This window comes from Cupressus sempervirens, chromosome 6, assembly GCF_028749045.1.
Source record: "Cupressus sempervirens isolate cs-2001-9-10 chromosome 6, ASM2874904v1, whole genome shotgun sequence".
Lineage (NCBI taxonomy): Eukaryota > Viridiplantae > Streptophyta > Pinopsida > Cupressales > Cupressaceae > Cupressus > Cupressus sempervirens.
Window position 1 is genome coordinate 427219876 of NC_143123.1, and position 144179 is coordinate 427364054.

Consider the following 144179-nt stretch of genomic DNA (forward strand, 5'->3'; position numbering starts at 1 on the left):
ACGCTATAGCCCTTTTTATATTTTCTTTTTCTTTTTGTATTGTAGGTATATATATAATATAATACATCATAATATATCATGATATATATCATAATACATTATAATATGATTTCTATATGTTATAATTTTTTTAATATTTTATTTAATTTAATGATTGTAGGTCTATTTGTATAGATTGTTATATATAATTATATCAAGTCCTTTATTTTATTTTATTTTAATTTTGTCGATAACTATATTTTTATTTTAAATTTTTTCTATTAGTATATTTATTGTTTTTATATATATATATTCACATACATACATACATACGTAAATACATACGTATGTATAAATATATATATGTATATGTACATATACATATACATACATATACACATATATATACATATACATGTATATATGTATGTATATGTATGTATATGTATATATATACATATACATATATGTATCTATATACATATACATACATATATACACATACATCATGTATATATATGTACATATACACATACATCATGTATATGTATATATGTACATATACACATATAGATATATATACACATGTATATGTATATATACATATATATGTATGTATATGTGTGTGTGTGTGTGTGTGTGTATAGTTGTAAGAGAAGTACTCAAAACCCTTCTTCCTATTTATGCAATTAGAGTGTTTGCTATTCAAGAGATGATATGTGATCCAAATAGCAATATAACTTTGGATGCTCTAGTTGGAAGATTGATAGCTTTTGAGTTGGATAACTATGTTCCTAGTTCCAAAGGTATTGAGTCTACATTTGAAGCCAAACTCTCACTCAAGAAAACGAGTAAGAAATTAAAGGAAAATCAATCAGGAAGTGAAGATGAAGAAGAAAGTTGTAATGGTGATTTTGAAATTGTTGAAGTCCTACTTGCAAGGAAATATTCTAAAGGCAGAGGAAAGTACAAAGGTAAGATTCCTCTAATATACTTTTCTTGTGAAGAAATTGGTCACGTTGCCGCAAGATGCCCAAATAGAGAAAACAAGGATAAAAAAAAAAGAAATAAGTACAAAGGCAAGAGGAAATTCAAAAACTACAAGAACTACAAGGACAAAGGTAAGAAATCTTGTCTTATGGCTAAAGATTCTGATAACAGTGAGGATGAAATGGTATATATTGCTATAAAAGATGAATCTCATAATGACGGAGATAGAATGACACTTATCTCTTGTGTTAGCAAAAATGATACATGGATTATTGACAGTGGCTACTCACATCATATGATTATAGACAAAAAAAAGTTTGAGCACATGGAACACTATGATGGTGGTAGTGTGAGATTTGGAAACAATGAACCTTGTTGCATAAAACGAAAATGGTGTATCTCATTGACCAATGGACTTATATGTGACAATGCTTATTGGGTTGAAGGACAAAAGCATAATCTAGTGAGTGTGGCATAGTTGAATAACATTGGATTCAAGGTAGAATTTATAAATGAGAAGGCCAAACTACTGGATGGAAAAGGAAATTTGGTTGGATCTGACAAACAAACAAAAGGTAACCTATTCTATCTAGATCTCAGTGAAAATTCATGTTTTATTGCTCAAGTAGAAGAAAGTTGGTTATGACACAAAAGATTATGTCATGTAAACTTTGATAATCTTGTTAAAATAAGCAAAAACAAAAGAGTAAGAGGTATTCCTAGCTTGAGGAAACTTGATATGGGTCTATGCAAAAACTATCAAATTGGTAAGATGGGAAAGACTACCTTCAAAAGAAAGATTTATCATTCTCAAGAAGTCTTAGAGCTTGTGCATACAAATTTGTGCGGACCTATTGGAATAGAGAGTTACAATGGAGATAAGTTTTTCATTCCTTTTGTTGATGACTATTCTAGAATGATGACTGTAATGTATCTAAAAGAAAAATTGAAAACTTTTCAAAAATTCAAGTGGTTTTTGGCGAGAGTAGAAAAAGAAACCATAAATAAGTTGAAAATTTTGAGATTAGACAGAGGTGGTGAATTCATTTCCAATGAAGTCAATGAATTCTGCATTGAAAATGGAATTAAAAGACAAGTATCAGCCCCTGGTACACCTCAGTAGAATGGTATAGCTGAAAGAAGGAACAAATCCATCATGGATTATGCAAAAAAACTAATGATAGAAAATGATATTGCAATCAAATACTGGAAGGAAGCAATGAGCACTATAGTACATACCTTAAACAGAGTACAACCAAAGAAAGACTCAAATCAAACTCCTTATGAACTATGGTATGGCTACAAACCTAATGTAAGTTACTTGAAAGTGTTTGGCAACAAATGTTATATCTTGAAAGAATCTAGGAAAGGTAAATTGGATATCAAAGGTGATGAAGGCATATTCCTATGACACTCCTACAGAAGTAAAGTATACAAATGTTTGAATTTGTCTACTCATAAAATCATAGAAAGTGCACATCTGAGAATTGATGAGTTTGTAGAAAAAAGTGAAGAAGAAAACAATAAAGAGCATGAGGATTATAGAAGATTTGTGTAGACACCTAAAATTGTCCAAATACTTATTTCATGAACAATTAAATAAATAAATATTATTTATTTAATTACCTTACCTTTTATTAAATAAATTTACATTTATTTAATTATATTCACATTTTATTGATTTAAATAAACTAAGGTTTGTTTAAATCCTAGCCATTCCTTGATTTAAATAAACTAAGGTTTATTTAAATCCTAACACATTCACTTTAATTAAGTACTTCGTTTACTTAATTAATCCCTTTCCTAATCCCACTTGGAATTAAATATTAAATTTAATCTTATTTGAGCACATGGCTCCTAACTTTAACCCTCACCTAACCTCACTTTGCTAACTTAACCCATTATGCTAAACCTACCCACTTCCTTAATCATGCTTTCTTTTCCTAATCATCTTGCTAATCCCCTTTTAATCCTAAGTGTGTGCTCACACATGTGTGAGGGATGTTCACACGTCCCACATCCCTCATGCCTTCCATGCCTCTTTCACACTTGTCCTCTTGCATGAGAGTCAAGGTGTCTCACACATGCCTCTTGCACACTTGTCCTCTTGCATGAGAGTCAAGGTGTCTCACACATGTGTGAGAAGCCATGCTTCTCACACCTCTTGATCATGTCACCATCAGAGGTTGCTCACACATGTGTGAGAATATTCCCCCCTTTGAATGGTCAAAACCCTAATCCACATGGAGTCTACTTGGCCTCCACCTCATTGACACCTCATCAATCTTGAGAGATCCTAAGCCCTTCATCTTGTATTGAATCTTAGCCGTCTGTTGCATCTCTTTTCCTATAAAAGGAGAGCCCTCTCCTCATTTCCACATTTACTATTTACCTCATTGTTATGCTACAGGAACAGTGAGCAACCACATCCCATAATGTGAAATCATCTCCACTTGGTGATTTCATGAGGTTTGCATTAGTAGATTAAGCTCTTTTTATTTCATGTCATTCTTATTTGAATGTTTTTTTTCATATTTTGAGGTTTGGATGATCATGTAGGAATAGGCATTAGTTGCTTAATGTTTATCCTGTTTATTACATTTTTTATGCAATACAATTTGTTTACTACGAACCTAATACCCTACAAAATCTATCTAGTAGATAAGAGGCTTCACGTCCCAAGTCCCCAAAATCTCCAACAGCTACCGAGTTACAATCTATGTAACCCAAGTCACAATTTGAAGGACTTGAGTCACAATTAGAGGCTACTAAGCTATTACTAGAAAAAATTGAGTTTGATGGACCCGAGTTATAGATAGCGGGACTTGATCTTAATACTAAAGTTCATGAAGAAATCTATAAAAAGAACTCCAAATCCAAAGAACCTGTGCTAGTAAGATATGTTAGAAGGTATCATGCACCTGACCAAATTATTGGAGACAAATCAAATGGAACAATGACAAGAAACAAATTGAAAGGTACATGTTTACTTGCTGATTTGAACTTAGAAATATTAAAGATGCTTTGGATAATTAAAGTTGTATGGAAGCAATGAATCAGGAATTAGAACAAATATAAAAGAACAAAACTTGGACTCTTGTTCCTAGACCCAAGGATAAAAATGTGATTAGCACAAAGTGGTTATTTAGAAATAAGCTAAATGAAGATAGAAAAGTTTCCAGAAACAAAGCAAGGTTAGTATGTAAAGGCTATTCTCAAGAAGAAGGTATTGATTATGGTGAAACTTTTTCTCCTGTTGCAAGATTAGAAGGTGTTAGAACTTTACTAGCATATGTAGCTCACAGAGGATTTAAAGTTTATCAAATGGATGTAAAATCTACGTTCTTGAATAGAATTCTTGATGAGGAAGTCTACATTGAACAACCTGAAGGTTTTGTAGATCCTAGTAAAAGAGGCATCATCTAAAAATTACACAAGGCATTATATGGTCTCAAGCAAGCTCCCAAAGCTTGGTATGAAAGACTCCATAACTACTTGGTACAGATTAGTTTTCAAAGAACAAATGATAACAATAGTCTATATATCAAAGAAGGACCAGACAAAAAGATTGTGTTGGAAAAAATATTTGTTGATGATACTTTATTCACAGGAAATGATGACTTATTTAAGGCATTTTCGGAAGAAATGAGTAAAGAATTTGAAATATCTATGTTTGGAGAGATAAAATTCTTTGTTGGATTGCAAATCTAGTAGAAGAAAGATGATATCTACATTACTTAATCTAAATATATCAAGGAGATAATAAAGAAATTTTGAATGGGAGATTCAAGACCGGTTGGAACCCCTATGTCTACTAGACATGAACTTTCCAAAAATGATGATTCCAAAAAGTAGATCAAATCACATACAGATCAATGATTGAAAATTGTAGTATGTAGTGCATACAAGGCCTGATATTGCATTAGTAGCTAGTATGGTGGCAAGATTCTCAACAAATGCCAAAGAAAATCACATGATGACAATCAAAAGAATCATGAAATATCTAAAAAGTATTGAAGAATATGGTTTATGTTACAAAATAAGAGGCAATTTGGATTTAAAATTATTCAAAGATGCTAATTAGATAGGAAGTATTAATGACATAAAAAGCATCAGTGGTGGAGCATATTTCTTAGTAAAAGACCAGTGTCTTGGACAAGAAAGAAACATAATTGTATCTCTCTGTCCATAATAGAGGTAGAATATGTGGCAACAACAGTTAATTGTTCTAATATTGTTTGGTTCAAACAATTGTTGGCAAGTATGAAGATAGAGATCAAGGATCTAGTAGTTGTATACTGTGATAACACCAATGCAATCAATATATCAAAGAATCTAGTGACGCATACCAAAACAAAACACATTGCTATAAAATATCATTTTTTGGGACAATTGGTACAAGATAAAGACGTAAGGTTGAAATATGTGAATACAAAAGAACAAATTGTAGACATATTCACCAAGCCATTACCTAAGGATGCATTTATATATCTAAGAGGTAAGCTAGGGGTCATTCCCCTATTTGAAGCTCACTAAATGAAGTTTAGTGATGCATCAACCAGAGTATGTTGAAGATCAATTAGTTGGTGCAGTATTGACAAGGGCATATTGCAAATGAATCAGTATTTGAGGTACATTGATATTCACTAATTATTGTCTTTGGCATGGGATGTCAAAGAGGGAGAAGTTTGCTATTATATCTCATAGAAATTTTGTAAAAAGATTTATAGAGGGAGAATGAACTTGGTTTGACATCAAAGGCAGAGTTTGCTATCAGAAGAAGTTTTAGCAGACAAAATTTTTTTGACAGAGGGAGAAACTGAAGGAAGAAAGAGTTCACACTGATAGAGGGAGTTCCCATGGATGAGAATTAGAATGAAACTAAGGATAATTCCTTTATTTTTTTTCTAAAAATTTCATTGCATTATGACATGTTGTGTTGCCATCAATGCCAAAGAGGGAGATTGTTGGAACAGTTGATTAATTGTGTATTCTCTTTCATGTTACATAAAATGTCATATCATTTCCATTCAATGTATGCCAAGCTCACTTGGGCATTAAAGACAATTTTTTATGTCTATTGAGTATTCTAGAGTTTGCCTAGTCTAGAACGCAATATCTATTGAGTTCACTCGGGTGTCAAAGGAAAGCTTGTTAAAGTTGAGTGTTAACTAAGCTCACTCGATTAATGAGGGAATATTGGATGCAACCAGTGTTAATCGGGCTCACTTAGTTACCAAAGGAACTTTGCAAATATGTAGTGTTGACCAAGTTCACTTAGTTAACACAAGAAAATCATTTCTGAGTTAGTGTCTACTGAGCAGGGTTGACTAACAAAGGATTTTCTTGTTTTGGCATATTAAGTTCAATTGAATTGTCTGTTGGTTCCAACTAAGTAAGGAGATGAGTATTAATTATTCTAAGTTATATTCTAGCCGACTTTAAAATATGGAAGATATAAATAGAAGGTAAAGTTGAGATTTGTAATGTGTGAATGCATGGAAGATAATTCAAGTTTTAATGATGGTAAGAGGAAGCAAAACAAAAGGATAAGCATAATACCCTTGTGAAGCTGAAAAGATACATTCGATCAATAAGGATCAAATATACAAGCTAGAATTGAGATCTGTAATTATCAATTCAGTTGCATCCAAAATTAGGTCATCTCATTGTTACTCTCTAACCATTGTAGCAGTGATCTAAATCTCTTAATAGAGTTGGCTTAATAACTATTTGTAAATCCTCTAGCAAGGTGGCATTTCTATTGAATTGTCCAAATACCTCTAACAAGGCCACTTCTAACAAGGTGATTAAATCCTCTTACAAGGTTACACCTAATAGTGTGTTTTGTAACCTTTAACAGGGTTGGCTCCTCATAGGGCTCACTTCAGAAGAGTGAAAATCACTAACTAGTTGCAATTGGTGGTTTTTCCCAAATCGGGTTTCCACATTTAATCTTGGTGTCAAATGTGTTCATGCTATTTATCTTATGTGTTTGCACCTAAGTTAAACTAATATTAATCATAGATATTATCTTAAGATTTTCATGTTAATTATTTGTCGAGCATTTTTTAATGTTTACCGAGTTCCAACATTTTTCTGAGTGTTTGCCTAGTATTAACAAAGTTCAATTTTTAGAGTTTATTTTATATTGACATCTAAGGGATTTGAGATTTATTTTTGTGGTAACTAATTCACCCCTCCCCTCTTAGTTACTCCTCTTATATTTCCAACAACAATACATGGTACACTGTTGAGCTTGCTAGATTGATAAAATTCATGTGCTATAATCCTCATTGAAAAAGCAATTAGGAGATCTGAGATAGTGTCAATTGTCATACCTCGTTTGTTTCATGAAAGAAAACATCATCGAAATGTTGCTCAACTAGTGAAACTAGTATCCTCAGTCTTTTCTTCATTGACTACTTGAAATCTTCAAAGTAGCTAGTCATTATCGAATCAAAATTCTCTCCAAGTTGCTCAATAAATGCACCTATTTGCACTGCAATAGATCTGCTTATTTCCATGCAACTTTACCAAAAGTAGAATTTGTATTCCGTACATAAAAGAAAATACATATGGGAATTGATCCAAATTTATATTATGCACTCTTGGTCTTCCTTATTGCTCCCAAATTTTCTATCAACTATTGCAACTGCAACTCAACAAGGTTATAGGTATGATCCTTCTTAACTATTTTATAGTCCATGTCAACAATAATACATGGTACACTATTGAGCTTGCTAGATTGATAAAATTTATGTGCTATAATCCTCATTGCAAAAGTAATTAGGGGATCTAAGATAGTGTCAATTGTCATACCTTGTTTGTTCCACACAACCCCTGTATTCTTCTTAATAACTTCCTTAGCTTCACTCCTCTTAGTTTTAGGTCAGTCTAAGGTTGGATACCCTGTCACTTTGTGTACAATCTTCGTAGTGATTGTCACTGATCTGTTATCTAACCATATAGAATTATCATGAATTCTTCTTAAAACTATCTTTATCCATTCAACTTTGAAAATATTGGGGAAACCTAGGGCACATGTTAACCCTTTTGACTCTACAATTTTGAATTCGTCTCTCAATGCTCCATTTTTACACAATTTCCCATAGGATTCCCTAATTTCCATATCACCTATGCTACCCACCTTACATGTGTAGCAACATCTCACATCTCGAATCATCAAAACTCAAGGTGGTATCATAGATAACACACCAAATGGATCTTGTTTGTAAGAAATATCATGAATGATTCTAAAGTTTGGTTGTTTTATCTCATTTCTTATCAACTGTACATTCAAAACTTCTTTACCCTCTTTAACCTTTGTTATTGAAGAACTAGATGCCATTATAAAAACCTAGGGTTTGCAAAAATTCAAACTGCATAGCTTGACACACGATAAATACCTTTGTTAATCTATCAAGATAATGACAAGCAACGGTTGAATCCTGTTTGTAAATGCTTGGAATAATATCTTCAAATCACCTCTAGTTCTTTGAGCTCTCCTTCAAATTCAAATGATGTCAAATGAGTAGAAATCGATCATATAGACATTAAAACCTCACATTTAATGCTAAGTGCTTATATAACTGTAAGCACAACTTCAATAGAAATTTAAACTCACTCAGCTTCCATGAAGTTCCCTTTACGCTTGACAACCACTATGAGCTCAGACAACACTATCACTTATGATAGCTTGGCATCAACCAATATTTCACTCAACAACTAAAGTGAAACTTTTCATGCTTGGCAGTACCGTGAAAAATTATCAAAACTCAAAGATTTCTTCTAGGTTATAATCAAAACTTTGCATCTTACTTTATGCATATATGATCTTTTTAGATCTAAATCCTTGGAATTGTTGTATAATATGCCTTTTAAATATCAGCCCAACATACCTTTTGAATTCTTAATTGGAAGTGGTGTGATCACTTGACCCATTGGGTAAAGTGACCTCATCTAAGCTTGATGTACCAGAATCTTCCTTTCTCTTCCATGTCTTGTTCATCTCATCTCTAACATTCTCAACATCTACCTTTCCTTTGCCTTTGTTGAACTCACTGCTAGGTGCCTTTGATGTTGTTGGACAATATCTACTTATGTGACTAGTCTTCAAGTAGCTAAAACATGTGGTTTGACTCAACCATCTTTTGTAGTCACTTCTAAAATGTGTTCTTATGTAATTTTCAGCAACATGTCCATACTATTGACAATAGTGACGACTATATCTAGTATTATAATCCCAATTATAAGAGTTTCGATTGTGCTTTACCTTTGTCTACTTGCTTGATGACAATTTAGGTTTTAGATCTGCACTCATATGCTCTATGTCCATACTTCTGATAGTTATAGAAATATCCTTCAAATCTTTGTGTGCTTATGGTCTTGGTTCTGCATTCATGTGCCTAATGTCCTTATTTGTTGCATTTGTGGTAGTGACACATGAACTTCTGCTAAGCATTTTGATTTGCAGCCTTGCTCTTGCAAACATTAGCAATATGACCTATCTTACCACAATTATGACAAGTAGGTTTGGAGTTCTTACCTCTGTTACTTCTTTCTTCACCACTTTTGGATGATTCTCCTTCTTTAGTACTGGTGTAACCCAATCTAGAAGTATCACTGTTGGATCTAGGGGATCTCATCAATTTCTCAAAGTACTTGATAGCTTCACTAGGTTTGGTGAAATTTTCAACAAACTCTTTTTCTCTTTTCAAATCATTTCTCAGTTGTTCATTCTGTAACTTCAATGTTGAGATCTCAATATCCTTTACATTAAATTCATGATTGAAAATCATCATTTGACTCAAAGTTTCCAATTGCATGTTAGCAATCCTATTTACCTCTAATGTTTTCTCTTCTAGTCTATTGATCAAAATCCTTTTCTCATCTTCAATCATGAATTTTTCTTCTATGGATTTCTTTTTTTGTTCAATGACTTCAAAAAGCAATATTGATTGGACTTCTTATTCTATTTTGAGATTTTTGACCTCTTCAATTAGGGTTCCATTTTTTTTCATCAGATCTACAACTGTTGCATCAAATTCACTTGTGTTTCCGTTTGCAAATGATTCAGTAGTGTCAATCTCTTGATAATGTGTGCTATTTTCTTCAATAGCTATTTATTTCCTTCCTTTCAATGATCACTTTAACTCATCTCTTTCTTCATTTTGCTAATGTAGGGCAAGTTGTATTTCAATATTCTAGTTCTCAATAGTCTTTCTCAACTTATAGACTTCCATCTCTAAGATCTTTCCTCAAAGGTGCAAGGTTTTTCTTTCAGAGATCTCTTTCTCTGATAAAAATTGTTAGAAATACAATAGGAAAGTAAACCCTAAGAGGGGGTGGGGGGGTGAATCAACTCTTAAAACTTTCAACCTCAAAAACATTCACCACACATCCATCTCACAATTTATGCATATAAACTAAAATATCAAATTAAGCATATATATCCATAGCATGAAAGTAAAAATATTCAATCACACATATGACACAAGATATTTGGTTACCCAAAAACCCTCCAAGGAGAAGGTAATACTAGGGTGGGGATGACACCTACAAATCTTTACCACTATAGTAATAAAGTGTATCCAATGAAGGTTACAATATTTTGATCATGAAACATGATCTACCCTATGAAAGGTTTTCTCTGTTAAAGGCTTACAAAGACTATTAGGTCTCACCTTGTTAAAGGATTTTTACACCTTGTTAGAAGTGTGCTTGATTAAAGGACTTTAACTTACAATGAAATAAGTACCCTATTAAAGGATTTACAACAACCTATTAAGACTACCTTTTTAAGATATTTGACTAATTCACTTGTTAGAATGTCTCAGCAATGATCTTTCAGTTAGCATTGTGTTGCTTGATGACATATCACCTCTTTCCTAATGTGTACTTAATCTTTTCTGATTAGATGTATCTCTGCTATCTTCTAATTCATTTCCTTTGTTTTCTTCTAACAAATTATACTATGCATCTCAATTCACAACTCCTTAGTCACCATGAAAGCTTTGTTTGTGCATGCAAGCCTTCTCTATTTTCTCTTTTCACACACATAATTTTTGTAGGGTTTGTCCTCCTTAAGAAGACCTAGGTGACTTAGGGTTAGGTATGAATCAATAGTTGTAATTCATCCATCTAGCTACTTAACTCTTCTCTTTTTCTAATTGGATGCATTTACTACATAGAGATTCATAATAAAGATTCATTCTTATCATCTAAGATTGTAAAACAATCCTTAAGTTGATTCCAAATAGGTTTACATAGAACTTTGTGCCATTACAAACAACTATGTCAAAACTGTATAGCTCAACATCTAAAGTCCTTGATGCTTAGCATTAACTATAACTTCAATGCTATAACTTGGCCTATGAATGACTCAACATCCATTGATCACTCAGCATCTAAATAACTCGACACATACTATATGCTTGGCACTTGAGTGACTCGACACTTACTAGTTACTCGACAATTGACTCATTCAACATATACTATTGCCTGGCACTTGAGTGACTCGACATGCACGGTTTGACATGTTATGCTCGACATGCATTACTTGTTTGGCATGAACTAAGTACATAACTTATAAATGACTAAAGTGTACAGACACTCATTTCTCAAAACCAATATGAGATAACATAAACTTACTAAAAGTTGAAAGATAGTTTGAGTGATATTATTTGTCAACTCATTACAATAATAAAATGCATGAAATTTATCTATGTAAAATTTCATCTCAAATGGGCAACTAGGTCAATAGTTATGACCTTTAAAGTATTTTCAGCACATTTTTTTTGTCTTCACTCCAAAATGCAAGGTTTTGTGCTTCTTGGTTTAATTTTAGTTGTGTTTGGATGATGAAGGTATAACACAACCATTGAAATTGCACAAATAAAATGTCATGGAATGGATCACTTCATGGAGAGGTTATACAAAGTTGGTCTAAAGGTTTCTCAACTTTGAAGTTTGTACTTAGAAAGTATCTCGGGTTTGAAGTAACTATACAAAATTGGTTCCCAACTATTTCAAGCTAACCTTTGAGTCATTTATGTCAAATCCTAATTGTCCTAAGTTGGATTAAAACTATTTAAAATGTTTCCAAAATATTTGATAAACTAAATTTTAACATTTTGTGAGAAGACATGATTTTATAAGATAATTTTTTTTATTATATCTTATTTCAAATGTAATAGTAGCATGCAAAAGATATTAGAAACCCATGTAGAAAGAAAATAATATCATTATCGAAGTTGAGGAAAGCTCAACCCACAACTCTCAAGAATCAATTGCATGCAAACACTTGTCACAAAAAGAGAGAAGCAAAGTTATGGGAGTTTAAATTTAGAGATCCATAGAAGATGAGGCATTCTTGATGTGTGAAAGATAAATTCAACTTGTATTGAATGAATGAATGTAAATGTGTAAATTAATAAAGAATGACCAATCCTTATAAAAGAAGATCAAAATCCTTATAATATTTAATTATTATATGCCTAATTTTTAGGTTAAGTAAAATAGAGATAATAAGAGACTTAAAAGTTAAATCAAAATAATTTAATTAATAAGAAAATCTTATTACTCCAACACCCCGCCTTAAGATAAACTTAAGGAGTAGCTAAAAAAACTAGAAACTACTATTGAAAGAAAACTTGGGTCTTGACAACAAGGCTTGATGAGATACCTAATCAAAACCAAACCTCTCTAGAGTGGAGAAATAGAGAAAACCACATGGTAGAAACTCTATCCCAAGAAGAGATGGAAAGAATGTTAACAAACCAGTGAAGGACTACAAAAGCCTCCAAACTAGAGAATGCCTAAGAAGATAGGAACAAAAAGATGATCATGAAGAACACCACTAAAGTATGAAGAAGCTAGAAAGATCTTTCAAAAAGTAACTATAGATCAAAAGAACCTCCACTAAAATAGAACATGACCAGATAGAGAAGACTATACTCTGCACGAGTGCCCTCAAATGACACTACTCAAATCAAGAGAAAAATAAAGGAAAATAACTAAACTCAAAGATACATATGGGATAAAATACCAAAGAATGGAGAGATGATCAATATAACATGGAAGGCTGCATCCAAAATAGGAACAAAATGAAGAGTATCTATATGGTAACTGATCCATCTCATCAAAATGCATAGGTAACTAGCCGCTGCATCCACCTAGTATATATAGGAATAAATATTAAATACATAGCTCACTCCATCAAACCAAGGAACCATAAGAAGCAATAGAAGCAACTGAAAAGTGGGCTAATAAACATCACATATCAAAAAAAACACAATCAAGATGCACAAAAGAATACATAATTTGTCACAAGGTGATCAATCTCAGAGATGTCATGAGGCTAATGCCATGAAAGGGACACTCACTAGGAAAAAGTGGATGGAAAAAAGGAAACATCAATGCCCCATGCCACTTAATTAGAATAGTGCATGCATAATGAAGCACAATATATGGTAGATCCCAAGAATATAATAATCTATATGAGCTCCTTGAGATGACACTACTCGAATTAGAAGGAAAAACAAGGTAAACAACTGAAGAAAAAATATAGATAGAAACATGACATTTTATCTTAGCACATTTGCATAAACATGCTACAATAGATATAAGAAATGATTAGAAGAGGCATACGATTAATACAATAGAAAGTACAAACCAATACGAGTCATCATAAGCAACAAAAATGATTCCCAAACTTGAAATAACCAAGATGTCCACCATAGTACAAAAAATGATAAAAACTAAATAGAGTGTACCTAGAGTGAAGTTTGGAAAAATAACTAGCATCACTAGAAAGAGAACATAACAAATTTCCAATGATATGAAGTTTTTCCAAAACAAAGACCATATTATCAAGATATGTCTCTTGGAGTGCAAAATAGAACCCCTGACTTTGAAAGTAAAAAATGCATTAAAAAACTAAAAAATGCCTATACCACTATAATAGGCTTGGAACCATCTTTTTGGTGATATCTCGTTTGTGGAAAAAAGAGTCCATATGCTCAAGATATAACCAAAAAATTGAAGGTAGGTCCAAATAGAGCCAAAATGGCTAACATGTGTGCTAATGTTGGTACCTATGTCAATGGATGAATAGCCCAAATATGATGTTCAAATGACCATCAAGGTAAAACAATGCAAGAAAAATCCCCCTTGCCAATTTTTTTTAGTATACTAGAAAATAGAAGGGTTCAGTACCAGAAAAAACCTAGTGGCCATGAAAATATTACCATGTGTAAAAAATGCATGCATGTGCAAAAAATAGTCTGTCGACCCTAGAAACCATGGTCAAGGTCAATAACCCACAAAACCACTATTTAAACCATAGTCAAACACCATAAAATACCAAATAGAGTAGGAGTTGTGTTTTGATGTGGAGCATAATCAAACTTAGAGTTTTATTCAACGCAATTTTTTTCCCATATTATTTCTATGGGGGTTTGGGGGTAGTGCTCCAAAGACAGGGTCAAGGGGTAGTGCCCTTACATGGTCCTAAGGTCGTGCCCCAAGTGCGCTTCCTATCATAGTACAGGATGGGGATGAGGGGCAATGCCCCTGCAGGGGTTTTTGGGGACAACACACCCGAAGAAAAAAATGCCCTTATATTGTAAAAGGTGTTAGCTACTATTTTTTTTTCTATTGGACAACTTATTCTAGCCCTAATTTTGTAAGCAACAAAATCTTGTATAAAAAGGCTTAAGGTTAGGGATTTCATAATGAAATGGTGATATTGTAGCTTCTTGTGGTGGTATTGAGCTACAAGGGATTGTGGATTATAATCACTGGATAATAATAATATTGGACTTGTTGTTGGTGTACATAGCCTAAGGATTGGATGAACCACGTTAAATCTTGGTGTCTTTTGTTCTCTTATGTGTGATCTAATATTTTTTTGGTATTGGTTATATTTTCATGTAACTGTTATTTCTGTCGAAGGTTAATCCTAAAATGTGGTATTAGAGCCAGATGGTCATCATTTTTTTAGTTTTTGTTTTTTAGCCATCCTCTCTAGGAAGGTCTCATGGTTAAGTGGGAGTCTCGCAGTTGATTGAGAGCATCAAAAAATGAGGGTAAGCTAAATGTGGAGAAGTTTAATGGACAAAAATTTCAGTTATGGAGGACACAAATGGAGGACTATCTTTATCAAAAGGATTTATGGAAGCCATTGGAAGGAAAATATGAGAAACAAGGAACTATGATAGATTGGGATAGGGAGATTTTAGATAGAAAGGCACTTGGAAGCATCCGATTATGCTTGGTACCATCAGTGAAATTTAATATTACAAAAGTGAAGATGACGAAAGAGTTGATGAAAATATTAGCAAAATTATATGAAAAGCCCTCCGCTTCAAACAAGGTATTTCTCATGAAGCATTTATTTAATATGAAGATGGTAGAAGGTGGATCTATTGTGGATCATCTAAGTAGTTTTAATATTGTTACTAGTCAGTTATCTTCTGTGGGTATTAATTTTGATGAAGAAATTAGGTCTCTCTTGATTTTTTGTTCTTTGCCTAAAAGTTAAAATGGCTTTTACTAATGGTTGTGAGTAATTCTGTTTCTAGATCTAATACCCTAAAATTTGATGATGTGATTGGTATTATTCTAAGTGAGGAAACTCTTAGGAAAACCTTATGTGGATCTACATCAGGAAGTGCTTTGAACACACAAAGCAGAGGTAGAACAACTAAGAGAGGAAATTTTTTTAGAAATCATGGGAAATTAAGAGGAAAGTCAAAGGGGAAGAGGTCTCAATCTAGAGGACCAAGATATTGTTGGTATTGTAGTAAATCAAGGCATAAGAATAAATATTATTGGACTTGAAAGAACAATGAAGGAGATAAAACAAAAGGGAACAAGGAGGAAAACATGGTAAGTAACAAATTTAAAGAAGATGCTTTTCTTCTTTCTTTAGAAAGTGTTGATGATTCATGAGTTTTAGGTTTTGGTACTTCATTTCATGCTACACCTCATAGAGGTTAGTTTATTGATTATGTCCAAGGGGATTTGGTCTTGTTTATTTGGGGGGTAATGAACCCTGTCAGATTGTTGAAAAAGGAAAAGTTAAGATTAAGTTGTAGAATGGGAATCATTGGCTACTACATGAGGTAAGACATGTTCCAAGGCTAAGTAGGAATTTAATTTCAGTAGGGCAACTTAGTGATGAGGGTTGTGTAGTTACTTTTAATGATAAAAATTGAAAGGTTTTAATAGGTTCCCTTGTAGTAGAAAAATTGTTGGAATTCTTTTAGAATAACTGAGAGAGAGGGGGGGGGGGGGGGGGGGTGTGAATCAATTATCCAAGGTCCAAATGTACAAATAAAACTTGTCTTATCTTAGTGAACCCACAAAACATTCATATCCATACATGCATTCAAATGAATATGTGAATACTTAAAACTTGCAGGTTACTATCTAATCAAATCATAAAAATGTAAAGTATGAAACACAACAAATTCATTAGCACACTTGACACAATAATTTAATGTGGAAACCCAATTTGGAAAAAATCACCAATAACATGCTACTCCTTTTTTCACTCTTCTGAAGTGATGCCCTGTGAAAGGCCAACCTTATTAAAGGTTACAATACACACTGTTAAATGTGACCTGGTTAAGGGATTTTAATCACCTTGTTAAAAGTGAGCCTTATTAGAGGACTTTAGTCCATTCACTTGGAATGCCACCCTATTAAAGGATTTACTAATGACTGTTAGGTTAACCTTAATCCAAAGGATTTACCCTAAATTGATATAATTGTTAGAGAGTAACAATAGAGCTTTGATCTGACACAACTTACAACTTCTCTTTGCAGATTATAGATCTCTATTCAGTCTTCCATTCTACTTGGCCTTTACACTTTTTAGTTCCAATACCTTGTTCACCCTTCAAGCATAATTCTCCTTAAGCCTTCATGCTTAGCATGCCATGCAAATTCTTCTCTTAGGTCACTTGATGAAGCAAAACTCTTAATTCCTTCTCCTTCTAGGTTCTCACATATGACTACTTTACTTCATGATTAGACATTCCTATAAATAGGAAATTAAGATACTTTGCCATTTTTTATCATCCATTTTAGGGTTTGGATAGATTAGGTAGGACACAATGCGTCTACCCCATATCTTGTATCTCTTCTAGAAACTTCTTCCTAGAATCTATTTGAATTTTCCTTAAAATGGTTTACATCAAATTCTATGTCACTAGCTCATCAATCTTATCTTCCTCTTGGTTCACAAGTTTCAAGAAAACAAACTTATCGACTTATATTTGGTGAATCTTTGATCTTTGTTGTAATGTAGTAGCTTGGCATTATCAATCTTCTAATGCTTGACACATACTGGGTTGCTCGACATCAACTATGAAATCACTCGACATCAACTAAAGTTTCCTGATGCTTGGCATCAACTAAACTTTACTTGACATCAATTATCTTGTTCAATATCCACTAGAATTTTCTTTTACTCAACTCCAAATGACTTTCTATTCGGCTTGTACTAACTTTTCTTGGCACCTACTATCCACTCGGTCAAGCTTGTTAGACATTGTTTGTTTAACTTGTTCTTCTAAACTTTCTTAGTGTAGCCAACATTTGTAACCTTAAGTAGATCATCAATACATCATGTCATCACTATCTTAAGTGATCCTTGTACTTCATTACATAATCATAACACAACCTTTCCTATAGGTGCTTTTGTTACATCATGCTGATCAAATCCTCATCATCAATCAGCTAAGTGATAGTACTTGACTCTATAAGCAATTGTCTTACCATCAAATAGCAGGTTTAACATTAGTGACAAAACAATGATTGAAACACATAACAATCTTTCTAGTCAATGATCTTTTCAATCAGATTTGAACAATCTCCCTTTTTAGAATTGATGGCAAACCAAACTGATCAATCAAGTCAATCAAATGATGAACATATTATTCAACCAAACTAACTAGGTTAAAATAGTAAGACGATACCAAAGAGAAAACTTGTATTGAAATTTCTCCCTCTATCAACAACTTCCATCTTTTGATTAGGTTACAAAACTCTTTCTTATAACTCCCTTTGAGTTCCTTCTTGTATCGTTCTTATATCTCCCTCTTTCTTTCTGGCTCTTTGATCAATGTCTCCCTCTTTGATCAGTAGATCAGTTTAGGACTTTCGCCCACTTTTCTTTTGCATTTGATCAATAAAACTCTTCTTTCTTCCTCATTTTTATATCTCCCTCTTAGCTTTTGATCAATTTCTGCTATTTCTCCCTCTTTGACAACAATGCCAAAGACATATACCAAACACTTGACATCTTTAATACATGCAGATATAAGCTTTTGTAGGTTCTTCAATTTCTCCCTTTATCACCTTGCTTGTGACTAATTTGAAGTTTCAACTCTGTGATTACTTTAGGCAGTTCCTAAAGTAAGATCCACAACATCAATTTGTATTATATGAAGATCAACTTGTTTCATGGAGGACACTCCCTTTGTTTCTTACATAGCCTTTGATAGGGGTATCACCCCTAGTTTACCTCTTAGATACTCATAAAAATCCTTAGATAATGCTTTTGCGAAGATATCAACAATTTTTTCTTTTGCGTTAACATATTCCATATTCACCTCTTTATCTTGAACCAACTCTCTTACATAATGATACTTGATTGCAATATGCTTAGTCTTTGTATGCATTACTAGATTCTTTAATATATTAATAACACTTGTATTATCACAATAAAGTATCACTAGTTCCTTGATCTCTTCTTTCATTCCTTTAAGTATCTGTTTGATCCATACAATGTTTGTGCAATTGATAGCAACAACAACATATTTTGCTTCAACAATAGATTGGGAAGTACAACTCTGTTTCTTACTAGTTCATGTAACTAGTCTTTTGCCTAAGAAGAATGCTTCTCCACTGGTGCTCTTTCTGTCATCAATGTTTCCAGCCCAATCAACATCAATGTAGGCTCTTAGTTCAAACTTTTTATTCTTCTTATAGTATAAACCAAACTCTTCTATTCCTTTTAAGTATCTCATTATTCTCTTCATAACCATTAAGTGATTCTTCTTGGGATTAGCAGAGAATCTTACAACTATCCCTACAGACAATGCAATATTAGGTTTTCTATGTACTACATATTGCAATTTTTCAATCATGGATCTGTATAATGTTTGATTCACCTCAACTAAACCATCATTCTTTAATAGCTTGAAAACTGTCACCATAGGTGTACTTACTGGTTTGTAATCCTCTAATCCAAATGTCTTCAATGTCTCTTTTGTGTACTTTGAATGAGTGATACACACACACACACACACACACACACACACACACCATGTTTCATTTGGTATACTTGTAATCTCACAAAGAATTTGATCTCTCTAAATATAGACATTTCAAATTCTTGCTTTATCTAATTTGCAAAGTTCTTACATAAAGTATCTTGTCCTCCAAATATGATATCATCAACAAATATTTCATATAATAAAATACCTTTGTCTTTTTTTGTCTTCATGTATAAATTATTGTTATCATTAGTGCTTTCAAATCCAATCTTCACAAGATAAGTATGAAGTCTTTCATACCATGCTCTTGGTGCTTGTTTCAAACCATATAGAGCTTTGTGCAGTCTACATACCATGTTCTTATTGTCTGCATCAACAAATCCTTCTAGCTATTCTATTTAGACTTCCTCTTCTAGTATGCCATTTATAAATGCTGATTTAAGATCCATCTGATAAACTTTGAAACTTTTGTATGTAGAGTAAGCAAGCAGAGTTCTTACTCCTTCCATTCTTGCAACAGGGGCAAATGTCTCACCATAGTCAATTCCTTCTTCTTGTGCATATCCTTTGCAAACTAATCTTTCTTTGTTTCTTGTCACTTCACCATTCTCATCTAGCTTGTTTATGAATACTCACTTGGTGCCAATCACATTCTTGTCTTCAAGTCTAGGAACTAGACTCCATGTTTTGTTCCTCTCTATCTGCTGAATCTCTTCCTCCATAGCCTTGTACCGATCATCATCTTCTAATGCATCTTTTACTGTCTTAAGTTCCTTCATGATTAAGAAACACGATTCACTTCTCAATCTATTTCTTGTCATTGGCCTAACATCTTTATTTTCAATGATTTGATCTATAGGATGATGTCTTTTGACATATTTAGACAATCTTGGCTCATTTCTTGTAACTTCATTTTGTTTCTTAGTTTCAGAGTCATTGCATATGTCTTTGTTAGGTATCTCAACATCTCTTTCATGTGTGTTAATCTCTGAATTAGAATGTACATTTTCTTTATTTTTCAACTCAGCATTTGAATGTAGCTTGGTTCCTCAATGTAACTCGGCATTCACAAGGATTGACTCAGTAGTCACTGAAACTTGTTGATTTTCTACTTTATTTGCTGAATTTTCTTTAGTAGTCATACCTTCATAAAAGTATACAAATGATTTGTATTCTTCTAGTTCTTTCATAGGTTTATTCTCATGTACTTCAATAAATTCATCAAAATTCACATTTGCACTTTCCACAATTTTGTTAGTATTAGTATTTAAACACTTGTAAGATTTACTTCTTGTGGAGTAACCAAAGAATATTCCTTCTTCACTTTTTCAATCAAGCTTTCTATTCCTAACATATTTAAGAATATAACATTTACTTCCAAATATCTTAAAGTATTTTACATTGGGTGGATATCCATACCATAGTTCAAAAGGTGTTGAGTGAGTACCTTTCTTGATTTGCACACAGTTCAAGGTATATACAACAGTACTTATAGCTTCTCTCCAATATTTTAGAGCAACATTCTTCTCCATCATAAGTGTTCTAGCATTTCTTCTTTTAGTAATTTCATTTTGTGGAGGGGTCCTAGGAGCAGATGTCTATCTTTTGATTCCTCTTTCATTACAAAAGATTTCAAACTCATTAGATGTGAATTCTCCTCCTTTATGTGATCTCAAAATTTTTAGACTCTTACCTATTTCCTTCTCAACTCTTGCTAAGTACCACTTAAACATTTCTAAAAGCATCAGATTTCTGTTTTAGAAATATGACAATCATCATTCTAGAGTAATCATCAACAAATAGCATAATGTACTTATCTCCTTTGCAGCTTTGCACTTCAATTTGTCCACATAGGTCAGTATGAACAATCTCTAGTATTTGTTTAGAGGTATAAGCTTTACTCTTAAAGCTTGACTTTGTAATTTTTCCTAGTTGACATTGTTTGCATACTACATTATTAGGTTTCTTCAATTTAGGCAAACCTCTAACTTTCTTCATGTTACTGATACTAACCAAGTTATCAAAATTAACATGACATAACCTCTTGTGCCATAGCCATACATTATCAAATCTTGTAACAAGACAAGTAGCATCCTCTATATCTAATCAACTTTCCATCAGTATCATATATCTTGGCAATCTTATTTTTAAACTCAACTTTGCATCCAAAATTGTTCAGTTGTGACACAATAAGTTATAATTCAATCCTTCAACATAGTAAGCATTGTCACATGAAATTTTGTTTGTGAGTTTGATAGAGCCTTTTCCTTTTATCAAACATGGTGCATCATTACTAAACTTACACTATTTCCATCATAACAAGTTAAGGTAATGAACTTAATTTTGTCTCCAATCATGTGATGTGAGCATCCACTGTCAATGATCTATTTATCATTTTTGTTTACACAAGTCACAAGTGTAGTTGCCTCATCTTCATTAGATTCATCCTTCATGGCAACATATACCACTTTATCATCATATTCATCAGAGTCATGTTCATCAGTAATGTAGCATGATTTCTTGACTTTGTCTTTGAAATCTCTGTTGTCATCTTTTGTTCTGTTCTTGTACTTGTTTTCTTCTCTGTAGTTCTTCTTCTATGTACATTTTGCAGCAATATGACCAACCTCATTGCAATTGAAACAAATGATGGGTAACTTACCTTTAAACTTGTCTTTACCTTTGTGAAATCTTCTTGCTAGTGGTGCTTCCAATTGTTCAACATCTTCTTCATCTATATCACTATCACTAGATGCATACTTTATCTTTCTCTTCTTCTTCTTTTGCTTCACCTCATTAGAATCATTTAATAAAAATTTAGCTTTGAAAGTAGACTCAAGACTCTCTGGTTTGTAATTATCAAAGTTAGATAGCCCAAAAGTAGCAAGTCTACCTACCAGACCTTCAAGGGTTAGATTATTCACCGGTATAGATCTCAACTCTTAAATTGTAGAAACTCTAATAGCATAAACAAGTAGTAGTGTTCTCAAGACTTTACTTAACACAATATCATCATCTATATGATGAGTAGCATCTTTTATTGCACTAACAACTTTTTTTTATCCTAGCAACATATTGAAAAATATTCTCACCTTCTTCCATTCTCATGTCATCAAACTTACCTCTAAGGCTCTCAGACTTGGCTCTTTGAACATTTTTGTCTCCTCCATAGATGGTGGTTAGGGCATCCCATATCTTCTTTGCAGTCTCACATCCCTTGATATCATTGAATTTGGCATAGCTTAGGGTAGAGGCAATCTCCAACATCTCCTGATTGTGTTCTTTCTTCCTCTTCATATCTTCAACAGTTAGGGCTCTTGCTAGATCAACATTTTCCACTATAATGGTAGATTATGCACGATCTCCAAGTCCTCCAAGGTGTAGCTTTAGTAGACTTTTCCATGTAGGAAAGCTATTTCTATTAAGCTTGGGTACATCTCTTTTTGACATCTTGATCTTTGTACTTCTAGTACCTTCAAACTAGTCCACTTAAGAAGATGGCTCTAATACCAATTTTTGAAATTCTTTTAGAATAATTGAGGGTGGGGGGGCAGGGGGGGTGGGGTGGGTGAGGTGGGGGGTGAATTAGTTATGCAAGGTTCAGATGTACAAATAAAACTTTTCTTATCTTAGTGAACTCATAAAATATTCATATTCATGTATGCATTCAAATGAATATGTGAATACTTAAAACTTGCAGGTTACCGTCTGATCAAATCGCAGAAATGTAAAATATGAAATACAACACATTCATCGGTACACTTAACACAATGATTTACTGTGGAAGCCCAATTTGGGAAAAACCACCAGTAACATTCTACTTCTTTTTCACTCTTCTGAAGTGATGCCCTGTGAAAGGCCAACCCTATTAAAGGTTACAATACACAATGCTAGATGTGACCTGGTTAAGGGATTTCAATCACCCTGTTAAAAGTGAGCCTTGTAAGAGGACTTTAGGCCATTCACTTGGAATACCACCTTGCTAAAGGATTTACTAATGAATGTTAGGTCAACGTTAATCCAAAGGATTTACCCTAGATTGATATAATTGTTAGAGAGTAATAATAGAGCTTTGATTTGAAACAACTTACAACTTCTCGTTGCAGGTTACAGATCTCTGTTCAGTCCTCCATTCTACTTTCCCTTTACACTTTTTAGTTCCAATAGCTTGTTCACCCTTCAAGCATAAATCTCCTTAAGCCTTCTTGCTTAGCATGCCATGCAAATTCTTCTCTTGGGTCACTTGATGAAGCAAAACTCTTAATTCCTTCTCCTTCTAGGTTCTCACATATGACTACTTTACTTGATGACCAGACATTCCTATAACTATGAAATTAAGATACTTTTCCATTTTCTATCATCCATTTAAGGGTTTGGATGGATTAGGTAGGATATAATGTATCTACCCCATATCTTGTATCTCTTCTAGAAACTTCTTCCTAGAATCTATTTGAATTTGCCTTAAAGTGGTTTACATCAAATTTTGTGCCACCATCTCATCAATCTTATCATCCTCTTGGTTCACAAGTTTCAAGAAAACAAACTTGTTAGCTTATATTTGGCAAATTTTTGATCTTTTTCATAATGCAGCAACTTGACATTATCAATCTTTTGATGCTCCACACATACTACATTGCTTGACATCAAATATGAAAGCACTCAACATCGACTAGAGTTTACTGATGGTCAACATCAACTAAACTTTACTCGGCATCAACTATCTTGCTTGGCATCCACTAGAATTTTCTTTTTCTCAGCTCCAACTGATTTTCTACTCGGCTTGTACTAACTTTTCTTAGCACCTACTATCCACTCAGTCAAGCTTAGAAAACATACTTTGTTTAACTTGTCTTTCTAAACTTTTTTAGTGTAGCCAACATTTGTAACCTTAAGTAGATCATCAATACATCATGTCATCACCGTTTTAACTAATCCTTATACTTCATTACATAATAATAACTCAACCTTTCCTGTAGGTGCTTTTGTTACATCGCGTTGATAAAATCCCCCTCATCAATCAACTAAGTGATAGTACTTGAATTTATAAGCAATTGTTTTACCAACAAATAGTAGGTTTGACATCAGTGACAAAACAATGATTGGAACACATAATACTCTACCTCATAACAATCTTTCTAGTCAATGAGCTTTTCAATCAGATTTCAACAAAAATGTGTGAATGTAGGAACCTTATATCTTTGTATAGGTCATACTGTTCCTTCTACTTTGATTGTTTTAGAGAAGAATGAATGTTTAAGAACAATTGCTGCAATTGAGTAGGAATAACCAATAGTTGTTGTAGATTTCGATACAACACTATGGAACCATAGAATTGGGTACATGAGTGAGAAATGTATGAAAGTACTTCATTCAAATAAATTTTTACCAGGTCTAAAATATGTTAATATGGACTTTAGTGAAAGTTGTGTGTATGGAAAACAAAAGAAAGTGAGCTTTGTGAAGACTAGGAAGGAAAAGAAAAGGGAGAGATTAGAGCTTGTGCATACAGATATATGGGGACTAGCCCATGTATCTTCCCTTGGTGGCTCTCATTATTATGTTACATTTAGTGATGATGCAACTAGAAAAGTATGGGTTAATTTTCTTAGACATAAAATTGATGCATTTCAAACTTTTAAGAAATTAAAATGCTTAGTTGAAAATGAGACTGGTAAGATATTTAAAATATCCTAGATCTGTTAATGGTGTTCAATATTATAATCATGAATTTGAAGATTATCGCTCCACCAATGGTATTTTTAGACCAAAAATTGTTCCAAGGACTCCATAAGAAAATGGAGTGGCTGAACGCATGAACAAGACTATAATAGAGCGTGCAAGGAGCATGAAGTTACATATTGGGTTGCCCTTAAACAAGTTGGAGGAGGCTATCAATATTGCTATATATTTGATTAATAGAGGTCCCTCTACTCCTTTGGGCTATGGTATTCTAGAGGAAACATGAAATGGTAAGAAGGTGAGTTATTCTTTTCTCAAAACCTTTGATTGTGAAGGATTTGCTCATATGGATTCTGAAAATAGAACCAAGCCAGAAGATAAGTCAAAGAAATGTGTATTTATTGGATATAGAATTGATGAATTTGGTTATAGGGTTTGGGGTTTTAAAAATCATAAAATTGTAAGAAGCAAGGATATCATATTCAATGAGAAAGTGTTGTACGGAGATCTATTGCAATGACATTAGAAGAAAGAAGATGATTATGTATTGCTAGATGATACTTCAAAAGATGACATTCCAACAGTTTCTCATGATGTGCAACAACCACAACAACAAATACAACACACACTAGTGACTGTTAGAGGATCAACAAGGCTAAGTAGATCTCTAGAAAGAGTTTCTCCCTCTTTGTATTCTATTTTACTTACTAATGTTGGTGAACCTAAATGTTATGATGAAGTTGTGCAGGTGGATGCTTGCAATGGAAGATGAAATGGATTCCTTTTGAAAAATAAAACTTGGGATTTATGGAAGTTGCTTGTAGGTAAATGGGCTTTACAAAATAAATGGGTTTATAGGTTGAAAGAAGAGGATGGAGGTAAGCAAATTTTTAAAGCCAGGTTAGTGCTAAAAGGATATTCACAGAAAAAAGACATTGATTTTGATGAGATATTCTCTCCTATTATAAAATTAACTTCTATTCATACTATTTTATGTATTGTGGCTACTGAAGATTTGCATTAGGAGAAGCTTGATGTTGAAACAACCTTCCTTCATGGTGATCTGGATGAAGAAATATATATGGCGCAACCATAGGGATTTGAGGTCAAAGGTAAGGAGAACTTAGTGTGTAGATTGAAGAATAGTTTATATGGCTTGAAGCAAGCACCTAGGCAATGGTATATGAAATTTGACAGTTTTATGCATGAGCATGGATATAGTAGGTGTCATTTAATCATTGTGTTTATTTTAAGAGGTTGGATGATGATAACTCCATTATTTTATGTTTATATGTTGATGATATGCTTGTAGTTGGGTCTAACATGGATCACATTAAGGGGCTAAAATGCAAGTTAGCACATGCATTTGCTATGAAGGATTTTGGGGTAGAAAAGTATTGATATGAAGATTTGCAAAGATAGGAAGAACATAAAATTGACATTATTTCAGGCTGATTATATTGTGAAGGTGTTGCAATGTTTCTCTATGGAGAATGCTAAAGTTGACAACACACCTTTAGCTATTCATTTGAAGTTGACTAAGGAGATGTGTCCAAATATACAAGAAGAGGAGAATTAGATGTCCAAGGTACCTTATGCTTTAGCTATAGGAAACTTGATGTATACTATGGTATGTACGAGGCCATATATTGCACATGCGATGAGAGTTGTTAGCAAGTATATGAGTTATCTAGGAATTGAGCATTGGAATGCAGTTAAATGGATTCTCAGATATTTGAGAGGAACATATAGTAAGTGTCTACATTTTTGAGGCTCTACTAATGATTTACAGGGCTATGTTGACTCAGATTTGGCAAGGGATATTGATACCAGGTAGAGTTCTACAAGTTATGTATTTACCATTGGTGGGGTAGCAGTGAGCCAGGTTTCTTGATTGTAGAAGGTTAATGCTTTATCCACTACAGAGGCAAAGAATGTTGTTTCTATAGAGGCAGCCAAGGAGATGATATGGCTTTAGATATTCATGGAAGAATTGGGACATCTATAGAGGGATAATTATTTGTTTATAGATAGCCAGGGTACCATTTATCTTGTAAAGAATCCAACTTTGCATTCAAAGACAAAATACATACAGTTGTGGAACCATTTCATTCAGTTAGTTTTAGATGATGGACAATTAAAGCTAAACAAGATACATACATATGATAATCCAATAGATAGGTTTACCAAGGTAGTAACAAGGGAGAAGTTGAACTCCTCTTAAACTTTGGTTGGTCTTCTAGACTAAGCAAAATAAAAGAACAACAAAGTCTAGGGTGGTTTGATATTCTAGTGGGAGCTACAAGTTTAATAGTTCTATGATCAATCTCCAAGTGGGCGGTTATTGTCATAGATTCTGATCAGTCTTCAAGTGGGAGATTGTTGTGATGTAGAGCCTAATTAGACTCATAGGTTTATTTGGTGCAGTTTTCTACCCATATTATTTCTATGAGGGTTTGGGGGCAGTGTTCCCAAGATGGGGTCAAGGGGTAGTGCCCCTGTGGGGTCTTGGGGTAGCACCCCAGGTGCACTCCTTATTGAAGTATAGGTGGGGTTGAGCGGCAATACCCCTACAGGGATTTTGGTGGTGGCACCCCTGAAGCCAAAAATGGCCTTATATTGTAAAAGGCATCAATTACTATTTTTTTTTCTATTGGATGACTTATTCTAGCCCTAATTTTGTAGGCCAAAAAAGCTTGTATAAAAAGGCTTAGGATTAGGGATTTCATAATGAAATGGTGATATTGTAGCTTCTTGTGGTAGTATTGAGCTATAAGGGATTGCAAATTGTAATCATTGGATAATAATAATATTGGACTTGCTGTTGGTGGATGTAGCCCAAGGATTGGGTGAGCCATGTTAAATCTTGGTGTCTTGTGTTCTCTTCTGTGTGATCTATTATTTTCTAGTATTGGTTATATTTGTATGTAACTATTATTTTCATCTAAGGTTAATCCTAACAAGTTGTTAGAGTGGGTTGTCGTTGCATTAAAAGACCAATTTGTCAATGCCTAATAGAAACACTCAACTTATAGTACATAAGATGAAATTAAGCCCTTATCACCAATCCCTAGGGGAGTGCTAATTTTTTTCCAACAATCTCCCCCTTAGCATGACCCGAGAGCCTAAGGATTCAAACTTGTGACCAAGCTTTGATACCACTTTTTAGAGTGGGTTTGTCATTGTACCAAAAGATTGATTTGTCAATGCCTGATACAACCACTCAACTTATAGTACATAGGAGGTGGTTAAGTTGTCACAAATCTTGAGGGTGCACTAAAAAAATTTCCAACAAGACTATAAGATGAAACTACCTTGTTATGATGAAAAATTGCCTTTAGAGACTGAAAACCCACCCTAAATACTAAAAACCACTAATTAGTGGGAAAAATCACTAATAAACAATGAAATCTACTTGAATTTGATGGTAAACCACTCATATAATGTTGAAATGATCATCAAAAGACTGCCAAAAAAGATTAGAAACTACTTGCACAAAATTGAGTAGGTTGTTTGTTGGGTACACCATGTGACCGGTAGACATTTGACCATGTGACTAAGATGACCATTGATTAGTGAGTTTTCCTTGGGGCTACATGAGGCATGTGAGGTGCATGAGCTACATGAAAAAGGATGGCCATGGCCCAATAACCTTTCAAAAAAGGAACCCACCCGTTTAAAAGGGAAATAAACATGTATAGAGGTCTTGCCAATCACGCGGGTAGTACTCAATAGGGTCAATCAACTCTAAAGGGAAATTAACATACAAGCCTGCACTATTCATACTAGTTTGACCATGTGGGAGCCAACAAAGCATGCACCCAAAATTTGAGTATTTCATCAAAAAAAGTGTTCCACCCAAACAACTATAGGTTAAAGGACAGGGGCTCAATTTTGGGGAAAAAAACATGCTAAGGTGGCGCTTAAGAGGGAGACTAAAACACATCTAGAAACATGTACAAATTTATGGTACTAAAAAGACATAGTAGAGGTAGAGGGCCTACGTGTTGGGGGATCAGAAAGGCTACTATTAGAGAGACATGGTACATGCCTTGAGTGGCAGGACCTCAAAAAAATCCCTCTCCCTTTCCCAAAAATAATCCACTCTATTAAAAGGGTATGCAATTTTATTTTGATATTAAAAAAATTTAAGAATCAGTTATACATAAAGTACACTTACTGTTGGAATATTCAAATGGGAAGAGTACTTCTAAGAGGGGGAGGGGGGGTGGGTGAATCAAAAGTAACCAATTGTCATCCTTTTAAACCCCTAATAACATATAACTGAAATTAACATGTATCAAAGTAAACAAACTTAAAATGAGAGCATGCATCAACACATAACACAAGAGATTTTGGTGACCCAGAAACCCTCCAAGAATAAGAAGGTAAAACTAGGGTGGGGATGACACCCACAAAAATTACTGTAGCAATGAGTTCAACCAATTCTAATGGTTTGCCTTGTTAAAGGCTACAACACACTGTTAAATGTGACCTGTTGAAAGGATTTACAAACAATTTAGGTGAAGTGTCACCCTATTAAAGGATTTACATGAAGGTTGTTAAACCTACCTAATACATAGGATTTTCTTGTCCTTCTCCAAAGGCTCTCCTACCTAGCTATTAAACTAACCTATCATCATAGGATTTCAACTTCTAATACAATTGTGAGAGAGTATTAGAACATTTAACCTAATTGAATGCAATCTTGAACTGCTGGGTTCAAGCACTTGATCTGCTCTTTCTCTTCTGATCCTTGCTTGATCTAATCTTTTGAATATGTCCTCTATTATGTTTTGATCATCTAGATAAATGCTATCCCTTCCACTAAGTCTTTTCTTCTTCACACTAAAATTTCACTATAATCTCCCCTTTGCTATTTTTCTTTCCATTCATACAATAGTTCATTCTTCCTCCTTATAAAGAATGTGAAGACTTAGGGTTAGGTATGGATCTATGATCTAAATTGAATCTCAAATTCTCACTCATACTTTGCATTTTTCTTATTGGTTGCATGCCTTTACCATTTTTCTGATTGGTTGCATGCATATTTCATAGGGAATGCAAATGACTCGTCCTTATCCTTTTTCCCTTTCAAAATTTCTCTAAGTCAGCTTCCAAAAATGGTTTACATCTTAGTTTGTGCAAGTACAAACTCTAATGTTGATCTTTTGTTGCTCGGCACATGAAGTCTTACTAATGCTTGGCACATACTATTTTTGGATTGCTTGGCATCAACTATGTTTCTTGGTTTGCTCGACACCTGTTGTATCTTGTATCACTTGGCATATGTTGTTTTGAGTTGCTCAACATCTGAATGATTCTATTACTTGGCACATGAACAATTCTTGGATCACTTGGCACATACTATATTGTAATCTGCTTGGTACTTACTATGACTCGACATCTATTAAAATTCTAGCTTGGCATTTATTGTGTACTCAACATACATAGTGAAAATGGTTAAGTGTGTTGACACTCATTTCTCAATACTATTTATTTGACCAAAAATCTCCCCCTTTAACATGAGTGTCAAAAAAACTTAACTTGTTGAAAATGAGAATAGAGTAACTGAGAGGGGGAGGGGGTGAATCAGTTACTAAAAAAACTTTCCGCAGTCCCTAAGATGTCTGACTATACCTTTGAACTGATTAATAAAATGTTGAAACTTGATAATGCAGCAAATGATAAATATTAAGAACTGATATGATATCATGCACAAAGTAATTTAGCAATTAAGAACACAAGAGACACCAGTTTTAACGTGGAAACCCAATATGGGAAAACCACCAATGTAATTTTTTTCACTCTTCTGAAGTGAGCCCTGTTAGGAGCCAAACCTGTTAAAGGTTACAAAAACACACTGTTAGGTGTGACCCTGTTAAAGGATTTAATCACTCTGTTAGGAGTGGCCTTGCTAGAGGTCTTTAGAACAATTCAACTGAACTGTCACCTTGTTAGAGGATTTATTGAATGGCTGTTAAACCAACTCTGTTAAGAGATTTTGAATACACTGTTACAATGGTTAGAAAGCAACAATGAAATGACCTGATATAATGTGCAACTTATCTTTGCTGATTGCAGATCTCTGTTATGTTTGACTGAATCCTTACTGATCAAATACAAATTTGCAGCTCCTTTAACACATCTGATCCTCCATCAAACTTTTCTCAACATTCGCCTCTTCATACTATAATTCACATTCATAACTTTTTCATAATCACACACTTTAATTCATAACTTGAATGACCATATATACCTTTTAGATTATCTTAGTCAGCTCAAATTACTGACTAAAACAAAAAATTACAATAGTCGGCTAGAAGTAATTAATTATCAAATCCCTATACTGGCCGACCCTGCACGGTGAACTTTATTTAGAAAAGAATTCCTGTGTTAAGCGACTGAGCTCGGTTGATACAACAAACTTTGTGACAAACCATCAATCGTCGAGAGAATTTGGTAATTACTGAGTTTCCTGAGATAACCGAGTGAGCTCGGTGGAAACTAACCTTTGGAGACCGAGTGAAGCTCGGTTAACACTGATTTTTCCATAATTCATTTGGTGACCGAGTGAGCTCGGTGGAAACTACCCTTTGGAGATCGAGTGAATCTTAGTTAACACTGGCTTTTCACATTTCCTTCGTTGACCGAGTTATCTCAGTTAATACTGTCTTCCACATTTCCTTTGATGACCGAATGAGCTCGGTTGGTACTGTAAATTGCATTGCAGACTGTCTGAGCTCGGTGAACTTGAGACTAATGATTGATATGACATTTGTGTGACATCAAGGACAACATTATCCAACAATCTCCCCCTTTGGAATTGATGGCAACACAACAAGTCATAACAGAAATGAAATTTTGAAAACAAGTAACAGACTTCTCCCTCTTTCAATAGTCTCCCTCTGTTAAGGGACTTCATGGAAAACTTTTCAAAACTTCACAAATTTCAGAAGGATATGACAGTAAAATCTCTCCCTCTTTGACAACGTATGCCAAAGACAATAGAAGTTAACTGATTTATAATGTACCTTTAGTACTGATTCATATGCAATGATTTTTGATGAAGCTGCATCAACAGATAGATCTTCAATCCTGTATGCGTTGATGCATTACTAGAAACTTATTTCTAGTGGATTTCAGATAGGGGAATGACCCCTAACTTACCTCTGAGATACAAAAATGCATCCTTAGGTAAAGGCTTTGTGAATATGTCAGCAATTTGTTTTTTTGTATGGACATATTCCAATCTGATCTCCTTGTCTTGTACCAACTCTCTGACAAAATGATATTTTATTGCAATATGCTTGGTCTTGGAATGCATCACTAGATTCTTAGATATGTTGATTGCACTAGTATTGTCACAGAACATGACAATTGGTTCTTTGATTTCCATCTTCATTCCTTGTAATAATTGCTTAAACCAAACAATATTTGAATAGTTCACTGCTGTAGCAACATACTCTGCCTCTGCTGTAGATTGGGATGTACAATTCTGCTTTTTGCTTGTCCAGGAAACTAATCTTTTTCCAAGAAAGAATGCTCCTCCACTTGTGCTTTTTCTGTCATCAAGGTTTCCTTCCCAATCAGCATCAGTAAACACTTTCAAATCCAAATTACCTCCAAATTTGTACCATAAGCCATAGTCTTTAGTTCCTTTCAAATATCTCATTATTCTTTTGATTGCCATCAAGTGAGTTTCTCTTGGCTTTGCTGAAAATCTTGCAACAATACCAACTGCAAGGGCAATATCTGGCCTGGTATGAACTACGTATTGCAATTTTCCAATCATAGATCTATACAATGTTTGATCTACCTCTTTGGATTCATCATCTTTGGTAAGTTTCAATCCAATACACATTGGAGTTCCAACAGGTTTATAGTCCTCCATACCAAACTTTTTCAATATCTCCCTGATGTATTTTGATTGAGTGATGTAGATGCCATTCTTATTTTGTTGAATTTGAAGACCAACAAAGAATTTTATTTCACCAAACATAGACATTTCAAATTCCTTGTTCATTTGTTCTGAAAATTCTTTGCAAAGATCATCATGCCCTGTGAAAATAGTACCATCTACAAATATTTCTGCCAAGACAATCTTATTATCTGGACCTTCCTTTATATACAAGCTACTATTATCATTAGTTCTTTGAAAACCAATCTGAATAAGATAGTTATGAAATATTTCATACCATGCTCTAGGGGCTTGTTTCAGACCATACAGTGCCTTGTGTAATTTGTAGACCATGTCTCTTTTATTTGGATCAACAAAGCCTTCAGGTTGTTCAATGTAAACCTCTTCATCCAATATTCCAATGAGGAATGCTGACTTGACATCCATCTTATAAACTCTGAATCCTTTGTGAGAAGCATATGCAAGTAAGGTTCTGACTCCTTCTAATCTTGCAACAGGAGCAAAGGTTTCTCCATAATCTATGCCTTCTTCTTGAGAGTATCCTTTACATACCAATCTGGCTTTGTTTCTGGATACTTTACCATCTTCAGTCAACTTGTTTCTGAATACCCACTTGGTTCCAATTACATTCTTATTTTTAGGCCTGGGTACTAGAGTCCATGTCTTGTTCTTCTCTATCTGTTCTATTTCCTCGTTCATTGCCTCAATCCAACTATCATTTGTTAATGCATCTTTAATGCTTCTAGGTTCAAAATCAGCAAGTAAACAAGTATTTTTTAGTTTGCTTCTTGTCAAAGTTCCTTCAGACTTGTCTCCAATGATCTGATCGGGTGCATGATGCCTCCTGACATATTTAGCTAATATAGGTTCTTTGCCTCTTAAATGAGTTTCATTGCTATCTCCTTGTGCTTCAATTTCATGTTCAGGCTGTTCTGGTTCGGTAAGAATTGGCTCTAGTGCTTCAAACTCGGTAGATACTTGCTCGGTAGTGTCTGAATGTTGCTGTGGCTCAGTTTTAACTTTTTGTAGCTCAGTTACTGCTGACTCGGGAGTTGAGGATTCTTGAGTGAACGATATGCTTGGTATAGTATCTAGTTCAATGTAAACAAATCTTCTGTAATATTCAAGTACCCTTTTTTTTTCTTTTTTAGATTTCTCTGCAAACTCATCAACTTTCACATGTGCACTTTTTATAACTTTGTGAGTGGATAGATTTAAACATCTATATGCTTTGCTTTTGCAAGAATATCCTAAAAATATTCCTTAATCACCTTTTATATCAAATTTTCCTTTTCTTGATTCATTCAAAATATAACATTTGCTTCCAAATACTTTTAGATAACTTACATTGGGTTTGTAGCCATACCATAATTCATAGGGAGTTTTGAATGAGTCCTTCTTCAACTGTACTTGGTGTAAGGTATGAACTGTAGTGCTGATGGCTTCCTTCCAGTATTTGATAGCAACCTTCTTTTCTATCATCAAGGTTCTTGCACAATCCATGATAGATCTATTTCTTCTTTCAGCTATTCCATTTTGTTTAGGAGTTCCTGGTGCTGAGACCTGTCTTTTAATACCTTTTTCAATGCAGAAGTTGTTGAATTCATGTGAGATGAATTCACCACCTCTATCTGACCTTAAGCATTTTAGTCTTTTTCCTGTTTCTTTTTCTATTCTTGCTAAATACCATTTGAATTTCTCAAATGCTTTTGATTTGTTCCTTAGATACATGACAGTCATCATTCTTGAGTAGTCATCAAAAAAAAGAATGAAATTTTTTTCTCCAGTATAGCTTTCTATTCCAATGGGTCCACATAAATCAGTATGCACAATTTCCAATATATCTTTAGACTGACAGTTCTTACTTTTAAAACTAGTCTTTCCCATTTTACCAATCTAACAATTCTTGCATAGTCCAACCTCAGGTTTCTTAATGTTAGGAATGCCTCTTACCTTTTTGAATTTGCTTATTTTTACCAGGTTATAAAAATTGACATGACACAACCTTTTATGCCATAACCAACTTTCTTCAATTTGAGCAATAAAACATGAGCATTCACCAAGTTCTAGATAGAACAAGTTACCTTTAGTTTGGGTGCTAGATCCTATCAGCTTTCCTTGCTCATTCAACAGTCTTTCTTTTCCATGCATGAATTCTACCTTGAATCCAGTATTGAGTAACTGTGCCACACTTAGCAAATTATGTTTAAGACCTTCAACCCAATAGGCATTATTACATACAAGTTCTTTGGTTAGACAGATTCTTCCTTTTCCTTTTATGAAACAAGGTTCATTATTACCAAACCTTACACTGCCACCATCATAGTCTTCAAACTGATCAAACTTAGTTTTATCACCAGTCATATGATGTGAGCAACCACTGTCTATAATCCATGTATCATTCTTACTTACATGAGAGACAAGTGCCATTTTATCTTCCTCATCACTGTCAGAATCATTTTTAACGGCAATATAAACAATTTCATCCTCACTATTATCAGAATCTTGAGAATTTTCAGCCATGAAGCATGATTTCTTACCTTTTTTCTTGGATGTTTTGAAGTCTTTCTTTCCATTCCATTTGTAATCTTTCTTTTCATCATTGTTTTGCTTGTTTGGACACCTTTCTGCAATATGACCAATTTCTTCACAAGAAAAACAGATTAGAGGTACTTTACCTTTTTATTTTCCTCTGCTTCTAGAGTATTTTTTTGCAAGTAAAGCTTCAATCACTTCGAGATCACTGCCTGAACTTTGGCTTGATTCATCTTCACTTTCTGACTGAGATTCCTTCTCCTTTTTGTTTTTCCCTTTGAGTGAGAGCTTGGCTTGAAATGCTGATTCAATGTTTTTGGAGGCTGGAACATAGTTGTCAAAGTTATCTAGTTCAAACGCAGTTAGTCTTCCAACTATGGCCTCAAGATTTATCTGATGATTTGCTTCACACCTTCTTTCCTGAATTGCAGAAACTCTGATTGCATAAATAGGAAGCAAGGTTCTGAGAACTTTTCTTATAACTGTTTCTCCTTTGATATCACCTCCAGATGCTCTGATTGCACTCACACATGCTTTAAATCTTTCAACATATTTTGCAATGTTTTCATCCTCTTTCATCCTCATTTGATCAAATTGTCCTCTTAGACTTTCTGCTTTTTCTCTTCTTACATTATCATCTCCTCCATAGATTTCTTTTAGCTTGTTCCACATCTCAAAGGCAGTTGTGCAGTCCTTAATGTCATCAAATTCTTCATAACTGAGAGCGGATGCTATGTCTATCATCATATCGTTGTGAGTCTTCTTTTCAGCAATGTCATTGACAGACAATGTGCCAGGAGGTTCTTCATATTTTTCTTCAAGGTATTTTAATCCAGTATCACCAACAGTAGCCAGATGAAGTCTCATCAATCCTTGCCATGCAGAGATGTTATCTCTGTTGAGTTTTGGAATTTCTCTTTTGTAAGACATCTTGATCTTAGGCTTAGATCTTTGAAATCTTTTCTTGCAAGCACCAAAAGCTCTGATACCAATTGTTGGAAATGAGAATAGAGTAACTGAGAGGGGGAGGGGGTGAATCAGTTACTACAAAAACTTTTTGCAGTCCCTAAGATGTCTGAATATACTTTTGAACTGATTAATAAAATGTTGAAACTTGATAATGTAGCAAATGATAAATATTAAGAACTAATATGATATCATGCACAAAGTAATTTAGCAATTAAGAACACAAGAGACACCAATTTTAAAGTGGAAACCCAATATGGGAAAAACCACCAATGTAATTTTTTTTCACTCTTCTGAAGTGAGCCCTGTTAGGAGCCAACCCTGTTAAAGGTTACAAAAACACACTGTTAGGTGTGACCCTGTTAAAGGATTTAATCACCCTGTTAGGAGTGGTCTTGCTAGAGGTCTTTAGAACAATTCAACTGAATTGTCACCTTGTTAGAGGATTTATTGAATGGCTGTTAAACCAACTCTGTTAAGAGATTTTGAATACACTGTTACAATGGTTAGAAAGAAACAATGAAATGACTTGATATAATGTGCAACTTATCTTTGCTGATTGCAGATCTCTGTTATGTTTGACTGAATCCTTACTGATCAAATACAACTTTGCAGCTCCTTTAACACATATGATCCTCCATCAGACTTTTCTCAACATTCGCCTCTTCATACTATAATTCGCATTCATAACTTTTTCATAATCACACACTTTAATTCATAACTTGAATGACCATATATACCTTTCAGATTATCTTATTCGGCTCAAATTACTGACTAAAAAAAACAATTACAATAGTCGGCTAGAATTAATTAATTATGAAATCCCTATACTAGCCGACCCTACACGGTGAACTTTGTTCAAAAAATAATTCTTGTGTTAAGCGACTGAGCTCGGTTGATACAACAAACTTTATGACAAACCATCAATCGTCAGGAGAATTTGGTAATTACTGAGTTTCCTGAGATAACCGAGTGAGCTCGGTGGAAACTAACATTTGGAGACCGAGTGAATCTCGGTTAACACTGCTTTTCCATAATTCATTTGATGACCGAGTGAGCTCGGTGGAAGCTACCCTTTGGAGACTGAGTGAATCTTGGTTAACACTGGCTTTTCACATTTCCTTCGTTGACCGAGTTATCTCGGTTAATACTGTCTTCCACATTTCCTTTGATGACCAAGTGAGCTCGGTTGGTACTGTAAATTGCATTGCAGACTGTCTGAGCTCGGTGAACTTGAGACTAATGACTGATATGGCATTTGTGTGACATCAAGGACAACATTATCCAACAATATCCCTCTTTGGCATTGATGGCAACACAACATGTCATAACATAAATGAAAATTTGAAAACAAGTAACAGACTTCTCCCTCTTTCAATAGTCTCCCTCTGTTAAGGGACTTCATGGCAAACTTTTCCAAACTTCACAAATTTCAGAAGGATATGACAGTAAAATCTCTCCCTCTTTGACAACATATGCCAAAGACAATAGAAGTTAAGTGATTTATAATGTACCTTTAGTACTGATTCATATGCAATGATTTCTGATGAAGTTGCATCAACAGATAGATCTTCAATCCTGTATGCGTTGATGCATTACTAGAAACTTATTTCTAGTGGATTTCAGATAGGGGAATGAACCCTAACTTACCTCTGAGATACAAAAATGCATCCTTAGGTAAAGGCTTTTGTGAATATGTCAGCAATTTGTTCTTTTGTATGGACATATTCTAATCTGATCTCCTTGTCTTGTACCAACTCTCTGACAAAATGATATTTTATTGCAATATGCTTGGTCTTGGAATGCAGCACTGGATTCTTAGATATGTTGATTGCACTAGTATTGTCACAGAACATGACAATTGGTTCTTTGATTTCCATCTTCATTCCTTGTAATAACTGCTTAAACCAAACGATGTTTGAATAGTTTACTGCTGCAGCAACATACTCTGCCTCTGCTGTAGATTGGGATGTACAATTCTACTTTTTGCTTGTCTAGGAAACCAATCTTTTTCCAAGAAAGAATGCTCCTCCACTTTTGCTTTTTCTGTCATTAAGGTTTCCTGCCTAATCAGCATCAGTATTTGATATCTTCTCATTGACCTTACCTTGGAATTTCTTCTTTGACCATTCCATTAGTTTAGCATTGGTGTCATGGTCCTCATTTGTTACCTGATCAAATATATCTGATAGTTGCTCTATAATTGGTCTTGATTCATCTAGAGACTATAGGCTAAAGGCATCCATTAATATATCCTTTCTTTCATTCAATACTTGCCTGTATTTGTAGTCCTTTCTAAGTGCCTCTTGTCTCCTTCTTCTATTCAATGCACTTTGAATTTCATTCATCTTTTCCTTAGTGAGAGTACTCGATTCATAATAGGGTATCTTTATTTCTTCATCAAGCTCAAGAATTCCATAATGAATTATCCTGGCTAACCTAGTGGAGATCGAGCCTAGTGTTCTAATTTGAAATTCTAGAGTTCTTGTGCTTGGTTGCTGAAGAGTTTTTTAAGGAGTACCTATTTTGGGTAGTTCAACCAAAGTTTGTATTGCAGATTTCTCCTTATCTTTTGTCTCTTCTTTCTCTTCAGTTTGTTTATCTTTTTCTATCATTCTGGTTGGGGGTGTACCTGATGACTATACTAATTTGACTTTATCATTCCCTACTGCTACACTCGGCTCCTAAAATGCAACTGTGACTTATTTTGGTGGAGATGGTGGTGGAAGAAGTAGAAGTCCAGTAGATTGTGTGATCATAGGTGGTTCTTGTGTTTGCACCTTGATTTCCTTTAATTTTACTACTACCTTTTGGAGTTCATCAACATTGACCAATAGTGGGCTTGAACATAGCCTAGCTACTTGTGTTGATTGGTCAAGGATCTTTTCTAGATCCTCTGCAGTTAATGGATTGATGTTTTGACCAGAAGTGTCAGTGGAAATCCTATCCCCTTTTCTTCTTCTTTACTTATTTCCTCCTCCTTTTCTTCTTCATCCTTTTCTTCATCCTTCTTTTCTTCCTCCACTTTCTTCTCTTCTACTTTCTTCTCCTCTACCTTCTTTCTTCTTGCTTCTTTTATTTACTTTTTTTTGGCACTTGCTTCTGCCTTGTATTCTTCATCAAATACATCATCAATTTTCTTGTAAATAATTTTCTACACTTTTGTTGTTTTGCTCACAACCTCCAATTTTATTTTGTAGAATACTAAATGCCCTATATTTGGGAGTAAATCTACTGTTGTGCCTTTTGATTACATTTTTTATTTAGTCAAATCAGGCAACATCCTTGCTAAGCTAGACTCCCTTATTTATTTCTTAGTTTGCAGATGAAAATGCCATTTTTCCTCTTCAATCTTGTATAATTCCTTTGGCAATAAACTCTCCAGTTCAAGAGGTGTATGTTTATATTCTGCCATCATATTATAGATAGATATCTCTATTTTATTTTTCTCATCTTTTGTGAGATTATTAAAATTTACATTCTTCAAATCATTTAAATCTCCATTCCTAATCTTAGCACACAATTTATCAATAGAAGACTTTGGTGGATGACTTAGCACTTTAAATGGACTATGGTCTTTTGATTCCATCGTCTCTTCATGTGAATCTGGTTGAGCCACAAATTTTCTTCTTTTCTTTGGCTCTTCTTTAGTCTTCTTAGTTAACTCCTTCCTCTTAGCTGCCTCTTCCTTTTCCTTTTGTGTAGTAGACCTTGTAGTAGCTCTAGTAGTAGGCTTCTTAAGTGTAGGCTTTGCCACTTTCTTTGTCTTGGACTGAGGAGCCAGTGGTGCTTTTGCCTTTCTCTTGGTGACCTTGGTTTGAGTGGATGATTCCTTGGCTTTACCTTCCTTATCACTTTCATCCTCATCTTCACCTAGGCCTTGTGTTAACTGAAGTGGCCCTTGCTTTGGGTCGTCCTCATTGTCACTTTCTTCTTTATCATCACTTATCTCTTCTGCTTCTTCTGCAGTACCTGTCTCTTCAACACCCAATTTCTTTTTAATCTTCTTTACAAGCTTGTCCTTTTTCTTGACTGCTGTTGTTGTCTTGAGGTCTGTAACCACTCTTGATTTGACAATGTCATATGTTCCAAAGTGCTTTGTAGTTTTATCAATTTCCTTTGCAAGCAATGCTGTAATAACTGTTGAAGCCTGATGCACATCAAGTTCATAGCCCAGCTGTCTAAGCCATTTGACTCTAGGAATGACTGCTTGTATGTAGGTATAGCCAATATCTACTAGAAAAAAAATGTCTTTTTCATGTTGCTCCACTAATGAGATTGGAATTCTAATTCTTCGTTTCATGGATTGTTTGAAATCTTCAAAATAACTAGTCATTTGGGCATCAAAATTCTCACCCATCTGCTCAATGAATCTGTTTATTTGTTCAATAATAGTGTTATCTGGATCCCATCTCACCTTGCCTATTGAAGGGAATTCTTTCATAATATAGAAGAACATGCAAATTAATACTGCACCAATTTTTCATTGAACCCCTTTGGATTTCCTTATGGCTCCCAAGTTCTCATTGATTTGTTGCATCATCAAATTTGCAAGATCATAAGTGTGATCCTTTTTCACCAGCTTGTAGGCAACATCTACAACTATGTAGGGTACACTATTTAACCTACTAGATTGATAAAATTTTTGAGATATGATCCTAACAGAAAAATTTAGTAGGGGGTCTTTGATGGTGTCAATGGTCATACCATTGTTGTTCCACTTGGCACGAGTGTTTTTCTCAATTGCCTCCCTCTTATCACTCCTTAGGGTTTTGGGCCGATCTAGGGTTGGGATACCAGTCACCCTATGTACAATTTTCTTTGTGAACTTTACTGGCCCAATTTCTAGCCAAAAAGCTCCATCATGAATTCTGCTCAACACAATGCGTATCCATTCTGTTTAAAAAATAATAGGGAAAACTAGGGGTTTGGTCAATCCCTTCTTTTTGACTATGGAGAATTTGTCCTTAAGTTTTCCATTTTCACAGAGCTTATCAAATGCATTAAAAATATCCAAATCTCCTATGGCTCCTATCTTGTAGTTGTAGCATTTTCATACATCTTGAACCATAACGACTTTATCAAGAATCACAAATAGGGCACTAGTGGGATCATTTTTGTAAGTAACTTTAGGGATGGGTTTGAACTCTGGTTGTCTAACTTCATTGCTAACCAGTTGAATTTCCAACCCTTCCTTTTCTTTTATAGTTTTAGAACTAGATGCTATCTTTAATAAAACTAGGGTTTACTGTTTACAAATTTTTTAAACTACATAACTCGGCACTTGAATGAAATACCTAGTAAATTGATGAAATAGAGTTGGGTAGTTGTTGAATTGCTGTAAATTTCCTTTCGATCACTGGGAAATTCTTAATCACTCTACTCATCTTTTCTCTTTGTTTGAACGAACAAAAAATGAACAATTTTCACTTTTATTAGGCTTGAAACCTAGCATTTATTCCATTCGTCCTTTACAGTTGTACACTCAGCTTCCAAAGAATTTTCCAACTTGACATCAATTGTATTTCACTTACTCAACAAATACTATCATCTCTTTACTCGGAATCCCCTAGACTTTTCAACTCGGCATGTATTGGAGTTTTACTCGGCAACCAAAGGTAGCTCGACATCATCTTCCAACTTTTATCTTCGCATCTTAACTTATGCTGATTTCTTCTTTGCAGTGTTCCTATGTTCTTTTGGGGTGATGTATGATACATCTTTATATGTATCAGCCCCATGTGCCTTTCTAGTGCTTAATTTGATGAGGTGTGATCACTTGACCTCTTGGGTGAAGTGATCTCTCCATTTGATGTGTTGCATTCACCTTTCTTCTACCATGTCTTCTTCATATCTTCCTTGATGTGTTCCACATTAAATTTTTCTTTAACCTTATTAACTTCAGTCTTGAGTGCCTTGGCCTTTGTTGGACAATTCTTGCTAATATGACCAGTCTTCAAGCAACTAAAATAAGTAGCTTGATTTAACCATCTGCGGTAATTTCCTTTAAAATGCATCCTTATACAATTTTCAGGAATGTGTCCATACTCTTGGCAATAGTGACAACTATACCTGGTGTTGTAATACCAATTGTAGTGATGTGCATGATTAATTCCTCTTGAAGGTTGATTAGGTGTCCACATAGGCTTTGATCTGCATTCAAATGCTCTATGTCCATTTTTTTGCAATTGTAGTAGTGGCGCTCAAATCTTGGTGTCCTCATGGTCTTGGTTCTACAGTCTTGTGCTAAATGTCCATGTTTTTTGCATTTGTGACAGAAGTTTGCATTTTTAGGCTTATCATGTTGATGACTATTCTTGCTTCTGCATAAATTAGAGGTATGTCCCTTTTTACCATAGAAATGACAAGTAGGTTTAGTGTTCTTACCTTTGTTGCTTCCTTGTTTTGTAGTTTTGGACGATTCTCCTTGTTCAGTGCTGATATATCTAAGTCTTGTAGTGTCATTACTTTCCCTTGGTGATTTCAACATTTGCTCAAAGTACTTGATAGCCTTATTGGGTTTATTGTAACTCTCTACTATTTCTTTTTCTCTCTTCAATTCATTCTACAATTTCTCATTCTATATCTTCAAGGTGGAGATCTCAATATCCTTCATGTTTAGCTCATGATGAGCATTCATCATCTAGCTCAAAGTATCTAACTGCAGATTTGAAATCTTTTCAAATTCAATTGTCTTCTCTTCCAGTCTATTGATGAGATTTCTCTTGTTGTCTTCTATCATGGCCTTGTCTTCAATATCTCTTTTCTCTTGTTTAGTTACTTCACAAAGCAATATAGCTTGTGATTCTTGTTCAAGCTTGAGTAATTTGATTTCTTTAGCTTGTGCTATGTTTTTCTCCATTAATTTTGCTATTGCTACATCAAATTCCTTGGAGTCTTCATTGGAAAATACATGTGTGGTGTCAATCTCCTTGTACTGTATGTCATTTTCAGCTATGGCTATCTCCTTTCTTCTTTTCAAAGATTTTCTCAGTTCCTCCTTGGCTGCCTCTACTTTGTGTAGAGCTAGTTGCACATCAATCACCTGATTTTCAACGATCATGCCAAGTTTGAAGACTTCCATCTTCTGACCTTTTTCTCCAAGATGTTATGCTTCTCCTTATGAGAACAAGAGCTTTGATACCAATTGTTGGAATATTCAAATGGGAAGAGTACTTCTGAGAGGGGGGGTGAATCCGAAGTAACCAACTGTCATCCTTTCAAACCCCTAATAACATATAATTGAAATTAACATGTATCAAAGTAAACAAAATTAAAATGAGAGCATGCATCAACACATAACACAAGAGATTTTGGTGACCCAAAAACCCTCCAGGAATAAGAAGGTAAAATTGGGGTGGGGATGACACCCACAAAAATTACTGCAGCAATGAGTTCAACCACTTCTGATGGTTTGCCCTATTAAAGGATACAACACACTGTTAAATGTGACCTATTGAAAGGATTTACAAACACTTTACATGACGTGTCACCCCGTTAAAGGATTTACATGAAGGCTATTAGACCTACCTAATACATAGGATTTTCTTGTCCTTCTCTAAAGGCTCTCCTACCTAGCTATTAAGCTAACCTATCACCATAGGATTTCAAATTCTAATACAATTGTGAGAGAGTATTAGAACATTTAACCTGATTGAATGCAATCTTGAATTGTTGGGTTTAGGCACTTGATCTTCTCTTTCTCTTTTGATCCTTGCTTGATCTGATCTTCTGAATATGTCCTCTGTTCTGTTCTGATCAACTAGATAAATGCTATCCCTTCCACTAAGTCTTTTCTTGTTCACACTTAAATTTTTCTATAACCTCCCCTTTTCTATTTTTCTTTCCATTCATACAATGGTTCATTCATCCTCCTTATAAAGAATGTGAAGACTTAGGGTTAGGTATGGATCTACGATTCAAATTGAATCTCAAATTCTCGCTCATAATTTGTATTTGTCTTATTGGTTGCATGCCTTTACCATTTTTCTAATTGATTGCATGGAAATTTCATAGGGAATACAAATGACTCATCCTTATCCTTTTTTATTTTCAAGATTTCTCTAAGTCGACTTCCAAAAATGGTTTACATCTTAATTTGTGTAAGTACAAACTCATGCTGATCTTGCATTTCTTGGCACATGAAGTATTACTGATGCTCGACACATACTATTTCTGGATTACTCGGTATCAACTACATTTCCTAGTTTTCTCGGCACCTGTTGTGTCTTGTATCACTCGACATATGTTGTTCTGAGTTGCTCGACATTTGAATGATTCTGTTATTCAGCACATGAACAATTCTTGGATCACTCGGCACATACTATACTATAATCTACTTGGTACCTACTATGAATCGACACCTACTAAAATTTTGGCTCAACATCTATTGTGTACTTGGTATACATAGTGAAAATGGTTAAGTGTGTTGACACTCATTTGTCAATACTATTTATTTGACCAACACTTACATCAAAATAACCCAAGATTGGGACATGCCCATATCTCTAGGTTTTTCATATTTTAGAATTATATTTCAATTTACACCATAGGGATTACCATCTTCAAAAAAGTATAGGGATTAAAGCTCAAGGTATATACATTAAAAAAATGAGAGTCACTATTAACTATATTTAGAAAAATACTATGAAATTTGAGGAGTGCTCCTGTCATTAGCAATTGTGTCATTAATCTTGAGGTTCTTTATAAACTAGTTCTAATTATCAAGATCCCTTTGGTTGAGCATATATTTGTGAACTAAGAAATATTGGCAAGATACCAAGTCCTTGTGGATCAAAAGTTGTCCTTCCCTCATTAGCACCATGAATCTATTCCTAGAATCTCAAATGTTATATCAACTTGTGTCAAAATATGAATATGTGTGAGCTTACAACCAAACTTTGTAAACCTTTGAAAAATATTCCCATTTCTATCCTTCCAAAGAAGCCACATGATCTCGTAAGTTATTACATACAAAACAATATTAGTGCTAAAATCAAATGACTCAACATATGCAGCAAAGATTTCATTCCAAGATAACTCGAGAACACTATTCGAAGTGATAAGGGAGCCAAAGAAAATAACCCAAACACCCTGGGCATAGCTATATTCAAAAAAACATGTGTTCACATGTTTCAGTAACAAAAAATAACTCACACATGATAATTCTCTTTATGTCACAAGGAATGAATAAACCAACATCAAGTTCTTAAGGAAAGCCATCCATCTAAAACAAGATTTTTTTGGTTGACATGGGGAATGCCATAAAAAGTCAAAGATAAAATTCTATTTAGAATTAGACCAGACCAGCCCAACCCCCAACCATGGTTCACTCTACCAAAGGTAGAATAGTCGCCTTTCAACATGTCATAAATCTGCTTAGTGGAAATTCTAACAAAATTAGATCCATCTTTCCATTTAATCTTCTACAAAAATTGATCAGTATTTATAGTATGAACAGGAAATAAATCACCAAATTCTTTATGCACAATAATTTTTTTGAGTACAAGGAATATTAAACTTATTAGCAATTTCCTCCCAAGTCCCTAATCTATTATCAATCAAAATATCTTGCACCTTAGAGATCCCAAGTTTATGCCAATTTTTTATAGAGAAACTCTGAGTAAGGTCTAATGGCTTCCCATTAGCCTCCAATCCCTACCATAAGGATCTATCTATAACAAAGTATGTAGGATAGACATCAACAAACCCCCTACATTTGATGAAATCCCTAACATAAGACCAATCTTTCCACAGAGACTGAAAGACTTTAGAGCCAAACACAACCAATGACAAGTTGCCAAAGATCTTATCACAAAGAGAAATATTGTTCCAAATCTTCCCTTCCTTAATAGAATATTTTTCAATATTATTTCTAAGTAGAACTTTCCAAGGCTCATTTCCTGGAAGAGACTGAATAATCCATTTGGAGGCCAAAGCTATACTATGTGCCTTCAGATCCTTAATACCTAGACCCCCCTATTTCTTGGGGAGATATCATCACTCCCATTTAACACTATGTCTCTTTTTTTTTCCTAAACCATTAGACCATAGGAAATATCTCATGGTTTTCTCCAAGCTATTGTACTGATAATTAGTTGATAACTAGGCTAAAGAGAAAAATATAAATTGAGCAAGAAGCACCTTTTACACAACTTGAATCCTGCCAACCATGGATAAAATATTGGTTTTTGACTTCAAGCATTTCTTTTCAATCTTGGAAAATAACCAAGACCACATTTCCTTTAAAGAAGGATCAATAGAAAAAAGGAATCCCCAAATATTTGACAATAGAGCTAGGGCCCAACAATTACCACCCATTACTAACAATCCAATCAGGGGGTTCAAGATGCCATCCAAGAATAGAGGATTTGATGGTGGAAACCTTTGATCCTAAAACCAAATAATCAAACTGCAACCTATTAAACATATTATCAAAATTCCCTTTCTCTAATATAATGAACAAGGTGGAATCATCTGCCAATTGAGAATTAAGAGGACTCTCATTATTAGGAATAATAATACCCCTAATAGGAGGACCTAAGTGTGAGGTTATGAGAATAAAATGTAAAGCATCTACAACAATGAAAAATAGGGTAGGAGCAATGGGACATCCTTGCCTGATAGACCTTTAGAGTTGGATGGTATCTGAGAGGTCACCATTGATATCAATGATAGTGCATGAGTCTTCAAGGAGGATATTGATATATTTACAAAAGTAAGGGGGAAATCCAAAAGCTTGGAGCATACCCAAAACAAACATCCATTCAACTCTATCACATGCTTTCTCAAAATCTAGAAGCACCATAACTGCTCTTTGATCTTCACACTTGGCCAAATCCATTGCTTTCCAACTAGTAATAAGTTTCTCTAGTATGAATCTTCCTTTGATAAACTAGTTTGGTTGGGGGAAATAAAGTCATTCAACAGGCTTCCAATCCTTCTAGCAAGAACCTTGGCATTAGTCTTATAAGAAAAACTTAACAAAGTAACAGGCTCCAATTTTTCACCCGAGTTTTGTCTCCTCCTTTAGGGAGAAGCTTAATCTCGTGATTAATCTTAGGTCCTAAGGATCCATTCTCAAAAGCATCTTTATATAGTTCCAAAAGATCAGTCCCAATCCAATCCCTGTTATGCTTATAGAATTTAGCTAGGAACCCACTGGGTCCTAGGGATTTATCATTAGCCAAAGAGTTAAATTCCACCCTCAATTTCTTCCAACTTAATAGGAGAGCCTAATCTCATAATATCTGCTAGCAAGATTTTCCTAGGAATGAGGTCTAGGCATTCTTTCAATATAGTTATGTTCTCCTCCTTATATTCTGAAGTAACGAGCATTTTGTAAAAATTGAAGAAAGACTTCTTGATATTGTTAGGGTAACCAAATAGCTCTCCATCAATTTGAATCCTTGCTACTCTCTTCCTTCTTTGTTTGGTTCTAATGATATTGAAAAAGTACTTAGTTCCTTTATCTCCTTCTCTTAACCAATTCATCTGAGCCCTAATCTTCTAACTGTTGATCTTAAATTGTTGGATCCTTCTCAAGCTGCCTTTGATATACACTAATTGATTCTTTAATTGATGATCAAGGTCTTTTATTTGCAGCTCCTTTTCTATAAAATTTAATTTTTTGGTAGCTCACCTTCTTCCTTAACCTTGTTTGGTGCTTTCTTATTTCCAGTCATTTGGTATACTTTTCTCCAAGTAGTAACCAAATCTCCCCATCTCTCTCTAGGTTTCTTATCTTGCTTGTAAAACTTACTTAAAGTAGAAACCATTATAATAACATCACTACTCTCTAAATCATCCATAAGTGAGGTATTGAGTTTAAAAAAATGTATATTCTTCCTTCTATTGATATCATCATTAAAACTATCTAGGAAAACACAAGAAGAAATATAGTAAGGATCAAATATAGCCACAAGAGACACTCTGACAGGGGTATGTCCTACCTCTGAAGTACAACATAAAGTAGAAATATTAGTATAAATCCCATCTAGTCAGATATAAACTCTTTGCTAATCCCTTTGATTATTGCACCATGTATACCAGATATCATTAAAATCTTTTTTCTTACTAGCAAGAGGTTCAATGATCCTGAAAAACCTCTTAAAATTAGACCAATAGAAAAGTTCATTTCCTTTATAATTAGGTTGATTACCATCACTCTTGTCCTCTTTTTCCACAACTATAATAAAGTCTCCTATATAAATCCAATAGGCTTTAGGAAGCCATGTGACTAACCAATCCCACAGTTTGGTTCTGTCCCTAATGCATAGATGTTGCATATGCCAATGGTAGAGTTGTTATATTTCAAAGTGACCCATAAGGCCCTCTAACAAGAAGAGCTACCATTGGTTAAAATATTATCTAACCATTAAGGACCAACCATAATAGAAATACCCCCTTACTATTGGAAGCACAAATGCTGATGATATGTCTATACAAGAATATTGTAGAAACATGATTAGATCATTATCATGATGATATGTTACATTCATGACTGTGTTTGTCATTGATGTCAACATAACAATTTTCTGTGGTATCCAATAGAAGAACAACGGTAAAGATCAATTTATTATGAATATATGTTGAGTATTTTCACTATTAAGGTTAAAGGGAGATACTACTAAATGTCTAATATATTCAGCTAACCTTAAGTGCAAAAGATATTAAGTCTGGAAGAAGTTATGCAAGTTTTGGTGAAGACAGTTCTAAGATAGAGTTTAGAGAAGCATGTTTAGAGAAGCAAGGTTAAAGGTATGTAGAAGACATGTTGGAGATGATGTGGCTAAGCTTGCTCGTCATAATATTACATGTATATAAAGTTATTCAAGTTACAAAGTGACATATTGATATTATCACTAAGTAAAATGTGTTCTTAATGAGGTCCTATAATTATTTGAGAAGGTGTAACAACCGACTCAAGGAAATTGTTTTATGGAATTGGTATAAAGGAAAGAAATTTTCCTCTTTTATGCATGGAAGGATGAACTAAGAAAGAAGAGAGAAAAAGAGGAGAAAATATATAATTGTGAAGATAAGTAGAGAAGAGCGAAGTTGAAGAAAAATTCATTATCAAGGATTTATATTGTGATTTGAGGTTTGAGATTCAGAGCCAAGGTTTGTGACCTGGTCTACAAGGTCTGATAGTGATTAGTCTAGTTGATAGAATGGAGGAAAGAGGATAAAGTATGGTATGAACAATTATTCTACAAGGAATATTTAAGAGATTAGTTGGATAGTGAAGTTCAGTGGTCTTGCCCCATAAGCTATTTAGATAGTGGGTCCTTCTGCCTTTTACAATTCCTAACAGGGTTGGCACAACTCCTAATAGGGTTAGAATCTCCTAACTTGGATTCAAAGTCTCCTAATAGGGACTGATAGGTGATTAGTCTGGTTGATAGAATGGAGGAAAGAGGATAAAGCATAGTATGAACAATTATTCTACAAGGAATATTTGAGAGATCAGTTGGATAGTGAAGTTCAGTGGTCTTTCCCGAGAAGCTATTTGGACAGTGGGTCCTTCCTCCTTCTACGACTCCTAACATGGTTGGCACAACTCCTAATAGGGTTAGAATCTACTCACATGGATTTAGAGTCTCCTAATAGGGACTCTTATGTACTGAATGCGTTTATAGACTCCTAATAAGGTCTATCCTCTAAAAAAGAATTTATATCATTATATCTTTGGGGGCATCATTCCCACTAGGGTTTTCCTCTGATCAAGGATTTTCCTAGTTAACAAATCTGGTGTAATTGTATATATGCATCTTGTTATGGTTGTTGTTTACTTTGGTTATATGGTTAAAATTAATTAAGTTTGATAAATATTTTAGTTGGATAACTGATTCATCCCCTCCCCCTCTCAGTTATCTTGGTGGACTATTATCTCTAACAATTGGTATCAGAGCATTAGGTCCTTGAAATATAAGCTTAACAACTTAAGGAGATCAGTGGTGAGTTAGTTTGGAAAAGATAGTCTTGAGTTTGATGGAGGAAATTTTGACACCCAAAAGATGGAGCTTCTCGGTAAGAAATCAAAATTGTGTATAGATTTGAGCACTAAGCTTCTGGATAGAGGCACAAGTAAAGATAGATCGAGATCCGAAGAAGACATGAAGATCAAGGAAGGTATTGATCTCCTCATGAAAAGAGAACAAGAAGGTATGGAAGTTATTGCTTGTTGGAAATGTAATAAGTTTGGTCATTTTTCATCTACATGCCCTAAGAGAGTAAGGAAAACTAGAAAGAGTTCACTTTCTAATAAAGATGAAGAATTTAAAGCAAGCATGGAAATATTCTTGAATTATTTTGATAAAGATAATGAACTTGAATTGGTTAAGGAAAAGGAAGTAGTAGAAGAGATAGCTTTGGTAACTATTGTTGATCCAAAGGCTAACCATGAAAATGTGGAAGTTATCATTAGTAATGCAGAATGAAGGAGAGCTTAGGTAGGAACAAAGTTTAGAACCTAGAACAGAGCCATGAGTTGAGATAAAAACTCCTACTTTTGGTAAGAATATGATAAAGAATCATCAACTAGAGTAGATCATTGGTAGCAGAGATAAAGGTGTGATGACAAGAAGTAGAATAATGAAGAACTATGTTTGATATCTCAAGTAGAACCGAGGAATGTAGATGAGGCATGTAGAGATGACTATTGGAAGCAAGCTATGAAAGAAGAATTGAATCAAATAGTGACGTATGAGAATGGGAATTGGTCGCTAGACCAACAGACAAGAATGTGATAGGAAAAAAATGGGTATTTAGGAACAAGATGAATGAACAAGGTAAAGTTGTAAGGAACAAAGCAAGATTGGTATGTAAAGGTTACTCACAATAAGAAGGAATATACTATGATGAAACCTATGCTCTTATGGAAAGAATTGAAGCAGTAAGGTTATTCTTGGCCTATGTAGCACATAAGAATTTCAAAGTGTATGAGATGGATGTCAAGTCAGCATTTCTAAATGGAGAACTTGGAGAGGAGGTATACATAGAATAACCTAAAGGTTTTCCTTTAAAAAATGACAAGGACATGGCATGCAAATTGAATAAAGCATTGTATGGCTTAAAAAAAGCACCTAGAACCTGGTATGCAAGGTTGGAGAAGCATTTGAAAAAACTTGGATTTAGCAAAGGTATGGCAAACAATAATCTATACTTGAAAGAAATAGATGATGGATTGATTATTTTGGTAATATTTGTTGATGATATCATATTTGAAGGAGATGAAAATGAAAGTGTCAATTTTGCAGAAGAAATGAAGAAGGAATTTGGAATGAGCATGATAGGGGAAATATGGATGCAACCATGCTCAAAGCATTCAAGGATGGTGAAGATGGATGCAAGAAAATAAACTGAGTTAACCATGTAAATAAAATGAAGCTAACAACTACCAAAGGTTAGAAAAATGCATAAAACTACTAAGTAAGCTCTAGAATTATACTAGCATGATAACAATGCAAATGAGGGAGATGAAAAATGCTTGAGACACGGGTTCTATTTATAGGCTTGAGGGAGACCTTAAGGAGGTGGCATCTATGTGGCATCCACATAGGTGCCACAAGGGAGACATATGGGCCAAGGGGACAAGCCATGCAAAGGTCAACATATGTCATTTTTGCGATTAAGATGGCTCAAGGTGTACTCACACATGTGTGAGAAACCTTGGAGAAAGGAACGGGGGACAAGTGTGTAAGAGGATTTTTGGAGGAATTAATGAAAGGAAGGCTTTCTTGGAATTTGAGTTGCTCACACATATGCAAACAACCACTTAGGGGCTAAAAGGTGTTTAGGAGGGTATTTAGGATAATAAAATGGGATCAACTAGTGGGTAGGCTTAGAAGGGTGAGAGTGATGGGTAGTAGACTAGGTTTTAGGTGGGATTATTTAATCATAGGATTATAGAATTAATTAAAGTGGAGAGAAATTAAATAAATTAAAATTTATTTAAAAGGGATTTATGGAGCACTATGCATTAAATAAATTTAACACATTAGGGGGAAGTATTCAAATTAAATTTAAATATATTAGGGAGGTGAACCAATTAATTAAATAAGTAGAAGAATATGACAAATATAATTAACTAATAAATAATGAATTATAATGTCAAGGGAAATATTAAATAAATTAACATAGTGTTTGGGACAATTTTAAGCGTCTACAATATGTTTCTTGGGTATTCATTGAAAGGTATAGCATACATATGTTATAATAAAAGATTATTTAGAGTAGAAATGTTAGATTTGATGATAATTTTGGAATTCAGGATAGGATACTTGATTATTATTCTGATAAAGAGACTAATAGAAAGGATAATTAAGAGAATATTGAGTTGTTTTATGTGACTAACACATATTTGTAGAATGACATACAACTTGTGGAACAGAGAGAAGAACCAAGAAGTGAACCTAGAGATAAAGTAAGAGTTGAGATAGTGACACCTAATAAGAACCTAATAAAGAATCATCCTGCTAATTAGATTATTGGTAGCAAAGACAAAGGAGTGATGCCAAGGAACAAGGTGCAAAGAGAAGAAATATGTTTGATTTATCAAGTAGAGCGTAAATGTACAAATGAAGCTAGTAAAAATGATATCTAGATTCAAGATATGAGAGAAGAATTAGATTAGATTGAGAAGAATGATACATGGGAATTGGTTCCTAGACCTAATGACAAGAATTTTTTAAGAACTAAATGGGTTTTCATAAACAAGATGAATTAACAAGGCAAGGTTGTGAGAAATAAAGCAAGACTGGTATGTAAAGGTTATTCACAACAAGAAGGTATTTATTATGAGGAAACATTTGCACCTTTCTCTAGAATAGAAGTAGTTAGAATGTTTCTGGCATATGTAGTTAAAAAGAAATTCAAAGTGTATCAAATGGATGTGAAATCAACATTTTTGAATGGAGAACTTGAAGAAGAAGTGGACATTGAGCATCTTGAAGGATTTCCTTTGAAAAAAAGAGGAGATATGGTATGTTAGTAAAAGAAAAAACTATATGAATTGAAACAAGAGCCTAGAGTTTGGTATGCAAGGTTGGATAAATATTTGATAAAATTGTAATTTGCTAAAGGTATAAAAAACAAAAACATGTATTCGAAGGAAATTGAGAATGGTTTAAACTAATTGTTGAATTGTTTGTGGATGACATAATCTTTGGAGGTCATGATGAAGAAAGTAAGAAATTTTCAAGTGAAATAAAGAAGGAATGTGAGATGAGAATGATTGGTGAGATGAAGTATTCCTTGGGTTTGTAGATTATTTAGAATATTGATGGTATTTTCTTAGCAGAAACTAAGTATTTGAAAGACTTGTTAAAAAGACTTGGTTTGGAGAGTTGTAAACCTATTGGTATGCCTATGGTAATTGGTCATAAGTTATCTAGAAAAGATGACATGCCTATTATTAAACAAAAGTACATATCTATGATTAGAGGTTTGCAATATTTGAGTCACACAAGATTGTATATAACTAATGTAGTTGGCATTGTTGTGAGATTTCAAGCTGATCCTAAAGAGTCACATTATGCAACGGTGAAAAGGATTTTCAAATATTTTAAGGGTACACTTGATTTTGGGCTATAGTACGATAGATCAAATGACTTTACCTTATGTACATGTACTCATGCAAATTGGGTAGATAATATGAATGAAATAAAGAGTACAAGTGGTGGATCATTAGATTGTATATCATAGAGTACATTAGAAGCTGAATATGTAGAAACATTGAATAACTTCAATCAGATCATGTGGATGAAGTAGATGTTGAAGGACATAAGAGTTTGTTTTACATATCTTATTATCATACATTATGATAGCACAAGTACAATGAGTATGTCTAAGAATACCATGTTACATTCTAAGACAAAGAACATATCTACTAAGTATCATGTTTTGAGAGAGAAAATTACAAATAAAGAGATCAGATTACAGTATATCAATATAAAGGAGCACATAGAAGACATATTTAGAAAGCCCTTTTTGAAGGATACATTTGAGTATTTGAGAGGTATGCTTGGGATTATGCCTTTTCTTATTTATGGAAAAGAAATGTAGAGATTGCATTAGTCCATTGATATAGAGAACTATTATTTATCTAGACTAGATGCTAGATGCTTCCTCTATGGGGTAGTATCTATGATTGAGTTGAGGCATGAAGGTCCCTTGGTAGATGGTATTTAACATTATCTTTGGACACTTGAGCTTGTTGAAGATATTTTTGCAAAAAAATTGGCATAATAATGTCTTTGTCATTGATGTCAATGGGAGAGAAGATATACATGAAAAGGATCTCATGGTCCATTGAAATATGGAAGAAGATGGAGAGAATATTGATATTAATAAGGAAATTATATCTATTAGGGAGCAACACACTAATGAAGAGTTGTTCCTAAGATTTAGATTTGATTAATGAAGAGGATTTGAAAAGAAAGAGTACGTCAACAGAGATATACATTATGTATTCATGATACTTAGATGTTTTTCATCTATATTTTCATAAATGCCAAAGGGGGAGATTGTTAGCATGAATGCTGATGATATTCCTATAGGGGAGTATCCAAGCATTTTTGGAGCATTTGGGAGATTATTAGTATGATTATATTTTGCATTTATGGAAGTGCCTATCATTGATGTCAACATTTTGGTCAATATGTGAAGACTGATAGAGCAATAAAAAACGATTGAGATCATGAGGTTTGAGGATTTTTGATGAGGATACACATAGTTGAGGATGTATTCTATAAAGTGTCATGATGATGTGGCTAAGAGCACATGAATAAATATGAAGATGGTTGGCAATTGTTCAATATTTGGTGAAGATAGAGTTTTGGTAGAGTTCTTGAGAAGTGATTTTTGGTAATTAAATTGTATCTTCTAATAGAGATATAATTTGGTTAAGTGTAATCGAACAAAGGTATAAGATATGATGATAATAGTGTGGTTAATCACACTAAGTTTGAGGTTGTACATATAAAGATTTGTGAAGACTATGACCTGAAAATATTATGTAACTATGAAAAGATGTATTATAACATCTATTATATTATCTTGGTGAGGTCTTAGTGTACTTTTAAATTGAGAAAGCCTGAAGGATGACTCAATAATTAATATATCAAATTGGTATAAAGGAAAGTTGTTTTCCTCATGGTTAAGTATGAAATGTGTGGCAAGTAATTATAAATTGTAGGTGCGGATTGAAAATTGTGAGCAAGTAACTGATCTAAGTGATTTTATGTGATTCAAATATGTGAGAATGGTATTGAGACCAGAGAAGTGCTTGATGCAATAGAGGCATAGCGGGAGAGTGAAGTGATTATATTTGGCAGAGCTTGCTAGTGGACAATTGATCATTTGGTATTATTCTAAAAGGAATTCTACTAGGACCAGTTGGATAGTGAGTTATTTGGTCTTTCCCCTGAAGCTGTTTAGATAATGGGTCCTTCTTCCTTCTACAACTCCTAATAGGGTTGGAATCTCCTCATAGGGATTCAAAGTCTCATAGGAGGGATTTATATGTACTCAATGAATTCTTGTGACTCCTAATAGGGTCCATCCTCTTGTAAGGAAGTTATATATTAGTACATCATTTTATGAGTACCATACCCACCAGGGTTTTCCCTCTAATCAAGAGTTTCCCTAGTTAATAAATCTAGACTTATTTGTTGGAAGATTGGAGATATTGTTGAAGATTAGTTTGATGATGATATGTTACATTCATGACTGAGTCTGTCATTGATGTCAACATAGCATGTTTAATGTCTTCTATGGTATCTAACAGAAGAATAACAGAGAGATCAAGTTGGTACAAATGACTAGTTGAGCATGATAACCACTCAAGGTTATGGGAGATACTTTGGAGTATTTGGTATGTGCAGTTAATGTCAAAAGTAGAAAGGATAAGTCTAGAAGAAGTTATGTAAGTTTTGGTAATGTTTGTTCTAAGATAGAGTTTACAGAGGCATGTTTTGGTAAACTTGTTAGATCTCTTAGTAGATTTGAAATCTTAAGGATCAAGGTTGAGGACACGAAGAAGACATGTTGAGGATGATGTGGCTAAGCTTGCTTGCATAATATTTTGTGTACAGAAAGTTATTCAAGTTGTAAGGTGGAAGATTAAGGTTATCGCTAAGTGTAACATGTTGTTAGTATAGTCCTCTAATAATTAATTGAGAAGGACTAACATCTGACTTAGGAAATTGTTTTATGGAATCAGTATAAAGGAAGAACATTTTTCTTTATCATGGTATGAAATGATATGGATGAATACAAATTTTTAATGTTTAGAAAGAAGTAGAGAGTGTGGAATGCGAAGTTGAGTAGAGTAGTGCAGAAGTGAAGGAAACGTCAATGTTGAGCTTTTACTAAGTGATCCAAGGTTTGGTATTTGGATCCAAGGTTCATGGCCTAGTCTACAAGGTCTGATAATGATTACTCTAGTTGATAGGATAGAGGAAAGGATAGAGGAAAGAAGAAGATACCCGTAAATTACTTGTTTGAGCAGTGAGCTCTTCTTGTAGTTGAAATTGCATGTTTGGGTAATGGACTCTTCTTACATACATTATACCACAACTCCTAATAGGGTTGGAATCTCCTAACAAGGATTCAAAGTCTCCTAATAGGGACTCATTGTACTAAATGTTGTAATAGACTCCTAATAGGGTCTATCTTCTAACAAGGAATATTTATATTAGTACATCATTTTGTGGGAATCATTCCCACTAGGGTTTTCTCTCTGATCAAGGGTTTTCCTAGTCAACATATCTGGTGTAATTGTATATATGCATCTTTGTACGGTTGCTATTTACTTTGGTTGAATGGTTAAGTTTGTTTAAAGAAGATAAATGTTTTAATTGTTGGATAAATGATTCGCCACCCCTCTCAGTTATCTTGGTAGACTATTGTTTATAACAATTGGTATCAAAGCATTAGGTCCTTGAAGAAAATTTTTAATAGCTTTAGGAGATCTATGGAAAACATGTTCAGGAAAGATAGTTTGAAGTTTGATGGAATAAACTATGATAGATGGAAGGAAAAGATGAAGGCACATTTTTTGTGTATGGCTCTGGGATATTGGATCTTAAAAAAATAGCGAGGACAATCATTGAAGAAAATGAGTTGGAAAGTTACTTCAAAGTAGAAAGAGATCATTTCATGTGTGACATGAGAGCTAGGGAAGCACTATTGACTACACTTCCTGAAATTGAGTACAATAAGGTAAAATCACTTGCTACTTCACATTTGATTTGGAAAGCTTTGGAAATAGTTTTGAAGGTATTGCACATTCTAAGAAGTTGAGGCTAAAAAGTTGGATTTATGTATTTCAAGATATTACAATGATGGAAGATCAATATGTAAGAACATATATAGTCAGGATATCAAAAATTACTACAGGTATTAAAGCTCAAGGAGGAACCGAAGAAGATGATGAGATTATATGGATGATACTGAAGACTCTAACATCACCATTCAAGTCAATAGTTTAGATGATAGAGTTGTTGATATCATGTGCCAAAGATTTCACAAAGAAGACATTGCTTGGAAGACTTGAAGTAGTTGAGAATGAACTTAGACAATCCGAAGAATTGACTAGAACAGAGACATCTTTTAGCGCCTTGAATATTCAACCTAACCTATCAAGAAGCACAAGTGCTAGAGGAGATTTTACTACCAGTAGTAGATCTGAGGAAGACAAAAGGATTGATGAAGCAGTAGCCCTTTTGGTAAGAAGAGATAAAGGAGGTAATAAAATATTTAAATGTTGGACTTGTGATGAATATGGTCATTATGCATCAAAGTGTCCTAAAAGGAAGAAAAAGTATAAGGGAAATCATAAGCCTAGAAAAGATAGAGATTGTTTGTATGCAAATGGAGATGATGATTTTGATGAACAAGTGTTAAGTGCTAGTGATGATGAAATTGGATTTGTGGCAATTAAAGAAGAAATTCCAGATAAGGTAGCTTTGGTATGATAGGTTGAGAAGAAATCTAATTGGATAATTGATAGTGGTTGTTCACATCATATAAATGGTGATATGAACAAGTTTGTTGACTTCAAAAGTTATGATGGAGGAATTGTCAAAGTTGGAAATAATGCAACATGCCAAGTAAAAGGTATTGGATCTATAACTCTTGATGGTAAAACTAATACTGAGGTTGTATACTTTGTCAATGGTTTAAAGCACAATCTTTTGAGTGTTGGAAAACTAGTAGACAAAGGTTATCAACTGTAGTTCATAGAAAAGACATGCATGATCAAAGATAAAGATGGAAAGGTAATTGGAATAGGAACTAGATCATGAGGTAATTTATTTTAGTTGAATCCTACTGAAATGACATGTTTAGCTACTAAGGTAGATGATAGTTGGTTATGGAATAAGAGATTATGTAACATAAACTTTGATAGTATTGTGAGAACCAGTAGAATGTTTGCTGTTAGAGATTTGCCAAACATTATAATGCCTACTAACATAATTTGCAAGGAGTGTGTTTTGGCAAAGCATAGCATAACTTCTTTTTCTAGCAAGAAGTTTACCACTACAAAAAAGTTGGAGATGGTACACATAGATCTCAATGGTCCTACAAAGACTAGAGGATTCTATGGTGAAAGGTATTTTATGATTCTAGGTGATGATTTTTCTAGAATGATGTGGGTTGCATTTCTTAAAGAGAAATTTGAGGCATTTGACAAGTTTAAGATATTCAAGAATAGAGTTGAGAATGAATTTGGTGTAAAGATTAAATGTTTGAGATCAGATAGAGGAGGAAAATTTACTTCAAATGAGTTTAACATGTTTTGTGAAGAAAATGGAATCAAAAGACATCTATCAACTCTGAGAACCCCTGAACAGAATGGCATTGTAGAGAGAAGGAACAACTATGTTATGGAAGCTACAAGAGCTATGTTAGCAGAGAATGATGTATCCAAGATATTTTGGAGAGAATCTATGAATACAATAGTCAACACTATGAACAGAGTTCAAGTTAGGAAGGACACAAACAAGACACCTTATAAACTGTGGTTTGGTAACTCACCTATAGTTAAGTATTTTAGAATATTTGGAAGTAAGTGTTACATAAAGAGAGATGATGACATTGGTAAGTTTGATGCTAAAAGTGATGAAGGTATGTTTCTTGGTTATTCATTGAAAATTAAGGCTTATAGATGTTATAATCAAAGAACCAAGACTATTATGGAAAGTACAAATGTGAGAATTGATGAGAAATTAAGAATTCAAGAGAGAATAGTTGATTACAACTCAGATGATGATGTTGTTACTAAGCCAAGGAATGATGAGATATTTCTTGAGACTAATAATGATTTGCAGAATGAAGGAGAGCCAAGATAGGAATTAAGCTCAAAACCTTTAGTAGAGCCAAGAGTTGAGGTAAGAACTCATACTTTAGGAAAGAACATGATAAAGAATCACTGATCTGAATAGATCATCAGAAACAAAGACTAAGGTGTGATGACAAGAAGTAGAGTGAATGAAGAACTATGCTTGATATCTCAAGTTGAGCCAAATAATACAAATGAAGCTCGTAAACATGACTATTGGAAGGAAGCTATAAAAGAGGAATTGGATCAAATAGAATAGAATGAGACATGGGAATTGGTCCCTAGAACAGCAGACAAGAATGTGATAGGAACTAAATGGGTGTTCAGGAATAAGATGAATGAGCAAGGAGAAGTTGTAAGGAACAAAGAAATATTGGTATGTAAAGGTTACTCAGAACAAGAAGGAATAGATAATGAGAAGACTTATGCTCTAGTGGCTAGAATAGAAGTAGAAATATTATTCTTAGCATATGCAACACATAAGAAATTCAAAGTATATCAGATGGATGTCAACTCAACATTTTTGAATGGAGAACTTGAAGAAGAGGTATACATTGAGTAGCCCGAAGGATGTCCTTTGATAGATGACAAGGATATAGTATGTAGACTGAGGAAAGCATTGTATGGATTGAAGCAAGCACCTAGAACTTGGTATGCAAGGTTAGATAAGCATTTAGCAAAGCTCAGATATAGAAAAGGTATGGCAGGTAGTAATTTGTATTGGACATAAACTGATGATGGTTTGATGAATTTGGTAATATTTGTTGATGACATTATATTTGGAGGAAATGATGAAGAAAGTGGAAAATTTGTAGAAGAAATGAATAAAGAATTTAAAATAGCATGACAAAAAGAGCATTAGTGGAGGAGCTTTCTTTCTTGGAGGAAGATTGGTTTCTTGGTTAAGCAAGAAGAAAGATTGTACATCTCAAAGCACAAAAGAAGTAGAGTATGTTGCAGCAGAAAATAATTGCAATCAAGTTATTTGGATGAAGCATATGCTAAAGGATATAGGAATAGAAATTAGTGAACCTGTTGTTATACATTGTGACAACACAAGCATGGTAAATATGTCTAAGAATCCAATATTACATTCGAAGACTAAGAAGATTTCTATTAAGTATCATATGTTGAGAGAAAAAGTTGAAGAAAAGGAAATCAGATTAGAGTATGTGAGCACAAAAGAGAAAATTTTAGATATATTCACTAAGCCTCTTCTCAAAGAGACTTTTGAGAATTTGCGAGGTATGCTTGGGCTTATGCCCCTTCTTGCATTTGAGTAGAAGATGCAAGAGGGTATTAGTCCAAGGTAACAGAGCACCATTGTTTGTTTGGACTAGATGCTGATGCTTCCTATATGGGGGAGTATATGTAATGGACAGAGTCATCTAAGACTCTTGTTGATGTTGTTTTGAATAGTGTCTTTTGACACTCAAGCTAGTAAGTATCAATTGTTACAGAGGTTTTATGTAGAGATGTTGGTTGCTGAAACCTTTGACATTGATGTCAATAGGGGAGAAGTTTGGCATGAAAAACATCACACTATGGGGGAGAAGTATTGTAGGAAAACATTATGATAAGGAGAAGAGTTTGACATGAATTTGTAATGATAGTTTGGTATAGAGCAGATTGAGGTATATCAATGGGGGATTATGATTGATGAGGAGGATTTGTAGACTAATAGTCTTTTGTTGGTATTCTTGGAACTAAATGTTTTCATCTATGTTTCCATCAATGCCAAAGGGGGAGATTGTTGGAAGATTGGAGCAATTTTTGAATGTTGGTTTGAAGATGATATGTTACATTTATAACTGATGTTGTCATTGATGTCAACATTGTATGTTTGATGTCTTCTGTGGTATTTGATAGAAGAACAATGGAAAGATCAAGTTGGTACATATGGCTAGTTGAGCATGATAACCACCCTAGGTTATGGGAGATACTTTGGAGTATCTAGTATATGCAGTTAACGTTGAAAGAATAATAGATAAGTCTAGAAGAAGTTATGTAAGTTTTGGTGATGTCTATTTTGAGATAGAGTTTATAGAGGTGTGTTCTGGTAAACTTGTTATATCTCTTGATAGAGTTGATATCTTGAGGATTAAGGTTGAGAAAATGAAGAAGACATGTTAAGGATGACATGGCTAAGCTCACTTGTCATAATATTGTGCATATAGAAAGTTATTCAAGTTGCAAGGTGGAAGATTCAGGTTATTGCTAAGTGTAACGTGTTCTTAGTATGGTCCTATAATAATTAATTGTGAAGGACTAATAGTCGACTTAGGGAATTGTTTTATGGACTAAATATAAAGGAAGGACATTTTCCTTTATCATGGTATGAAATGTATGGATGAATATGAATTGTGAATGCTCATAAAGTAGCAGAGAGTGTGGAATGTGAAGTTGAGTAGAGTAGTGCGAAAGTGAAGGAAACTTAACTGCTGAGGTTTTGCTAAGTGATCCAAGGTTTGGTATTTGGATCCAAGGTTCATGACCTAGTTTATAAGGTCTGATAGTGATGGGTCTAGTTGATAGGATAGAGGAAAGGACAAAGGAAAGAAGAAGATACCAATAAATTACTTGTTTGAGCAGTGAGCTCTTCTTGTAGTTGAAATTGCATGTTTGGGCAATGGGCTCTTCTTGCATACATTATACCACAACTCTTTATAGGGTTGACACAACTCCTAACATGGTTGGAATCTCCTAGCAGGGATTCAAAGTTTCCTAATAGGGGCTCATTGTACTAAATATTGTAACAGACTCCTAACAAGGTATATCCTCTAACAAGGAATATTTATATTAGTACATCATTCCCACCAGAGTTTTCCCTATAATCAAGGGTTTCCCTAGTCAATATATATGGTGTAATTGTCTATGTGCATCTTTGTATAGTTATTGTTTACTTTGGTTGAATGGTTAAGTTTATTTAAAGAAGATAAATATTTTAACTGTTGGATAACTGATTCACCACCCCCCCCTCTCAGTTACCTTGGTGGACTATAGTTTCTAACATTATTGTGTATGATTATCTTCTTGTGGTTATTACACTTTCTAATTACATTTTTCATATTTAATAAGGTTAATAAAAGTTGTTTTAACTGGATAATTAATTCACATAATCTTTGAAGTGTGTGTGGATGACATAATATTTGGTGGTCATGATGAAGCAAGTGAGAAATTCACTAGTCAAATGGAGAAGGAATTTGAGATAAGAATAATTGGTGAGATGAAGTATTCCTTGGGTTTGCAAATTGTGAAAAATATTGATGGTATTTTCTTAGCATAAACTAAGTATTTGAGAGAATTGTTAAAAAGACTTGCTTTGGAGAGTTGTAAACCTATTGGTACACCTAAGGTAACTAGTCATAATTTATTTAGTAAAGATGACATACCTACTATTGAATAAAAGAAGTACATATTTATGATTGGAGGTTTGCAATATTTGAATCAGACAAGACTAGATATATCTAATGCAGTTGACATTGTTGTGAGACTTCAAGATGATCCTAAAGAGTCACATTATGCAACAGTGAAAAGGATTTTCAAATATTTGAAGGCTACACTTGACTTTGAGTTATAGTATGATAGATCAAATGACTTTATGTTATGTACATATATTGATGTAGATTGGGCTTATAGTATGGGTGACATAAAGAGAACAAATGGTGGAACATTTTCCTTAGGAGGAAGATTGATTTCTTGGCTAAGAAAGAAACAAGATTATAATTAATAAAGTACATCAGAAGATGAGTATGTAGCAACATTGAATAATTGCAATCAGATCATATGGATGAATTTGATGTTGAAGGACATTAGAGTTTTTTTTATATAGTGTATTATCATATATTGTGATAGCACAAGTATAATGAGTATGTCTAAGAATGCCATGTTACATTCTAAGCCAAAGAGCATAGCTATTAAGTATCATGTTTTGAGAAAGAAAGTTATAGAGAAAGAGATCAAATTAAAGCATATCAATACAAAGAAGCACATAGAATACATATTTACAAAGCCCTTTCTGAAGGATACATTTGAGTATTTGAGAGGTATGCTTGGGGTTACGCCCTTGCTTATTTATGATTAAATAATGTAGAAATTGCATTAGTCCATTCGTGTAGAGCACTATTATTTATCTAGACTATATGTTGGATGCTTCCTCTATGGGGGAGTATCTATGATTGAGCTAAAACATGAAGGACCTTTGGTAGTTGGTATTTAACATTTTTTTTGGACACTTGATCTTGTTGAAGATACTTTTGCAAAATAATTGACATAATAATGTCTTTTTCATTGATGTCAATGGGGGAGAAGATGTACATAGAAAAGATCTCATGGTACATTGAAATAGGGGAGAAGATGGAGAGAGTATTGATGTTAATGAAGAATGTATATCTATGGGAGAGAAACACACTGATGGAGAGCTATTCCTAAGATTTAAATTTGATTGATAAAGAGGATTTGAAAAGAAAAAGTACATCAATAGAGATACACATTAGGTATTCATGGAACTTATATAGTTTTCATCTATGTTTTCATCAATGCCAAAGGGGGAGATTGTTAGCATGAATTTTGATGATATTCCTATGGGGGATTATCTAAGCATTTTTGGAGTATTTGGGAGATTGTTAGTATGATTTTATTTTGTATTCATGGTAGTGTCTATCATTGATCTAAATATTTTGCTTATTATGTGAAGACTAATAGAGAAATAGACAAAGATTGAGATCATGAGGTTTTAGGATTGAATATGAGGATACATACAATTTAGGAAACATTCTATAGAGTGTCATGATGGTGTGGCTAAGAGCACATAAAGAAATATGAAGACAATTGGTAGGTATTCAAGATTTATTGAAGACAGAGTTCTGGCAGAGTTCCTGAGAAGTGATTTTTGGTAATTAGATTATATCTCCTAATAAAGAAAGAATTTGGTGAAGTGCAATAAAAAAAAGGTAGAAGATATGATGATAATATTGTGGTTGATCACATTAAGGTTGAGGTTGCACATATGAAGATTTGTGAAGACTATGATCTGACAGTGTTATGTAATTGTGAAAAGATGTATTGTATTATCTTAATGAGGTCCTATTGTAATTGTAAATTGGGAAAGCCTCAAGGATGACTCAATAAATAATATAAGAACTTGGTATAAATGAAAGTTGTTTTCTTCGTGGTTAAGTATAAAATGTGTGGCAAGTACTTACATATTATAATTGTGGATCGCAAATTGTAAGTGAGTAAGTGATCTAAGAGGTCTTATGTGATTCAAATATGTGAGTATGATATTGAGATCAGAGAAGTGTTTGTTGTAGCAGAGGCACAATGAGAGCGAAGTGATTATATTTGGTAGAGAGTGCTAGTGGACAATTGATCATTTGGTATTATTCTAAAAAGAATTCTACTAAGACCAGTTGGATAGTGAGTTTTATGGTCTTTCCCCTGAAGCTATTTGGACAATGGGTCCTTCTTCCTTCTACAAATCCTAACAGGGTTGGAATCTCATCACAAGGATTCAAAGTCTCTTGGAAGGGACTAACATGTACTAAATGAATTTCATTGACTCCTAACAAGGTCCATCCTCTTGCAAGGAAGTTATATATTAGTACATCATTTTGTGAGTACCATCCCCACCATGATTTTCCCTCTGATCAAGGGTTTCCCTAATTAACAAATTTGGTGTTACTATGTATGGTTATCTTCTTGTGGTTATTACACTTTCTCATTACATGTTTCAAATTTAATAAGGTTAATAAAAGTTGTTTTAACTGGATAAATGATTCACCCCCCACCCTCCTAGTTATCTTGGTTGGTTTTACTTTCAAACATTTACAACTACTAACAAACCTCCAAAATCTAGGATGAGGTTTCTTTATGCTATATTTTATGTTATTATTGAAATGGATAAGGAGCTAATGGACATTATTTAATTGCATTTAGAATTTAGTTCTTGGAAGGATGAAATTTATTAGGAGTATCCATTGGTTAAAGATCATTGTCATAAAAGATAGCCCCAAGGAACACTTTATGATTTTTGGGCCTTCTTTTTAGGAAAAAATGTTACTTTATGTAGAATGTCTCCAAACTAAAGAAACTAGTATGCTCCCCATTTTGGGGGAATCTATTATCATGGTCTCTCTTGAATGGAGAAAATAAATTTTAAATTTCTTGGCCTAGTACCTCTTCAAGACTTTTGGCCATGCTTCTCATACAAACTTACTTAAATGATTCATTGTTACCTTAGGGTTCAAAGTCTACTTTGGATTAATTCTTTATTGGTTGTTGTCCCAGATTTCTTGTATTTGTAGATGTAAATTATTATGGGATCCTTTAAATTTATTTATAATTTCATTGCTCTAGTTAAAAACATTTATTTTGTCAAAATATTACATACCTTTCTCACTCAAATGATGATAATTATAAGACTTTGATCAAGTTGTTTTTCAAAGTCCTTTTATTTTCTCTCAAATTATATGTATTATTTAAGTTGAATAACCATAAGCATACACCTCAACATGCTTAAGAATATCTATAATATTTACCTACAATTTTTTTTAAAAAATTAACAAAATTTAATCTTTTTCAAAATACAACAATGTCAACAATGTTTCCACATGAAATAACCCAAAATATAAATTAAATAATAAAATTAAATATACATAATGCTCCATTTTGATAACTTTTCAAGCACAATTAAATATGCACATAAATTGTAGATCTATATATTAATGGGCTTGAATACAAGTAACACCAAAAATTTATAAAACTTAAATTATAATGACCATGCTCTAAAAACTTAGTAGAAATTTCTATGCATGAAAGTATAAACACCCTTTTGATGTCCATAGAGACACTTCTTTCTATCCTTTTCAAGTGTACTCCAAAACATGTCAATGGCTTATGCATGGAGACTTTGAATCTACTTTTCCTCAAGCTTCACATTGTACTTATAACAAAGCTTGTTCCTTTACACAAATTGCTAAATAAAATTATAATTTATCACCTTATATATTTATATAAGAATTCATTTTACACAAATTGGTTTAATGAACATATTAATTCTTAGGTTGTATTATCTTTCTTGTTAATAATAATTTCTTAATATTTTTCTATATATTTTAATTCTGCATCTCTAAGTATTTTTTTGATAAAAAAAGGTAGGAAGAGGGTCCTGAACCTAGATAAAAACAAATAACACATACCATCTCTTCCCTAATCCATAATAGCTAAGCATCAGAGAAGCAAACTCTAACCCTAGTAATTAGAGTCCCACCCATAATTTACAGGTCTTCAAAATAACCAAAACACACCATGTTCTTCAAATAATTCAAACCATCCACACCTAACACTAACATGAGTCTAAAATTTAAACTACTAAACTTACTAACTAAAATAAGAGTTTTAGTACCCAAAAATAGTGGGGATTATTAGAGTTATCAGTAATCATAAACCAACTCAACAACATTGAGGGCATAGTAACATAATTTAAAAAACCACATATTATATAGGTGATGGGGAGCTTCTCCACTTTAGAAATTTCTTTCTCTACCAAGGATACTCCTAGCCTACTTAGGCTTACTACTCCTAACCCCAACCTAGAGGACCTCTATTCAATCCCTTTTAATCAAGAAACTCTCCCAACAATTTAAGTTTCAATCCTTTGCCTTCAACTCACCAACTATGCACTTTTTGACCTAGCGAGGAAAAACTTCACCAAATGTAGCTAAAGGGCCAAAATAAAGTTCAGATAATCTTTCCAAGGTTCTTACCACATTTTGTGACATTCTATATCATTTTGGTAAGTCTACTATACCCACAACTCAAAATTGCCCCGTTTGCCCTTGTAGCCCTAAGAGCCCCTATTAGTCCTCCTAAAAATAGTGAAATAGCGATAAATACAAAAAAAACATTAACAAGGCCACTTGGTGTCTTTAGGAATTTTTGTCCTAATGACCTAATCTTGAAGATTTTTTAGATCTTAGGCTCCTACGGTGACCGCACAATACAACTCTAGAAAACCCTTATTTTAGGGGTTTCAAAGGCAATGACAATGAATCTTTCACCAATGGTTTAAAACTCTACTTCCAACCTCCTCCTTTGAGTTATGAACCCTTAGAATTCTACTCCTTCATTTTTGAAGCAAGATTGGCATGTGCCAATCCCCCGTCTTCTCCAAAATTCCATTACAATCTTTCATTGCTTCTTGCCAAGCCTTTCTTGCTTGCCTAGGGATCACTTGTAAAACTAGTTAACAGACTTCCAAAAACCCCAAAATCATTATTTACATAGTATACATAGACCATTACTTGATTCCAAAAGGCCATAGAGCTTCAACCATGAGAATTCAAGCAAACTGGACAACAAGAATAAAGAATCTAATTAATTTTGCAAGCCTAGTTAAATTGTAACTAACAATAAAAAAAAAGTGTGCATAGAATATCTACATCCAAGAAGATATTCCATGTAGAATAGTAAGTTCTTCAATCAATATCCTTCACTCTACCCTAAGAACTCTATTTTATGTCAATCAAACTCCTCCTCACACACATGTTGTTCGTACAACGATATGTCCAACCCTTGGAAATGAGTTGGAGAATGTTTAAATAGGCCCCCTCTTCCATCTTGGCCTTTATTTTGAGACATAACTATCCATTTAGTTTGTTCTTCAAAACTAGACAAAATGTTACTATTCAATTTTACAAAAAATGCAATGTTGTCAATGAGCAACTTTTTGACAACTTTTGCAATTTTGCAAGTTGAGCCTTCAAACTTGGCTAGTTTGGTTTCAAACCTTAGAAAATGAACCTCACAAAGTTAAGGACCACTTTGGAACACATATTTCCCCTTTTAAGGCATTTTCCCACATTTTTCCTCATTAAGCAATTTCTATGTAATTTTTGCCTATCAAGACCTAATTGACAAAAAATGACTCACACTCCAAATCCTACCTATCCAAACCTCCTAAACTTACCTTGGGACTTTATTTCTAGTCCTTATTTACTCAATGGTTGGTTAGACCATTTAAGAAGAAAAAATGAGTTAGGGCCTCTAGGTGCTCCTACACCAATAGGTAACCACCAGAAAACAAAAAAAGTGCCAAAAACACAAAAAAAAGGAGCTAGGCCTGATTGGTGCTCTCCCAATATTCATTAAGGTACTTGATCTCTTCAATCTAGTTCTTGATCTATATGAAACACTTTATCTCATCTCACTTTTCATCCTTCGTTTGGCTCACCTTTCTCAGTTTCTTCCCATTGATCACCCCAAACACAACCTTTCTCGTCATTTCCTTCTGCACCTTGCAAATAATAGAAACAACCACTCCTAGTTCAAGTTCAGTAAAGGCCTTTTTGAACTTATTGTTTAGCTCACCAATCTTCTTATTAATTTTAGCAAAACTTTTTTCACAGTCTTTTTTGAAGTCTTTGATCTATCTCTAGGTAATAGAAGGGGAGAAATCTTGTTCACCGACCTCAATTTTATCAAAGGACTCTATCTCTTCATCACTAGAAATCCCTAGGTCCACTAGATCTTTCATTTCTTGGGGAAAATATGTTTCCTCATTAGTATCCTTCACTTTTGCTTCAAAATTTGCATCTTCAGAGGAGAAACCCCTAACTTTCTCTGGTGTTTCATCCACTTTCGTCTCTTCTTCCTTATCCTCCATTTGGGAATTATGAGAATTATCCTTGCTTTATTCCTTATAGATTTTCCCTTTTATTTTTTTAAAGTCATTGATCCTCTCTCCCCATAATCATTATTACCCTTCTATTATTTTGGTGTCTATAACTCTTTCTTGCACCTCAAAATAAGAAAATTCTCCCTATCCTTTTTGTCGATGTCAATAATGTCTCCCATCATTCTAATTTTTTAAAGGGTATTGGCTAGGCTAGATTTATCAAAAGTATTCTTACAGTTTTTAGGAGATTCAAGAAAAAGGGATTGTTCCGTAAAATGTTAAGCTTCTTGGGCTTGGAGGAACAAGGGTTTTCTATGAACTGGGATGGCTTTGCAAGGGATTTTTCTGAGCATATTTCTTCAATCACCGTCGAGGACTTAGGACCTTTAGGAGTAGTAGGGTTTTCAATAGGTAGGAGACATCTACTGAACCCCAGATGTTGAGCACAAACATGATGGTAAAGGACAAAACTGAGCCCTTGGAGAATAGGGTGGTTTTTTTCCAAGATGATGTTGTTGACTAGAGAGTCAATACAAGAAGAATGAGATGTTCACTCTTTTCCCATGTCTCAACATGTTAAGAAATGTAAAATAGTAGCCATGATATGTCATATATTGACCTCTAAGAGTGAAATGCTTGATTAACTAGTAACATATAGCTTTGAAGGGACTAGGAATAGAGAGCCTATCATACCCATTTCCAGAACTGACTCTAACTGGTTCTTCTATTCCTTCAAAGAATTTACGCCTGAATTTTCTATAATCTAGTGTACCTTTTTTTTCAATTTGAACACCAACATAATCTAGGTTTCTCACTTCACCAATCAGCTTTGGTGTCACCACAAAATCAATACTCCCTATCTCTGCCTAACTCTTGTTCCACAAGTTAGCAAACTTATTCAAGAGGGTGATATTGTGGCCTTTAATCATCGAGATATAAGAATGTAATGCCTCCTTCACAAAATAACCCTAGATATCCTTGTTCTTCTCTAATTATTTGCTATTTTTAGGTTCCACACATTTCAGTGGATCACCCATGATGTTCTCCTTCTCAAACAATTGGTTAGTTTTTGCCCAAGTTTAGCTTGACAACACCTTTGACTACAACACTTCTCATCATGGAAGCTTTCTCTAAAAATTGAGGAAAATGGATGTTATTAAGGAACTTAAAATGTAGAGTGAAACTTTCTATTTCCAAATAAGGGTGACAAAAGTTATAAGTCTTAGGTGTTAAAATTAAAATGATCTTGCCAAAAATATTTCTCTCGGTCCCAACTCCATACTCTTTTGTAAATCTAGCTCTTTTCATACCGTCGATGTGACCCATATAGTAAATCACATTGACATGCAACAAAAAACACCTTGATTGAGTGGGGTACATTCCAACTTGACTCCATAAATATCTGGCAATGATATAATTAACCATCTTGGGGAATCAATGAGAGAGATATGGGTTAAGATTTGCATGATTAAAATTTATTATTAAAAAAATATGATCATTTATGATATGCACCAGAGGCATTTTTGAGATTTATTTTATGATTATTTGACTTGATGTCATGGTGTACTTTATGATTGAAATGATATTTATTTTATGACATATCTTTTGATCAACATTTATGATGACTTGGGTTTTGAGAATCAAAGTTATTTTAGGGTTTTCCTATTTAGGAACCAAATTCGATTAGTATTAGTTTTGTGGTATGTGACATAATCATGGTTTGTGAGTTTTGGGAAGGTAGTCTATGTGCATGTCTATGGGAATGGCTTGCAATGGGGGCCAGGGCCCAAAGTGGCTACCAAGGTAACTCATTATAAGTTGTGTAACAAGTGGTAATATAGTTATTTAAAATATTTAGACACACATTAAAAAGATAAGTTAGAGATATTACCTCACCCATACCTTGAGAAATTGTGCAGGCTAAGGATGGGAATGAGATGATACCTAGTGAGAGGTATGACTAGCTTTCATCATCTTCATGAGAGGGTATTTTGGTTCCACATATGTCACGTTGAGGGTTCGGGGTCCAAAGTGACCAGTCTAGGGTAAGTCAAGTAGTTCGACCATGTAATGACACTCCCTAGTATGTAGCTTGAGTCTCCTTCATATTTTTCTATATTTTCTTCTACAAATGTGCTTGTTGGATGTTGCTTTTGATGGTGTATTTATTGTGAGTTGTTACTTACTGATTGGATGTCATTTATTGTTGACAGTTGACTTTTATTGGTGAGTGTCAACTATTTATTGGTGGTGTAGTTATCTGTTGATTATTTTTCTTGGACATGTGGCCTTTGACTTGAGATCGATACCTATCATTGACTTTATCTTGATTTGATACTATATTATATTTGGTATATGGATGCTAACTTGGTGTGTGATGTTGGTTTTGGAATGAGTAATCTTTCTATTTTAATTATCTCTTCTTCTTGAGTAGTGTGTGTTACCCTTGAGTTAGATTTGGCTACCAGGATTCCTTGCTTAGGATTTTTTTAATGATTTGACTATCTATATGTGGATCATATATTATCTCTCATGCACAGTGGGAGTGGAAGCTTGACTAGGTGACCACACGGTCAGGAGGTAGTGTCTTCTCACCATGTGGGTCCCCCTCACATTATCAATTGTTGGATATTCGATGATGTAGTTGTACCTTTATCATTCTTATCTTGGAGACCTCTATTCAATTGAGGCATGCACATTCTCATGTATCTTATATTTTCATATGCTTGTATGTATACTCACATACCCTGTGACGTGTAGTGGATGTTATCCATTAGATTTATTTAATTGTAATAGTTGTTTTATGCATTTTCTTATGAGATTATATATCTATTATTTCTTTATGATCATGAAACATTGTATTTGAGACTTAAACTAATTAATATAAACTTATTAAATGTAACTTAACATGAAGGAACCCTTGAAGAATGGAAAGCTATATCTATAATTGCTTGTGTACTTGATGTGTATGTGTATATTGCTTCTGCATTGTTATCTTGTATTGTTAAACTTTAAAAAAATGGTTCAATAAACATTGAGTCATGATAGGTTACCTCTCTTGGGTTCCCGAGTGGGACATTACATCTAGTACCAAAGCTCGAGTTTCAACATTAGGAACTCTGGGCATATTGTGTGCCATCAGTTAACAAGTAGTTAAACTTTCCACAAGGTTAAGAAACAAGAATTATCAATAGAAAATATAAACAAAAAAATTGGAAATAATATAACTATGAAAAATAAAACTTGGATTCATAATACACTAGTACATTTGACTCCATTTTTTGACCATTATTGGTCAAAATTTTGACCCAAGTTGGTCAAAATTTGGACCAACCAATTGGTCGAATTTTTTTCGTTGAAATTTCGACCATCCTACTGGTTGATCAAAATTTTGACCCATACATTGGTCAAAAATATCCTAGAATCCTAGTGTAATCTATGCCATGTGTTGGTCGAAATTTTGACCAACCCATTTGTCAAAAGTTTTTTGGTTGGTGGAAATTTTGACCAATGCTTGATAGAAAACTACCAGGCATTGGTCAAAATTTCTACCAATGTTTGGTTGAATTTTTTTAGCATTGGTGGAAATTTCCACCAATGGTTGGTCAATTTTTTTTTTAGTTGGTGGAAATTTCAACCAATGCTTGGTGGAAAACTAACAAGCACTGGTCAAAATTTTCACAAATTTTTTATTTTATGTTGTATCAAGAAATTGCTTCTTATCCAAACTATTTAATTTGCAACCTTTTAAATCTCTGCAAAGATAAAGTTGGAGCAGAAATTTTTTTCTTTTCAAAAGTGTCCTATGATTGTAAAGCATCCATTCCATTATTTATTCAACAAACAAGACATATCTAGTTTAAAAGATAATGGAATAGATGCTTTACAATCAGAGGGCACCTTTGAGAAGAAAAATTCTCTTACTCCAACTTTACCTTTGTAGAGATTCAAAAGGTTGCAAATTAAAAGGCTTGGATAAGAAACAATTGTTTGATACAACATGGAACAAATGGACATTTATGCATAGGGCACCATCAACTATGTGAATGATGCAAATGCAACCAAAGTAAAGTATCTCTCAGGGAGAAGGCTCTTGCAATTAAATAATAATAGAAAAATCACGTAATCCTCAGAACCTAGATAAGGGGGATCTTACACAATCTTAACAAGAAAAAAGGATTAATAATTATTATTAGATATGAAAATAGCAGTGAGCTTCCCCAATCAGATTATAGTGATCATATGAATACCATACAAACTCATAATCTTACAGACAATATCGATAGCATAAAAGGAACTAACAAGTCATAAAAAGGCACTCAATTGTCTTACCTTATGCTAATGCTACAAGCCAAAGGGAAATCTTGTCTTCACTGCAACACATCTTGGATTTCACACAGGTCATATTAAGAGTATGATCATAGAGATAATAGAGATAATAAGGTCTCAATATTATAGCCGCAATGCACACATCTGGGACTGAAACTTTTGGCAGTTGATAATGATGGGCTACAAGATTCAAAAGCATACTGACAACTAGCTAAAGATCCATGTTCACCTGTACACAAATAAAATCAGATTTCCATTTATAACATCTACCTTTTGAAAAAAGTTGTATATATAGCATGAATCAATTGCAGTAATTTTCCGTTGAGATATAAACATAATAGATTAAAGTTGATGCTATTGAAATGGAACAGTTCACCATACCCCAAACAGACAAAGTGGATCAAGTGAAGGAAACCAACTGATGCAATGCACCATTAAATTAAATTTGTCAATTCAGTAAGCCCAACTCATATATTCCACCGGTTGATCTAATTAAAGTAACATACCTTCTTAAAAGACATAGTCCAACCATTGCAATTGGTTTGATTAAAGTGCCTACGGTCTGATTGATGCACTCAATTAGTTTGGTCTCTTCACATTTTGTACATTGAATTGGTTGTGAATACCTCTATTCATACAGTGGCTCATTTGTAAGCACTGATAAGACACAAGGATTTAATTGGAAACATTCTACCGAGTACAATTGTTCAACAAATCTAATTCATTTATTTTAAATGAACTCTGATAAGAGACTGGCTTTGTTCCACATAAACTCATCTCTCTTGGCAACATGCAATAATCCAAGGTATTAACATTAACTAGTAAAATAATAAACAACAAGTATTATCTGGCAATGAGGCAACTAGGACATAATACATACCTCAAAACTACCTGTAGCAATTTCGGTAAGAGCGATGGCAACGACATGGGTGACATGAATAGCATGGTTAACCAAATCTGTGAGTGTGCTGATTGGGGATGAAAAACAGTATTCATAGATGGTGATTGCAAATAGGACATCCATTATGTGAGGATCAACATTTTGAAAGGACGAAATAATCAAAGCACAAAAATGCAGCTCGAACATTCTAGAGCAAGAGACAAGCCTCACCTCCCAAAAAACCACTCACACGCTCCAAGCTGGAGAGACCACCTATCACACACACTAAAGGCACTTTAATATAAATGTGACACAAGCAACAAAGCCCTTCACAAACTCTATAATAATTATGAAATCCTCCAACCTGTCCAAAAGAATTTTTGGATCATTGTAAATTATTGGTGGATGAATATGAGGGAGGAGCAAAAATTAGGGGTACAATTTTTGACATGGGTTAAATAATCTATTAAGAGATTGGAATAGAGGTAATCTCATTCCTTCAAATTATCAGTGATCCTTGTGGAGTTGATCCTCATGGAGAAAGGCAACAAGGTAATTTGTATATTTGCCAAATGATTTACTGCTTTATTAGACTCCAAATTCCAGTGAAAAGAAGCAATTTCTTCAAAACATTTATCCACAAGACAAGCCTTAGACATGATACCATGTAACTTCTGATCTTATAGCCTAACTATGTTTCCATCTTAAGAACCTCTAACACCACCTGTAGCTCCCCTTCATTGTTGGCCCTAGTCCCAAGGAAGAAAGAATTGCCTTTGGCATACTGCATTTAGCACAATAAAACAAAAGCTCCATCCAGACAAAAAAAGGTTTTGCTGCATCAAAATTTGACTTTAGTAACTCTCCAAAGATAGCCTCCAGGATGTCCCTAATCATTTAATTCAATGTTTGAATACCTAATCATTTAATTCAACATTTGAATACCTCATTAATGGGTATATTAAGACACTTAAAGTAAATTGAGTAATACTCTATAAAGCATCCTATCTATTCACAACTCTATTTTGCTAAATATGAAGCACATGCCATTAAAAAGATCTAAATGATTATTGACCAGGGCATAGACTTATTTAAGGCAGTTCTCAAAACTTTGCCCTATATGGGGAAAAGTAGTAAAATATTAACACCTAAGGCTTTCTTACTATGAAATTATATCCAATGAATACAAAATTATTATGCCTTCCTGCCCATGTATTCCCAACCTTAACATAATAGAGCTGATCCAGTGACTTGACTGAGAACTAGTCAACCATCCAAAACCATTTTCTAGTCTGTGTTTGTATATAAATGGTTGAGTAAATCAGACTTGTTGACTAATGATGTTTATTTTTCAAAAATAAAATACATGTTATAACATATTTTACTTAAAAATTAATAAAAATTGATGTGAATGATGTTATAGTTCTTTCAAGTTTATAAAGTAATACTATCTTGTAAGTCCCTAATGCCAATATTTGACTGTAACCTCCACCAATCAAGGATTCTCTTCATAAGTTGTACTATATTTATTTTTCCTACACCTAAATATTATTATTTTCCATTCTGACTGATAAAAGAAAAACAATAACAATATTCTTCTTTCCCTACTTCAACAACATTGTAATAGATTTACTACCTCTACTACACCTATTGAAAAAATCTATTGTAGCTATTATATCATAACCCATTAGTTTGCTCAACAATTAGCACTCTCCCAAACTATTTCCAAGTAATAACAAAGAAAATTATGTTATCCACAAAAAAAAAAGGAACAAAGGAACAATCTACACAGTAAATAAATGCTGCAAAAATTAGAAAGCCTGTAACATACCAGAGCATCTATCTTGGTGTTGGTTTGAAAATCATCAAGATTTGTACGATTCAGAATACTTGAGCTTTTGTAGCCCTTGACCTTCTCTATGCTCTTTCTCCCAGTCAAATCAATTGTTAGAGGTTTTGAGCAAGATGGGCATGAAGACTGTCCAGTAGTTGAAATGTATTCTTCTATATAGCCTTTGCAGAATGTATGCCCGCATGTAGCACTCTGACACACATCAATACTATGAAGCTTAAACTAGTAGATTCATATTGTGTATTAAGAGAAACAATTCTTATATGAATCTTCATATTTTTTGTTACAGTGACCAAGGCGACTGAAGTATCAAAAATACTCACCACCAGATCATTTGACTCCTCATGACAGAGACCACAATCACTTTTTCCTAAAGATGAATCATATGCACCATTTTGATTGTTTGGATTTGATTGTGCTATTTTAGAATAAACCACTAGATATGGGTGGTCTATTGCCTGAAAAAATCAAAAAAACATGACAATTCGTATGTCTCAAAAAGCTCTCACACAATAACAAAGTAGTACCTTTTTGATTGCTAGTTAAAATTTGATAGCTTTTTACAGTTTATGACTTTGCATAAATTTACTAATTCCTATGCAAAATAAAACATTTCAAAGAAAATGAAATATTCAAATATGTAAAAAAATTCCCTAAAAAGCCTAACCATCAATATCATTATGGAAAAACAAGTAAAAGTTGTCCACTCTAAGTTTACTAAAGAAATCAACCATGTTACAAAAAGACTCCATTTTATAGGGTTGGACATAATCATAAAGGAAAAATTGACATAGAATCTTTCACAATCTTGTGATGCACACAGTTTTAAGAGAGCTCATCATACAACACTTCCTAAAATAACATAGGTGATCAATATTGTAAGCATCTTGTGATATATTGATTAATGCATGGTAAGTTGTTATTTTGAAATGTAAACTTGAAGTTGGCAATAATTATTCTCTAATATTTTTAATCCGTATCTACTCTAACTAGACAATTGATAATAGGAATTCAAGTTTACTTTATTGTTAAAACTGATTAAAAGAAAGGAAGCTTTCAACATAAAGAGTTGTACACATCCAAAGTACCAGATCACCACAAGATGTGCTATTGAGAGAAACAACAATATTAGGGAGAAAGCACACCTATAATCAGATCCTGAATGTTCAAAATGCTTTGAGACTAAGAATTAAATGAGACCAAGAATTAAATGACAAGCTTGAGGCTAGCTAATTGCCCAAGGTTATCTACTACAACTGGGTGAGCTGATCAAAGATGAGCCTAATCGCTAAATAATTGCTGAAGATTACATACTAGGAATTAAATGATAGGCTTGAGGCTAGCTAATTGCCCAAGGTTACTTGGCACAACTGTGTGAATAGATCAAAGATGAGCTTGATTGCTAAATAATTCCCAAAGATTACTTGTCTCAGCTGTGTGAGCAGATCAAAGATATGAGCATAATTGTTGAGTAGTGTTCCCGATGTGATATATCTGAATTTGGTAGAAACATAAATACACATTAGAACTAATGTTATTTTGTCTTGTATTCCTTCCCTTATCACTTAGGAAATGAATGATTACCTCATGCGTCCAATATCTTTGGAAGAGCTGGAGGAGGTGGTCTTTGGCATGCCTAAGGGGAAGGCTCCTAGACTTGATGGCTTTCCAGTTAAATTCTTTCAAGAATTTTGGGACATCATTAATCATGATTTGTTGGAGGTGGTTAAGGAATCCTATTCTAGCAAGCAAATGCTTCGAGCTTTGAATTCTACATTCTTGACTCTTATTCCTAAGAGAGAGGGTGCTAATCAATTGGAGTTTTTTAGACCAATTGCCTTATGTAATGTGGTTTACAAAGTTATTACTAAGTTGATTGCTGAGAGAATGAAAAAATGGCTTCCCATTATTATCTCAGAAGAACAAGGTGGTTTTGTTGCTGGCAGACAAATTTTGGATGGGGTGGTTATTGCTACTGAGGCTATTCACTCTATGGCTACTTCATGGGAGAGAGCAATGTTTGTTAAGTTGGATATGGCTAAGGCCTATGATAGAGTTAAATTGAGTTTCCTAAGGAGTATTCTTCTTTCTTTTGGATTTAGCTCTAACTGGGTGAGTTGGACTATGAGTTGTGTTACTTCTGCCTCTTTTTCTGTTCTTATTAATGGTCAACCTTCTCAACTATTTGGTGCTTCTAGAGGCCTCTGCTAGTGTGACCCTCTCTCCCCATATCTATTCATCATCATGGCTGAAGGCTTGGGCAGATTCATGAAGTATCAGTTGTCCCAGAATTCTATTCAAGGGTGGTAGTGCGGTAATGGATTACCTTCTCTTTCCCATCTTCAATTTGTTGATGATTCTACTCTTGCAGGTCTTGCTAGGATCAAGGAAGCTGAAGCCTTTTGACATGCTTTGGACGTTTATTTGGTAGCTTCAGGCCAAAAAGTTAATGAGCACAAATCTTCCATTTACTTTTTTAACACTCCTGATTCTATTCAGCACAGGATTGTTGGTATCCTTCGGTTTAAGATTGGGTCTCTTCTTTTGACTTATCTTGGCATTCCTATTGCTGTTTCTAGGCAGCCATGTCTCTTTTGGAAAAATTTGATTACCAAGCTTCAGGATAAGGTAAATCATTGGACTCATAGATGGCTTTCTACTACTGCCCGGGTTACTCTTCTTCAAGCTGTTATCCAAGCTCTTCCTACTTATAGAAGCATGGTTCAGGCTGCTCCTATTTACTTTCTCAAGGAGTTTGATGCTCTTTCTCAGCAATTCCTTTGGAGTGGTAATTTGCGTAGTACTAAATGGAGCTTGGTTAGTTGGGCAACTGTTTGTAGGCCTAAAAAGTAGGGTGGTCTTGGTCTTCGATCAACTCTCTTGAGTAGTCAAGCTTTGGCCGCTAAACTTTATTGGCAATGGTGCTCTGGACAACATCAACTTTGGGCTCGTATTATCACTCATAAATATTTTCATGGTGCTGATCCTTGCTCTATTTCTACACTTCCTCTTGAAGGTCATGGCTCAATGGTTTGGCATACTTTGAAGACAGGTGCGGTGTTAGTGAAGAGGGGTCTGTTTTGGATATGTAATGGAGGTTCTCAGGCTTTGTTTTGGTCTGATGCTTGGGATGGATTCCCTTCCATTTTATCCATGTTCCATCATCTTCAGCCTCTTTGTGAATCTTTTCTTGCCGCTGGATGGGATAAAGTGGCTCATTACAAGACTCCTTATCAATTGGGACCTACTATTGGTTACAAATGGAAGCATTCTTCTGATTGGCCTCCTGGAGGTACAAACATGGATCATCAGGAGCTTTCTCAAATTTTGGCCTCTCGAGAGTGTTCCTCTTTTCTTGGTCCAGATGTTTTGGCTTGGGTTGGTACCTTGTCTGGTAAATATCATGTCTCTACTGGGTATCAGGAGACAACTAGACAATTATTTGGGGATGCTGAGGTCCCTTGGTGGAAGCAAGTTTGGAATAAAGTTTCTTGGTCCAAGTGCAATTTTTTTATGTGGCTAGTGGTTCACAACCACTATCTTACCTAGGATAATATTTGTAAACGTGGATTTCAGGGCCACTCTTATTATTTTTTGTGTGGCAATGGAGAGGAGTCTGTCTCCCATTTGTTCTTCCATTGCTCCTATTCTACTCAGCTATGGTACCTTTGGTGGAGCGCTTGGGGTTGCTCTTGTAGGCATGCTTCCTCTTTGCCTGAGTTTTGGGCCCGCTTGGGTAGTGCTCCCTCCAAGTATTCTTCTCTCCATGCTTCTTGGATTGCTGGCCCATCATTCATGCTTTGGCATATTTGGTTGGAAAGGAATTGTTGAATATTCCAAGATGTTCGGCTTGGTGTTTTGCATCTTTGGTGGAAGATATCACATTCTCTTCAGGAAACTATTCATGTGAAGTGTGAGCTAGATGGGGGTATGGATCCAGTTGATTTTGCTATTTGTAATTGCCTTAATTTTCATCTTCAGGATGGAGCTACAGCTCAAAGGTTTTCTTCTATGTCCAGGCAACTTCAACATCAGAGGAAGGGTCGGGTTAACTAGGATGGGCATTGGACTCCTCCTCCCTGTGGAGTTCTGAAAATTAACACTGATGGTTCTTCCCGTGGGAATCCAGGCCTTGCTAGTATTGGGGGAGTGGCTCGTTGTAGTTTTGGTGATGTTAAATTCTTTTTCTCAGTTCATAAGGGTGATTACACTAACAATCTCATGGAAGCTTAGGCTATTTTATATGCTGTGGAACAGTGTTTCTTGCAGGGATGGAGTAAGATTATTTGTGAGTCTGATTCACAGGTGATGGTGAACTTGCTTTCTTTGCAGGAGCTTGAGGATGTTAGTTGGCAACTGGCCACTATTGTTAATCAGATTATTCTCTTCTCTACCTCTTTTCAGTTCATTAGGTTCACATATATTCCTCGTGAATGGAACAGAGCTGCTAATTGTTTAGCCAAATGGGCTTCTAGTCATGATCCGGGTTGGAATATTAGGGATAGGAGGCAACTTTCCTCAGAGATGGTTCAAGAATTTGATGATCTTGTTGCTTAGGATCAAGCTCCTTGTTGAGCTCTCCTTGTTGTATTCCTTTCTATCTTAATAAAATTTTATCCCTCTTTTTTCTCAAATACACATTAGAACTAAATCATGGATTACATGCATACTTATATTGGTTGGTACATAAATTATAAAATACAAGTATAGAATTGAAAAATCACATCACAATCCTAAAAGACAAATCATTTTTACAAAGTATAGTATGTTCATCTTGAGATGTGGAAATGGGCTCTATAGGGCTGCAAGATCCAAATTGGGTATAGAGATGTGCATTGGGTTCCTGAGACTTTTCAAATACCTGTGAAAAATTCTTTTATTGAAACCTAATGTTCCATTTAGTCCATTAAATGCGCTTCTAATAGTTTATCTAAGAAATCATATTTTTCATTTTTTGTATGCCTGCCAATGTTTTTTATCAAGACAGAGCATTTATGAACTTATTTCTTATAGAAATTATAAAATACAAGTATAAAATTGAAAAATCACATCACAATCCTAAAAGACAAATCATTTTTACAAAGTATAGTATGTTCATCTTGAGATGTGGAAATGGGCTCTATAGGGCTGCATGATCCAAATTGGGTATAGAGATGTGCATTGGGTTTCTGAGACTTGTCAAATACCTGTGAAAAATTCTTTTATTTAAACCTAATGTTCCATTTAGTCCATTAAATGTGCTTCTAATAGTTTATCTAAGAAATCATATTTTTTTCATTTTTTGTATGCCTGCCCATGTTTTTTAGCAAGACAGAGCATTTATGAACTTATTTCTTATCCAATTTTTGCCATTGTTTCTATATGAAAAGTGTATAGATGTTTTTTTGAAATAGAATCATGCTAAAATATTTTGACATGCTTTTTAATGGCTTCAGTTTATGGATATTGCCTATTGCAGGTGTATGAAAAAGGTGTGGCTACAGTTAAGCTTCCTAAATCAATAATTAAAGGCTCAGACTTACTGCTCATGAGTTTTCCATATTGTGGAAATTCTTATTACCTTCTAATATAATTGGATATGGATTTCAAGCCTCTTTTTACCCTTCTAGAGTTCAAGCAAGACTCAACAAGTAGATCTGGTCTTCTTTCTGGTTCCATCCACATGTTTTGTTTCAACAAGATAGATATTGGAAGAATGCAAATGGTGGATCATGAGGTAAACTTGAGCCTTTTAGACAATGGATGGTCATCTTTGGAGAAAGAGATAATAGAAATTTCAAATTTAATGTTAGAATCTGTGTCTAATCCTGATGCATTTACAGATTCTGAGCTTCAAGGCCAAGGGTGCTTGTAGTCAGGATTTTCATCTCTAGCAGATAATGTATTTGAGTTTAACAAGGGAATGCTATTATCTCAATATTTATCAAAACAAAATTATCTTGTTGAATCTTTACCATCAAATCATTTAAGTGTTGTGTAGGGTATTCAACAAGGAGGGAAGTATGGTCCATCAACTACATGGGATAGGAACTCTCAGTTGTCTTTGATTAATAATACAGGAAAAATTTCTACTGGAAGCTTACCTTTTAACACTAGGTTGATGTCTGAACCAAATCATAAGAATGTATGGCAGACTGGGTCAAGCTCCCTAGCTAGTGGACACAATCATAAGAATGTATGGCAGACTGGGTCAAGCTCCCTAGTTGGTGGACACAATTATGGAGTTAATGCATCCACGCTTAGCCCTGCAAGGATCCAATCTTTCAATAAACTATCATCAGCTACAAAGAATTATTCTGACCATGATCTCACTTCTTCAAAGTCTCCATTGCATCTATGAGACACTTTAGGTTATCCATCAATGGAGGATAATCATCTAAGAAAAGTAATGGATTCTTTAAAGGAGGGGCTCCCATCACATTCTACTAATTAGAAAACCATTTTTTCATATACAATGAGAATATCGCCAGTGCACATGAATTCCATTCAGCAGTCAAAGTCTTCTCTTATTAAGACTTCAACTGGTGGTCAAACATCAACTATATTCAAAAGCTTTGCAACTGGCTTGCACATGATCCCCCTAGCATGTAAGTTGCTATTTCTAATTCACTATAATTTTGTGATGGAAAATGGTAGCATGCTAGGTTGGGCATGTCAATTGTGTCTGTTGTATGCCTTCTACTTTTAACTAAATATCATCTAGCTAATGCATGAGGTACACATTTTATAGGTCAAACATTAGATTCTTTAACTTCCCATGGCAACATGTCTGACATAACTCCAAAAATAAGCATTCAAAAGTGTTTCCTTTCAGATATTGTGCAGTCAATTCTGTCCTTGCAAGGAATATCAACTTATGGAGAAAATCAAAAGAAAAGAAAGACCTATGAATTAGGTAATACACAACATGCTTCTGTTTAGCTAAATACTTTCAGCACTTTGGGGAGATTTTTTGGTCGTGCATGTAGGAGCATTCTTAGAGAAGCTAATCATGGGAAAGCACCTTCAAGTATATATGTATATATTCTTTTTCAAATGATTAGGCATTATTCTTTATGTATTAAGCATGCTTGACTTATAGGCCAAATCGAAGTCCTAAATATCCCATATGTCGAAGATGTGGGCTTGCAAAAATCCTCTATAGACTTATGGTTTTAGCTGCCCTATTCAAAAGAGGATGCATGGCAACATATTTGTTTATGTCTTGGTAGACCTAGAAGCACCCACTGGGATGTTAAGGTAAATGATGAACATTTCAGAGACTTGTGGGAACTTCAGAAAGGTAAAACTAGAACTCTGTGGGGTTCTGGTGTGCGAATTGTAAATACTTCAGACATTGATTACCATAAAACATAGATGAGCAACATGCATAAGAATTTTTTTACATGATTATTCAATTCAATAACAAATTAGGGGGATACATTCATCGTAGCTTTCATCAATATGAAGATTTCCATTGCTTTTTGGTTACAATGTTGTCTTATAATGACCCCAAAATCACAAATAATTATTTCACTCTAATTGTACGATGCTTTATAATTATATTTAACAAGAAGAATGATATGTGTACAATATGTGGTAAAATGGGGAAGAATGATATGTGTACAATATGTGGTAAAATGGGGGACTATGTGGTAGAAAATACACAGTGGGAAAACTCATCTCCTTGTGTAGGAAAGTTCACAAATACTAATGTGTTCAATCAAAGTACCAATACTGTGGATTCTATAATCACTAAATAGTTTTCACATGAAAGAAATTTTCTAAACAGATGTGGAGACACAATAAACTACTAGACAGCTGGTAATACAAATAATATAACTTGGGTTCTTCATTCTGCAGTAGATGAAAGCATTGCATACTCTTCACAATGCCAAATTGAAGATTCTAATGTAGGCAACCAATGTAATCAACTCTATAATGCACTTGTTCAATATCAAATTTAATTTCAAAAATGACACGTTGGACTTCTGATTGAATAGCTTCATTTAGTCCTGAAGCATTTGTGTCTCCAGTAGGATGATCACTCTAAAAAGACTAAAAATGAATTGCAGTGACCTTTAAGTTAGAATCCATTTAAAGGGAGGAAGGAGGCAAATACCAGATTAAATGATGAAGACTTAAATGCATAAAAACTAGCATATGTACTATTTGTTAATTTGGATATAACACACTTCAGATATGCTAACAAGAGTGAGCACTGTTTTGAGCTATGACATTGCTCAATTATGGTAGAAAAAATAAACCTTTGTCTGTTCACAAACAAATTTGATTGTCTTCTCTTCCACACAAACCTTTGGATGCATCAATGAATTTTCATTATTAGACACTGATGACACACAACTTTGTTAAACAAAACCAGATTGCACACAGTTGTTAAATGGTAAGAACTTTCAGTGATGCAAAAAATATTTGAAGAAAGTCAAAAGAAAATTCAATATTTCAAAGAATAGAAAATCTAATATGAAATTGGATATAATATTAGAAAGCAAACAAATTCTCCATAATATTTACCAGTATTTAAAGTTTAAATAGAGCCACAACTACCATGAGCTAGTAACGAAAAATTTGGGTACAATTTTTATTGACATTTCTACGTTAGATACATACATCCGATATTTCAGAAGATTTTATAGATCTCAGAGAATAGAAAATTAAATGCTACACTTTTGATGAAAAAAATGACTTTACATGTTGTACAAGAATTATGTGTTGGATGTTTCTATGGATGGTAAAGTAAATGCTCCATTTTAAATTTCTTTGCAGACAAAGTTAACTAAAAAAGCTTTTATTTTCTTACTATGTTGAAAAATTGATATCAAGGACTTACAGAATAGCCATCCAAGGATTGTGAACCACTTTGTTGATTTGAGCATCTTCGTATCCCCTGCTGCAGGTGGACTTGATCTCTAGCAAGCTTATTTTGATTGTATCTTTTATTTTCAACAATACCAATATTTTTTTACTTGGCCTAGCCCCATCCTATTAGATGCTTGATCCATGTCTCTCTGCCAATAATGAATAAGAATAACATGTGTATTAAAGATAAATCACTTGAGTTAGAAACTGTATCCATCTTTATGAATATGAAATATGACATAACAAAAAGTGTAATAGTTCTGATGGAGAAATATTATGAATGAGCTAACTTCAACATCAAATGCCTGAATAACAATCAAACTATACCTTAGATTCGTAATATTTGCAACAAGATAAAGACCTTCCTCTTCATTCACTATCTACATTAGCCATTTGATTAGATGTGTTTTGAGGATTAATGGAATGGTTTCGAGATATTGAACGTCCTCTCCTCTACCCATGTACAACCTCAGAATAATAGTTATCGATATCATTAGGTTTAATACGAGACAATTATTGCCCTCTTCTATCACTTGAGTCCACCTTGCTTTTCTCTATGAGTTTGGGGGCTTCTTCCAGTACTGTGGATCCTCTAAAAAGCGGATTAACTGTCACATTTCCAAAATCTATCTGGCCATTTAGAAAAATGTTTGTTGACGAGGAGGATTGAGAATAGTTATTTGAAGTGTCATTGCTTCTTGATCTCTTGTGGGCTCCATTTTGAGAGGAATCTGATTTTCGTTTATCTGTTGTGACTGCACTCCTATTTGGTGACCCAGTCAAGGAACTTTTAGAAGTTGATTTAAACATTGCCACAACCATCACTAGTTTGAGAACATGCCAACCTAATTGAAATGAAACAATACATATAATATCAGCTTACACATAAAATTTGGGAATTACCCGAAAAGGAGAATAACTAGAATAATAAAACAAGTGTAGGTCAATTTATCCAGGGCAGTGGATCTTAAAACAACCGCTCCTACAATCCACCACTCAACAAAGCCTAATCAAAATTTTAGTAAATATCTAAATAATGGGTCTATAAATGCAATACTTCAAGTTGGACAAGTAAGATGGAAATTTTATACCAATAGCTTTGTATCAAATTAATTTTAAACTACTATCAAATTAATTTTAAACTACCCTCTAAAATGTAAAATATGGAGAAACAAAATCACAAAATAAGCATGGCTCAGTTAGATTAAATCATGATCCTGCACCATGATAACATTATGGTGTCTTAAAGAAAATATAACTAATATTGGTCATATTAAAAGGGCTTTTATAGAACGTATTAGAGTTCAAGAAAGAAAGATATTGGGTGGCTGGTATCTCATATGGAGGACACTATAGTTGTCTATATGAGAACTTTGTTTCACTATATCCCATTAGCTATTGGTTTCAGGATGGAGGAAGCTCAATATCATTGTAGTGAATATTGCAAAGTTTAAGAAGACAATATATATTAGGTTTCCAGTTCATGTTAATGGAGACTACTATAATATATCAAATCTATTAAGTATTGATTTTAGCGTGGAGAGTTATTCATATTAATAGAACTAAAGAGGAGATAATATTAAGTTGTAGATATTGATTTCATGAAATCCTACTAGATATTTGATTTCAAGGTGGAAGACAACTTATGCAAAATAGAATTACATATTATAACTTTACTTCGCCTTACTCCTTGAGTATAGATTTCAAATAAAAGAAAATATCTTCTTACAAAGTTAAAAATTACCATCAAATCATGTTGCATTTGTGAAATTGATGCAACTTGAATTGCAGCTTCCTTATCAATAGTGGTACCAAAGATGCCAGCATTGTTCACCTACAATAAATCATTTAAGAAGGTCAACTAAAAGTCCTATATTCCTAAATCAAGTGGACATATTGTCTGATAAAAAGTAGAAACACAAGTTTGGTGTAATTTGAGGTTCTAGATGACTAAATAGAGAAGATAATGAGAGTAATTAATTTAAGGCAGAATAATACCAAGATGTCCAAACCACCATAATTATCCTTGAGCCATATTGAAAATTTTGAAATACTCGACAAGCTCTCCATATCCATCTCATAGAATATAACATTGTTGAGACCCTCACCATGAAGGGTTTTGGTGGCTCTCAATCCTCTGCTGAGATCTCTTGAAGTGAGAACAACAGTCAAACCATTTTCTGCCAATTGACGTACAATTTCAAAACCTATTCCTTTTTTTTCCCTTGTGACCACAACTACAGTATCTTTAGTCCACCATTTGTATTCAACATTTATCATCCCAAATAATTCTTTGAGCTTCCAAAAAAATGTTTGTAGAACATAATGAAATGTGACTAGTTTTTCAAAACCATTTTGTAGAATCTAAAAAAGTTTAGAGAATGTAATGAAACATTATTTCCCATATCATTCTGTTGACATCTAAAAATGTTTGTAGAATATAATTTTTCTTTTAACATTACCATTACATTTCATATCATTCTTTTAACACATTAGAAAAAATAATGAAGTGCGCAAGTTTTCTATCCATATCATTGTGCCAACATTCCAAAAGTTTTGAAGAACATAATAAAAAAAGTTTTATTATTTTCATATCATTCTTTTGACAATTAAAAATGTATTGCATAAACATAACTATTTTTTTCCATATTAGTTTTCTAAACTTAAGTATTCTTTTCCAAATCAATTTTCTAAAACACTTAAAATTTTTTCAGAAGATAATGAAACACAAATAGTTTTTTACATAACATTTCTTTAACACCCTACAAAAAAATTAGGGAACATAATGAAACTTAAATATTCTATTCCATACATAGTCTTGTTGCCACTGTTTTCAAAACCCATTAGCTTTTACAAAAGAAAACACGCTTCTAAAAGCACTTTTTGGGTGGATCACAAGTATCCCAAATGATGGGTATTTAAAGAAAAAATGCGATGCTCTACATGCCACAAATATAATAAAAGGGTCCATCAAAAGGAATTATATTTTAACATAGAGTCACTGATCCTATATCATAAGAATGTGACAACATTTTTCCCTGATCCCTGCAAATTGCTCTCATCCAACCTGTAGGTAGACCAAGATGCAAAATGAGCTCCCTATGAACACCCACACCATTTGGAGCATTTGACCTATGGAATCATGATCATTAGTAACTGCATCATGATATGCTATGAAGGAATTCAAGTGTAGAGATTCTAAATATTTTAGGAAAAATCAAGGAAACCCTTACACCATGCTCCAGGTCCAACTCCTTCCTGCGCGCTCCATGAAACATAAATGAAATTGAAAATGATTTTTGATTTTGAATTTAAGCCTATGTTGGTCAAAATTTCAACCAACAAAGGCTTAGATTTAAGAAAAATGAAAAATTTCCTTCTATAATCCGACCAACCTTTACCTTTTTAATTGATAGTCAAAAATTTTGGTAGAAAAATGAGGTCAAATGTAGTAGTGATACTTGGTATTTCAAATGCTATTTTGTGACTATATATTTTATCTTTTTTTTTTCATAATCTTAGTAGCAGTAGTTGGATTCCAAGAGTAAGCCTATTTTAGGGGGAGGAGGATGTAATACCTCTCCTTTGCTATCATTGTAGACTTAGTTGTTCAAGTTCTAGATGACTCTTCTATAGATGTGTTAGCCCTTAATTGATATTTGAAATGCAATACTTTGATATGTTGGGTAATTGACTATGTCATGTTGTAATAATTTTCAACTTGCAGTGATGATGCTTTAATTTCTCTTGATTAGTTATTGAAATGACTTTTATGATGTTGTCATATGGTGTGTCTTAGAAAGATATTCGTTATGTCCTTGAGATGGTAAGATGTTTGTGTTAGAATACGATGTTATTTATATTTAGGATTTTCTATTATACTTACCCCATACTTGCATGTGTATAGTTTATATCTATGCTTTATTTTATGTTTGATGTATCTGAAGTGGTTCAGGAAGGGAGTCGTAGTCACCTGCTAGTTAGGATCTACATGATATACCACTACTCGCCATTGTCTATTTAGCTTAGATATATATACATGTGTACATGCTCATTTTTTATACAGATTTGTAGGTACTAGGAATCGACTTCCTTGAATTGCCAAGACAAGTGTGCCTTATCACAATAACTCAATGGTAAGAATGCAGAGATAATGTTCAGGTCCAATCCCATCCATAGCCTAATTACTTGTGTCGAGAAGGAGGAGATGTATTCGACTTTCCACCCTATTAAAACCCATGAGTTTATCTTTGCATGTGTTGTTTTATTTTGAGTTTTGGTTAGTTTTGGTAATGTTGCTTTTATGTGGATTTGGCTATATGATTTATTTGGTAAATGATTTAAGTATAATATTTGGGTTAATCATATAATATTGAGAATTATTAAATATTATCTGATTAAAAAGTAAATATTAAAATATGAGAATATCTAATTGAGTAGAAACTAATTAAATATGTACTTTAATATAAAAGACTTAATTTGGAAGTCGAATTTGGAAAATTGGTTTAAGAGAAATTAAAATATGATGATATTTAATTAATTAGAAATTAATTAAATATATGCTTCAGTTTAAAAGTTTTAAGTTAAAAGTCTTATTTAAGAAGTTGGAGAAAAAAAGATTAAAAATTTAATATTATTTGATTATTTAATCAATAAAATAAAATTAGAGTTACATTTAAATAATGATCTCTAATTATTATTATTAATTTACATAATAAACTATGCTTTAAATAGTGCTTGCACTGATTAATAAAGCGAGGAAAAGATTAAAAAAAAGAATATTTTAATTAAAAAGTTCTTTAAGTGTGCATGAAAGGATCAAACAATCAAAATATTAATATTTTAAACAAAGTTAGTGGCTTTTAAAATATTGGTGAATGAAAACCCTAGTTAGCATTATGGTTCTTTATTAGGGGGTTGGTAGTTCATTTGAGGACACACAAGTTTTGGGGAGCAAAATTTAGAATTGGATCAAAAGAATTATTGAACATTTCAGAGAGTTTGGATTTGCATGTATTCACAAATTGTGTTAGATTTTAGCTGGATAAGTGCACAAAGTTGTGGTGCCAAAAGGGGGATATAAGTGACCACTCTTTTTTTTGTTGTTGCTGAAATCAGAAATTTCTGAACTTCAACAAGAATTTGAAGATAGTTACGCTCAAAATTTTCAGATATGACTAAAATAAAAGTAGGATTCCTTTGAATCTAGTTTTTAAACTACTAATTTTTTTTCAAAATGGTTTTGTTTTAAGCCCTCAAAAAATGGGGCCACAGAAAGTGGTACTCTATTTTTAGAAAAAATATAATATAGTGCAAAGTGTGCCCCCCCTAAAATTTTAGTTTTTTTTTGAAATTCTTTAATTGCTCTATTCAAAAGTTACCTAATACCATGTAGTTTATCCCATATTTTTTGGGTTATTCTATAAAGTGTATATATTTTTTAATGAATTTTGTAAGGGGACACATCCCAAAAATGTGAAATATCTATGTGCTCCCCCTAGAAATTATTGAAAACTAGTCTAAAACCAAAACTTTTTTCTTCAAAGTGTGTAGAATGGAGTCTAATTTCTAAAAAACTATCTTGTTTCAAAATTTGATGAATGAGATAAAATATACACCCCAATTAGTACATGTTGGTTTTTGAGAGAAAGACAGACATAGGTTCAAAAGAAATTATAGTTGAAAGGCTTGAAATAGTATGAATACAAAATAAATTATATTGTTATATAACTAACACAGAGATCTACAATAACATGTAACCTGATTTTATCGATGCTGATGCAGGAGCATTTAGAGGTATAATGGCAATCCTGTGTCACCAATAAAAAAATGTACTTAGACTTAGTTTCTGTTTCATGTGTTTTCATTTTTGGACACCCATTTGGGTCAAATAAAGGTTCCAACTCTCACAGTTCCACTATCAGCGTGCTAGTAAATCTTGAAAAAATAGGAGTATGTAATTGGGCCATCATTTTGGTAAACTAGAAGGTGTGAATTGGCTAGATGAATGTAATTGTGATTTAGAGCATTCCAGAAAAAGAATCAGGTCAAAAGGCCCCATGGTTTGAAAGTTATTGTAGTTTTTCGAGTTTTGGAGACCTCTTAAGAATGCTTCAAAGTTAGGTTAGGGGCATTAAATGAACTCAAAAGGGTTGAAAAGTGGGGTATTAGAAAAGCCTATCCATAGGGCTATAGAGTGCTTCGAGAGCTTTCCAGAAATGTAAACAGTTCGTCAATCAGAGCTACGGTTCAAAAGTTATGCCTCCCGAAAGTTTGGTTAACATTTCTGGATTCTTCTAGATTTGCACCGATTTCTAATGTAGCTTCTAGAGCCTTCTATTTGGTCGGGGGATGCCTACTAGCACTTTATAGAATGTATTCCTAGTCCTTAACCCTCTGGGGTCTATTTAAGGAGATTCCTGGCATTGTAGAAGGTAGTTCAGAGTGGAGTTTGAGATGAGGTACTGAAAGGAGAAATTATCTCCACATTTATGCTATTGTAAGCCCTTAGGGCATGTTTTGAAGTTTATTTTCTCTATACTGAATGTACTAGCTTATTTTTTAGTTAATACAATTTCCCCTTTTTTTGTTGTGTCCATTCTTTTCTTGGGTTGTGTCCCCATCAGATGCTCGACCACAAGGAAACTTGAATGAGAGTACAAAAGAAAAATCAAGCATTTTTTTGTATTCTTGCAACAAAACATGTCTCAAACTAGTTTAGAGCCTCCAAACATTTGGGTTGGATCCCCAATGGAAATCCAAGCCTTAGGCTTGGTGGTATCCAATATTTTATATAGTGTGTGCACGCTATTTAAAGCTTTTTTCAATTCAAGGCTTAAATAGCACGAATGCGCTATAATTTTCCATGCTTTGTAAGCCTTGTATTTCAAAGAGAGGATTGATAGGGAGAGAGGGAAGGAGAGAGGTACATAGGGAGAGAGGGTAGAGAGTGAGAGAGACTAGAGGATAGGGAGAGAGAGTAGGGGATAGCATGTAGAGTGAGAGAGAGGATGGAGAGAGAAGGCTAGAGAGAGAATGAAATGGAGAAAGAGTAGGTGATAGGATGTACATAGAGAGAGGGATTAATATTGAGTGAGTGTAAGAGAGAGTAGGGAATGAAGAGGAAGAAAGGGAGGAGAGTGAGATAAATAGAGATAGAGCTCAAGAGATTGGGGGGAGGGAGAGAGAGAGAGAGAGAGAGAGAGAGAGAGAGAGAGAGAGGTGGAGGGAAGGAGGGAGGAATAGAGGGAGAGAGAGGGAGTAGGAGGTTCAAAAAGTACATTAGATGGGATAGGGGGAGAGAGAGAGGGAGGGAGGGAGGGAGGGAGGGAGGGAGGGAGAGAGAGAGAGAGAGAGAGAGAGAGAGAGAGAGAGAGAGAGAGAGAGAGAGAGAGAGAGAGAGAGAGAAGGGGATGGGGGTTCAAAAAGTACATTGGATGGGATAGGGGGAGAGAGAGAGGGAGGGAGAGGAAGGGAGGAAGGGAGAGAGAGAGAGAGAGAGAAGGGGATAGGAGAGAGATTGGGAGATATTGATAGAGGGTAGGGGATGGGAGTTCAAAGAGTACATGGGATAGGATGCATAGAAAGAGAGAGAGGAACATAAAGTAGGGGATGAATAAGTGTGGGATGGGGGGAGAGAGAGAGAGAGAGAGGATGGGGTAGGGAGAGAGGGAGGGAGAGAGGGAGAGAGGGGGAGGGAGAGAGAGAGAGAGTACATGATAGGATGCAAAGAAACAGAGAGGGGATGGGAGTAGGAAGAGAGGTAGAGAGAGAAGATGGCATAGGGAGAGAGATAGAGAGAGAGTATGGGATAGGATGCAAAGAAAGAGAGAGGGGATGGGGCAGGGAGAGAGGTAGAGAGAGAATGGGGTAGAGAGAGAGGAAGGGGGAGAGAGTAGGTGTTTTATGTGATTTTCAATAGTGAATACATGCTATAGTGTGCATGTGCTATGGAGAATCCCATAGTGCATATGCGCTGTAGTGCACACACACTATGGCCTAGGCTACACAAGCTTAAGCCCAAGCCATAGCATGTGCGTGTTATTGGATATTTTGGAAAAAGAAAAAAAGTGTCATCTTTTTGGCACCAAAACTTGGTGCACTCACCCGGCTATTATTTTGAGGTAGGGTTTGAAAACCCATTGTAGAATTTTATTGACAGATCTATATACTTCATGTCTTCCTAGGTGCTTGCATAATACTTATTAATTTACTATATTAATTTTTGGATAAAGAATTATGTTGTAGATGTTAGAAATGAAAAATTATTAATCAAGGAAAATTGACTATAGAAAAATTGTACAAAAATTATTATGATTGCATTATTTTAAAATCATTTCTAATATAAGAAAAATTCAATTATAGAAAATTGGAAGAAAATAATAGATTGAATAGCTAGGGTTTCAACTTTAAATTTTCCATTAGAACCATGTGATTATCATGAATTTTCTAATTAAAGATAACTATTATTCTTATATCTAAACTAATTTGGTTGCAAAAATTATTGGAAAAATAAAAGATTAATTGAGAGGAAAACATGTTGTAACTAAACTTAGACATGCATGTGAAAACAAATATATTAAAGATAGAAAAATAAGCATATTATGGTTGCATGATTTGAGAGATCAAAGGAATGCAAAAAATACTAATTGCATGTTTATTTTAATTTTATAAAAATATAATTTAAATTTTGGATTTATTTATTGAATTTTTTTAATGATTAAGTATAAATTTTAGAATGAATTTTCTATATATCTCAGGGAAAGAAGTTCTAGAAATGGATTGGGAAGAACGTATGCAAAGCAAATGAAAACAACCTTTCTTAGATAAAGAATTTTAGAAGGAAGAAACTAAGGCAACATAGTGGAATAAAAAAGATCTCAGTTTGGAGCTTCAATCCAAATCTAACAAACAAAGCTTCAAAATCCCAGCCATAGTCATAAGTGAACACATACAAGATGGGATCAAATTTAGAGTGCAGACTAAAATTGTTTGCAATAGAAAATCTAAAAGGAAAGGAAAGAAAACTGAGAAGAGCAAGAGTCCCCACAAACCAAATAAAATATAGTCTACTATGGACTCTGAATCAAGATTGTAGGACACTAAGAGCCAAGGTAAAACACTCAACAATATAGAAGAAATGGAAAATTCACTTCTATTTTGTGATAAAAATCTAAGCTATGAAAAGATCTTACAAACCAAAGATACATTAAAAGCCTTGGAGAAAAAACCCATAGAACCTTCAAAGGATGTCTATACTAGAAATAAGATCACAAATCGGCTCACCAAGTTCTGGTAGACTCCCCTTCAAGAAAAGATGATCTTGAATATAGAAGCAATGAGAGCTACACAGAGGGAAATAGGATAGAAGACATCCCAGTGCAAGACTTTCAAGATTTTTTGAATAAGGATCTGGAGGAGGAGGAAGACTCAGAATAAGTGGCATTAAATGAGGACGAAAAAGAAAACCTAGAATTGCTATCAGAGGAATTGATCTGAGTATTTGACTTTGAGAATTTAAGCAAGAGCAATGACTCATAGAAAGAAGAACTTATGTAGCAATTACTACAATTAAGAGGAGACAACTATATTTATGAGGATCTTCAAAAATATCATCTATCCTTTGAAGCTGGGAATAAGGTAACTGAAACCTCTCAAGGAATAGATAACAAAGTATTAATAGTTCATTCCAATGATCCAGATGAAGATAATCTCAACAAAGAATATCCTACAAAGGAGAGTCCTCTCTTACTAGAGAAGTGCATGAAAGGTATAGGCAATGATGATGATGACAAAGAAGGAGGCAATCAACCCGTTATTATACCAAATATGATTGGAAATACAGATCAATGGGGAATCCAAAAGAATCAAGAAGGTCTCACTTCACCTAACTATGGTAAAATTAAAGCTAAAAAGGGAAGGAAATCCCTTAAGGAACTCAGGAAAGCAGATGGAAAGGTGATAGAGCAACATACAATCAGCTATCTACTTAATGCAAGGAAGGGGAAGATCCTTCCCAAGTCAATATGAATATTACAACTTGGAATGCTAGGGACTTAAATACCCCTAATAAGAAATGGATATTAAAACAAAACTTAAAATAATTCAAATCAGAAATTAAATGCTTCTAGAAAAAAAATTAAATATAGAAGAAGGATGAAGATTAGAAAAGAAATTAGGTAGTTGGAATAGTAATTTTTATGAATCAAGAGGAGCTTCAGGTGGTCTAGGCATGATTTGGAATCCTAGGAAAGTTTCTTTAAATATTTTAGGTTCAAATAAGTCATGGCTAAGTAGTAGAGTTAGTAGCATTAAAACCAATTTACATTTTATTCTTGTAAATATATATGGTCCCACCACTAATTATGTTAAAAAACTATTATGGGATGAAATAAGTGTCTTTATTAACAATCATAGCAATGAGCTCATTTTGTTGGGTGGTGACTTTAATACTATTTTAAATTTAGATGAAAAATATGGAGGTATTCAACATACTTCTCAAACTACTAAGAAGTTTAAGATTTGGATAGATCTGAATAACCTAATAGATATTTCGTTTACTAATGGGAAGTATACATGGAATAATAAAAGGAAAGACTTCACATATATAGCAGAGAAACTTGATAGATTTTTCATTAAGGGTGATCTTAGCAACCTAAAAATTGAAATCCAAGCCTCAGTCCTTCCCATAGTAGGCTTAGATCATTTCCCTATTAGGTTTACATTTGCAAAACCTTCTAAAATAATGAAAAACCCATTTAAATGTGAAAAAACATGGTTTCTAGATAAGGATTTCATCAAACTCATCAAATATTGGTGGAAGCAAGGTAATTTTAAAGGGCCTAAAATGTTCATCTTTGTATCCAAACTTAAAATGATTAAAGAAAAGATTCTTCAATGGAACAATGACCATTTTAACAATATATTTAAAGAAAAAATAGAAACAGAAAGGAAATTAAAAGAATTAAATATAGAAGTAATTAAAAAGGGTATGAATAATGATAGCTACTACTGAGAAAAAGAACTATTGGCCAAGTAGGAAGACATCTTGGCCAAAGAAGAAGTCTTCTGGAGAAAAAAGTCAAGAGAAAAATGGTTGGAAGATGGAGATAGAAATACAAAATACTTCCACAACAACACTGTTCATAATAGAGTTCAGAGAAAGATAACCAAAATCAATGACTCTCTGGGTTCTACCATAAATAATCCAGAGAAAATAGCTGAGGTTTTTGTCAGCCATTTTCAAAACTTACTAAATAATCATGAACACTCAAATCTTAAAGCCCAAGCAGAGATGCTGAAGGCTATCTCGAGTGTGGTATCCTTCAAAGATAATAAATCATTAAATAAACCAATAACCTTAGAAGAATTTAGATGTGTAGTTTTTGACATGAATCCAAACAAATCCCCATGTCTTGATGGATTCTAGGCCTTTTTCTTTCAAAAGTGTTGGGACATCATTGGAATCGATCAATGGAAAGCCATTGAAGCTTCCAAAAATGGGGGATCAATATTAGTAGAGATCAATAATACCTTTCTTACTCTAATTCCTAAAAAAGAAGATCTTGAAAACCCAAGAGATTTTAGGCCGATAGCACTTTGTAACACCATTTATAAAATCTTATCTAAAGTTCTTTTTAATTGTCTTAAATCTATTCTTCCTAAATTAATTTCAGAGGAGCAAACTGGGTTTGTTCCAGGCAGATCCATCTTAGATGGCCTACTGATTATCCAAGAAACCATGCATTTAACTAACAAAAATAAATTGGCTAGCATGTTTATAAAACTTGACATCCAAAAAGCATACGACATGGTAGATTGGAGGTTTCTATGCAAAGTCCTAGAAGCATTCATATTCTCTCATCAATTGATAAACTACATTTACAATTGCATCTCTATAACCAAAGTGTCAGTTTTCGTTAATGACACTCCTGAAGGTTTCTTTGAGACATTAAGAGGCATTAGATAGCATGATCCATTATCCCAATCTTTATATATTATCATGGAAAAATCCTTTGGTAGGGCTATATCTAAATCCCAACTAGTAGGGAAAATTAAGGGCATCAAGGTCACGGATAATGTCCCTAATATAACACACCAACAATATGTTGATGACACCATCCTTCCTTGCAAAAGTTCACCATCTAAGGCTTGAAAAATTAAATTAATTATTCAACAGTATATGGAAACTTCTAGCCAAAAAGTGAATGCCTCAAAATCCATTTTTTTTATCAACACTAGATCTGGAATGGAATCCTAGATATGAAGCATCATGGGTTATAGAAAAGGAACATTTCCATGCAAATATTTAGGAATAGAGATAGAAAAAGGTAGTAGATCAAATAAGGCATGGCTTAGTGTCCTAAATAAATTAGATTCTCAGATAGGAGATTGGAAAGATAAATAGCTTACTAAAGTAGGTAAAGCTACTAAGATTAGGGTTATCTTATCTTCTCTACCAACCTATCCTCTTTCCTGCCTTCCTTTAGCTAAAAATACATATAAAAAGTTTGAAGATAAATTTAGGAAATTCCTTTGGAATGATCGGGTAGACTCAAATAAGTTGGCTCTTATTAAATGGGACAATATATGTAAACCAAAGGATTTAGGAGGTTTAGGCATCATAAACCTATGTTGGTAGAATGAAGCTCTTGGGGCTAAACTTGCTTGGCATCTCTTTATTGAAAGAGAACAAAAATGGGCCAAAGTCTTATATAAAAAATACCTTAATGTAGTTGATCCATATTCTATTTTTAGAATGAACTCTTTGCCTAAAGGTTTCGAGAGCTAGAATTTCATTGCTAAATGCCATGATCTTATTTGCAAATTCCTTACCTGGGATGTAGGAAGGGGGGACGAAGCCCTCTTTTGGGAAGACTCCTGGGATGGACACCCCCCAATAAATAGTTTGGGGATCCCAGAAAGTATTAAGCATTATCCAATCAAGACTTGGGGGTGAAATGGCAGTGACTACAAAACTAAATCTAGTTCGAAAGGAGAACCTATATGGGAATGGAAGTTAGTAGATGATCTAGATATAGATCCAAATATAAAAAAGGCTTTTAAGGATCTCTTTTGAGAAAGGAAAATTAGGCAATTAGAACAAAAGGATAACCTCATATGGGCTACTTCCAAAGATGGTAGATATAGTGTCAAGTCTGGATATAGAGCTATTATTAACTCCTTAGATTGGAGAGAAGTAGATATCCCATTGAAGCTCTGTTAGGATGCATCCTATTTGCCCAAGTCTGGCCTTTTTCTCTGGCTAGCCTTTCAAAATAGAATTCTAATAGTTGATCGATTAAAAAAGATAGGCATTGAAGGCCCATCAAGATGTGAATTATGTAGACAACAGAGTGAAGATACCAATCACATTTTATATAAATGCTGACTTAGACAAAAGTTAGGCTAGGACAACTCCTATGCCTAACTCCCTCTTTGAAGTCCTTAAGGGATGGCCCACTAGACCATACAAAAGTGTGTATAGTAATTTTTGGAATATCAGTCCATCTATCCTGATGTGGGAACTTTGGAAGGAAATGAATCGAAGAATTTTCCACAACACTGATATGCGGTTTGAGGAAATCCTTAAAAAAATTGAAGCTAACGTAGTAGAAACCTTATATTCCCACCTTAGGAAATCATAGATTAAGGAAGGTTCTTTCTCATCTTGGGACAGTTTTATTAAAAGGAACTAGACAAATCTTATTAATCCCCCACTTACCTATAAAAACAAAAAAGAAGAAGCTAGGGAACTTTGCAAGTGGACCAACCTCCGACTAAGTGGATCAAGTTAAACTTTGATAGAGCTTCTAGAGGTAATCTCGACATATCTAGTATCAGGTGTATCATCAATAACGTAGCCGATAGGTGGATAGCTAAAAAAGCCAAACCTTTGACCCCACTACTAAGAATCTTGTAGAATTAGAAGCTTTTCAAGTAGGCCTGCAACTTTGTCGGGATTTCGTACTTGGGAACATCATAATAGAAGGCAACTATTAGATTGCACTTAATGCTATCAAGAAATGCTCGATATGAAATTGGGTTCTCAACTTTGAACTAGAAGAAGTTCTTAATAATATGTACCTTTTCTCAAACGTACAAATTTGACATATATTTAGGGAAGGTAACAAAAAGATAGATAAATTGGCTAATAAAGGCATTGATGGAGAAGATTTTCTAATTTTAAATAATATATATTATCCTTAGCAGTCATTGGTTATTTGTTTCTTCCTTCTTTTCTCTCCCTTATGTGTATGCCATCTTCATTTTGTTTAGTCTGTTCATTTATTAGCCCTCTAGTCTTCCTTAGGCATAGTTTTGTCTTAATTATTCTGGGTACCCTACTGGTGTCCTCTTTTTCATTTAAATTTAGGCTTATGTATCTCATTAGGGGCCAGTTGTTCTTGGCATCCCTTATTTGGCTACCTTAGTTGGTCTATCTAATTATTTGTCTAGGCTATCTTTCCCCTTATTTTGCTATCATCCACTGATGATCTCATCATTATTTTATCTGTTGTGATTTTGCCCTTGCTGGAGTCACCATCTGATGATGTCACTTCTTCTAGGTGTTTCTAGTTTCTTCCTCCACACATTTTGATTTATACTAGTGGTTGCCACTTTCTTTTGTTGGTTCTAGGTTTTCCCTTTTCTTTCTGATGGATTCAAACATTGTTCTTTTCCACTCTTTGGAAATTAGAACTATGGCTTTCTAGGGTAAGGCTAAACCAGAGAGATGGAGTAGGATTCTTAAGCTGGTTGATGACATGACAAGGATGGTAGTTACCAGGGTCATTGGTGAAGGTGTTTTTAATTACAAATTTACCTTGCAGACCAACAATGACATCATTGGTGCATTCATCAATGTTTTGGCCAGAGCCAAGGTGGAGCCATGGGCCATAATCAATCTTTGTTGTAACATCTTTAATCCTGTCTGGTGAAGGGGGATGGAAGAAGTAGTTAGAAGCATTGATGGAAAGCTTCAGATTCCCCTATTGGAAAAGTATATGGCTCTCTCTGTGGGTAGCCCTGATCTGGAGGTAGTTTTTAGATGCCCATCCTTAGTTATTCGAGAAAGCCTGGCCTTTTATTAGGAATAGCCAAGGATGGAGGCAACTGTACAATTCCTCCTCCACTAGAGAGGAATAGTTGAGGATATGGGAAAGGATTGGCTAGTTAATTACCTCAATTTATTTTAAGCCTACATCCATCCTAGGGTGGTTTTCAACAATATTGAGGCTCTGAACTTTAGGATTCCAAATTAGGAGAAGTCCAGTAGGGAGAAGTTTGATTTTGAAATTTTCCCAACTTTCAGCTAGAAAAACCCAATGATATATTGGAAGTCATCACGGTCTACTGGAAATAGGTAGGTTCATAGATTTCTTGATGGCATCTTCTCCTTGTTTTTTGGTGTTTTCTATATGGTGGCCGTAAGTGCTCTTGGATCCTGTCCTCTGTTCTTAGTTTAGTGGGTGTTTTCTTGTTGTTTCCTTTGTGATTTGGGTGGTGGTTCATTTTAAGTCCCTAGTAGGATGGGTACTTTGCTTCCATTTTCTCCTCTTCCCATCTTGGAATATATAGTGGGGAGAAATGTTTGTAGTTGTATATCGATCTGTCAAGTTCCCATGCTATATTAGGCTGTTGCTTTTTTGATCTTCTTATAACTTGGCATATATATATGTATTGTATATAATGAATAGATTAAGAAGTTTTTATAAATATGATTCATAATCTCTAATTGCATGAGCTCTTGTATCCTGGTGGCTCGAGAGGTGGCATTTTTTTTTATACAAATAGTTAAGGTGTCTTTTCTAAGCAATATAGAAGGTTTAGAATTCAGTATCAAGTTCACTCTATTTTATCATATAACCTCTCTCTATTTTTCCTCTTTCTTCACTAGGTCTATTACAGTAGCTGAGTAAGTTAGAAAGTAGTAGTAGTGTTTAATTGATGATAGGAAATCACAAATGAGTTAGATGGCAGTAGGAATTATTTTTAATAAGAATCTAAATTTTAAGTTTTTGAATTTCCCTTAGACTCTTATATCTAAGCATAGATTAATATAATGTATCTTATATGGTAATTTGTTAGGAATCTCCCTCTATATATTGTTTCTTAGCTAGCCCTTATGATTGGCTAACTCGGCATTGGAAAAACCTTTAATAAAAAGTCACTAAATAGCTAAAGGCACTATCCAAATGGGAATCATTTCTTGAAGAAATTCTGTGATAATTCCATTTATAAGTTCTTTTTGATTTATATGTATCAATTAAATATCAATGGCTAAATAATAGAGATTGATGCCCTATTCTTTAGTCCATATCATATTATAGGATGACATTAGGACTTCATTAATAAATTTTCATGTAGAGGATATCATTATTAGAACACACCTTCAGTTTGTTGGCTTTTCTAATATTATTTTATTAGTATAGTTAGTAACTTCCTAGTATTCATAAAAGTTGAATAATAGTGACTTCTAGTTTAAAATAGATTAACTCATTCTAGTAGGATTAATTGTTAGTGTAATGCCTTTGATGTATGTTTTTACTAAGGAGCTATAGGTTTATAATTAAGCTTAAATTTTTTTAATTACTTTCTTTCAGTGCTACCTAGGCTAGATTGCTGAAGTACTTCGTATTACATCTAGTAAGGCTCTCATGTTTTTAATATGGATTTAGTATTAAATTTAATATCTATTTCAAGTTGTATAATTGAGTAGTAGGTTGATAAGGGGAAAGCTTCTCAATCAAAATGGATAAGAAGAGGCACATATGGACAATACTAAAGCTTCAAAAATATTCTCAGTCTTACATTGGTTTAATGGTAACAATGAAAGTAACACTAAGAGAGGATCAGTATCCTCATGTATTAATCATTAATAAATCTGTAATCTTCAAACTGGGGTATGCCACTTTTAATTTTGTAATAAAACAGGACTAAGGTCCTCGACAAGATTGGAGGTTTTCTTCTTTGTTCCTTCCTACCAGTGCTTGTTTGAACAAAGATACTTTGTTGTATTTAATTTTATCATAATATAATCAAAGGCTTCAGCCATTTACCAATTTAAAAAAAAATGTATAAATTTTAGAATTAAAAAAATATTTTTTAATTTATTAATTTTAAAAATTAATTAAATATTATTCATTTAGTTATAAAGTGAATTTTAGTATTAGAGAGAAACTATACGCTTTGAAGAGACCCTTTATTTCTCTGCAACCTAACTTCCAAGGGTACAAAAATTGCAAGCCATACAAGGTGTCAAAACATCTAGCATCCACCACCCTGGAGTATTTTAATGCCCTGTAAGGTTGGTTAGAAGAATGAGTACATTGTCATTGAGTTTTTCTCAAGAAATATTGCCACAAAACTGGCCAAAAGCACTTGCATAACTGTCAACTCTATCAAAGTCTTTTGTCCAAGTGTTGCAGAATGAAGTAGTCATTCTAGATGGCACAAAATTCATTCAAGTGGGGCAAGGAGATGGAAAAAATAATGGAGGAGGAGATTTAATTAAGGATTCTTCCTCTCTTTCTTATGTCCTTATTACTAATTTGCAGTTGAACAAAGCAATAGAATCCAAAATGGTAAGGCTCAAGAACAATGCCATTTTCCTATCTACCCAGGATATCAAAAAATTACCAACCAGATCTTACCTTAATGATTGGTTACATAATCAATGGTAAAAAAAACTAGGGTACAAATTTTTCCTTCTATAGGATGATTCATAGTGGTCTCTTTTCTATTTTCTTTGACGATCCTAAGTCCCAAAAGAGTGTTGTCGATAAGCAATTTTGGAGGATTGACAACTCCACCTTCCAAGCTATTCCCTAGTCTCCTAAGGCTATTAATGAAGAAATTATGGCTCTTTCCTCACTGCATTGGATTTTGGTAGGAAATGTTCCCCCTATTTTGTAGAATCTTATCCCTTTGGTGCTAGACGCCATTGGAAAAGTCCTCAAAACAAGTGGTATAAATTGAGTGGTTGTATTGGGCATCGACAGATTGATATTTTGGTGCAACAACAACCCCACTCTAGAACAAGTAGCATTAGATCTTGGTCATAGGTTCAAATCCTCATACCCTTAGGTAATGATGAGGTGAAGATTGTTGGAAATTTGTTCAATACTCCCCTTAGGATTTGAGATAAGGGACTCATTGCCTCCTGTGTACTATAAGTTGAGTGGTTGTATCAGGAATCGACATATTAGTCTTTTCATGCAATAGAAACCCCACTCTAATAGTATGTCCTCTTCTATTCTTAGGTGGAATCAATTCATGCTTCTTGTGTAGAAAAGATAGGCATATAAGAAAAAATTGCCCCACTGTGCAAAAATCTAAATCATCTATTAATTCTAGCAACAACAAAATTAAAAAGGTTAATAGTGCATATATAATTAAGGGTAGAAAAGAACAAGGCAAGGAAATACTTGTACTTAACATTGAGACACACAAGGTATTAGAAAACTTATTTATAGAACTTGATGCCCTCCAAGTAGCTTTTAAACACTCGGCTGAGAAAGACACTTTGGTCTTTATTCAAGAACCATTCAACCTAGAAATACTACTCCATCTCTAGAATCCATTGGATTGGTCCAAGAGAAACCTAAGCACAGAACCATGAACACTCAATATATTGTATTGGAGAAACTTAAGAAATGTTCTAGACATAAGTTTAGAAAAGAGTCTAAGTGTCATCCTATCCTTCCACCTCCCAAAGAATTAGAAGTCCTCTTCAAAGGAGTTCAACCTACAGACTCAACATTTAGGCCAAGTAAGTATAACGGATTTGATAGTCCTAAGGAATCACTTAGTAGTGATGGACTAGTCCCAATTATGGACACATATGAGGTAGATGGAAAACTAAATGACTTCGATCTGGTTGTGATTTTGACTAGCTTAGACCCTAAGGCTTCCATGACCAATGGAAAACATTAGAAGAAACTTGCATCTAAGATTAGAACTCCAAGTGAGGATGAAAATAAGGATCAAGAAATGGTTGAGTCCAATGAAGGCAATGTTGAGACCTCTGACATAAATAGGGACATCAAAACATATAACTTTATTTTCAATACAAAAAAGAAAGGTTTGAAACCTAGGAGTAATAGTAAGGAAAAATGGTGGATGTAGGTGGGATAAAAAAGGAGCGAGAACAAGCTAGTAAGAGGAAAAGAGAAGGCCAACTTCTTCCACCACCCTTGCCAAGGAAGCTAAAGCTCTAAAAGATGAATTGTTTGACTATTTTAAGAAATTTAGGTTCCCCAAAGGTGAACCTATCACTCTGCCTAATATTAAATGGCCAAATATGTCCACTAGTAAATTTGGACCCAATTTTCGACCAATTTTTGTCAAATTTCAAACAAGGTTCATTGCTATTTTTCTCGTCAAAATTTTTACCAAATTGTAGGTTGGTTAAAATTTTGATGAATGTATTCGTTAAAATTTTGACCAACCTGCAATTTGTTCAAAATTTCAATGAGAAAAATAGCAATGAACCTTGGTCGAAAATTGGGTCCAAATCTACTACTGGTCTCATGGAATCTAAGGGGATTGGAAACCCCATATAGGAAATATATCATAGAAAGATTGCTCAGAGCTTATATAGACATTGACCTCTTAATGCTCCAAGAAATTAAGGAAACTAGATTCTAGCTGGATATTGCCTCAAATTTATATAGAAGGATGTTAAACCTTTTTCTAGCAATCATGAGAAAGGTAGGGGAGGGACTGTAATCCTGATTATCCCTAAGTGGAAGAACCTTTTAATAGAGTGGGGATCATCACCTTGTAATAGAGATGTATTCGTCATCTTGGAATATCATGGGAAGAAATTTGAAGTGTTCTTGATATATGCACTGAATGACCACATAGGAAGGATCTCCCTTTGGAATGGGTTTACCTACTTCACAATGTCCGATGGATTATAGTTGGAGACTTAACCATGGTAGAAAGCCAACAAGATAATGTAGGAGGGTGTAAAGTTAAATCGAAAGGAGATGAGAAGTTCTTTTGGAATAAAATGTTATCCAAGCACTTATTGTTTGATCCATTAGCGGGGAGAAGAAATGAGCACATAGGGATATGGTATACATGGACCAATTTTTAGAAAGGTAATAACAATATCTATAGTAGGCTTGATAGATATTATGTCAACAAAAACACCTTTAGGTTTCAAGTCTTGAAGGAAGGATCTAGCATATTAGTTTATCCTTTCACACTATTTGTTCATCATTCCATTGTTGCCAACATCTTCTAGATTGATAACCAAAAAGATGAAATCCCAAAATTAGAAGGGCTTGCACTCAACACTACCTTACTAAAAGATGTTGACCTCAATGCACCCACAATAATGGTTAGGTGGTATTATCACTATATTGTAACACATCCAGATGCAATTATCAAATGAAAAACTATGATGAAAAGTTGGAAACATATCTTTAAGATAGTAGGAAAGAAAAAAGAGAAGGACATGAGAAGAAAGGAGATAACACTACACAACATATTGATTGAGGTAGAATCTTCCTTATAATCTAATCCTCAAGATTACTCTAGAAAAGGTGAACTAACTGAAGTGAGGGATGCACTAAGAAAGATTAAACAAGTCAAGATTTGGGGGGTGAAAACCAGAGAAAGGATCAATTATATAGAACATAGGGATAAGGGCTATAAGTATTTCTTTCAAATTGTCAAAACTAAAGAAGCCAGGGATAAAGTTGATACTCCTAGAGAAGGAGACATCATTATCACCAACCTCAGAGAGATCGTAAAGGTTTTTTCTCAATTTTATAAAGATTCATTCACCTCAGAGGAGCAGAGTCTAAATATGGAAAGTATAAGGAGAAGGATCAAGGATATAATTCTTGATAGAGTAACAAAAGATGATAATATAAAACTTAATGCTTCCTTTTTTAAAGATTACTTAGATGAGAAACAACAAAGCCCCAGGTGCTAGATGGACTACCAGTGGAATTATACAAGACAAACCTTGACTAGATTTGGTGGGGCTTGGTAATATTGTATCAAGAAGGCTTTGAAAAAGGCTCACTAGGAGCTACTATTAATTCAGGATTAATTGAAATCATCCACAAAAATGGTGATAAGAACATGATAAAAAACTAGAGAATATCACCCTCCTCAATGTTTCATATAAGTTCCTTGCAAAAATATTGGCTCTTTGGCTTAAAGACATCCTACCATATGTTATCAACCACCCTCAAGTTGGCTTTGTGAAAGGTAGGTATATTTTAGAAAACTTAATTACCTATTAGGAAACTATGGAGTGGGCCAAGGAATTAGGACAACAAATAGGGATGTTGGAAATTTATAGAAATGATGATGGAAGGAATGAGCATCCCAATTTTTAAAATGAAATTGGTACTCACTCTTACGGCATAAATACATGCTATTGTGGAAGTCAAGATCCTGAGATTACACTCATTCTATCTTTCAAGATCTATTAGACAAGGATGTTTTCTTGCTCCCTCACTATTTGTCATTGCAACAAACAATTTACATTATGTTCTCAAAGATAGCACTATGTCCCTGAGAGCTAGAGTAGTAATTTTTCCTAATAAAGAGGAAATAAATAATCTTTAATTTGTAGATGACACTACTCTCTTAATAGAACTATCAGAGGATAACATCAACAACCTTAAATCCAAATTAGACATATTTTGTAGAGATTCAAGAATCAAAGTCTTAATTGCTAAATCTATTATGTTGGGATGGGGAGAACAACCACCCTCATGGAATGGTAAGTTTGGATTCTCATGGGGGACCCGATCATGTAATCAGGTATGAGGGATACCCTTCTCAGTTTCACCTAATCTAAACTCAATGTGGGATTGGATCAAGGAGAAAATTCCCAACAAACTTAACAGATGGAACAATAACTAGCTATCACTGGCATGTGGGTTCAAGTATGTCACAAAATAATCTCTGCATATACTATATATTACTCCTCTTAGCTCTTCAATCTAAGTCAAATTAACTACATTTAGAAAATCATCAGAAACTTCCTATGGTTAGATGGAAAAGGTAATCAGAAAAGACATGCAGTTAAATGGAGCAGATGTACCATGAGGAAAGAAATGGGAGGGATGGGGCTAAAAGACCTAATATTACAAGGTATAGCCCTTGCTTCCAAATGGATTACTAGATCTACAAAAGGTGATGAATTGTAGAAGTTATTAACTAGACACAACATTGCAAGAGGGGTACCCCATAGTGGAAAGGATTGCATTCATGATTTGCTCTTAGGGAGATGGATGGTCAAGGTGGAAGGGTTAGTAGTGTTCAAGGCCATTCAAAAGCTTGGGACAAATTGAGACATTGGGTGACAGGTGCTGGAATAATAAATAAACAAGATAAATTATGTGGAGAGAAATCTCCATAATGGAACTTAGAAAGAAAAGGGAAACATCTCTCTCTCTCTCTCTCTCTCTCTCTCTCTCTCTCTCTCTCTCTCTCTCTCTCTCTCTCTCTCTCTCTCTCTCTCTCTCTCTCTCTCTCTCTCTCTCTCTCTCTGTTATAGGGTTGTTCAACTAGAGATTGAGACAAAAATGGTATTCACTCCTTCAGAGACCTCATAGTAGATGAGAAACTTATCACTTGGGAGAATATTTCCTCTAAATTTAACCTTCCCTTGTCCCAAAAGAGAGCCTATGATGTTATTAGAGATACTTGGCCTAAGAAAAAAAATCCCCCTTGAATATGGTAATGAGACAAAAAGACTTCCTTCCTTACTTGGCCTAATGGATCAAAGCTCTACACTACTAAGGTCAAGTACTTATACAATTTACTCTCTGACAATAATGAAATCTATGACTACCTTAACTCCATATGGTGTAGCAAGTTAGAGCCCAAAATGTGGACCAAGCATTTGTCTACTATATGGCATTGTAATGTGGAGCCTAAGATATAATTATTTGTATGGAAATCCTTTTAACATAAACTAACACTTTTTAATATTGATGGACATCCCTTCACTTGCTCCTTTTACTCACTACCTGAAACCATGTCCCACTTATTCTATGAGTGTGACTTTTGCAAAGGATTTTGGAATTGGTTTGGTGTCAAAATTGAGTCTAAACTATTTACCTTCTATGCTATCACTGGGTGTATCCCTAGCCTCCCCAAACATCTTAATAAATTTTGGGTTATTTTATCTTCTTATTTTCTTTGGTCTATTCAGCTTATTAGGAATGATGATATATTTAAAGATAGGAATAGAATCCTTAGTGAGTGTCTAAAGAGATGAATTATGCATAAAATTTGTATGTAGGTCACCGTTAGCTACAAGATCAAAGAAAGATAAGGATTGAAGGTAATAAGTGCATGCAAAATAGTGTTGAAGGAAGGAGTACAATTTGAAATTAAGGTTCACATGACACTAGGATAATTTGAAGGTACTCTTAAAGAAATGCTAGAATAGATTAAATTGACAAAAGAGATAGAGGATGCAAATAATCAAGATGAGGAAGGAGAACAAGCCAATATGAATTCCATGATGTACATGCCTAGAACCAACAACACCAGGATGCATAGAATGGTCAAAATAATAGTTGTGGCCCACAAAGCCAAAAGTACAATAGTGATCATTGAAAATAAAGAGGAATTCAACAAGGGAAAGACACCTTGCATTTTGATTAGTGCTATTCCACATCCAACTTCTCTTCTGTGGGAACAACTAATGAAGGATCCTACCATAGAGTTGATAGATAAGGGGCTAAGGTTATGGTGGTCAAATAATCCCCTACCATGGACAACATGGATAATGATATGAAGCTACATAATATCTTTTCCTTGATTTTTTATTAATATTATAAGTTTTTGGTCTAATGTTTAATTGGTGATCTATATGGTCCACAAATCATTTGACTTACATTATATTCATTTAAAACTTATGATGTGGTAGAATTTGGTATAGACCTATTATTATAATTAATTGAAAAAAATTGTTAGTACTAGTAATTCTTTAAGTCTAGTTAAACTCTTAGTTACATATAAATGATTTTATATTTATTAATGCAAGAGAGAAGTTAATAAATAAATATTTATAATTTTATTATATTTTAAGAGAAGTTGTTCTGGAGTTCACTTTATAATCACCCGGTGAATAACTGTTTGACTTTATGAGAGAAATTATAAATAATTCAATTAAATTTATAATTTTATCTCTATTCACTTATGAATTAAATATTAATCTTGGACTTGAATAGAATTCAAATTAATATTTTAGAAATGAAATTAATATTAGCATTTAGTCTATGTCATGCCCAAACTAAGAGGGCAAAAACACACACCATTTTTTTTTTTTTTCTTTTTTAATAATAATAAGGTTCACAAAAGTTTAAGAGTCGAATTCACAAGAGCCAGAATAGTTTAACTACGTACATCTTAAGTTTATAATGATGAGAAGAATCCCATTTCAATAGCTACTTATTCGTTAAAAAATGGTGTTAACCTTGGATTTCGTTATTTCATTAAGGTTACAACGATATTTTGAAATTGTTAAGGAAACAATTTATATTAATTAAGGCTAGAAAATAAAACAATCAAATATCAAAATCTACTCAACTAACATTAATTTTACTAAGATTTTAAAATTCGAATACATGCTAATTATAGAAAGAAGAAAAACAATTTATATATTTACTTACTTAATAAATGCTTACTATCAATCAATATCTGACTATAGAACAATTTAGTCCTTTAGGCATTCATTTTAACCAAAAATTAAGAGCTTTAATATAAATACTAGACTATCAAATTTAACTATCAAAACGCCCTAACTAATCATAATATAAGTCTAATGTTAAACTGTACTAAAAAAAAAATATATACACTAAAACTAACAATCAATAACATGATAACAACGAATTTAAGTAAAAACATATAATATCGAAACTTTCTAAAGTTTATTGAATAACTAAATTTATTTAAAACTAAACTAATTAATCTAAAATATCTTACAAATTAAATTAATATCTAACTATACTTACTTTACAACCCAATTAATTTACATAACAAAATTTAAAAAAAAAACCTATAAGAATGTAACAATAAACTAAAGACTAATAACCAAAATAAGACTAACATACATAACATAACTAGATTGAACACTAATTCTAACAACTAATACTATTTTAAACAAGCAATACTATATATAAGAAAAAATACTATAAAAGAATAGAACTAACCTACTTACTAAAATACCTACTAACCTACCTTAAAACTAACTCTACTAGGCACCTAAACTAACTACCCCTCCCAACATCCTACTTCCCTTACTCCCTCCTTTCCCCAAACCTATCCTAGGCCTGCACGCTGTCCTAAACAGCTGGCCCACGTTAGGTCTTGTCCCCCAAGGAAAGGAAACGCAGGCTTAATTTAAAGCACAAATCAGACCCATGCTTTAAGCCTCCCAAGGAATGAAGTGAGCGCTTGGAGAGGTTAGGAGAAATGAAGGGGGTGATGGGATGGGAGGGGGGACAGATGACATCACCCTCCCATCAGCAATCCATATCTCAAAAAAACAATAACCTTGCTATGCGTTTTCCAAAACCTGCGTTCCATGTGGGAGAAAAGCAAGGTTAGAATATTTGCTTCCTTGATTTAAACCACAAATTTTAATGTCTTGCATCCAAGTTGAGCGCCTATTTTAGGAGGAAGATGGGGATGGGACAAGGATGACGTCATCACCTGTGATGACAGTTTGACTTGCACAAAGCATTCATTGGATAAAGTTTTATAGGTAGCAAAAAGAACAAATAGATATTTAAGTTATTAGTATAATGCTTATTTAGTTAATCATAATCCTTTTTATTGATTATTAATTTTGAAAATTTAATTTGAAACAAGGGATCCAAGGGGGAATATTCTCTATTCAATCAAGAGAGTAAATTATTTCCCATACAATTTCCAGCATCCTGTAAGTGGATATTTGATAATTTGTCTTCTCTTTCTCTCTTGAAACTCATTGTATATTCCTTGCAACTATATTACAGCAATAGGTGTATACATTCTCTTATGAATTTCCAATATTATTTCCATGAACCTCAAATGGCCATGCATTTCAATGGAACCACATTTCATGAAATAACCATCTACATATTCATTTAACTATCTAATAAAACTGATGGATCAACATTGGAACAACATAATTGCTAAACTAGTCTTAAGGCAATTGAGAAAATAAGAGCTCAAAATGATAATGCTCCATTTCTTTTGAAAGGAGTATCACAATACACAAAGTTATTTCTCTATCATGTTTCAATTTTAGCTTGGATCTCTTGACATAATTCTTCCTACATGTTCTTGCAAATTTATTTTCAACACAATCAACCATGAACTAAATCATTTCAAACTTGATAAAGACACCATACATTTACATGGATTAGCAACATCTCTCTCTACCGTCCATATGAATAGAGGCATCACCATACATCACAAATTGAATCTTGCATAATTGAACATCATTTTTGCATCTTATCTTTGATATACATTCATATGACAACATAGAATACGAAAATTTTAAGAGAAGTAAATTTACTCAATCACTTATTTTATTATCAACCTGATTCAAGGCTCAGCCGGGAAAGAATCAGGAAGAAAACTCGGCTTCGTTGCCATATATAATAAGGTTTAAAAAAAATACAATTTACAATAGGATCTCAATCCCAATTTTCAATAATTTTATCAAATTTTCTTCATGATCAAATCAAGGAGTTTGTAATGTCTTCTAAATCTCATTTCAAGAACCATGGAGGATACCAATAACTGATCAGGTGACAACCAAGCAGAACCAAAAGAACATCAAGCATGCATAGTCACACATGGTTTCCACAATAAGATTCACAATGAATCAAGACTGGGGAGAGGTGGATTCTTCCAACTGGAGAAGTCAAGCACAACACCAATTCAGATGCCCAATCGGGGCCAATAACCAAGAACTTTCGTTCTTCCATTTTAACTTGCCATACTCATACCAGGTTTGTGCTGACGGGTAGGGCCCATAACACCCTACCCTTTATCCCTCTTCTCATCCTGAGAAGAGACTCTACACAGGTTGGAGTCTAACTAAATAGACCTCTCCCAAAATTGGTCACTTCTGCCCTTTCCTAGGGTGAGTAATACCAAAACACCCATGCAAGGAAACTCAAAATTGCAAACATAAACAAGAAAGGAAAAACAACCAAAATAACAAGGTTTACAAATCTTCCCAACATACCCACAACCATACAACAGTAAAACAACAACAAGGTAACAAGAACATGAAACAAAACATAAAAACTGAATAAGGGAAATGGGAGTTTCCTACCTTCTCAAAGAGGTAATGGCAATGAACAAATTTGAGTAGAGTATCCCTCCTTCCTTCAAGCTTCAAGAAGTCTTCTCTAAATGTAGAGATTGGGTAACCAAAACACTAGACCAAGGAAGGCCTCTAAATAAGCCTCCAACTCAACCACCCAAAAGGAGCAATAACTATTTCCACCCACTAGCCACTCTAGAAACTCCTAACTCAACCTACACCATGGTTAAACCCTAAAAGGAGGTGGGGTAAGACAACTCATGACAACCACTTGCAATTTTCGCACAAAGGCAAAAAGGGACTTTTTGAGTGCCCTCAAAAGTCAAAGCTAGGGGTTTAGGGGTTGGAAAAGACCCCTAACCCATACCCACACCCATAGGTTAGAAAAAAAACATGTTTTAAAGCCTTAGGGAAGAGGTTAGAGACAAAAATAAAATCTAGGAATAAAATAGGTCCATCTAACAACTCAACTAGCAAATAAAGCACGTAAACATTTTACGAGTGTCAAGCGACACTGAAAGAGCATAATTACGAACAATAGGGTTTCCAAATTTTAGCACATGGAGATCAGTTTTGTTCCTCCGTAGGGTTTCTCAGCTAAATACCTGCACACTCATTGCACACATCAGTAGTCCCAAAAATCACATGTACATATATACGTATCAGAAATTTACATAATTTGAAACATACATAAATCATGGTTTTCTTGCATCCTACTTATATCCTTAATCATAAAGATTCCAACTCAATGTGTTAATCCCACATTTTACTGATTTCATCCACATACATATACATGAGCATTAAATGACAATCATCAAATATATCTGGAAATAACATCACACAAGATGAAATAATAAAATATGTTCTAAGCATCAGATAATGTCTCGACATCTCGAGTCGCGGATAACAAAATAAGAGTAATGTATCACTATGCTACGATGGGTTGGGGGCGAGGCCTCACAGTCTAGTAATATACATTTATGTTATTAATTAAATAATTTATGATTTAAGATTATTTTAATTAATAACATGATAATGTTGCATGATATTTTATATGTACAAAGATATTTGACATTTAAATACTTATTGATTTAAATAAGTATACTAGCATAACAATTTATATTAACATGTATATTCTTATAGTATTTTTAAATACACCTTTATGGCCCAAACTAAACCAGAGAAAATGATGGAATTAAATCATATGGCTGAAAACTATGTGTTTTCTTATATTCTATTTATAGTCTTGTGATGTTTGTTTTAGTGATGGTTTTCTTTGTGGGTTGTTTAGTTGGCCAAGTTAGGATGTGCACCAAAGATATTTTTGAGATTTCTTTTCTGATTATTTGTTTGAATATCATGATGTACTTTATGATTGAAGTGAGATTTATTTTATGAGATATCTTTTGATGAACATTTATGATGGCTTGGGTTTTCAGAACCAATGTTACTTTCGGGTTGCCTATTAAGTAAGCGAATTCAATTAGTATTACTTTTGTGGTATGGGACACAATTATGGCTTGTGAGTTTTTGAGAAGGTAGTCTATATGCATGTCTATGGGAGTAGCTTGCAATGGGGGTCGAGGCCCAAATTGGCTACCACAGTAACTCATTATAATTTGTGTAACAATTGATAACATAGTAATTTAAAATATTTTGAAACACATTAAAACAATAAGTTAGAGATATTGTTGGAAATATTCAAGACTATGCTAAGTTACTGAGAGGGGAGGGGTGAATCAGTAACTTCTAAAACTTCTACCAATTTTAATTCTTTATCCAATAAACCATTTAGCATTTAATTCATTATATTTGATCTTAATTGCATGCATGAGAAACTGAAAATATAAAAGCATCCACAACACTTGAACACAAAGATTTGGTGACCCAAAAACCTTCCAAATAGAAAGTAAAATGGTGGTGGGGATGATACCCACAAACTTTAGTACTACAACATAAAGTTGGCCTATTAAGGCTTACATTGATCACTTCTAATGATCTACCCTATTAGGAGAAAATAGGACTGCTAGGTCCACCTTGTGAGAGGATTTACAAACATACAATGAAATATGCACTCAGTAAAGAGATTTAGAAAAGACTATTAGGTCTACTTTGTTAGAGGATTTTGACTGGTTCACCTGTTAGGATTATACAGTAGATCTCTAGCTTGCAACTAAGTTTTCTAATAGTGAATCCTTAGTTTACTGATCACCTTTTTGTGATAGATTTTTCATTGCTACTCCTTGTACTAATATGGCCTTTATAATTCTTTATCTGCTGCATTTATTTCAAATTTGCATTCTTGCACTTGCATTACACATTCATTCCATTCCTTTCCATTCATTGGATATACAATACATCACATATATATACCAATCCAATTTACAAAATTACAAAGTTAGCCATGACACAAGTTAACACAGATATTACAAAGTTAGCCCACATGAGATACTCAGGTTTTGAAGACTAAATTGGTGAGGTTTTGATACTCGGCATCCACTATCACTGCTTGGCATCGTCATGCTCCTGGTAGATGTAGAGGCTTAGTCCATACTAATCACTTTCAAGTAGTCTTGAACTTGGTCTACATTGGTGACTCTATAGATACTGTGCAACTTGGAAAACACTTAATTACTTGGTCACCATGGAGTGGCTTGGTTAACACTATCTTTACATTGCATGAACTGAGAACTTGGTAGATATTGTAATGCTCGGTAACCACTGGGTTCACATCACATGAACTACAAACTCGATAACCATTGATAAAATTAGTATACATTGAACTACTTAGTTTGAACTACTAATCTTCACACTAACTAAATTTTCTTTGTAACTACTGGAGCTGGTCTAAAGGACTCAGTAGCAACTATAGAAGCTCAGTGGCTATTGAATTACATGGAAAACATTGTAAACTATTTAGTGAGCTCAATAGCTATACAAAATCTAAATAAGTGTGTGTCACTAATAACAAAATTGAATGATATGTCAATAGTTTCCTCCTTTGGCATTAGTGACAAAAACACTTATTAACCTAAAACTAAATACCTTGTATTCATCACCATGTGATACTAGCTTGGTCTATTTTTGAGATTTTTCACAATTGATATCTCCCCCATACTATGTGATCTATTATGTACATGAAACTTTCTCTTATATACATATCTCCCTTTGTAACTATTCTCTTCTCATATCTCATCTCCCCCTTTAACTCTGCTCTTCTCCCCCTTTTTGACAGTAATGCCAAAGATTTATTCTAACATATTTACATGGAGACACGAAAATGAGATAAGAATTCAGAGTGTACCTTGAGAGTAATTGCCAATATTTTATCCTAGTTATCTTGAAGAACCTTACGTGTATGGATGGCAATTTGCACTTCTACTGGTAGTTCAATCATGTGGTCAACAATAGAGAAGTTGTTATCATGAATTGAGGTTTTTGAATAAATAATGTGTTTCTACATAGAGTCCATGATAGGAAGGATCATATTTTGGATATCAACCAGTGTTGAGCAGATCCTTGCTTCTTCTCTTAACAACTCTACTTTCGTATTTGACAAAAATTTCATCTTCTTAAAATGTGCAGAGCTTTAATTGGGGTCAAGTTGTAACTACTGAGCACTTGCCTTAAGATTAGTATCAATTTTGGACAATTTGTCCTTAACTTCCTTGGTATACTTGGTGACATCACATAGCTTTGCAAAAAGTGATGACACATTGGAACATGAAACCTCAAGATTGACCAAAATTATTGATAATTCAACTTGATTAATAGCAATTTACTAAGCAATGTGGTCCAACTCTTTTTAATTGAATTTATTTTTTGCCTTTTCAACCAACTTCTCTTGTTCGTTGGTGTCCTCTTTAAACTTTTGGACTGCTTCACCAAGCTAAAACAGAATAGGTTGAGAAGAATCAACCTCAACTCCAATAGCCTTAGATAAAATGTTCTTAGCATCATCTAATATCTTGTATTCTCTGTCTCTTTCTTCTCTTAATCTTTACTGCTTGGCCTTTTTTTGGAGGAATTCACTAACTATGTGCATTTGGTCTACAGATAGATTGTAGAAATCTCATTTGGGAAATTCTATTTCCTCCTCCAAATCTATATCTTCTTTTATCTCCTTTCCTTTCAAAAATTTTGTACTCAGTTGAGCCTTAGGTTCAACTATCCTTGTACTTATTGCTTTACTTCCTGGAATAGAAACAATAGTAGACATGCTTGGGCTTGCAGTAAAAATTGTTATAGCAGTGACTGGTGGAATATTTATAGAGATGTTAGAAGAATCCAAAATTAAAGTAGACAAAACTAGAGTGCTTACCATGGATGAGCTCAAAATTGAAGAAGTCAAAATAGGAGATGAGATGACTGAAGAACTTAACTGGATAGATGAAGAGAGAGTTTGCAGCTCAGTTGATGAAGTGGAAGTCACTTTTGTCAATGATATGTTGAGCTGTGTTGGCGCAAAGAGTGATTGGGCATTTGATACATCTGTAGTAGTCACAACCAAACTTGTTGAAGCTATCTCTAGACTTGATGTAGACAAAGGTTTTCTCAGAGAGTGAGGAAGTGAGGCAATGACTGTAGTTGCTAGCTTTACTAGGTCATTCTTCTCATCATCTTCCTTATCTTCCTTGGTAACTTTTGTACCTTGCTCCTCTTCATCTTCCTTTTCTTTAGCTTGTTGCTCCTTATACTCTTCATAATCAATAGTAACATAATGAGCTGATCCTTCATCATCCTCTTCATCCTTACCTTCTTCTTCTTATCATCCTTTACATCCACTAGGAAATCACTTGTTTATGTAGAAAATAAATCTTCTTCCAAGTATTAGTGGCATTTCTCACAACATGCTCTATATCCTTAATCAAAACTAAACAAGTATTAAATCTTAGAGCCAATTTTTCTTCATTTTTCCTAAAAGACTCTTTAATCTCAACATCTATTATGCTTAGTAGTAACTACTTCAGGGTTATTGCATATATGTCTTTTACTATTTGCATTGCAAAATCCCATCTTGGATTTATTTTCTCCAATAATTTGTTAGAGATTTGAGAGGCGATCTAGTATGGTGAATACTTCCATTTGCCCATTTTGGTCAACACTAGCTCTTTAAATTTTTTTTGCTCTACCTCTGTCCTTGTCTCATAGTTCAAAGATTTAAATTTTTAATACCAACACCTTCTTATATTTTCTTTAACTTTTCTTGAAAGGTGGGAGGAGGTCTGCTAAGTACAATGTCACTTCTTTTCTTCCTAGACCACATTGTGAAGACAATAGTGGATGCCTTTACAGGCTTGGTGATGATCACCTTGCCATTTTTCTTCAAAGGTTCTTCTTCTTCTTCTATTTCTTCTTCATCCTCTACCTACTCTTCATATTCAACTTTACCTTCAGTTAACATGAGAGGTGCACTAGATTTTAGTTTGGCTATCCTCCTCTTTCCTTTGTTAATTGCTTGAGGGAGCTTTATTTCTAGCTCTATTTTTTCTTTTTCCTCTTCATAAGTACCAAAGTAAGAAGCCTAGGGATCCACAAGTTCATTGACAAGGGCTTCAATGATATCCTTGGTCTCATCAATGTTTACTTCATAGCCAAGAGGCTTGACCCACACAATTTTAGGCTTGACTGCTTGGATGTATACCTTGTCACAATCAACCATGAAGCACACATTATCCTTGTAGTCCTCAACCAAATTATTAGGTATCCTGAACCTATTGTTCATTTTCTCTTTAAACACACCAAAGTAGTTATCCATTATGCTGCCATAGTTTTCTCCCATTTCTGCAATGTATTCATTTATTTGGTACAATACTGGCACATCCTTTCTCTAGACTACAATGCCTTTGGAAGGGAAATTTTTTTTTTAACATAAAAGAATAGACATGTTAACAAAGAAAATCCCTTAGTTTTTTGCTTAGTGAGGTTGACATTCCTCAAGGATCTTATATATGGAATGGTATTTTAAAGGGAACTTTTTTGGCTAAGTCTAAGGGAAAATGGAAAGTAGGTAATGGTAAAAACATTTTTTTTTGGTAGGAAAATTAGCTTTGCCAAGGACCTCTTATTGACCACCCCAATTTTGGGAGATGGGAAAAAATATGCATAAGAAGATTTGGTCTAAAAGTTAGCAACTATAGAGTTGGCCATGGATGGAAATACCTGTCCTTAGTCTAATAGGACCTTAAACCTTTGATGTTCACCCTAAATGCAATGATCCTTAATAAAAAGAGGGATGAAGTCATTTGGGGAGATAACTCAAATGGGAAATACTCTGTTGCTTCAGGTTACTTCTCAATGTGGGATAGATTGGAGAAATCCATCTGGGCTAAGGCATGGATTCCTGGTCTTACTCCAAAAATTAACATTTTCTTTTGGCTGCTTCTCCAAGACAAAGTGCTTACCTTAGACAACTTGGCAAAGAGAGGTCAGATTATCCCTAACAGGTGTAGCCTTTGTAAGAAAGATTTAGAAATGGTTAATCACCTCTTTATTCACTGTCCCTTTTCTTTCGAGGTCTAGAATTTTTTGGCTAGGGACTATGGGGTCAGTTGGTGCAACCCAGCTAATATTCAAGAGTTCTTTGGATAATGGAAGAGTATGCACATTGGTATGAAGACTTAGATGTTAGGCTCTTGGTCTCTTCCACATTTTTGTTGGGGAATATGGAAATAGCAAAATAATCGTATCTTCAGAGACAGGGAATCCCCTACTTTTATTATTACTGAAAAAATAGAAGGATTAATGAAGGAGAATTTTACAACTAGAAAGGGTGGTAATATTGAAGAAGGAGGAAATTTCATTGAAAAGAGAAAGGGCAGGGATAGGAAAAGACAGGAGGCTAGGTGGCTTCTTTCCCTTGAAGACTGGCACAAGGCCAACTTCAATGGGGTAGCCAAAGGGAATTTAGGTCCCACAGGCTGTGGTAGAATCATCAGAAATAGTCATGGTGGTGGTGTTGCAACTTTTTCCTATCCTCTTGGGACTTAGTCGAATCACTTTGCTAAGGCTAATACAAAATTTCATATTGTTAAATTGGCCTTGGCTTCTAGGATTGATAACCTTTGTATGGAGGGTGATTCATTAAATATTATAAATTGTTTAATTGGTCAATATTTTTCATCTTGGACTATTGTGAATGTGGTGGAGGAGACAAAATTAACTTGGGAAAATTTAAAAAAGATCCACATAAGCCACACATTTAGGGAGGCCAACTCAGCTGTGGATTGGTTTGCAAATGAAGTGGTAATAAAAAATACGATGATGACATGGCATACTGGCGAAAGTTTTTTGAGGGCCGTGAAAGAATTAATTCAATTGGAATGAATCTAGGGAAGTACAAAGGCAATCCAATAATAATTATAGTAAGATTTTCAAGATTGCACATCGGACAAGGAGTAATTGAGAATAATGCAAAGTTATTATTTTTCCATATTTCAAGTATGTGTGTCACACTTTTTGGATTGATTTGCCTTCTACCATTTTTTTTGCCATATGTAAAACTTTTTTTGGGTTTCGAAAATAGGAGGAAGCTAAACTTTGTGAGAGAAAAGGAAGCATGTGCAGGTTTTGCAAATCAGAGGAAATAAAAGTTGGGGAGAGAAGTAGGAAGGAGCCAATGGGGGAGGTAGATAACTTGAGAAATAACCCAAAGGTCTGGTATAAATTGGAGAAGAGTGGCATTACAACATTCATGAAAAAGCTTCATGGTTTTGACAATGAGGTCACCAATATAGTGGTGAATTCGTGGAAGAACAGACATGTTAAAATTGATCAAATAACACACCAAGTTGATGTGGATTTGATTTCCCAAGTCGTCGAACTCTACTTGGAGGGGATTAATTTCTTCAAAGACAAGAAAATGTTGGCCAATGTAGTCAAGGACTTTGTGAAGGATGAGAAGGAAAGGAAGAAACTTGTGAAGACTAAGACATACTATGAGACAAAGTCTATTAAAAATCTTTGGAGATATGTCTTAAGAGTTATTATCGAATATATATCCTTGGATACTAGATTCGATGGGGTCAGGACTCATCATTTTGTGCTGTTACGTCACTTTAGGCATAGAATAAACATTTACTTTCCTTTTTATCTTTTCACTTCCATGAGCAAGAGCATTGAGGGTTTTAAAAAGAAACCCACAACTAACCCTGCCCTTCATGAGGGGTTACTCCTTCTAGTTTATGAGTATTTAAAGACTTAGACTAGGAGAAAATCCCTTGGCAAAGTTGGTAATGCTTCTGAGGAAACTGAGAGCTTAGATTTCGAGGAAGTTTAGAGAATAACTTCAAAAGATGAGGAAACTTCCCCCTCTAAAGGAAAGAAGTCTAAGGAAGGGGAGAAAGTTTCCCCCTCTATTTCCAATAGAAAAAGCCCTAGGGGTTTAACCCCTAACCCCCCTCAAGATTCAGGAAAAAGAGGAGGAGGAGGAGAATAGCGTTGAAGAAGAGGATACAAAAATAGAGGAAGAGGTGAAAGGAGAGGAGAGTGAGAAGGTTGAGGAGGAAATGACTATTACACCAGGGAACCTTAAGAAAAGAAAGGCTGAGGAGGCTTTGCTACTGGAAGTATCAAAAGACCAGACTCCTTTGATCTCGAGCCTAGTCCCTACCATTTCTTTACTGCAGGGGAAGATAATTTCTCTAGTGGAAGATAGTGGGGAGATGGTTTTGAAAGATAGAAGGGGATCATGGAGAAATTTTAACTCTAAATCGGCAAAGATGGGAATAGTCAGAGAGACAATGAACCCCCAAATGATGGAGGAAAAAGATGATAAAGTCCATTTCAATGAACTTCTTAACTTGACTCTTATTGCTATATCTGACAATACGAGAGAATATGGCCTCAAACTGCTCAAAAATGCTAAAAATAAGATGATAGATAATTTTTGTTCTACCAAATGGCTATTTCATGAGATAGAAGATCTCAAGGAGAAAGCAAGCCAAAAGGACAACCACATGAGAAGCAGTGACTAGGGACACCATATTGATCAGGACCATATCTCAATGGTTTAAAAAAGAGTTCTAAGGATGGAGACTGCCAATCAGAACCTAGATAACCAGGTGATTGCAACTTTAAACACCCTGAATGAGAATATCAATAGTTTGGGTAATTCTTTGAAGGAAGCTAGCTTTGACAGGGATAAAGTTGATAAAGCTAGTATGGACTGTGGGAAAACTAAGGAAGAAAAGAAAAAGACCAGGGGACTAGTGGATGATCAGAACTAGGATCAAGCAAGTGTAGAGAACCAGAAGGCCAATGAAGCTGTAGAGACTCTACAAGTTCTAGATAGGGAGAACTAATAGTTTTAGTTTTCATTTTTTGCTTCATCCTTATCTAGAGTTACTAGTTTTTACTTCCTAGTTGTGGGCTTGTCTTTTAGTTTTGGCTTTTTATAAGCATATGCATACTAGCTAAACTTTACTTGTTATTTATATTTCTATTATTATGTAAAAAAATTTGGGTTTCAAGATCCTTGTAAAACCTATTTTACTTAATAAAAAACATATTAACAAAGAACTAACTTTGCACAGGTTATTCTTGGAAGTCCTAATAATTTCCATATTCTTATTGAATTGCCTCAATTTGGTGAGGTCATAAGACAAGTTATTCTTCACAACTTTGTATGCCAAGTCCACAACTTCACATGATACACTGTTGAGATAGCTTGAACTGTATATCTTGTGGGCTATAACATGAATACCAAATTTTAGTTTTACATTTCTAACACTGCTTATCTTCATGCCTCTACCATCCCACTCGATTAGGGTTTTCTTTTCTAATCCAACTTGACCTAGGGTTTTGGTGGTTTTGGCTTTGGCGAGCATTGGAAGGCCAGTGATTTGATGAATCATCTTTTTCATTATCAATATTGCTTGCTCCAAATATAGTTGACCATTGTGCACTCGACTAAGGATATACCTAATCCATTTTATTTGAAACTCTCAGGGCACATGGGGAATATGAGTTAAAAGTTTTATTTCCAAATGTTTATGCTCAAGTTTCAGGGTTCCATCAACACACAACTAAGCTAGGGCATCATCCATGTAAAGAGTACCAATTTCTTGAATTGCACATTTAAAATGAGTTCTAATGTCATTAACAAGAAGTACCTTGGGAGGGATTTGTGATTGAGCTCCACTGGGGTCTAGGGTTTTTGCAATCGTAGGCACGAGCTTGAAGTCTAGCACCTTCTATTCAATACCATGAACCAACATATCAAAACTTTTCTTTGCCTTGCTACTGTTGCTAGATGCCATTTTGCTTAGTATCTTGAGAGAACTTTGAAAATGATTGCAAGAAATCTACTCAATTTTATTGATCATATAGAAAATAGCACTTTGCAATAGCTCTCTAAAATTCACGGTGAAAAATGAATTTGCTTCCATGCCTTTTGTCAATTTTTTTCCATTAATTCTTGGTATAGAGGTAGATGAGTTACCATTATGCTTGACAGGCTATCATCCACTACTCTGTATTGATCACTTAGCAAAGTCTTCATGACTTGGTAATCATAACTGCCTTCGATACTCTCGACCTTGCTTGGTAGAGTCTATGACCCAACCTTACTCGGTAGAGAAGGTAATTTGGTAATGACTGATACAAATCTTTCTTAGTGATCCCTTTGTATCTTGAATATGGATCTGGATCTTTGTCACCTTTACAAGTGGAATTGATTCTGATGTCTTCTTTGATAGCCTGGTTCTAGTTCTTCCTTAAGAACTTAATTGGAAATAGTAGAGTCACCCAATTCTTGAGTGAATTGACCATCATTGCTTGGACCAGTATCCTTGGTAGACTTAGGAATCCATTGCTGTCTTATCCACTTTCGAATGTCATCAGCATTTGCCTTCTTCTCATCTTTAATCTTACCAATATTCATACAATTCTTGGCAAGATGACCAAGTTTTGTACAAATAAAACATCTTATTGTGGTATCTCTTTTCCTCATGTGATGTTTAACACAATTCATACCAATGTGTCCATATTTTCCACAGTAATGATATCTACACCAGGTGTTGTAATCCCAACCAAATATTGCTTTCACAATTTGCTCTGCAGGATTCAATGTCTTTGTTTTGCATTCTGATTCCTTGTGTCCATGTTTCTTACATTTTATGATAGTTGCCTTCAAATCTAGGTTTCTCTTTGCATTCATCAGCCCTATGACCATGCTGATTGCAATTGTAGCATTTTCCATCAAATTTTGCTTTTCCACTACTCCAACATTTGTTAAATGTATGACCTATCTTACCATAGTGATTTCTAGTAGGTCTTTGATTCCTTTGAGCACCTTGTTTGAGGATTCACCTTCTTCTTTGTATCCAATTCCTTCTTTTCCTTTTTTCCTATAGAGGTTTTTCTCATTTAGTTGAACCATGTTTTCTTGAGATTTCATCATTCTTTCATTGATTTGCTTCTCAGTGTTTAGGTCATTTTTTAATCTTTCACTAATTTTTTTTTCTTCAGATCTCAGCTCATTTCTTATTCTTTTATTGATTTGTCTTTCAAAATTTAGATCATTTCTTAATCTTTCATTGGTCTATCTTTGGCTCATGGTTTCCTCATTTGCATTAGAGAGCTGATCAACAAGGTTTGCATGCTGAAGAGATTGGTTTTGGTTCTCATTGTTTCTTCCATCCATTTCTTCTTTTATCTTGTTTCTTTGTTCCAGGAATTCACATAACCTTACTAATTGAATTTCTTGTTCTCTTTTTAGCTTTCTTACTTCTTCTTGCAAGGAGAAATTCTTCTCTAGGAGTTCTTTGATTGCATCATTTTCTTTATCTAAACTGCTTGAAGGGAAAAAATCTTCAATTCTTTCTTCAATGTAGAGATTATCATTTATTTGATTGCAAGTTCCTTTCTTCTTTTTAGGGATTGGTAAAATTGCTCCTTATCTTTCTTGATTGGGTAATGGCCATTTCCGGATCCAACTTTTCATTGCCAATAGCTTTGTCAAGTCTAAATATCTCCATATACTTGATCTTTGCTCAAGTTGTTTAAAATTTCTCCTAAGAACCACACAGCTCTGATACCAATTGTTGGAAATATTCAAGACTATGCTAAGTTACTAAGAGGGGAGGGGTGAATCAATAACTTCTAAAAATTCTACCAATTTCAATTCTTAATCCAATAAACCATTTAGCATTTAATTCATCATATTTGATCTTAATTGCATGCATGAGAAACTAAAAATATAAAAGCATCCACAACACTTGAACAGAAAGATTTGGTGATCTAGAAACCTTCCAAATAGAAAGTAAAATTGGGATGGGATGATACCCACAAATTTTAGTATTGCAGCATAAAGTTGGCCTATTAAGGTTTACATTGATCACTTATGATGATTTTCTCTATTAAGAGCAAATAGGACTGCTAGGTCCACCTTGTGAGAGGATTTACAAACATATAATGAAGTATGCACTCGGTAAAGAGATTTATAAAAGACAATTAGGTCTACCTTGTTAGTAGATTTTGATAGGTTCACCTATTATGATAAAATAGTAGATCTTTGGCTTGCAACTGAGTTGGATGATAGAGAATCCTTAGTGAACTAATCACCTTTCTATGATAGATTTTTCACTACTACTCCTTGTACTGATATGGCTTTTACAATTCTTTATCTATTGCATTTATTTCACATTTGCATTCTTGCACTTGCATTATACATTCATTCCATTCTATTCATTGGATATGATACAATACATCACATATATATACCAATCCAATTTACAAAATTACAAAGTTGGCCATGACACAAGTTAAAACAAATATTACAAAGTTGGCCCACATGAAGATACCTGGGTTCTGAAGACTGACTTGGTGAGGTTCTGATACTTGGCATCCACTATCACTGCTTGGCATCGTCATGCTCTTTGTAGATGTAGAAGCTTGATCCATACTAATCACTTTCAAGTAGTCTTGAACTCAGTCTGCACTAGTGACTCAATAGATACAGTGCAACTTGGAAAACACTGAATTACTTGGTTACTATGGAGTGGTTTGGTTAACACTATCTTTACATGGCATGAATTGAGAAATTGGTAGACACTATAATGCTTAGTAACCATTGGCTTCACATCACATGAACTACACACTCGATAACCACTGATAAACTTGGTATACATTGAACTACTCGATTTGAATTGTTGAACTTCACACTAACTAAATCTGCTCAGTAACCATTGGAGCTGGTCCAAAGGACTCGGTAGCAATTGTAGAAGCTCAGTGGCTACTAAATTAAATGGAAAATAGTGTAAACTATTTAGTGAGCTTGGTAGCTATACAGAATCTGAATAAGTGTGTGTCACTAATAACAAACTTGATTGATATGTCAACATATATTGCCTCACCCATGTTATACAAGCTATGGATGGGAACAAGATGATACCTAATGAGAGGTATGATTAGTTTTCCTCATCTTTATGATAGAGTATATTGGTTTCACATGTGTTACGTTGAGGGTTCGGGGTCCAAAGTGACCAGTCCAGGGTAACTTAATGCTTGACACTTCCTTATATGTAGCCTCAAGTAGTTCGACCATGTAATGAGACTCCCTAGTATGTAACCCAAAGGTATGTGCAGGATCATGGTGTGCCAAAAAGTGGTGATGTGAAAAAAATAGAGTTTGAAAACGTCTAAAAGCATTTCAAAATCTGCTTTGACTTTTTTTCACCCATCTTGATACCAAACCTGGAAAGTAAGGCCCAACCCTTATTAGGTATCTGATATAATATCAAATACTCAATATTATATCAGATATTTGATAATATCAGGTATCTGATATTATATTGGATACCCAATAATTGTCAGTGTTATTTAAAAAAAACCACAACCCGTAGGCTGTGTTTTCACAGTCATATATTGCATTTTGTTGCACGAATATCTATTTTTCAATCAGATACACTATAAAAGGTGAGTTTTTTTTGTTTTTAATCAATTTTAGTATAAATTTAATAAATTTTATTATAAATTTGTTAGTTTTAGTTGAATTTGTCAGAATTTAGGGTTTTTTTGATATAAATTGTTAAAATTTAGGTTTTTTTAATATAAATTATGTTTTGCAAATTAATAGGAATGGCTGATCAAAATGATGACACTGAGACAAGGAATACTATTCCTCATAACCCCCCACTAGATGATCCAGTGCCCCCACAAAATCATCCACCAAATGATCCTTTACCCCCTCAAAACCCTCCTTGAATTGAGGATTTGATAGTTGTAAATCTCACTGAATTGAGGGCTTTGCAAACAACATATAATAATGTACTCGCATTGGCTCCTATGTTATCCATGTTAAACACCATAGTGGGTAACATTGAAACCCTTACCAATGACCAAAATTCCACTCTTCGTTGGCATGACGAAATGCATGAGATGTTTGATGATGGCTTGGACTATGATGAGGTTGCAGCCCTCAATACAAGCAAAGATGATTTGGCTGGCCTTTTTGTGAACCCAAAAATTGGTTTAGCAATCAATTGCAAAAAACCCAAACTATCAATTAAATGGTGCACAAATGACATCATACGTGCAAACTTTTGGGATCATTGGTGGATGGTTTTTGATATCCCTCCACATAGAAATTTAGAGGTGTCATTTTATTTCCTTAGAAAATTGTATGCAGAATTTGTGTTGAAACTCAAAGTGAACTATTGGAGCATGAAGCCCAACATGGGTGTAAGACTAGGAGCTCCTCAGTATAGACCCTCTTCCCAGTAGAAGAAAGCTAACACTTTTGTCCCCCCTATTAATGTCTCCCCCTCTCCTCAAGTGCAAAATCTTGATATTATTGCAGAGGCTAGCTCTCAAACCATTAGAGCCATCCATAGACTGAGTATCCTATTGATATCTCAGGCTAGGTCAGTCTTGCCTCCTCGTGTTAATGATGCTAGCATGAGTTCATCAGTGGCTAGCTCATCACAGGTTTGTGTGCCTCATACTTGCATTACATGTAAGAATATTTGTTTGGGTCCCATAGGTGATCTTCCTGAGTATCAGTTTGTATTAGACAAGGATACACTAGAGGCATGTGCAGAGGCTACAAACCCTAATGTGAGAGAGGAGGGGCATGTAGAGGCATGGACTCCTTTCGTGTCAGTACGCATATACATTTTTTTTTATAACATATGCAATTTAAAGTTAATTTTTATAATAGAATAATTTTAATTTTTAAGCCATACTGACTTATACATGTATGTGATCTTTATTCATGTTTAGTTGATGACTGAGGAGGAGCTATGATAGGTTGATGATGCCATGCTCTTGGCTATTTCATTTGGCTTTGAGACATCTACGATACATTTTGTTGTGTTCTCATTTTTTTTCTATTTGATATTGTAGCATATATGGTTTCTAATCTTTCTTTTATCTTGCAGGTACCACTTGTACCTGGGGGAAAAAGTGCGAGGGATGAGCCAAGACTGATCGACAAAGGAAAGGTAATTAGGTGCTTTATATTTGTTTAGATATTGATGCATTCTTGTAAAATGTTTATGGTAATAAAATTTAATTACATTATTTATTGTATATAGGGTGTGGCTATTGGCGATGCACCCATATAGATTCCACGTCATAGACGCTCAGGCATTTCCATTCACACCGAGAGCCCCATTGTATGTATAAGTATCATTTATTTTTATTTTCCTTATCTTCATAAATAAATTCAAAATTTATTTTCGTGATATTAACAACTACTATTTTTTATCTCATAGGAAACTCCTAGTGCACACGAGGTTCGACGGGAGAGTTTTGTATCTTTGATGATGTAGCCACTATATCCTAAGGAGGAGCCTACACTAGTAAGTTGTAGTTTGAATTCTTGATTAAATATGTTATAAATTTAGCATGCTATGAATTATAATGTTATAGTTTAAGTTATAGATTCATTTGACAAACATATTTAAACATACATGGCCCACAATTAGTGAGGTATAAGCATTGCCAAGGGCATACGAGAGGACTCCTGACTGGTACAGGAGGTGGACAAGAGATGTATTTATTATGAAAGTTTAATAGTATAAATCTTCATTAAAAGAAAAGATCATTATGCATTTGAGTAATTCAATGTTAGATACAAAGAATCATATAAATTTAGTAGTCTAACTTTGGGTTTTCCTTTTTTGTTTATGTAGGAGGCATTTGATCCACCTAGTACAGTGAAGAGGCTGCGTTTTGATCATCCACCAACACCCTAGGATAGTATAGTTGTCATAGGATGCATCATGAAATGTTTTGAGATGGCATATGCCACATTTTTTACAGAAACATTGATATTATACACATTTTGATAGCATGATTAGCCACATTTTGTATATGGATCTATGTATTTTGATATATATATTTTTGTACTTTGTCTATGGATACACAATCTTTCATATATATATTTGTGTAATTTGTCTATGGATACATGTATTTTGATATATATATATATATTTTTCATTTATGTGCACAATGATATACATATTAATTTAGTATCTAGTATTGTTCAATTTATCGTGGATCATGTGTATTGTTCATGTTTATGGAATATCATTAATTTCGATCATGTTTGTTAAATTTGATTCAAATGCAATAATTTGTGAATAAAATTTTAAAAAACTTTATTATCAAATTTGGACACAATGTTTAATTTGAAGTGCTATCATGACATAAATACACTTGTTAACCTCCTACACAAGGTTCACATAACCCATACTAATCCACTTAACAAAACTAGCTTCATTAATGCATGCTATCATTTAACACCTTATATAGGTGTTTTCAACCTTGTATGGTCATGCTCAAACCCCTAACTAACACTTTGCACTCATTTTCACTCTACAAGAAAAAGTTGCAAAAGTTGCAAAATTGCATTTTTGCAACTTTTGCAACTTTTGCAATTTTGAGAAATTTTTGTTATAACATTAAATTCTTAATTAGAAAAGATCACCAAACTTGGTAAGGGGTTATCAATAGCCCTCATGAGCTCTGAGTTATGACCCTCAGAAGATTGACCTCGAAATGCACTTAGAGCACCTTGGAGTCTCCTCAGTACGAGGTGGTAATGGACGATAGATGGTCTTTGCAGATGGAACAAGGGTGTCACTAGGGTTCACCCGTCCATCTAAAGCTAATGGTGCTGATGATTCAATGCCAAGATCAGTAGTTTCAAAGTTACGATGTGGTGCACCTATGAACTGAGGCACACTGCAAGTTTTGGCATTGAGTGAGATCATTGTACTGAATCCAAACAAAATGTGATCTCTCAAAAATGAGATAGGTTATTTTAGGTCTTGGCATCATCGTTAGGTATAATTTGATTTTTCATTGATAGCCCTCACAAGCTCCGAGTTATTACCCTCAGAAGACTGACCTCAAAATGCACTTAGAGCACCTTGGAGACTACTCGGTACGGGGTTGCTGTAGACAATGGAGGGTCTTTGTTGCTGAAACAAGGGTGTCACTAGGGTTCACCCACCCATCTAGAGCTAATGGCACTGACGATTTGATGCCAAGATCAGTGGTTTCAAAGTTAGGCTATGGTGCACCTATGAACTGAGGCACACTATGAGTTTTGGCATTGAGCGAGATTGCTGTACCAAATCCAAAAAAAATGTGATCTCTTGAAAATGAGATATTCTATTTTAGGTCTTGGTATCAAAATCTTGTAGAATTTGATGTTTCATCAATAGCCCTCATGAGTTTCAAGTTGCGACCCTTAGAAGATCGACCTCGAAATGCACTTAGAGCACCTTGGAGACTACTCAGTATAGGGTGGCCATAGATGATGGATGGTCTCTATGGCTGGAACAAGCATGTCACTAGGGTTCACCTACCCATTTGGAGCTAATGGTGCTTACAATTTTATGGCAAGATCAATGGTTTCAAAGTTATGCTGTGGTGCACCTATGAATTGAGGCACACTGCAAGTTTTGGCATCAAATGAGATTGCTGTACTAAATCCAAATGAAATGTGATCTCTCAAAAATAAGATAGGTTATTTTAGGCCTCAGCATCACTATCCTATAAAATTTTACGTTTCATTAATAGCCCTCACGAGCTTTGAGATAGGACCCTTGGAACATAGACCTCAAAATGCACTTAGAGCACCTTGGAGACTACTGAGTATGGGGTGGTCGCGGATGATGGAGGGTCTTTGTGGCCAGAACAAGGGTGTCACTAGGGTTCACCTGCCCATCCAGAGCTAATAGCACTGACGATTCAATGCCAAGATCAATGGTTTCAAAGTTATGTTGTGGTGCACCTATGAATTAAGGCACACTATGAGTTTTGACATTGAGCGAGATTGCTGTGCCGAATTCAAAAAAAATGTGATCTCTCAAAAATGAGATAGGTTATTATAGGCTTTGACATCACCATCTTGTAGAATTTGACATTTCATCAATAGCCCTCATGAGCTTTGAGTTACGACCCTTGGAAGATCGACCTCAAAATGCACTTAGAGCACCTTTGAGACTACTCGATACGAGGTGGCCGCGGACGATGGAGGGTCTCTGTGGAAAGAAAAAGAGTGTCACTAGAATTCACCCACCCATCCAGAGCTAATGGCACTGATGATTCAATGCCAAGATCAGCAGTTTCGAAGTTATGTTGTGGTGCACCTATAAATTGAGAGTTTTGGCATCGAGAGAGATTGCTGTACTGAATCCAAACAGAATGTGATCTCTAAAAAATAAGATAGGTTATTTTAGGCCTTGGCATCACCATTCTATAGAATTCAACATTTCATTGATATCCCTCATGAGCTTCAAGTTACAACCCTTAGAAGATCAACCTCGAAATGCACTTAGAGCACCTTGGAGATTACTTGGTATGGGGTGGTCGCAGATGATGGAGGGTCTCCATGGCTAGAACAAGGGTGTCACTAGGGTTCACCCACCCATCTGGAGCTAATGGTGCTGATGATTTGATGCCAACATCAGTGGTTTCAAAGTTACATTGTAAAATTGATCCTCTGTTTTAATACCATGTTGTTCAATTATTTGACTTATATAATAATTAGATTTAAATTCCTATTTGGCTTGAGTTTGGGGGGACTTAAGAACCCATGATTTCTAATTTGGAGATCTTTGGATGTTCAGTTATCAAGAAAACACATTTGTAGTAGGTTGCCATATGCATGGAAGCACTAGCATTGTGCTAAATGGCTAGTCTTACACTTGATCAGCCCTTATAGAGCTTAGTTTCACATGTTTAGACATAAAGATCCCAAAGAAAGAGCCCTGATTTTTCCTCATAGACCATCTCAAATAGATTTTATCTAACAAATCAAAATTTTTAAGATGTGCATGAATGGAACTTGTTAAGTATGCTTTAAAAACTTTCAAGAAATTACATTCTTAGATATGAAGCATCATTTTGAATTTACAAATTGGGTTCTAATAGGCTTTGAGAGTTTCATAAGGAATTAATGAATGATGAATTATCTCCAATCTTTTGAAAGTTTCATATGTTAAGTTTTTCAAAAGGTGGAGAATTTGGTTTTTGAATAAGAGGTCATAAGTTCAAATTTAATAAAATTATTCTAGATTATAAAAGTTTCATTCCTTTCTCTCTATATGAAAATAAAAAGAGGAGTGTCAAATGTTGAAAATGACAACAACAAAATAAGAAAATAATAAATGAAATTTACTTATTTTATTTAGTTTTTCTTATTTTAATATAATATTAGTTCAACATAATGGCTTTGATTTAAATGTTAAAAAATGTTTTAAAAAAAAATTAATAGATAAAATGGGATATATATAGACAACAATACTTTGAGTTTATACAAGTGTTTCAATAAGTTTATGTGATTTTTGTCACACAATTAGAGCCTATATAATATATAGAACCCAAAATTTGACTTGAACTATAACAACCAACTTTAATAAAGTGTAACAGAACCACCCTAGCATTCCCAAGATATAGAAAAATATTGTCCAAGTCAACTATTTCTTCCACCCATCACTCTTCTTGCACCACGACTCTTTCTGTATAATAACCTAGAGATAAAAACCTCACACCATAAAAGAAATGAAATGCATTGATAAGACTTGTAGTGAAAGGCTTACACAATATTAGCATCATAAAATCACTTCTTGTTTCAATGCCTCATTGCAAATGAGTATTCAAACTTATTGACACCTTCCCCAAATTATTTTTTAAGGAATCAAGTATACATATTCCCAGCTCAAATTTTCTCCCTCAATAGTTATCTATATTAATTTTAATTGTTCATCCATATTTTCTAGATTTTTCTTATTTGATTAGTTTGATAAAAATGGTTTTAATAATCATAATGTCAACTCTATGTCAAATAAGAAAAAAACCAAACTTGTAATAAGATATTCACAAGCAATTATCTTTCATTGTCTTCTTGCTTCAATACTCATATAGCTATAAATGCTCTTAAAATTGTCCTTATAGCCTTGTATCACATGCAAATATGATTTGCAAGAACTTGTTCAATATCTTTCTCTAAGGATATAAATCTACTATTTATTTCATTTTTATATCATCTTCTTATAATTCCTTACAAAGAACCTACCAAAATACAAATTAGGATATGTAATTAATTTAACTTGCCTTTTCATTACTACAAAAAGTATATAAAAAAATTCACATTTTACATCATAATACATCATAAATCTTAGGAATTCTCCCCAACACGGCCCCCCCCCCCCCCCACACTCTTCATGATGTACCTACATTCCAATATCATAAAAAAATTAGTAACTTATTGTATTAAACAAGATAATCATCGGTTCACTGAATCATTATGAAGAAAATAACATAAGAAGTAAATTTACCTAGACGAGTGTTCTAGTAGGGTCCTCTCTCTATTTTAGGGTCTCCAATAGGGCTTCATGATCAAAATTAGTAATAGTAAAAAGTTCTTTTACTTTTAGTCTTCCTTGATGCCTCAAAAAATTTACATTTGTTGCTATAATAAGATGTGAATATATGAGAATTATTTTGTGCTTCTGATAGTCTTTGAATGCAAGAATTTCATTCCTTTTAAGCATGTATGTCCACAGCCATGTTCCAGTGACAACCATTAAACTAGTGGGATATGTGAATCCATCATCATCTGTGATAGGTTGTGCAAGCTTTTGTTTACCTCTTACACAATGTGCTAACCAATAATCGGATTTCTCATCATTCCCCTATGGTGCAACCAATGCAAAGACATTTCTTGGCTAAAGAAGATTTGATAGATGGTTGTGCTCAAGTGAACTTTCCGTGTCATCATTTCTAATAGAGGGTATGATAGACAATGGAGTAAGATAATGTGGAGCCCATGTGTCCACCCACTAACTCAACTCACAATGATCCCAATCACACTGAAAACAACTAGGACAGAAGCAAGCTAGTTGTCGTGTCTAAATGGTCCATGTACTAGAATCAAAGCTCCAGAATGAATGCATTTTTGATGAGTCTCTCACTATAGCACAATTTGATCTATCACCTATGGACCCTTCCTCAACCAACCAAAAGAACCTGTGTACCACTGAATCAAGAGTCCACCCTTGTGATAATCCTAAACTACACCAATCAACAATGCTACGAGCATCAAGAAGCTCTGCTGCAGAAATTTTCAATTGCTCCTTAACTAGAGCTCTCTTCACACATGCCCCTACTCCATCATGTTCCCCTTTCCCATGGCTTGACTCAAAAAAACTCCAAATATGAGGCACCCCCCTCTCTATGTGCATCCTACACAACCAATAAAACATGCGAGCATTCTTGAATTGACCTATATAGTTATCTAACCAAATGATATGTCTATCCATAGCAATTGCATGCTCCTATAAGAATTTATCAAAATAATTCTCAAAAAAATGTTGCACAAACTCGTGAGAGTGAGATCTATCATCACTCATTTAAAAATGATACTCTCTAATAATATTTCGATTACCTTCCACACTATTAGGGGCATGTCTATATGTTATGGGGATGAAAATAGCAATTTGAATGGATTTGTAATATTGAGATTGAGTCTCATTTTGAGGTTGCAATGTGTAGGTCTCAGCAAAGTCAACAATTGATATAATAGTGCCAATGGGAAAAGTCTCCTTACACATTCTAAATTATTGATCCAACCACTGAGACTTGTGACTATGTCTTGCATACTTGTAGAAAATATTTGCCTCAAAATTTGAAATAAAACTAGCCACGCTGATTTATTTTGCAACCAATTCACATCTAGAGCCCCCACCCCCACTCTTCAATGTGTATTTCACCATTTCACATACCTTTTTTTAACTATTGTCTTTCCAAAATCTTGTTTGAACCCCTCATGGAAACATGTGTCAAACTTGGATAAGCCACCACACCCTGAACACTTCTCATTTAAGCAAGCATTTCTATAAAAGAAACAACCATCAACTCTATGACATAAAAATTGATCTAGCAAGTCTCTTGATGATTCTGGAAGCCCACTAGCACCACAATTCTCCAACATTTCTTTACTATGCAAAGTAGAATGGATGGAGCGTAATAGTTCATGGTGCATAGAAAACTCAACATGATATTTGCAACATGTATTTCAAATTTTAAGTGGCACAAAATAAAATGGCTTCAAAGATTCAAAAGCCCTTTGTGATATATGAAGACTTGGTTCTTTTTGATTTTTTCCCTTCCAAATTGGTAATAATCGTTTCATCATTTTCAATTATCCATTTTGGTGTTCTAGAACCTTCATGTCAATTATAATTAGGAGATATGTAAGGTTCCTATGCATTGCCATGTTCGGCATGGTCAGTCATGCAATTTACATTATGACCTGGTAGCATTTCATCCTCCAAATTTTCATTCTCTAAATTTTCAATCCCGACATTATTGTTTTCAATTGATATATTTTCATTCCCTAACTGCACATATTCATTATTTGACTCTATGAGTTCACCTTTGACTAATTCATCGTCAACTTGACTCACATTTAACATATATTATCTTTTCCTTCGGTGATTTACTTTGTTCCTTTCCCTATATGTCACAATGTCTTCATTGGATATCTTCCTTTTGCATTTAGCCTTTCGACGACTACTGCTCCCCATTCAGATGACAATATTGGACACCTACTGATATATTATCAAATTTTTTTCAATAGTTTGGGCCCCAAAACATGACTTCTCCCAAAACCTGTGAAAATGGCTCACAAAAAGAAATCTTGTTGGGTCTGCAGTCTCAGGGAATATTTTGCAAAAATCATGCCAGTAAAATTGGGTATCCAATTTGAGATTAGATACTCAATAATAAATCAGATATCCAATTTCAGAATGGATACCCGATATTGAGGCCAAAATTTTGGAGGGAATAAGAATTAATATTAAGATTATAATGTATAATGAGTTATGAGTTATGTATTAGATTATAATGCATTATTATATTATATTATTATTAAATATAATAATATATGCTATTATTATTATAATCTATAAATATATAATATATATTAATATATATGAAATTATTATTATTTTTACTATTATTATTAAATATAATAATGTAATATATGTTATTATTATTATGACCTATGTTAATAATATATAATAATATATCATGTTATTATTATTATTATAATCTATATATTAATATATATGATTATTATACTATATTATTATTATTTTTACTATATTATTATTAAATATAATAACGTAATATATTATATATGTTATTAATATATATTATTATTATTATAACAACATATAATATTATTGTTATTATTATTATTATTATTATGACCTATGATCCATTTGGTTGGTTCTAAAATGCATCGAGAGGGGTCATAGGATAACCTCTTCATGTTTTGGTTTTATATTTTCCTCTAGTGGTCTACTTGTTGGATGTTAGTTTTGATGGTGTATTTAGTTGAGTTGTTATTGATTGGATGTCATTTATTGTTGATAATTGACTTTTATTGATACGTGTCAACTATATATTGGCATTGTATTTATTGTTGGATGTTCTTATTATTGGTGATTTATTTTTATTGATAGTAGTTGTTATCTATTGATTATTGTTCTTGGAATGTGGCCTTTGACTTAAGATTGATACCTTTCATTGACTTTATCTTGATTTGATACTATATTGTATTTGGTATCTGGATGGTATCTTGGTGTGTGATGTTGGTTTTGGAATTAGTATCCTTTCAATTTTGATTATCTCTTCTTCTTGAGTAGTTTGTGTTACCCTTGAGGTAGATTTGGCTATTACAATTCCTTGCTTAGTATTGTTTTATGATTTGATTATCTATGTGGATCGTACATTATCTCTCCTACATGGTGGGAGTGGAAGCTTGACTAGATGACCATGTGGTCGGAAGGTAGTGTCTTCTTACCATTGGGGTCCCCCTCCCATTGTCAATTATTTGATGTTCGATGATGTAGTTGTATATTTATCATTCTTATCTTGGAGACCTCTATTCAGTTGAGGTACATGTACATTCTCATGTATCTTATATTTTGATGTCCTTGTATCTATTCTTGTATACCTTATGACATGTGCAGTGGATGTTATTCATTGGATGTATTTCATTGTGTCCATTTGTTTTATACATTTTCTTATGAGATGATGTATCTATTATTTCTTTATGATCATGAAACATTGTACTTGAGACTTAAACTAATTAATATAAACTTATTAAATGTAACTTGATGTGAATGAACCCATGAGGAATGGAAAACTATATTTGTAATTGTTTATGTGTACTAGATGTGTATGTGTATATTGCTTTCACATTGTTATCTTGTATTGTCTAAACTTTAAAAAAATAGTTCCGTAAACATTGAATCATGATAGGTTATTTCTCTTGAGTTCCTGAGTGGGGTGTTACGAAAGCCAAGAATAATATCACCTTTCCAATCTTTGATAATTCCTCCTACTCAAGGGTCATTAGGATTGCCTTTGGAACAACCATCCACATTACATTTCAGCCATCCCTTCTCGAGCATAATCTAGTAGCACTTTTTCCTTTTCTAGATATTTTTCCATTTCTAGATGTTTTTCCAGTTGATATCTATCAAGCTTTATTTTATATTCTAGGTTTTTTTAGCCTTAGATCATGAAAGTAGGGGAACCTAAGTCTTTTGGGGAAATTAGCACACTTTATACTATCTCTGGTGATATTTTTAATGATGTGGAAGATGGAGCTAGCTTCCATCTTTTTGTGTCTAAATATTTTATTGTCTCTTTCTTTCCAGACACACCAACTAACCATAGGAAGAATAATTTCCCAAGCATTAGTCAAGATAGGGTGGGAGAAGGGTGAGACCTTCTATTGTATAATCATGTCCTTAATATTTTATAGGAATACCATGGCAAGATGACACTCCTTGAGAAAAAGATTCCAAATCTCAATCATGAATGAGCAATGTAAAAAAATGTGATAAATAGACTCAACATTCTTATCACATAGGGCACATCTATTAGCCAACTTGAGCCCACATTTAAATAGGTTGTCGAGAGTGAGAATTTTTCCATGAGCCACAACCCATAAAAAATAATTTAATTTTGGTGGGAGATTATGGGTCTAGATACTCTTCAAGAATTTTTTAGCTACAAAAGAATCTTCAAGCACTCTGTAGGCTGAACTAATAGAGAAGAGGTCATTGTTGTTATATCTCTAGATCCATTTGTCCTCCTGGGTTTAATTAAAGAGATTTGGGTTAGGGAATAAGTCCATAAGAGAGGTAGCTGCCTCTGTACTAACATGAAAAACTCTTCTGGCATCATGTTGGACATGCCACAGACTAATAAGGTCCTTCCATCTAGCATTACCATTCTCTTATTCTAAGTAGTTTTCCACTTTCCTTCCCACATTCACCTTCAACTAGTCAATCAAGCCCTAATCATTCACCACCTCCTTAATAGGCACCTCATCCTTCCAAATTTCTTCCTAGAATAGGTTTTTTCTAGCATTTCATATTTGGGTATGACTACCTCTTCTGATCAATCCTTTAGTTTTCAAAATGTTGTTCCATAGAATAGAGCTACCATTGGGGTTATTCTTGCTTAGATATGAACAAGAAGGACCATAAGATAAGTATTTAACACTCAAGATTTTTGTCCAATCTTTAACTCCTTCTAAAGTTAACAAACCCAACTTAGAGACAAGAACTTTTTTCATACTCTTGAGATTTTTGACACCTAGGCCACCATTCTCCTTGGGTTTGCAAACCCGATTCTAGTTGATGAGAGCCTTTTACCTCTTTTCCTCCACTCTTGTTTGACAAAAATTTCTTTTGAATTTTCTCCAACTTTTGTTATTCCTGATTGCTTTTTATTTAAGACCATAGAAAGAGGGCCCATTTATTTATTTTGTATTTTTAAAAGGATAGCTACATTTGATCTAAAACTATGAGATCATAAGCTTAAGATCTCCTAGAATCCCAACATAAAAGTGGACAACAACATTCAATAGAATTTAAACCTTAATAACAAAAACAACATAACATCTAAACTATTACACTAAACTACAACCATAACTTCAAATTCATCCAAAACCTACTATTCACCTTAATATATACAATATATTATCTAATAATAATATAATACTATAAATAGTTTATATACCCCAAAAAAATAAAAAAAATCACATACAATTATCTAAAGTGGCTCATTTTTTCTGTGAAAACATTGTAAGACACGGTGTACCTTTGGAAGCATGTTCCCTTAGTGAAGGCCAAAAATGATACCTAACATTCCAACAGTTGTAATGACAAAAGAATGATAATGGTGATGATGATCATTCAAATCACTGCATCTGCAGGCAAATCTATGCATGGACCCACGCCTGCCATGTTACATTCCTATCACTTCACCTACACATAACTCTCAATATAAGATAGCAGCTATTTTATTGCCCAACCAGTTCAATATTCTGCCAAAGTTGCAGGCCCCATCAATGAAAAATACTTTATAGCTGTCAGTGAGTATATTTATATATGCCAAACTGTGATTGACAACTTGTTTATAGAGTTAATAGCTGATAGAGGATAAGGAACATAAGCATTTATTTTCATTCGTAATTTTCTTTGATTTCTATAATCAGTTCTATAAGAAGTTTCTGAAACATTGTTGTACATATTAGTACAAAGAGATCTATGAATGTAAAAGAATCTAGCCAGTCTTGATCATGAATAGAAAATTTAGAGTTCTAATATCTTGCAGAGGCTTTAAACAGAGTTGGAAGATTCATGCATGACCTTCAATGCTTTATACGATGGGACGTCTCATATAAGTAATTTTTTTGATTTTTTGTTGAAGATTAGTTAAATTGTTGAAAATTAGTTTAAATTTGAATTTTAGATTTGTTTTTGTTGCTGAGGTGCTCTATTACTGAATTGTTAATCTGTTGCTTCACAGTTCAATTTATATGCGACTCATTTTTTAACACAAACTATATTTGAATAATATTTGATCTCAGTTTTAGTCATAATATTATTGAAATTGCAATCCAATGCATTAGAAGCATTGGTCTAGATGATTGAACACAATTTGATGTGTATAAGGGTAGATTATGAAGTTGATGGTGTAAGAGTAGATTATGAAGTTTTAGTTTATGGAAAACATTATTTTTTAAATGAATATGTTTTGATAGTTGGAATTTTTTTTTTCATAGAGCATTTAGATGTCAAATCATTTGCTATGGAGGGGCTGTACTATAAGAACTAATACTGAAATTACAATTTTCAATGTATTGGAAGAAGCTTAACCAAAATCTGATCTATGGGTCTATGGTGTAGACCATGAAATGGAATTTTAGTTTATGGATAGCATTCTATTTTTGGAATGACAACTTTTTCCTCTTTTTATCTATACCACATATATTCTTCTTTTGGGGTGCAATCCAATCTTTATGGAATAGATTCCTAGCACTGTAGATCTATACCACATAAATATATGTTTTTAAAATAAGAAACCAGATTGAAGGCCTTGAATTAATGAGAGCAGAAATTGGGATCATGCTCAAATGAGGCAGTGAAGAATCAAGAGAATTCTGTTGCACAATCCCAATATTATGATTGGAAATGGAAGGACGAAAAGTTTTTAATATCATTTGGGAAGCGACAATGTTATAAATATGTAATGTCCAATCCATCCAGAGGAGGTAGAAAGTCTTTGGAGTACATTTAGAGAGTACACATCCGATTGTCAGCACAATAATCCCAGTAATTCATACCACCTGAAAGGGAAGCCAGCTGCTTACTGCAGCCCATTGACTAGTATGGAATATATCGGTTCTCAATGAAATATGGAGTCAGAACATGTCGACTAAGGTAATGTCTCATCAACCTTGAGAAACCAACCCAAAAAAAACTCAAACTAAGTTCTGATTAAGGAGCAATACTTACGTTGTATCTCTTGTTCATATTTTTAGAATCACGGATGTTGTAGGTTGTTCGGTCCAAATATATCCATATAGAGTAGTTTAAGTTGTATCTCTTGTTCATATTTAAAAAAAAAAATCACGGATGTTTCTAGGTTGTTTGGTCATATATAGTCAGTCTAAGTTATATTTCTTGTTCATATTTCTAGAATCACAATATTATAGATTGTTCTATTTTGTTTTATATATATATATATATATATATATATATATATATATATATATATCAAATGTAAGTTTAGATATATAATAATTTGAAGAAAAAATATTTGTAATGATATTATTAGGAAGGTAAGTAAGCAAACAAATATGCTTAAATAGTAATAATTTCTTTTCATTAGAATCTAGTATTATTTACAATGATATAGAAACATGTATTATGAGTAATATATTAATTAAATTTACTAATAAAAGATAGTTTGTAATTAACAAAATATAAATAAGATTATTTAGTAATAACAAGAAAAATGATTTGTGACAAGTCTATTGAGTTAAATCTATGAATCAAAAAGTTATATTATAGGAGGAAAAGTTATAGAGCGACCTTGTATAAAAGAGTATCAAGTTAATTGTAAATAATGTAAGGAATGACTTGTGACATATTAAAGTGTTGAATTGTGTTGTTGAAGGCTGGTGATGTCTTTGATGATACATGATAGAATAATTTTGAGACTATATTAAAGATGCATGTAAAATGTTGTAGTGTATGTTGGAAATTATGATATAAAATGTAAACTTATATTTACATCTCCATAGGGAGAGGGTCTTCCCATCAAAGAAAATCCCCTCATGGAAACTTTAGATAGCACTCACCCAGGTTATTTGTGGTGGATGACTTCAACACACCTTTTCTTTTCTTCCTAGGTCTTCCCCACTAGGATGCCAGGTGTCTCCTTGCTTCTGAGTCTTGTTGATGGATCATGGTCTTAACTTGTAAGAAGTATCATGAGAAGAAAGGGTGGTTCATTATATACCAATGCTCCCACTCTCCATGTTTTCGGTAAGGACCAACCAGCTTCCACTTTAGAACAAACCACTCCTTTTCCAAACTCAAATTCTTGAGCGACACTTGTCTCTAGATAGTGACCACCTTTATGCCATAAGTATTTACAACATGTCAATGGAAAAAACATGATGGGATTCAAGGAGGAATCACATTAATTCAAAGTTGTACACACCAAATATGCAATAAAAATCAACCCCTTGATACCGAATGCAAAAGATGATTATCTCACCTCATATGAGCCAACTACAAAAAGAGACTTATCAGAGCTGATAGGGTGATGACACAACTCTCATGATTAAGAACCATTTCCAAGAAGATCATTAGAAATTCTCCTCTGAAAAAATCTATATATACTCTCTCTATAGGGAAACAAAAGAAGATAAAATTCAAAAAAAAATCCTAAGAGAGGTTGTCTTGTTCTAAGGTAAATATTATTTGAGTCCCTTCTATGTGAGTGTTAGTTCTTCCCAATCTCTAAAGAGAGAGAAGGAAAAAAAGTCAAAGTATTGCAATCATTATTATATGCATGTAATTGTAAAGGCTACTATTGAATTTTAAGTTGTAACTATGTCCCAAGAATTATGAATAATATTGATTGTGCCTAAGGCCCTTTGATTTAGTTTATGTCTTAGTTTTTTGTACTTTATTCACAATAGATAGTTATGTTTGTCTTTAGAAATGTCATCTTTAGATAGATTTTTCTTGTGTCACTTCTCTATTCATGAACCAATCATTGCATGCTTTACTTTATGTTGTTAGAGGAGTTTATGAGTGGATGAATGTATCAAATGGCCAATTTACATAAGCCCCATTGTCTCCACTCTAAAATTAAATGTGCTTCAAAATTTTGGAGTGCCTAAATCAAGTGAATCACCCTTTGCATCTTCATCTTTTTCTATTATTTTCTCCACCCCAAGCATGTAAAGCCAACTTATGAAATCTTGGTGGTTGCACAGTGGTATTCAATCTAGTCCCCACCACCATCACTACTTCTCATAGATCTGTTACGCCCTACTAAAGGTAACTTTGGGAAGGGACACAAATTTTGGTTGTCAAGAGTTTTCTTATTTTGTATGCCTAGTGGAACCAAACATTATACTTCTTAAAATATTTGTTGATTTAGGAAGACAAGTGCATCATTGTGTGAATGTTTGGCAAACTTATGAATCCATAACCACGATTTTTTCCTACATAAATATATTTTCTACTTCCCTTCATCTATAACCCTCTTTTGTGCAAGTCTACCTATAGACACATTTTGGTAATAACCCATGGACACAATATCCCTCGTATACCTTTATACCTCCTCTGCTAATCTAAACTGGGATAAATTAACTCTAGTCTATAATGATAGAGTTTTAGAGCTAGTATACTAAGATCGATAGAGCTAGAGCATCCTATAGATCTTTGGACTGTGGTAGATATTCATAGTGATTTGTAGAAATTTTTGTCTAGTTTCTAACACTATTTTTAATTTATATTTTCCAAAGTGATTGAAGTCCCATATGGTATCTCCTTCAAGAAGTGATATGTACGAAAAAACAACATTTTTAAAGAGTGATGGTTGTTTTGATCAAGATAACTTTTTCTTAAAATATGATAATCATAAATTTCTTTCAAGGTTAGAATGGTAACATGAATACCTAGGAATTTTAGTTGGTTTTATTCAATTTCATTAAAAATGGTAGATTCTCTTCAATGACAAACTAATGTTAATGATTAATTAGACATATGTTGATTTTGACTAATATAATTTGTATTATATAGATCAAAATGATTTTTTCTTGTTTTATTAGAAAGGTAACACACATACCTTAGTAAAACATATTGAAAATAAAAAATTATTTTCTATTTTTCCCAAAGCTTCAAATTGAAATTTGCAAGATGCATAAACAACCTATATTTAATAAAACTACTACTAAAACATCAAAATAAACATAATGTATAATAAAATTATAGTCTATGGAAATCTTATTCAGAGTAAAATAAGGTGGTATATTTAGTTTTAAAAAATAGACCTATTAAGCCATTGTTTGTGCCCTCAGAAGGTTATACTTTGAGGCAAAAACTATGAAATTTGCAAACAAAAAAAATTAAGGGGCTTCGACCAAAGGGTGCTTTGAATGAAGCCTTGGGAAGGGTTTTGAATGAAGCCTCCTATGCCATTGCATGTGGCACCAAG